This window comes from Lytechinus pictus, chromosome 19, assembly GCF_037042905.1.
Source record: "Lytechinus pictus isolate F3 Inbred chromosome 19, Lp3.0, whole genome shotgun sequence".
Taxonomy (NCBI): Eukaryota; Metazoa; Echinodermata; class Echinoidea; order Temnopleuroida; family Toxopneustidae; genus Lytechinus; species Lytechinus pictus.
This window is the reverse complement of record NC_087263.1, coordinates 7,258,916-7,385,329: the sequence shown is the minus strand read 5'-3', so window position 1 is coordinate 7,385,329 and position 126,414 is coordinate 7,258,916. Positions and strand designations below refer to the sequence as shown.

The 126,414-nt window shown below is 37.2% G+C and overlaps 4 protein-coding genes across 4 annotated transcripts; 2 read left to right on the top strand and 2 right to left on the bottom strand.

Annotated features, from left to right (window-relative positions):
• Positions 1-20,878: 20,878 nt before the first annotated feature.
• LOC129283197 (proteasome subunit alpha type-1-like) lies at positions 20,879-30,862 on the bottom strand. Its single transcript, XM_054919031.2, has 9 exons — positions 30,734-30,862; positions 29,319-29,465; positions 28,537-28,640; positions 27,623-27,711; positions 26,460-26,530; positions 25,911-26,040; positions 25,093-25,172; positions 23,665-23,736; positions 20,879-22,377 (listed from the first exon to the last, which is right to left on the bottom strand). Exons 1-9 carry the CDS (start codon positions 30,734-30,736, stop codon positions 22,246-22,248), a joined length of 828 nt encoding a protein of 275 aa, XP_054775006.1. The 5' UTR covers positions 30,737-30,862; the 3' UTR covers positions 20,879-22,245.
• A 202-nt stretch (positions 30,863-31,064) lies between these two features.
• LOC129282390 (small ribosomal subunit protein mS35-like) lies at positions 31,065-51,712 on the top strand. Its single transcript, XM_064113762.1, has 9 exons — positions 31,065-31,250; positions 39,179-39,249; positions 39,611-39,778; positions 40,606-40,666; positions 41,076-41,215; positions 45,547-45,656; positions 46,348-46,417; positions 47,492-47,605; positions 48,599-51,712. Exons 1-9 carry the CDS (start codon positions 31,076-31,078, stop codon positions 48,782-48,784), a joined length of 1,095 nt encoding a protein of 364 aa, XP_063969832.1. The 5' UTR covers positions 31,065-31,075; the 3' UTR covers positions 48,785-51,712.
• A 13,317-nt stretch (positions 51,713-65,029) lies between these two features.
• On the top strand, positions 65,030-82,557 carry LOC129283371 (solute carrier family 35 member F3-like). Its single transcript, XM_064113692.1, has 7 exons — positions 65,030-65,211; positions 74,923-75,301; positions 75,956-76,181; positions 76,887-77,012; positions 78,263-78,452; positions 79,082-79,171; positions 79,868-82,557. The coding sequence occupies exons 2-7, from the start codon at positions 74,931-74,933 to the stop codon at positions 80,107-80,109; spliced, it is 1,245 nt and encodes a 414-aa protein (XP_063969762.1). The 5' UTR covers positions 65,030-65,211; positions 74,923-74,930; the 3' UTR covers positions 80,110-82,557.
• On the bottom strand, positions 81,908-110,471 carry LOC129282662 (uncharacterized). Its single transcript, XM_064113693.1, has 18 exons — positions 110,382-110,471; positions 106,972-107,087; positions 103,485-103,636; positions 102,215-102,363; positions 101,456-101,574; positions 100,347-100,489; positions 98,214-98,525; positions 97,719-98,000; positions 97,003-97,137; positions 96,393-96,542; positions 95,677-95,808; positions 94,233-94,403; positions 93,372-93,497; positions 92,360-92,656; positions 91,706-92,182; positions 88,009-88,117; positions 87,067-87,137; positions 81,908-83,972 (listed from the first exon to the last, which is right to left on the bottom strand). Exons 1-18 carry the CDS (start codon positions 110,469-110,471, stop codon positions 83,908-83,910), a joined length of 3,096 nt encoding a protein of 1,031 aa, XP_063969763.1. The 3' UTR covers positions 81,908-83,907.
• Positions 110,472-126,414: the final 15,943 nt, after the last annotated feature.

Below are 126,414 nucleotides of genomic sequence, written 5' to 3'. Positions count from 1 at the left end.
ATCAAAATAATAAGTCACATCGAACTAAACGAAGCTCGTCTTTGACAGACACTATTAAGAATCACTCAAAAGAGCTTTTGATTTGAGGTATATCACGATTACTAACTGGCCGTTGTGACGTTAGGCCTACATGTATTGGAGAAATGACAAATTGATACAGAGGTTCGTGGTTCGGGCCATATAGTTACGTCTTTCGGATGGTGACGTTCTAGGTCACATGCAGACATAAATAATATCTGATTGATACATGTCTGAAAAATAAAAGTTCAATTATACTCACCCTCATACGCACACCCTCACACACACACACACACACATCAGTAATAGCACCTCGTCTTAAACAAAGATGTTATATAATTGTCCTTTTGCTGGCCATATAAGGTGCAGAATATTGCAAGTTCCAGCATCATTTAGAGACAATATAGTCTAAAATAGACCTGTAAGTTGATTGCCTAACAAACCACTTCGAAATCCCCTTCATTCGAGCGCTACCTAAATTAAGAGTCCTGACCTCAGTGATATTTTCTTTCGAAATTAGTGATCTAATTGCACAGCTTAATAACTTAGCCAGGCATTATGAGAGGAGGGGAATATAATTAGAGGATACGATAGGTAGGTAACGGCCAAGTGTCCCGTCGCGTTTACAGATGGGTGATAATAGGATAATTATTATTATAATTACATTGGTAATTTAGCTCACCGATGTATGGAAGATTCAAGAGAGAAATGTATTGTCACATGCCCGTCATGACAAGGCAGAACAAATGAGACATTGTCGAAAATCGGTAAAATTAAAACAGCATTTTTTTTTATTAATCCATGATTCTAGACAGACGACCATATTTGTATTTTTTCTTCAGCTCAAAGACTTTATAGGACGAAACTGCTGCTCCGGTTCGTCAATTTTCGACAAAGACCTCCCAGCTGTTCTTTGTTATTCGAAGGGCATTTTCAATACATTTACTGTGTTCCCGAATCCTCCTTATGCCACTGAGTGAAAACTCTCTATTGAGACACTGATACATGGTGAATGTCTGGATGAAGTTAAAATCATTGCCTAATATAATTGATTTTAGCTAAGAAAACAGACCTGCATAAACAACGAAAGAAAAATGGACGAAGGAAAGCAAGAAAAAAGAAGTCTAAAGAAATGAACGCAATAAAAAAGAGAGAACTGAAGAAAGAAAAATTAAAAGGAAAGAACGAAAGAGGGAAGAAAGATTAACTAAATAAAAAAGAAGAAGAATAAAGGAAAGTAAGGATGAAATAAAGAAAGAAAGACAGAAAGAAAGAAAAGAAACAAAGAAAGGAAGAAAAAACGCAAGATAGAAAAAGAGGGGAGACATGTTTTAAACCCATATACTGTCAGATAATAATCACATTCGTGAAACAAATTATGTACAACAGTGTTTTCAATAATTATTATTCCTTCTTATTTTCTCCTTCCGGCATTTATCTTGACAAGTGCCCTGTACTATACCCCGATCTATCAGGCATGTATTACAGGAAGTAATATCGACCTTGTTAGCGTGGATGCAGACAAGACAACTAGGCTAAAACACCAACCTTGACTCGATGGGTTAGTTGCGCATGAGCGCGCATGAGTTTTCACGCTTCCTAACACACAAATCAGCCCATGGGACCAGTACCAAATATCAGTAATCATTTGTGCCAACTGGATGCATTCACTATTAAAGCCAGTCTTAAGATAATCGAACAAAGATATAAAAAAATGTGATTAGTGATGATATACATAAGTATATTTGCCCCAAAATGTAGTGCTTGGTGCAAAGAAAAGAGTGCATTTCTGTGAAGCATGCATGGCGAAGTCCACAGATCTTAAATCACGGGGGGAGTGGGCGTAATCCACACATGCTCTGAAGTAACATTCTTAGTGGGTTAGTGTTAGTTTTACTCTTCTTTTTAGAGAAATCATCCTTTTTGTATGTTTCTTGAGTCTCAATGAAACATATATTCTACGTTTAGCAACACAATAACGTAGTCAATGGTAGTGTAATCAAGGAGCTATGAGTAACTCGGCAATTGGAATTCCAAGAAAAAAGAAAAATTACATGGAATGTTTTCATTATCACTACCCCTGCCAATAAAGTCAAAGGCCATTTTATATCGTTTACTGTTCTTGATCCTTTCAGTGAACTCGATAAATTCGGGAATTTGATGTGATTTGTAATAAAATTTGACTGCAATGGTCATGAGTCGGTCGTTTATTTTGTCTAAATTGGGCATTTATTGAAAAGTCAGGCACCAAGGCACGTTCGATGCTTTTATCATGTTTACGGAGAATTCTCAACATCCTAAGGCGAAAAACCAACCAAACAGTGTACGTTAACAGTCGTATATCGCGGTAATATTTAAGAACAAAATGCTTTAGAATGTGACCGTAGTCGGCTGTCGACTAAATTTTTTTTTCTCATTCTCATCTTTTATCAATTTCTCAAAAGTAATAATGTTAAGTTACACACATCAGATCATTCTTTTCTTCTTTGTTCTTTCTTCCTTTTTCTTCATATTTTTCTTCTCCCTTCTATCAATTTTTTCTTTCACTAGGTGTAAAATCGTACGGGCACTCGTCCTCTAGGTGCCCAAAGCCCCTGATAAGGACATTCGAGGCATTCTGCATCTCTCGGTACTGGTAGCACGCAGAGTGAACAATAACATATTTCATCAAGACTGCCATTAGCCTGGTATCACGTTGTGCGGTAAATCTATGTTGCATGAAATTAAATCTTGCCTAAAGAAATGACATCTTTCAACAGGATGCAATCGATCTAACTTGTTCGCCAGATGTCTAAATTTCTACCCGTGACGTAACTCCCTGGTCACATTTGTTCTACGGCGGCCGTACGGCGAGTCGAAAACAGCCGCTTTAACATTTGTTTGTACTAGCTACATATAGGTGGTTTTAGTAAAAATGAATAAAACGGCTGTTTTCGACTCGCCGTACGGCCGCCGTAGAGCAAATGTGACCGTGGTATAACTCCCATCCTACGATATGAATGGTTTGAGTTGGTAAGCTTTCAACGTGTTGTATTAATAATTCTTAATGTAGCAGTGTGAAGAAACGAAATCGCCAATTCATCTCCTCATAATACTGATCAACATTGTTTTCTTTCAAATGCTTAATCTATTTTTTTTCAATTCTCCAATGACATCACATATACAATGATTCACAATCATACTATCTTATCATTTTAGCATTCACTATTCATTTCTTTTTTCTTTAAACGTCGTGTCAGTTGATTTGAATCACATGAAAAGAATTTGAGGAAAATCAAGCAAGGTTAACGCTGGAAATGTAACTAAAATCGAATGTAAAATAAAATTCATTTAATTAACATAATTGTCCTGGCACAGAGGGTGTGGATAAACACTTTTTGAATCTGCCACTGCTTATTTTTATTCACGAGTCCAAGCAAATTACCTTTCTAATTTCAACTCAATCCAATTCATTTCCTAACTTAAGGTGGAAAGTCGAGAATATTGATTTATTTTTCTACCTCATAGCTAGAATATTCCACAGGGAAATAAGGTGGCGAGCTTTATTGAACCAGGGAGACTAAATTCTGGGCGAATTGAATTCGGGATATTTGCAGGAGGAAATTGGCACTTCTAATAGTGACAGTCCTGTAACTGTATTCTGTATATGCTTTCGAAATTCCCAGAGGTTCAAGAGTTCATTTAACTCACAATCTGCATTTTCTATCCCAGAAAGAAAACCGCCTATCAAAGAAGAAGTTTTTTTTTGTGAAAGGAAATATCCGACACATATTGATTGATTGACAACGAATTTATTCATTCCAAAATTTCAACAAAGTTACAAAGTAAAGCAAAATATAATATAACATTTTGAAATGAAATAGGAACCTTCTGGAAAGCAAAGCTTGTTATTGAAGGTTTCCTTCAATAAATAAGACTTAATGCAAAAAACAATATATATATATAATATACTAATCATATCGTTCTTGTTGAAGTTCAAAATAGATACAATAATATTAATATAATAACATATTACATAATAACATCACATAAAAATATTTTATTTATATTTATTATTTATATTATTATATTTATTGAAAAATAAATTGGTAATGACAATGACGTAACATTTTTAGCATTAAAACCCAGTTCTGAGCCGGCAACAGTTTCCATGGTAACACAAATAAATAATTTTTGCATAAGAATAATTTGGTATGTACCTTTAATGTGCATATGATCAGCAATATCAAGCAATTTTAATTCATTATAGATTCTTGCACGTTTATGATTTAGAAATTTCTAATTCCTGGTTCTGCAGATATTCTTATCGTTATTGTTACTTTCATTAGCCTATCACTCTATTCCAATACTTTTAGGGACAGCGCCACTGGGGCGGGGCAGGGACTGCTGCCCCTTATGATTTTTTTCAATTAGTGAAACAAGAAAAAATAAGGTGAGAGGGGGATGGGGAGGTGAGACAAAAAATGAAGGAGAATGTGAAAATGTAACTATAATATCCCTCTAGTATTACAAAACCGATGTCAACTTTAAATTGCCTTGCCCCTTGGTCAAAATATAATGGCGCCGTCCCTGAATGCCTTCATCTGTGAATGTTATTACATACAATAATTGTCTTCATCTATTTTAATCACCTGAATTTCTTCAAGAACCAACAAGATATCTTACCCCAAATCATTTGATGCCACCGCGACCAGGGACTTTCAAAAGTTTGGAGTTGGATTCTCTCTCTCATCACCACTAACACTTCAAGTACCTTCGGGGTCAGAGATAATTACCCTCTTCAACTTCGGAGTGCATAGCTATCAATAGGTATCCGTTCTTATCGCCAGCCTTGTCTTTCAAATTGAAGGCATCTAAGGTTAAGTCTGTTCTTAGTAACGCTATATGTGAACTGAATTTCGAAAAGGAGACGAACCTCGGCGGGCTGAATGTAATTTACATTTCCCAAAATTTTGTATGAGATAACTATCTTCGAAATTTGAGGGGGGGTGCGTCCCCCATCCCATCCGCACGGGACCGTAGCCCACGGTTACACATCTTTAACTAGAACAAGAGCGATGATCCCAATTTAAATTCCTACTTGACTGTCTTAACTGATTAATGACATATTCTAAGAATTAAAGATCATAACAAAATATTACGGTTGGTTAAGACTTTAACATTTAATATCAAGAGAAAACCGTTGTGCGATTTAGATACTCTACATCGTTACTAAACTAGATTATATAGACGTTATTTTCGGACAATTTCATAACGTTTCCGATATCTCAAAGAATGAAAAATGTAAATGACCATAAGCACATTATATGATTTTGGTTTGCTAATCCATGGCATCTCAATAATACTACTAAGTGTAGGAATATCTCCCCTGGAAGTAAGATATTGAGCAAAATATGATATAGAGTAATGATTGGAGCGTGCCTGAATAGTGCCTAGATAAATGATAAAAAAACATTCGTAATACACGGCAACATGACTGATCAAAATAATGATGCAGTCTTAGAATAACCACTTGATTTTATTTAAATTGCTCGAAAAAGACGTATTCCAATGAACTTTAGCCTCATGTAATTATTGCAGTTGGCAAAGACCCTTTGGCAATCTTCACGCAAAATATCCCAGAAAAATGCAAAATTTTACATTGCCTCAAAAGACCTTGTCTTACTTGCACCCCCTTCCCCCTTTCAACTTCCTTCTGAAATGGCGTAGGCATGAACACCCTTCGGCGACATAGCTTTCAAAAGATTTAGAATGCTAAAAGGCCCAAACAAGCAGGCGACTGTTCCTTCCCGCCTGCGCTATGACTACATCTAAGAAAGATATGAACAAATTGCTTCCAAAACTCATGCACTAGTCTATACATACAGACCGTGACCAAACACTGTAGGATACATCGTTTAAACGAGGAGGCTGAGCCAGCTACACAAGGTTCATTAACATGTAGTGGATCTTGATAGTTTTTCGCATGGTAAAAGAACCCCAACAACTCACACTGCTAGACTAGGATCAAGCTAACTTTGATGCATTTCACTATTTGAGGTCTAAATTCAAGTCTGTTCATAAAGACTACCTATCACTGTCTGGATAAGATGGTACATGGGCTTAGGATAAGTGCACGTACGTCCCACACTCATGATAAATTAGGGACTTTGTTAGTATTGTAAGGTACATTCGCGAGGATAACCCCCCTCCCCCTCTCTCATACGTGCAAACGCGCATCCACCCACTCTAAATGGTACACATTTTTCTCATCACATTACATAAATCAAATTTATTAATTGGCCTCATTTTAAAGATATGATACTAACATAGAATAGATAAGGAAACGTGATAGCTCAGTCGGTAGTGAGGGCGTTTTGGATTCCAGTGACCCGGATTTGATTCCCACTTGGTGGGCTAGTGCCCTTTGGTAAGGCATTAATCACCATCATTACCAGGTCCCACGGATAGGACCTTAAAAGCAGTCGGCTCCGTTGTTGCTTGCTTACAAGCATTCATGCTTTCTTAAAATCAGTTTAAAAAAATCGCCATCACCACCATAGAATTATGTAATTACACCATACTGTAATTACACCATAATGATTTTTTTTAATCAAAATTTAGTTGTTGGAAACCAAATCCTTTAGGGGCCTGGGAACTTGACATAATAGAAATAATTTTATAATATTTTCATTATTCAATGAAACGGCACTTTGTGTCCATTTCGTTATATCAGTAAATGATTGATAGATTGATCGTTAGATTTATTTATTTTCCGTCAACAAAACAAACATTACAAAGTCAAAATATTTACAGAATTTTTTACAGTAAAAAAAACAAACAAATATAATGTTCAGTGAGAAAACCAGGAGTTGATTTTTTTTTAAGTAGCAATTTAACAAGAACGAATCCGACTGAGCTAAGAAAAAATGAAGTAACTGCATCTTAACTAGACGTTTCTTTTAATACCTTTACTATACGATTTATCATCTGCATCAAATAATGAGAATTGTTCAGTGCATTTACACTTTTGTCAGTCCCGGTTTTAACCAGATATATTCCGAAGGAGTTTATACAGTCGTGTGTCAATGGGGCTTACACCGTGTAAGCATTGACATGATTGAGAAGATGAATCGCGTGCTCCGGACCTCGTTCATTCCATGGAACTTGTCAAGAAAGTTGCGCATGTGAGTGATGGGGATAGAGGAAGATAGCTGCGTGCACTTGTGGTAAATATTTGTAATTGTTTTCGCAATTTATATTTATACCAAATGTCATCAGTCCCATCACGACTTTGCTGAATGGGGTGCCTGGGATCGTATGTTCAGTGTGGACTGGTAAAAAGTGCTCCCACAGAAAATTTACAGAAAAGTAAATAATTTCCCAATAACCATGTTCATATTTGAATTATAATTGCTCTAGTTTTCGAATATTTATTGATAAGGCACAACATCGTCACTAAACCCATATAGTTAATGACGTTGAATTTTTGCTTGCATGATATAAGACTAGATGTATTGAATTGATCATCATTAAATTCAGGTTTATGTTATACACTTGTATCTGTCTTATGTTATTACTTGTAAAGCGCATTGAAATGTCGATGTAATGCACTATATGAAGTCAACTTTCAATTACTTTTTTATTCATTTAACAATAAATACACACTGAAATAAAACTTACATTATGCGTGTGTGTGGGGCGCACACTTGTGTGTGTGTTTGTGTGTACTGATTTCATCATATCGGTATATGCGTGTTTATAGAGTTTAAAGAATCCTTGATTCCCTTTTATAGGGAGGTGAAAGAAAATCATATAAAAACGGTGGTAAAGGAGAGACAACTTACTTCGATAGTGCAATGATTTTGTTGTGTTTGTGCGGTGATGATGCAGAAATAAGGGTGTGTATGTGTTTGTTTGTAACTTTACGGTGAATGTGTGTGGGGTCGTCAGCTATCTGTTTGCACCAGTGACTGATTCCTTCATTTGCCCAATAAAAACATAAAGTACCAATATGAGAAGAGATGAACCGGCGACATCGTATTTATTGTTGTGCATCTAAATAACTGTCCATCAGCAGATGGCATGGCGTGAGGTTGAAATTGAATTATTCCGTATTTACAATCGCCAAAATATTTCGTGATATTTCAAGATTGAGACGGTTCATTTTATTAAAAGTACATCATTTGTTAATATTAACGATTTCATATAAACGTAAATGTACTTATATTCTGAACACTGTCTGTTTTTAAAACGATGGTTGACCGAAATTCATAAAAATCCTGAAATTCATGACTTTGCCTCGGAGGGGAGGCAATTAAATGTCATCATCCTCTTGCCATTGGGTGTGTTTACAAGAAGCTTTGTTATCATTACTCTGTGGATAAACACTGCCATGACATTAATCACGTCAGCTTCTTCAGGGTTGGTAAAATAGACAGCCGAGAAAGTAAGAATTGAGGGATCTAAATAGGGATGGCATCAGGATGGGGAACAATTTTCCTGAGGGTTTTTCCGTCGTAGGTCCACGATTAATACTTTGCCTATAAGCAGTTGTTCTACTTCTTAGATAATAACAATAATAGCTGGATTTATAAAGCGCTTTTTGACAGAGGATACAAAGCGCTGCTATTATTACCCCCGCTTTAGCTCGAGCTACCATCACCGGCGCTCAGAGCATTCAAGGAATTACTCCTGCCGGGTACCCATTCATCTCACCTGGGTCGATGGAGCACAGTGTGGATAAACTTCTTGCTGAAGGAAAACACGCCATGGCTACGATTCGAACCCACGACCCTCTGTTTCAAAGGCGAGAGTCAGAACCACTGGACCACGACGCACCAACTTAGATTATTAGATAGTCTAATACCACATGCTCTCTGAAAATTAAAAAGGTTGAAAGGGGTAAATCACCCTTTGAAATACTGTAGTAACAATGTTTTTAATAGGGGTGGAAAACGCTGTCACCCCTCGGCCCTTTCCACGCTCTTCATCTTTTGTCTTTTGTTAGTGAGCACTATAGTTACACCCATTCGGTCTACCCTCAATTTAGTCTTACCTTTTGTTAAAAGGTCATATTGGTATAGACCTAATGATTTGTTTAAATGTTTAACTTAATCTAAAAGCAGTATGAAATGGAGGAAAAGAATGCGTGAAATTTAAAATTTTATCTAACCATAATTTAGTTTTGCAACCTTTCTTTTGTTTGTTTTACCTGTTTATTCATTTATTCTCCATTTATCTTTTTTTTTCAGTTTAAAAACAATGTTCCAGACGTTTTGACAACGAATTCGACGTTCATTAGCGTTCCACACCCACCTCTCCCTCACACCAACCCACACACACACTCTCTCTCTCTCCTTTTCGCTCTCCTCCCACCCTCTTCAAATTTATCTGGATGTTTCAATAAACAATATACCTAAAATTTATATCAGTGACTTTTCCGTGGGAGGGATGTACGGCGAACTCACAGAGAAATATCGTAAATTCTCGCGCTCGATAAAATTAGTCTAGACGAGATGTTTACGACCATCTTAAATCTGTCACCATCTTGGATTTAAGTGATCAAGAATGATCTTCATTTACTTGAATGTTTACTTTGTTTGTTGGATTCCGTCTGTTGGCACAATTGGAGATCACCAATTCCTGACTCTGACAAGATGCACATGTCTTGAAAATTGTAACTCACTTGACCAATGTTTTCAGAAAATAATATTAAAAAAATCACCTTATTGAGCATGAATGCTTCCACGTAAAAAAAAAATACATGTAATCTGAAATGAATGCTGGAAATTCCCGAATTTTTCATTACTAGTCCGAATCAACTTCTCCAACACTTTGATTCTTATCAGTAATTTCGAGTTGAATTCCTTCAATCTTTGAACTTGAAGTCATATTAGTTCACCAGTATCTGAACATTTCTCAAGTTTGACTAAAAATAGAGGGTTATTGGAAGATACTCCTGCAATTTTAGTACTTTAAAAGTATGCTATCCAATTACAAGAGAGGCTCTTCAGCTGAACCTAAACTGCTAATTCCGTGCATAAATTACGAACATTTATCATGTTTATGTGGAAACGCCTGGTGTGTGTTTTATAAGCCAGTAGTCAGTGATTTTTCATAAACATATTTGTTCTGAGCGAATCAGATGCAAGGATTTCAGTAGATTACAATTAACTGTTGTCAGTGAAAATTACTTTTTTCTGTCTCTCAGGGGAGGGAGAGATATCTAGAGCGAAACTGATCGAATCGCATAAAATGAGCCATGCGTGCAAGTTTTTGGAAGTAAAAGAAAATGATAGAGATCACTGGCAACATAGGATTTCCATTCATTCATAATATACCCATCATCAGTTTCGACGGTGTCATTAATGACACAGATGAAAATAATTGGAGTATTTTCACAGCCAGACATGAAATTGTGCGATATCCCTGCATCGCACATTAATGGAAATACTTAACATTGGACATGAGTAGGCGGGAAACATTGAGACTCATTCATCCAAATTGGTCTGACATTTCACGCAACGATTGTGGCTAGCTGAGAAAACCATTGACGGCTTTTCCGTCCATCCTGTATGTAAAGTTAGGTAATGAAAAATCTTATATTAGGCTACTCAACCAAACCTACAACAATGCTTATTCTACAAAGTTACCAATAGAGAAATAATTTTAAACCAATATTTTTTTTCGAAGTTCGTCTAATAATCATTGTCATTTAATTATATAACTTTAAACATCTCTCTATAGTTTTATCAAATCCCCCCCCCCAAAAAAAAGTAACGTAATTTTCGTTCGGGATCAAGACGAAAGATTAAACAAATATATATAACAGTGCATTCTCTTTTTGGTATAGCATCATTTATCAAGCATGCATTTTCAGACGTAGACAATATCACAGAAATTTACAGTGAAATCATTAAGTTCAGTATAAATACATCGTTGTGATCGCTGATGTTTTGGAAAGTTGCCGACAGAGAGATTTCACAGATAGTGAAGTCATAATTTCTCCTGCATGGCTACTATAATGATCATTCATATTTTTGGAAATTTGCCAAATGAGAAATGAGAGAGGGGGGACAAAAAGAGAGAAAGAGACAGGGAGAGGTTTAGCATTTTGGACATGATAATTACTACTGATCACATTGCGTGAAATATTGACTGCCTTAATAGCCTCCCCAAAATAGACCTATAACACTATCAGCTAAAAACAGAATGTGATTAAAAACAAATCTTCGGGATGTACTTGGACATTTTTCACAGTCATTCGGAGAGAAATATGTAAGTTGAATCGATACCAACAGTGTCAAAATATGAAAAAAAGAAATCCATATTTTTATTGTTCGAAATGAAATACTCCGAAAATTTGCTTTGCCCAGTTGATCGTGGGCCCGGCAGCCGCTGTGCAGCGCCAGATATCACCAACTGAAGTGGAAAACTAACATTATAAATGCTAGCTTCATATTCTAACACCTTTCCAGTACAGCTTCGTGGTGTTAAATCTGACTCCACATTTGTTTATTTTTTTAATGTAAGCAACATTACACTGTGTCCGAGTGGAATATTACTCCTGCAGAGTTAAATTTGACTCGAAATGGAGCCAAATGGGAGTCAAATGTAACACAGGTGAGGGAGTCAGATGTGACACACGTGAATTTGACTCGGAATGGTGCGGCATCAGCTGAAAATCACTCAAATTCGAGTCAAATTTGTCACTTTGACTTCTCAGAAATAAGAAAGGGCAACATGAGGTACCCACCTCTGCGAGATACTTTTTCAGATTACCGGGGGGGGGGGGCACTCACATATAATGGAAGTATGGGTACGTGCGGCCCTTAAGAACCACTTTTCACCACTTAGCAGTAGGTCCAGAGGATATCATTGTCATCCTTTTTTCACTGACCAACCCACCCTCCCCATTTCTAAACCCTAGCATCATGCGTCAGCTCTTGACAATGTTAAAAACTCAAATTCCATGTTAAATTCCAGTTTCCAAGCATCCCCAATTGCAGAGGAACAACAAGTTCTTTTACGAACTTAAAAGAACATGAAGTTCTTCTAATTTAATAGCAGCTTCAGCTTTTAAGAGACTGTGGTTAATATTTTTGGCCTGAAAACCGCTATCCTTTCCAATTCCGAGTGCCTTCCCCTCCCCGGATTACCCCCGGTATCTTCCTCCTTAGGGGTGTTAAATAGATGAGGTGCGTTGCTAAGAGGGGTTGCTAGGGATTTACATAGTGAGATGCCAGATGATGAAACCAATGAAGAAGACTAAAGACCCATTGATGATTGAAGGGATTCAGGTATCACGCGAGCGAACAGGGGTTAGCCTGCATGGACCCAAGAGAAATTTTGTTGACATCAGGAATCAAACCATATCTATCCATTTATCTATCTATCTATCTACCTACCTACCTATCTATCTATCTACCTACCTACCTATCTATCTATCTATATATCTATCCATCTATCTATCTATCTACCTACCTATCTATCTATCTATCTATCTATCTATCTATCTATCTATCTATCTATCTATCTATCTACCTACCTACCTACCTATCTATCGATCTATCTATCTATCTATCTACATATCTATATATCTATTTATATACCTATCTATCTATTTATCTATCTATTTATCTATCTATCTATATATCTATCTATCTATCTATCTATCTATCTATCTATGTAATCTATCTATCTATTTATCTATCTATCTACCAAGTTTGAGTAAAATATAGACATGATATGATACCGCCGAGATGTTATCATTTTTTCTAAACGTTTTCTGATTTACATTCAAGAAATGAAAGAATTAATGTATAGATTTCGACATAAAGCAAGTTGGTTATTGAGACACGCTTTGTTATTTTGGAAGGATCAAGTGTAAAGCTATGTACACAAAAAAAAACGTGATGTGAAGAGGTGTACATAGAGAACCACATCGTTTATTTTATTCAGGTGTTTAATTTACAGTGTTAGTTTAACACCTAGTGGGTGTTATCATAACACTTCTGATTGTTACTTTCACGCTCTTTGTTGTTGTGTTTAATTACTAGGGTGTGCTTTCAGCACCTCAGTATGTGGGCCTCTAAAGACGCACTGTTGTCAGTTTTGACACCCCACAAGTTTCTACAATATATAATTTACAGTGTTAAACATATGATCAGAGTTCATAAGCGCACTAGGCAAACTTTGATTCATTTTTAGGTAGCAACATTTTTTTTGCAAACTGTGTTATTGAAATTTTCGGAAGAAATTGTGATTTTGGATCTGAATTATACTGCTCAGGAATTATTTAATTTGTAATTTAAATTATGAATTTGATCTGTACGAAACTGAAGAGATTTGTAAATTCATCTGAATTACAAACATATTCAGTTAAAACGTAAAGCAAAGAAAAAAGTCATCACGAGAAAGGGGTAGAAGAAAGAAAAGTGGGGAATAGAGGGGGAGAAATCGTATATATGAGGATATGTCAACAGGAAATTCCCAGTGGAGGAATGAAAACAGCGAAGCAATGGGGATACAAAAAACAGCATTGGAAGGCATGCAGACCAATAAACGAAGAGCTTTATCAAATTGTAGATATGAAAAAAGTGAAACAATGGGGATAAAAAAAGCATTGGAAAGCATGCTGACCAATAAACGAAGAGCTTTACCAAATTCTAGAACCGACAAAAATATTGTTCATACCTGTTTTACCCACTCCTCTTATGCCGGTAATCACCACTTTAAAGTCCGTCTGCCCCGTCGACTTCTTCCGCCTGCCGAACGGGCTGGCATTCGTCATCATATCGCTACTCTCCTCCCGGACAGTAGAAATCCTCAAAACGTCAAATTCACCAATTTGATTTCACGATACCAGAAATGCAAAACAGTTAACAACGATGTAATAGTTCACTCGTCAGCTTATCCACGATCATGCTTGGCTAAGTTAGTATATCAAATCTAAATGAGATGTAGACATAGAGAACCGGTTGTTATAACAAACTATCCGCACACCTCGCATCATAGCGTCTTAATGCCAGAGAAAGCAAGTTGTGCATTAGTATATAATACTTGGGCCCCTCGGTACGACCACACACCAGCTGGTATCGCCTTCTACTGAGTTGCGACTTGATCATAGGTCTTGATATCAAAGGTAGATTGCTCTCGTCATCGCGGTGCTGCTCGTTTTGAGCAGCGCCGTTTTCAGGACTACAGAAGCTTTAAAGTGTCATCGAGAGTTGACGAGAGGGCGTGATATTTTTACTCTAGCCATGCTGACATACTGGCCTTATAATGTTGACATGGTGAGATACGTAATATTTTCAAGTCGACTTATGTTTCGTCATTGCGAGATAATATAGTGAGTTCTTGCATCGCGATGCAATTAAGAACGGATTCAAGAACACAGTAAATATATTGATACACTGCAATAACTCCGGTGTTGATTTAACACCAGCCCGGAATCTATATATGTCCACACCTGAAAAGTGTTAAACAACACCAGTTTCTTTTCGGTCCAACACCAGATAGGCGTTTATACAACACCAATTAAAATCAAAACAGCATCAATACTTCTCTGGTGTGGACATAATCATAGATTCCGGGCTGGTGTTAAATCAACACCGGAGTTTTTGCAGTGTAATGCCAATCAACAGCTGGGAGGTCTTTTGAAAAATATTGGTGAACCGGAACAGCGGTTTCGCCTTAAGTTTCGAAGCTGACGAAAAATTGCAAATAAAATTATGTCGTTTATCCAGAGTCCGGGACGAAATTGCTATTTTGATTCACCAATTTTTAGAAATATACTTCTTGATTGTTCATTAATATGAAGGGCATTTGACAATACATGAATCTTTTCTTTGTTCTTATGCCTGTTGTACGTAAAGTGTAGGCTACTTAGCGCTTCAAAATATTGGAACTCCGAGAGTCATCTTTGACAAATCATGGACTGTTTAGAGATGGACATTCAACGCTATTCATTTCTTTGATCGAACGAGATCCGCCGCCTAGTGATGTGCATCTTAAGGAGAACATACAGGTATTTTGACAATAGCGACTATCAACATGATCAAGGCGTATCTGATTATTTTACAAAGGCACATCATTCCTGTTTTTGGTTTTGTTGGCTGATGCCCTGTATTAGAAAATGCTTTTCAATCAACATGCTTTAGATTTGAAGCAGCAAAATTAAGATGCAGACGATTTTGTGACATAAAATATGTCATTATTTGATCCGCACACTTCCGTACGCACTAATGACCTCATAAACATTAGATTTTTAGATTTTAGATTTATTAATTTTCCGTTCACAAAGCACAACAAAATCAAAGTAACAATACATAGTCAAATTTAAAGTACAATATCAATCGGAATAATGCATAAGAATTAGAAGGTATAAACAATGAGAACTAGTGCGAACTAAAGTAACTTTGACTGATACCTATATAAAACAGAACGGAGGGGCTTGCCAAGAAAAGCAAAGCTTGTATGGGAGGCAAGCCCCTGTAGCTTAGTTCCAATACGTAGAGACAACATTACAAAACTATATAGTATAAAGGAGAGACGGAAGACAGTTTAAAAGGAGGCTCTACAAAATATCAAAGTGACAACGAAAGAGTGACACAAATTAGAATAAATGATAATAGTAATATAAAAAAAAAACATTAAGAGATAAACGCTCTCTACACGATATTAGCTATATATCTGTTGAATATTAGGAGCAAAATTTGAAAAATGGGATTATACATGATTGACAACCAATCACAATATTGCCTCTATCTTAAAATATGCATACATTTTCCCGAATAAAACCACGGAACTAAGATTGCCCAAGGTAAACCAGAACTGCGCATCGATTTTCCAGAATTTAAGTGATATATCATCTTCTGCGCATAGAGTTTGTGCACTATCAATGTCTTATCACAAACAGCCCCTTTAACTCATGGCCTAAATTGACGGCGGCGAAAATATGAAGAGAATGCTATTCAGAGCACAATGACGGTCACATTCTAGTGAATTCATGAACTATTCGATGAGTGTCCATTTAACTATTCGATGATTGTCCATCTCCAGTAGGTCCATGGACAGACAGACATGGCGCATTATAACTTTCTTCCTCCTTATATTTTTCTTCCTTTTCTCCTCTCCATCCTTTTTTAAATTTTATTTTCTCCCCCCCCCCCTTCGCCAGTGGGGGGGGGGGGGGGGGGCATTTCGGCCCACTGGATCCTAATATGAAAGCCTTGAAGCCCATGCCGATTTCTAAGAGTAATTGATTCCCTCCCCCAAAGACACCCATATTCAACACGTTCATATGTAACTTTACAAACGGAAGAGAAAATATATGTGGTCTGAACTGAATCCTTCCAAAAGATGGTTAATTGCATGCTTTTGCACAAGTTTACTGAAAATTGCCCCTCCCCCCAACCCCCAGGTTCCGCGGCTCATGTAGACCCAAAGATACAGTAGAAGCCTAGAAGGGTCTACATTATTAAGGTCTATGGTTGACAGTCTGATCCAGTACGTGTGTATTGTAACTCAGTGATTCATGGTGGATAAAGAGCGCTATTTGCTGTGGTGATATGTCGGCTAGCATTGTGGATACATCGTGAAAACCAATCACATCTCTATGCCGGGGAGTTCGTGGATCGTGCAGAAACAGGCAGCCCAGCCCTCCTCAGCCGGCATGAGGCCTGTGGGCGGGCGAGCCGTTAGCACAGGTTCAACTCCCCGGCCGGTCCATATGCGCAATCCGACACTTTTTTTTAAAGCTAATTTGTTAATTATTTTGTATTCCATAGTTAAATCACCAAAGTCGGGATACGTCCATTCTATAACTCTGGGAATCGGAATTAGGGGAAAAAATGTTGTTCAACTTACTCTCAATTCTTTATTTCTCCATCAATTGTGTTAACACTTTTTACAAAATCCTTGGGTAATACGACTAATACCACACCTTGTTGAGGATGATGGGGGTCAAAAGGTCTGTTTTTTGTTAATCTTGCTCTCATTTCTTTATTTCTGCATCAGTTATGATCACACTGTACAAATGATCCTTGGGTAAGTGTGTTCATGAGGATGAGGGGTCAAAGTTCGAATGATGAAATTTTCTGTCAAAAGGTAAAGTTTTTGTTCCGCTTCCTCTCATTTCTTTATTTCTGTATCAACTGTGTTTACACCTGGTAGAAGAGATCCTTGATTAATATACTACGTGTGTGTTCATGAGGATGATGAAGTCAAACGTCACTAAGGGGTCAAAAGATCATATTTCATATTAAAGGAGAATGAAACCCTTGAAACCAGCTGAATCCATATCAAAGAGAAAAATCAAAGAAACATATTGCTGAAAGTTTGAGGAAGATTGAATGAATAATAAAAAAGTTATGAGCATTTGAATATTGAGATCACTAATGCCATGTAGATCCTCCCATTGGCAATGCGACCAAGATCTGTGATGTCACACACGTACAACTCCCTCATTGCTTTAGTACTTATTTCACTTATATTCACACTTTTATATAATCTATCACAAGGTGAGGTGTTCTCTTTATGAGAGGACAAGTACAGATGTTTCACAACATTATATCATAGATGAATCGTTTGTCATATGATTAGAATGAGCAAAAAGAGATGTTTTGGGGTATATTTTCAGTGTCCAAAAGGGGAGAGTTGTTCATCTGTGATATCATAGATATTGGTTGCGTTGCCAATGGGAGGATCTCCATAGCATTGGTGATCTCGACATTCAAATGCTCATAACTCTTCTATTGCTAGTCCTATTTTACTCAAACTTTTGTTGATCTTATTCTTTGATTTTTCTGCTTTCACAAAAGCTAACTTGCTCCAAGAGTTTCATTCTCCTTTAATGATCGCGAAATCAGGCGCGACTCCTGGTTCGCGAACCACCTTGTTATGAACAAGGTTGAATTTCCCTTTATTTCGGCCTCACCAGCATTGTGTGGTTTAGAACCAAAGAGAGGAAACAAAGCAAGCGAGTGCCGGGGCTTGTTTCATAAAACTTGTTATAAAAAAATTTGCACAGTATAAGAGTATAAAGCTACGTTAAGTCCACCCGGGGGGCCACTTACATTGACGAGTGGATACCATGCGCGACCCAAAAAACACGTAAAAATGATGTCTTTTTCAGGATAGGGCACGTTACGTATGTAACGTGATAAGGGTGTCAAAAACACAAAAATATTGAAAAAAGGGTATCTATTTCGCTCGGAAAAATATACGTGTTTAGGGTCAAATATGCGGGGATGATAAAACAAAATCAAAATGTTTTATAAAGGATGTCCTTTTTGCCCCAACACTACGTGTTTAGAGTCCGATTTGCGCGAGGTGTGGAAGGTGGGGCCGTACTAAACCAAAATAATGGTGTCTAAAGGTAAAACCGACGACCGACGGACGCGTGACATAACAATAAAATATCTCTGTACTTGTTTAGGGGTTCATATCAGGGAATACTTGCTAAGAGTATCGTTTTGTTTCCAATACTTGTTAGGGGGTGCATTTTCAGAATATGGAAAATACATCGCTGACTTGTTTAGGGGCTCATTTCTGATCCATACTTGCCAATAGTATTTGTTTCCAATACTTGTTAAGGGTAGGGTTTCACACGCCAATACTTGTTAAGGGGTGCATTTTCAGAATTTGGAAAATACGTGTTTAGGGTGCTTTTTAACCCTCAATCTCCCGGGGTATTTTGATTCTTGTCATTCCCGGGGGGGGGGGGGGGCATTATGGCCCCCCCTTAAGATCTCAGCCGTGGATTGCGCGATCACAACGAAAATTTGCATGATGGTAGAGAATGACGTAATCTACGCAGTTGCATTGGTAAATTTCACTGAATTCATATATTTTCATTTTATATGAATTAATTATGCTAATTTATTCATGAAATCATACTTTTTGCTCTGATTCACTAAATAAAGCTCCTAGAATGCTATTTTTTGGTGAAAATATTCTTTATAGCATTCCTAACAATTGTGAATGAAAAAATTCTGGTACCAAGACCGAGCTCTTATGTATTTTATTGTTTTTTTAATTTCTTATGTATTTCCTTGTTTTTTTACTTTTTGTTTTTTATTGTTTTTTCGATGGAAATCGTTCCAGACTTAATTCTAATCATAAACAAGACAAAAATAATTAATTTTAATCATTAAAAGTAGAAATAATGATACATTTATGAATTTTGGCCAAATACACAATTTGCATTGGATTTGTACATTAAATCACGTTTATGAGCAATTTTTGGTCTGACATGCACTTACATAATGGCCCCCCCCCCGGGAGAATTAGGGTTAAGACCCCGTGGTCGCGCATGGTATCCACTCGTCAATGGAAGTGGCCCCCCCGGGAAAGTCCATCAATATAATTGAATGATTGTACATTTGTAAGAAATTTTATAATTATATTTATTATTATAACAAGTCTTTAAGAAACAGAGTAAAGTTTTTTTTCCTCGCTTAAATCATTATTCCTGTTGGCAGATTTGCAACCACGTTCGGAAGGAGAGGAAAAAGAATGGAGAGTGAACAAGGAAAAGGAAAAATGAAAGAAAAAAAATCATCTTGGCTTGCTTGCTCGCAGTGTTTAACAATGCATTGCCTGTAAAGTCTATAATGATTATACATGTATAACTTCCATAGAGTACCCTCACTCCCTATTTTCTCTTCAGTGACACGACATCTGCTCCTGCGACAATTGCTCTCGGCTTAATTTCATCTAGAATGTAGGGTTAGGATTATGTTAGGTTTTGGGCAGGGTATAGTGTTAAACCCTGGGTTGGGTTTGGTCATTTGAATAGTGTGTGGAATTAAGAGCGGAGCAATCGTCGCCGGAGTAAATGTCATGGAACTTTCTCTTCACCCTCCTTACTCTCTCCATTCTCTCGCGCTCTCTTGCTCTCTCTCTTTCTTTTCTCTATGTCTTTCTGAGTTGATTTAATCCTTAAAGGGAAAATTGTCTTCATTGGGAATTTAACACTTCCGAAAAGTTGTGGAGAAGTGGTGCTGACTCTGGCCTTATAATCAGAGGGTCATTGGTTCAAATCCAGCCAATGCATAGCATCCCTTGGCAAAGTGTCAGTCCAGTTTGCCACTCTCTACCCAGGTGTTAAATGGGTACCTGATAGGATGCGAAAGCCTATGTAGTATGCCTCGCAATTGAATCTTGAAATTCTTGTTGGAATGCTGCCCAGGGAGTGGGGAAAATGCATACATCATGTTCAGGCATGCCAGGATCAGATAACCAGGGTAATAATATACATGGGCCCCATCTTACAAAGAGTTACGATTGATCTGATCAACCTGAAGTTCATGGAAATCCATCAATGTCGAAATCTTTTTCAACAGGAAAATTGCACAATGTCCTTTGTAAACCAAGAGAAGCAAACTACATTCTCGAGAAAACAATGAATGTATTAATATACATCACATAAATGCTGATGTTGCTGGCTTTCCATAATTGTGGTTGATCAGATCAATTGCAACTCTTTAGGGCCCTTTAAAGAACTTAGAGATGTATGTAATCCGATGTATTAAGCACTATACAGAAGCGCAGAATTGATATTACCAAGATTAGCTAGAGTAGACCAAGATTTATGAACAGCAGACATTATGTAATGCCATTGGAGAATGACTAAGGCTAAGCTAAGCTTGGCGAAGAATTTCTTGATGGATCACTTCCTTTTTGCTTTCCTCTAACGAGGTCTCTGTTACAGGCATTTCAAATCCTTTTCACAGAGGCTTGGATCAGCAAAATGTTATCCGATCCCAACGAAAGCAGATGCCCATCTTACTTTAATTTACCCCCCACCCCAACTGGCACTTGGATTAAGAAATGCACAACACTAAATAACAAAATGAATAAATAAACAAAATAGTTATCAGACATGTCTGATTTATTACAGAGGACAGAAACAGTTGTGCAATAGGTTGCACTGAAAGGAATCAATTTTGGAAAGGATTTTTTGACAGCATATCATTCTACACACAGTAAACAATGTGGTGTGGATGGTGTACAGTATAGAGGAGTACACTAGTCATTCTAATCCGGTGTTAACTTTTGGAGTCAGTTCAAAACCTGTTGGTGTTATTATAACACTGTTATTTTTAAACTAATTGGCGTTAATCTTGAAGGTGTAGTTTCAACACCTGAGGGTACTGTCTTCAAGGGACATCTGGGTCCCACATCACAAAGCTGAGCAATTAACCGTATGCTTGATTTTTAAGATTTATTGTACATTGTAGTCAATGCAATCAATCAGAGAAAATTGTTCTACGATCATTGTTAAGATTTGTGTTACGGGCCCCTGGTGGTGTTTGGTAAAAACACCCCATTTTTTTAACAAATAGTCTAAACATAACATAAAGCTTAGGAAATACTTTATACAATGATCTTTAGCAGTATTCCAACAAACTGACCATGTCACACCAACCAATAGCATGTCATTGCTAATGGCATAAAAATATTTCTTCAGTCTGGGGGCTGTTTCATAAAGCTGTTTGTAAGTTAAAAGTGACCTCAAGAACGACTGGTGATCCTTTTCATGGTACATAGTAAACACCAAAATGTTAATTGGCGATGGTTTAGCGAGTAAGAAAGGTTCACCAGTCATTCTCAAATTCGCTCTTAACTTACAAATAGCTTTGTGAAACACCCCCAGCTGTCATTTTCATAGATGTAACAGTAGCATTTAGCATTTGGATAGATTGAAAATTAACAACAAAAATAATGTTGCCTATTATTCAGATAGAAATTAATATTTTTTTCTAGAATTATTATAACGAGCATGGAAATTTGCCCAATGGTAGTGTGCGATGTCAAAAACATCTCTGTATTCTTATTCAGATATAAACAATTTTATTTTATGGTGTTAAATTATCCATAAATCATACTCTTTACTCCAATTCAATAAACTGAGCTCCTACAATACTAATATTTAATGTAAATTTTCTTCGACAAAAGTAAATATATCATAAAGGAATCATGACAAACCAAATTTTTCTATGCAAGTTTGGACCAATTTTGTCTTACATTTGAAGCATAATTGAAAAACATTTATGGCAACCGTTATCAAGTGGGAATCGAAACAAGGTCACCGCTCTACCTCTCATTCCCACATGATCAAGTAGAAAGTAGACTCGTTTATAAACAAACCCAAATTAACAATAAGAATATCAACAGTTGGACTATGAACAATATACATTACAAAAACACTTGCTCCCCTAAACCACCTTTAGATCAGTGTTAATGCTCCATTGGCTGTTCTGAACCTGTAGAGGGCGCTTGTTCACCTTCTGTTGCTGGGGTGTCCGTATCCATGGTAGCTTGTTCAGTTTGGCGTCGCTTAGATCTGGATTCTGTCTCAATACCAGCCAGCTGGAGTAGAGTGAAAAGGTCAAGGATTACAGCAACTTTGATTTTGTTCTGTTACTTTTTCATAGCTACCCTTTATTATAAATACTATTTGCAATCTTTGGCAATATTTCTTCAAGGACAGGTCACCTTGAATATAAAAGTAATTCTAACATCAAAGTCGAGGTCGAAGGTGGTCTTAAGCCTCCTCTATTTTGAGGGAAATGAAGTTTTTGGGAAAAATTAAAACCAAAAACAAACAAGTAGAATACCTCTGGCAGTCTCACCTGCATCATGCAGCAGTGCTGATTTTGAAAACTACTATAAAATAATTATTCACAAAAAACAACATTCATATCATGATAATAACTACGTTCAATGACAATGAATGACATTTGACCTTGATCATGCGACCTAAGACTTGTCAGTGATACTTGATTACCCCTATATCCACATTTTATAAACTATATCTATAAAATTTGAAAGTTATGACAGCAATCTAATAATTACCTCCAAAATGGCCAGAGTTCAATGACCTTAAATGACCTTTGAATTCGGTCATGTGACCTGAAACTCGCACAAGATGTTCAATGATACTTGATTACTCTTATGTCTAAGTTTCATGAATCAGATCCATAAACATTCAAAGTTATGATGGTAATTCAACAAATACCCACAACTTGGCCAAAGTTCGTTGACCTTAAATGACCTTTGACCTAGATCATGTGACCTGAAACTCGCACAGGATGTTCAGTGATACCTGATTACTCTTATGTCCAAGTTTCATGAATCAGATCTATAAACTTTGAAAAATGATAGTAATTCAACAGATACCCCCAAATTGGCCAAAGTTCATTGACCCTAAATGACCTTTGACCTTGGTCATGTGACTTGAAACTCAGGCAGGATGTTCAGTAATACTTGATTAACCTTATGTCCAAGTTTCATGAATAGGTCCATATATTTTTTTAAAGTTATGATGACATTTCAAAAACTTAACCTTCGGTTAAGATTTGGGGTGTTCACGCCGCCGCCGTCGGACAAGCGGCGCATATAGTCTCACTCTGCTTCGCAGGTGAGACAAAAAAATGGTTGAGCTTTCTATTTAATTATGAAGATATTCATAAGGAATCTTCACAGATGCACTCGTATTCAAGCTATGACGAAGAAAATAAGTGGTTGGAACAACTGGGCTGAAAATCTGAGTCTGCATTCCCATAATGTATTTTTCTGTGGGTAATGTAAGCGACTTTCAGCTGAAGGGGGAGGGGTTGTCTCACTTCGACTCGAAAAAAATGCATAAAAGGATACAAATTTGGCAACGTCATCATCTTCGTAGACTGTAAACTTCTCGTCCTTGCCTACGATAGCGACCGAGCAATTCTGAGGAATGTGGAAGAAAAAAAGAAAGAAATAGTTCATCACTATGTAAAAAGTATCAAATTATGCATGTAAACTAGTAAAAAATACCATTATAAACATCCAGTAATAGTCTCACAATGCCATATAAACTAGGCATCTGCAGAAGAGTAACACAACTGCTCTTTAAAAAAGACAACAACAAAAGACACTTGCACAAGTTGGTATCAATAATAGATTTCAAAGCATTTTTCTTGTATTTGATGCAAGATAAAAGAGCAAAGTAGATGAAAATGCCTTGGTCAAGCGCTGTTTTGTGAATCAAATCACAGACTTCATGGTGAAGTCGACGCCCTCGACCACCTGGTCACGTTTTGACAACAACAGTCGAGAGTTTTTGGCAAGAAAACCAAATCCTTAACATGGATTAATGTGATTGTAAATGATGTTGATCTTCAATATTGCTGGAAAAATGCAATTTGAATTCAATTCAATTCAATTTAATTTTGGCTGGATTAGACCAAATGGAAATTCACTGCATTTAGTCATTTGAAATGGCAATTTGGAACCTAATCAAATGACGATTGAAATCTATCTTGTGACCAATAATTCATTTTAGCTGAAAGGGAAATTTGTTAATGACTGGTACTAATTCTTGATGATGAAGAAAGCCATTAAATCCCATCTATTTTGCTAAGAGGATAATGGATTGCATGGACTAAGCTGATCATTCTGAGGTGTTGAATTATTGTTTTAGTGGCCCAAACATGGGGTAACGCTTTGTACAAAATGGAAAAGGCACTTTACCAAATCTTCTGCTACATGTATGCCTCAGCTGGGTTAGAACTGTTCCAAGCTACCTCAGGCGTATAATTCTTAATGCCCCCAATGATACGCATCATTACTTTATAAAACAAATAATACACATCATTTTGCTTGGGCATTAGAATAATTACCCACATCTGTTACCTTAGAAACAGTCCAAGCACTTTCTGCTATGCCTCAGCTGCGTTAGAACTATTCTAAGCTACCTCAGGCGTATAATTCTTAATGCCCCAGTGATATGCATTATTTGTATATTATGAAGGCGTATAATTCTCACTAATGCCCTAAATGATATGCATTATTTGTATATAATGAAGGCGTATAATTTTCACTAATGCCCTCAATGATATGTATTATTTGTATACTATGAAGGTGTATAATTGTCACTAATGCCCAAATGGTATTAATTATTAGCATACTAAGAAGGCTTTTGATATTTATTAATGCCCTCAATGATATGCATTATTTGTTTACTATGAAGGCATATAATTCTCACTATTGCCCTTGATGATCTGCATTATACATGTATGTATACTATAAACCATTTATTAATACCTTTGTATTGAGTTCACTCTCATTTGGTAGTGTATCCCTAAGAGCTCTCAGTCCATGCTTAACCAGCTCTTCAAGGGTAGCTACAAAGAAGCAATAAATCAATGAAGAAAAAATAAATCAGTAATATACAACCTGCATATATGCAACTTGGGATCCCAAGCAACTTCCAACAGTTCTACACTCTTTACTCACTGTAATCAGCATCATCATACAGATCAGGGCCCCGTCTTACAAAGAGTTACGATTGATCCAATCAACCACAACTATGGAAAGCCAGCAACATCGACATCTAAAATACATGTTTGTTCAAAATATTTTCTAGATATGTATATTCATACATTCACTGTTTTCTTGTCAATTCAGTATGCTTCTCTGTATTCAAAGGACATTGTGCAAATTTCCTAAAGAAAAAATTATGACATTGATGGATTTCCATATACTTTAGATTGACTAGATCAATCGTAACTTTTTGTAAGATGGGGCCCAGAATTGTCACCACCATCATAATCATCACTATCATCTTCATCATCACCAAGTATCATCACGACAAATTAAAAAAAAGTCATCAGAATTACCATCCTCCTCTTTTTCATTATCATCAATCATTTTGTGATCATTACCCCGTTCATCATAATTTTCATCACTATCGTCATGATCATCATGATCATCATGATCACCATTGCCATCATCATCACCATTGTCCATCATTATCATCACAAACGCCATCCTCTTTTGCCTTATCATCATCATCATCTCCATCATCATAACAATCCTCCTCTGTCACCATTATAAATATTTTTCTTTGTTACTATACTCACAATTCTGGAATTCATCAAGTCTCTTTTCAAGGTAAGTTCTCGCTGACTGAGATCGAGCTCCGATGGCCATGCACTTACAATCAAAGTAGTTGGCCGATGGGCAGGTTTGGAAGATATGAGGACCCATCTCCTGAGGATCACACAAGATTCAATATTCATCACTTTGGAAAACATCAAAGAGTAATGGTTACTTTATGTATAAATCAATTAAAAAGCTAGATCCCCCACTGGTGTTTGGTAGCATGCTCAAAGTCATTGTTGTTGTGCACAGTATTGATCAACAGAAAAACTTGAAATACCAGTTGGGTGATTAGTACTCTGTTGTTTCACATCGGACTTATGTGAGGAACAGGCTATCACCATGACAACACAATACAAAACATATAAAACAGATCTGTCTTGAATGTCAGCACTTTTAAACCAATGTTTGTGCAAAGTTTCTCAAAGCATTGGGCAGAAGCTCGAAATGGTTTTCAACTGTAAACCCACTTGTTATATCCCTCATGGGACTAATATCTAAAACCTTGTACCATAGAATATTATACTTACATCATACCCAGCCACTAGAAGTCCTACACCATATGGCCTCCGTCCATACCTCTGTGTGTTAATTTGAGATTCTGTGCGAGTCTGGTCAAAGAAAATATGATATTCCAGATAGCAAAAATGTTAACCTGCTGATTACTGAATTTCTTTCATAGCTTTCATAAATTTTATACAGGGACCACCTGGTTCAGGATACAGGGATAACAGGGGGCAATATAGAAACAAAATAGACATCACTGAAGACACTGGTAACAATTATATGCACAAGGTGCGTGCCCAAGGCATACATGTAGCTCAGGAGATTAGGACCATTTCAGTGTTAACAATTCTGGGTAATTATTCTAACACCTGGGCAAAATGATATATTCATATTTTCGGGGGCAACTTTTCACAACTTACTGCCATATCTGTAACAATGGACATGAGCTTTAACATTGACTTTCCAGGGCTCCTTTTAGAGTCTCCAGGGCTCTGTTGAGTATTTTGGGGGCTAAATCGCGCTGAGCTTGGTGGAATTTTCCCCTGATATTCATGTAACTAGTCATCGATACCGGCCATTAGCACATTTTTTGTTGTAATAAATGACTGGGTCCCGTTGCATAAAGGCTACCATTATGGTAACTTGGCCATTCAGTTGTAACTTGCATAGAATCATTGATTTTGATTGGCTGCTGATCAGTGTTACCATGGTAGTTAGCATAATAGTAACTTTCATGCAATGGGTGCCCAGTCATACATGATAGATCTTAGCTTATCATTTAATCCATATCATCAGTGTATGGCAAACTTTAATGACATAGGCCCGTAGTCTGAAGTCGGGTTTAACTTAAAGTCAGGTTTGAAGTTGTGGTTTAAGTATGGATAGACAATTGTCACATAAATCACTAAAACAGTAGAGATGTCACATTTCAGCTCATTTGGCTCTCACATCATTCATAATTGTCTAGGAAGTATACATAGACGATTGTCTTCACCATCGATGAATCAGGAAAGAGCACAGTTAACATAAGAAAAATACAACTTTATAAAGATTTCGGCACTTTTGGCTTCCTATAATTTTAGCAGAGTTAGAACATGGTCTAAGTAAAACCTGACTTCAGAATACGAGCAATTATGTCCCATGGAGAAATAACACTCAAAAGATGAACATCTATTTCAAAGGATACTGTTGCCGATTTCGGAAACTAATCTTGAAACAGGTAGCGGAGTCTCATATGCATAGCGGGAATTCAGACATTCTGTTCTCATGAATTTGCTGTAAAAGGATGAGAGAGAGAGAGATAAAAAAAGTACACAGCTTCAAAATTCAACATTACACAAAAACAATTGAATAAGCATATACTGCACTTTGGTAGACATAAAATTTTTCGTCCTATCTTTTCAACTTTCTCTCAAAAGTGTCATAAAATATAGTAACCGAATTTTGTTTGAATAAGACTGCTTGTAGTACAAAAAGTAAAAAGGATAAAACAAAAAAATTGCAAAGGCCAATGAGCTGGACGACGAGGTCAGTCAATGGTACATCAATAGCCATGACCTTTAATAGATGGCCATCGATTCATATAAGCCTTGTAAAAGAGGAGTTCCAGTAAGTGGTAAGACACAGATCCTGGAGTTGCAGCAAATGATGATTTGATGATAATGTCTTTAAAGTCAAGGTTAAAGGTAAATAATGCAGTTGCAGCAACACTGATCTCATGTGAAAGTCTGTAGGTTGATTGTCATCATACCATAGTATATACAGTATCTACTTACACGTAGATCTGATTTGTGTACATAAACCTATACTGTGGTCTTGAAATCTCAGCTGAAAAGCGACCACACTGAATATATCACCAACATGAATGAGTACATGTGGGGCAGCATATCCATAATGCTTGGAAGTGGCCAAACACAAATGCCAGGCTTTATATCTTGTCCATGTCTAGGTATCTACACATTTTCTACTGACTGGCCTATATTGCTTCACTACATACTTATATACATGAATACCACTTAAATAATCATTTTGTATTCTGTTAACATTCACTTTAAAAATCGATATTACAGCTGGCATTTAAGTTTGTCCATTTGCCCATACCTTAGCATCCTGGCATCTGACGTGAGCCCAGCTATGGAGATACCGATGTGATCATCAATAGGAATAATCTTCTTCTGGTGAGAGGACAGCTCTGACGAAGCTCTCTGAAAAAGGAAAGGAAATAATCATAGTATAAATACATGTACAATGTACGTTACTGCACGATTTATATAGAAAGAAATCCAAAGAATCAGGGCTACATATCTTTTAATATTCTTTCATGGATTCACACACACACCCTCACACACACAAATTTTTCTCTTTAATATTATTCTGCTTATTTAAACCAAATTAATGTCAGGACACTCAGGGCAGGTTTCCTATTGTACAAAAACCACTACAACTTGGATGATTTGATCATAGGCTGTACCATTTGACAATTTCACACTAACCCTAACCAAACTTCTAGTCTTACATGGAGTTTCCAGGGGATATTTTTGGAAGTGAGGAACACATGGTACAAAGTATTCCCTCACACTGTATGACAGATGGCTAGTTGTCTGTGCATGTTGTAGGTGAAACCACAAGAGTGATTTTTTTTTGGTCTAAACCCCTCCAAACACACAGATATCAGCTGTCTACATACAAGGGTCAAGAACAGCGGTGACACAACATTTTCTCCTGCGACACTTGCTCTAGGCTTAAATTCATCTTAGGGTTGCAATAGGGTTTTATGTTAGGTTTAGGGTAGGGTATAGTGTTAAACCCAGGGTTGAAGTTGGTTATTCAATAGGTGTGTGCAACTTAGAGGGGAGTAATTGTCATGGAACCAGAACAGTTACCTTGAGGGCCACGAGCACAGCATGGGTCTTGGACTTGAGACCTACGGTCGCAGAGCCTTGCTTGACGGCCTCCATGGCATACTCTATTTGATGAATCCTCCCCTGGGGACTCCATACAGTCACATCGTTGTCATACTGGTTACGGAACTGAAATAATAATCATCATAGTAATAATCAATATTGTACAATGCCAAAGACACTACAGAGAAGACCGGACACTTCGGCAATTTTTTGAAACACTTGATTTCGCTCATGGAGAAGGGCATGTACAAAAAAGCATCAATTGAGTAAGTAACCATCACACATCAGCATGCGACTGTATATAAAAGATATGGGGAAAATGAGAGAGGATTTGTAAGAGGGTAAAAGGGTAGCGCATGGGAGTAATTCCACCTATTACACAGAAAACTTTAAAATATATTAATTTCTAATTTGAGAAAAAAATTGAAGATTTTTTTTTCTTAAAAGGAAAAATTGTATATTCCTCCACCCCTCCACCATTTCCCCCATGTTTTGTATACAACCCAAAATGGCGATACGCGAAGGCGGGCAAAGGTTTACTTAAACTCAAGGCTGTAGGGCACTCTTCCCAAGCGTTTCATTGCGCGCTCTATTGTGTGTCTAGTCTTCCCCTTGTAGTGTCTTTGAAAATGCCTACTTTAATAGCTTGTTGCATGCAAGCAAATACATGTACGAGGCTGCATGTCAAACATCTGTACCGTTGCACATGTAGCGTTCAAAATGTACTCTTTACATCATATGATGCAATTCATTGCGCTTGCAATCATAAAGGGGTAGGCCTACTCCAGGCTGAAAAAAAAAATGTTTTGAACAGATTAAAAAAATCAGACAAACTAAACAATGAAAAATTTATCAAAGTCGGACAAGAAATAACAAAGTTATGATATTTTTAAGATTTGCATTATTCTGTTGAAACAGTTCTAGGCATGTCCTCATGAAGAGACCTGGCTGTATTCAATGAGCAAACTGATGTCACATTCCCACTTGTTCTTTTGCATTTGATTGTATGAAATTAGGTTCATCCATTTTTTTCCTTTAAGAAGCAAAAATATTGGAATAACAACTGATTAAGTGTGCTTATTTATTGCTGCAACTATACATGTATATCCTTGGAAAGACCCTTTTGTGCAATCGGCCCCAGGCCAGGGCTATCGTCAATGACAAGTCAATGGGTCCCATATTACTGGTACGGTACCGTACCTCTCCTAATGCCCGGGGGGAGCCCGGGCAAATTCATTGAAGAAACCGCTCACTGCCACTGGCACTGCACCGGCGCCGCTACTGAAATCAAACTCAGTCACACACACTCTCTCTCTCATCACTTGTACTGGAATAATTTCAAAAGGGCATGCAATACACCATACTTTAAACTGTATAATAACTAAATAACATACCATAATGATTGATAATGTAATTGTAAGATCTTTGAGTTGAAGTTCTCAACGTTCGGGGGACGTAACATGAGCAAGCAAAATTCTCGACCGGTCGACCGATCCGATCGATTCGACCTAACGTTACTGAGTAGTTTTGAAGATCAAAGAGTAAATAATTTTCTCTAAATTTTTCGCATTTAAAATTATTTTTATAAACAACGAAATAATATTTAATATTTTAAATCGTAAAATATTTTTTTTCAAATATTTACCTCATTATTTTATTTCTTTTGGTAAAAAATTATCATTTTCATGTAGACTAACTGATAAAGATCTAAAAAAAAACAGAAAAGAAAAAAAAACATGGCGGTTGTTTTGTCTGGCAACTTTCGTGCTCTCATAATGAGCTGCACTTGCAGAATTCCTGCTCAAGCTGAGCTCGTTGGGGTGTCCAGATATACTACAGCGAATAAGAATAAAGATTCCTACGGATCGCTGGTATCAACAAGTTTACCAGATGTAGATTCAGAGATTGAAAGTGAGTCTGTTATTTTTGCCAATGTTGTGGTGTGGTCCCACCCATGTTTATTTGTGTTTGTAATTGTAGCTGTAAGGTGGAGGGTGGTTAACCTTCTTCTTCTTCTTCTTCTTCTTCTTCTTCTTCCTCCGCTTATATCGGAGATCAACAGCAAGGTGCTGCATAAAGAATGTCCATCAGCAGTTAATGATTACAGAGAGGAAAGAGATGTAATACGGCTAATATGGAGTTTATAAAGGAAAGTCAATGTAAGCGAAATAAGCACATCATTATGTTGGGAGGTGAGGTAAAGAGAGCATGGGAGTAACACCGCTCTTGTGAATGCATCTCCTTTGGTTGTATCATAGAGGGAGTAGATTTCATCTGGCAGGCGTTTACTTCTAAGCTTATTGCAGAATTCTTGTCTATGAGTGTCTAGGTGAACACATGTTGCTATAAAGTGGACAATATCTTCTGCTTCTTTCTTGCAGAGCCTGCATTCGACTATTGTGGTCTTCTTTATTTTAACAAGTCTTGTTTGCACTGGATATGTCTGGCTTAGTAGCTGTGCTCTGACAATTACTGCTTGCCTGAGAAATCTCGAGCTGCCACAGCGGGGATACAAGTGGTAGGGGTTCCGCATGTTGATGGAGGTCCAGAATGAGAGCGTTTTCTTTGCTTGGATTGCCTCCATGGTTTCAAGTATGACCACATTGTTTACTGCCATTTTTACTGTTTTCTTCCATTGGCAGTAAGGAATTGGGTCCAGTGTAAGTGACTGAAGATCTGGTAGGTTATACTTCAAAAGGATAGTTTGCCAGGCTCTGATTGTAACCGTTTGCTTGGAGAGGGCATGAAGAAAGGTGCGATATTCGAAGCGTTCGTGAGGGAGGTCAAGTAACTGTCCTATCAACTGAAGCTTCACAACGTCCACTTGCGCACTGATAGGTATTAGTCCAGTCAAAAGGTGTACCGATTCATCAGCTGCAGACTTCGGTAGGCCAAGAATCTGCTTGAAAAGTTGAAGCTGTGACTGGTTGAGTCTCTTTAACATACCCTTTGTAAAGTTAATGACCGCGGCTCCAAAGAGCATGCGGGGGATACAGTACACTCTCCATAATGTTGCGCAGTGTTGTGGTAGGAGGCCACCTGTATATGCACCAGCTCCAGTGAGAGCATAAAAGGTTTTGAGACCTTTTGCAATCATGTCCTCAGTTGGATCTCTCCTTGTGCTAGTTTTTATAATGCCAAGATGAGGATGCATTTGTGCAGTTTGCACTGGGTCCTCTCCCAGATGCCAGGCATATTGCTGTGAGGTATGTTTACTATCATTGAAGGCAATGATGCAGCTTTTGGATGGATTGATTCTGTATTTCCATTCTTTTGTATAGTTGTTTGTGACATCAAGCATAGATTGTAGTTCACTTGGTGAATTACTTAGAAGGGCTACATCATCAGCAAGGACTACAAGACCAGAATATCGACCTAGTAGATTACAGCCAAGATTCCTGCTGCGTAGACGTTTGATGAGTGCATCAATGAATGTAATGTAGAGGAGTGGAGATAAAACTCCCCCTTGCCTTACTCCTTGATAGATTGGAAAGGGCTCACTTGCTACATCATTCCAAAGGACTTGACTCTGAAGATCTTTGTACAGAGACTGGATCATATTAAGATGTACAGGATGGATGTTTGTGGCCCCTAGCTTATGGAAAAGACCCTGATGCCAAACTTTGTCAAAAGCTTTCTCAGCATCTAGGAGTGCAACAAAAGTGGGGGTTTTGTTTGCAGAATTAAGTTCAATTATGAGTTCAAGACAACATGAGGTCAGGATGCAGGAGTGATGTTTTTGGAAACCAAACTGGAGTTCATCTGGAATATTGTTTTCTTCAAGGGAGCGCTGGATCCTTGGTTTAAGGGCAAGTTCAATCAATTTGCACAAGGTAGAAGTCAGGGTTATTCCACGATAGTTTCTTGGGTCTTTCACATCTTTGCCTTTTCCTTTGTGTAAAGGAAGAACAAGTCCATTCTTCAGACTTTGAGGGGTAAAAGACGATACCAGGAAGGAGTTGAAGACTAGAAGTATAAGACGCCTTGCAGTTGCACCGAGATATTTGATGTGTTCTGGGCTGATATCATCAGGTCCACTAGCTTTCCCTTTCTTGAGGCTGGCGATGGCTACATCAAGCTCATGAGAGGTAATGAGGGCTGATTCCTGTACCATTGGGACAACCTCATTAGGTTCAAATTTATCATGAATTGTTATTTGAGAGATTTCGGCATTCAGTGTAGGTTGAGCCAAATCTGTGAAGTAGCACTTCCAACCAGCAGCTACATCACCTTTCTCGTATGTGCAGCCTTGGTACTCAAGCACTTCTGTTTGACGTTTTGTGATGTTGGTTCGTTGCCTCTTGATCAGCTGGTAGAATAGCCTTGAGTTTCCAGTTGATGCAGATTCGATGCTGGACAGGAGCCTACGGTGTTCTACGGCACGTGCCTGTCTCAATCTTTGTCTGAATACTTTCTTCAACTGGAGGTAGACATCATGCAGAGATACTCCTATGGGCTTTCCATTGTCTTTCCAGCGTTTCCATGCATGATTTGCTTCAGAATATGCTTCAGCAACTTCCGTTGTCCATTCTGCTTTACCGAGACGTTTTTGGCAAGGTTTAGTGTGAGGGAGATTTTTTGACTGCTGAACCATTGCTTGGGAGAGAGACAACAGGATTGCTTCAGCCTCTTTACCAAGAATTTCACAGTCACCTATGTTGGTAAATAGATCCATTGCTATCTCTTCCAAAGGTACTGTGTAGAGTTCCTGGAGAGTATTGTGATCAACTTGATCCCATTTTATTTTTATTCTGGAAACTTTCTCCGATTTGTGAGGGGAAGAGCTTGGCGATTTCTTTTCCTCCTTAAGAGAGGACTGAGGGGTACAAGGATCCCATGTGATGGTGACTGGAAAGTGGTCGGATGTATTCAGAGGGTCATCCTCCTTTATAGATACAACTCCAAATCGTGATAGCGCAGATGAAGGTATCAGGAATCCATCAATGTTTGACCTCTTCTTCCCATCATCTGATTGAAAGGTAAACTGTTCAGATGTACAGTGCTCCTCTGTGGCACTCAGGAAAACAACAGAGTTCATGAAAGATCTTAGATATCCTAGTGTCTTTTTATTGTTCTGATGTACTGTGTCGGCATTAAAATCTCCAGCAATCACTACAGTGGTTAGATTATTTGCCTGGTGCACATAAGTGTCTAGTAAGTGCGTGATGATTGCTAGACAGGCCTGGTACTCAGTGAGATCAGCAGATGAGGTGCCACTCGGAAGGTAGCAGTTAATTAGGAGTATTCTTTCATTCGAAGATGCAAGGTAGGCATTGGCTGCTATAAGTCTCGGTGACTGACATACTATTTCAGTGTATGATGTAATCAAACTTTTGCGGAGATACAGAGCTACGCCTCCTTTCCCTCTTCCGCCATGTACAATGTTCATATTTGACAAGTACTCAGAAGATTTAGAAAGAACATAGTGTTCTGAAGTTGGTGTATTAAGTAAATCCAAATTGTGGTCATGGAGCCAATGCTCCTGTATGCACAGTAAATCAATGTCTAATAAAATATGCTTCAGCATAAGTTCTGCGCTTCTGAACCCTCTGGTATTGAAGGTTCCTAATAAAACTGGCTTGGAGGCTGCCGAGGAAGTAGGAGGTTGAGGCTGGACTGTGTTAGATTTAAGATCTGCTGGTGGTGGCTGACAATCATTTGTAGTGATGGAGGATGATTCATTACACTTGGTATTGCCAGAAGCTGGGATGCGCTCAAGAGAAAATGGTGTGCTGATTCCAGCATTGTTAAATGTGTTGCTGTTGAGGCTCGGCCCGGAAGAAAAACCTGCTTCGGAGAGTGGGCCTTGTTTGGATCGTTGGTCATCAACAAGTTTCTTTGCTGGGATTGAACACTTGAGGCATTGGTATGTTCAGATTTTGCAGGGTGCCCGACCGTTAAGCCAGGTCGGGCACTAAGTCTAAATAAGTAATTTCATACGGTAAACTGTCATTGAAACTGCTCAAAACTTGTCTTTGACTTTGTAACATAACTTAGGTCTACTTAGTCTTACTCTTAGCTTCCAAAGAACTTGAATAGAAAGATGATGAAAAATTGTCAAAATTCAAAATTTATCTTTTCTGAGCTGAGTTTTCAGTCTTTCTAAAAATAATAAAATATTGTCAAAATAGAGTAGGCAGCTCATCAGTGATTTTGTTGTTTTCTCAACTTTTCCCATGCCATAGACATAGTCATAGAAAACCCACGTTCGGTAATCAGTAGAGGCGCACGGCCAATATGGGAGACTCTCTCCAATAGGGGAGACAATCTCCCACATCCCACATTGGAGACTTGCTTTGCAAAAGGACAAAAGAAACAACACCAACAAAAGCATGATTTTTTCCACCCAAAATTTTGTCTCACTAGGCGGTGCTGCACCATCCCGAGTTTGCTCAATCTCGAGATTTTAGCCCGATCGGCCCACTTCGCGATTAATCTTGAGTTTCAAGAAACCCCGTCTGCACCATCGCAAGAAGAGGGATTCCTGCTCGAGCGAGGCAACAAGCCCGATATTACGAGCATGCGCACTTTCGGATCTTGGAGTTTCAACGACCCGCGCTTTTGAATAACTTCCCGCGATATGCAAGCAATGTACTCCTTTCACTAGCACTTTCGCCGAATTCAACCGGTGTTATGCAACAATCCTCTCAGCTCAGCGAGTGAAGAAGTGATGTATTCTTCGTTAAATATGATGGCGGAGTAGGAGGCAACGACAGAGAGAGAGAGAGAGGGAGAGAAGGAGGAAAGAAATGCTATTTGCTCACATTTTGCTGTTGTTATTGAATATAACCATCGTCGATGAGCGCCTCCCCCTTCGGTCTGGTCTCTCCCAAAATCCATTCACTGGTGGGACACCATCGTTGCTTATGAACGCTATTCGCATGTATATAGTTGACTTTCGCACGTGTTTATGTTTTGACCAAGGCGGAAGTGGAACGCGAATTGCATTATGGACTGACGTCATGAATAAATTACCCCGAGTCCAATCTCGAGTGCGTCTGCACCGACGAATTAGCGGGATAATTCGTAAAATAGCGCGCTATTTTGCAAATAAACCCGAGTTGACTTGGGATTGCAATCTCGAGATTAATTCTACGAACTAGCGCGATAATTGCGTCTGCACCGCCAACTATCTCGAGATTTTTCAGATCGGGATAATTTGCCGGATCAGAAATAGCGCGTTAATTTGAAAACTCGGGATGGTGCAGACGGCCCTACTGAGGTCAGAAGCCCATTTGTTTTGTGTGTGATTGACAACAAAAATCCTTATCAAAACAAAAGTAGACGGTGAATATTTAAAGTAGACGGTGAAAAGGGGTAATTTTTCATGAGGAATCTGCTTATCACATTTTTATTTGCCGCCAAGGTAATCCTTTCGCAGCAAATGTAAACAAAGGAAATTGGACTCCAAAACTGGAGACTGTCTCTGAAATTGGATACCCAAATTCTTTACAAAAGTCTCTGATATTGGAGATAATCTCCCACATTGGAGACAGTCTCCAATATTGGCCGTGCGCCTCTACTGGTAATGATACCTTTTTCAGGTGTCCAAAATATATCACATGCGAAGAGGGGTCTGATTGGAAGCTTTATATCGTAAAACGTAAACAATTTCCGCAAAATGTTTACATATTTATATTTTGTAGGTAATTGTGTATTAATGGTGAAAGTTTGGTGAATTTTATAAAATTAATGTTTGATATGACTGAATTCATGAAAGTGTTTGGTAATATGTAGCCAGGACACAGTGGCAAATTGTGTAGAACGGATAGCGGAGCGTTCAACGCTATCGGGCGTGTACATTCCGCTTATTACACGACGTCATCCAGCCACTGCCGAGAGCCAATTTATGAATGAATTTGAAAACTCGGGATGGTGCAGACGGCCCTACTGAGGTCAGAAGCCCATTTGTTTTGTGTGTGATTGACAACAAAAATCCTTATCAAAACAAAAGTAGACGGTGAATATTTAAAGTAGACGGTGAAAAGGGGTAATTTTTCATGAGGAATCTGCTTATCACATTTTTATTTGCCGCCAAGGTAATCCTTTCGCAGCAAATGTAAACAAAGGAAATTGGACTCCAAAACTGGAGACTGTCTCTGAAATTGGATACCCAAATTCTTTACAAAAGTCTCTGATATTGGAGATAATCTCCCACATTGGAGACAGTCTCCAATATTGGCCGTGCGCCTCTACTGGTAATGATACCTTTTTCAGGTGTCCAAAATATATCACATGCGAAGAGGGGTCTGATTGGAAGCTTTATATCGTAAAACGTAAACAATTTCCGCAAAATGTTTACATATTTATATTTTGTAGGTAATTGTGTATTAATGGTGAAAGTTTGGTGAATTTTATAAAATTAATGTTTGATATGACTGAATTCATGAAAGTGTTTGGTAATATGTAGCCAGGACACAGTGGCAAATTGTGTAGAACGGATAGCGGAGCGTTCAACGCTATCGGGCGCGTAGATTCCGCTTATTACACGACGTCATCCAGCCACTGCCGAGAGCCAATTTATGAATGAAAATATAGTAAGCATGCGCAGTGCAAGCCTTCCATTGCCCCACACAGTATTCTACCAAAACAAGTGTGCAATTCTCTATCACCTCGTACCAAAATCGACCTAGAATTTCACTTTCCTATATTTTATATGAATTATGAAAGCTATTCTCGGAGGATCTATTTTCTCACCAATACCGCACAGGAAAGCGAATTTCGATTGCTTTGTGCTTTTTCGTCAAAATCATACGAATTAGCGTCGATATGGCATCGTGTTTGTTGGAGTTTGTAGAGTATCGCCACGTGCACAAAGTCAATTGATTTCCGGGTTTTGGAGCATCGCATGAATATGTATGAAATTGCCAAGTCTCGATAATTTTTCGATAGATACTAGAGCGATCTGATCACGAACCAAGACCATTTCCCACGTAGACAATGTGGCCGGATATCGTTATCGCTATCGATACTTTCGTATGCAGTCCGAAGGAATTATTTTGGAAACCACGTAGTCATGATGTGATTTGCGCGATTGCCCAATCAGCGGTCTCTGATTCGCTGAGCGGAGACGTTCTATCCGTTGTACACAGTCTATGGACAATTTGCCACTGTGCAGGAGGCTCCTCTAGATTAATGTAATTACTGACGTGCTTAATCTCCACAGAGCCAGGGACGGGATGCCATCGCTCTACACAAACCAAGTATTTTGGAGACAACAATGTTGCTCCAAAATACTCGTTTTCTTTAGGGTTTTGAGCCCAAACTTATGTAAATGGGCTAAAAGTATATTTGCCTCCCGCATACACTAATGGTGCGTGTATTTATTCAAATAAATCCAAAAAAAATTAGAAAAATAATTAAGAGCAGGAGCGTTTACTCACAGTCTTGTTATTGTCACCATCTTGCCGTCTTTGTTATCGTAGCCCATCTACAAGACACGTATAGAGGGTGACAAAATCATAAGCAGTGCCAACTTAGAAAAAAAAAAAAATAGATCTATGCATCGGCCGATAAATATCATGAATTGTAAAATACTTGCATTGGCCGATAAATTTTATGAATTACGATTCATGATATTTTGTGACTTTGGATTCTGAAACCAATTGATGTGAGGGGATATTTAGCCTCTCTGCGATTGAACCAATCTCTTCATTATTGACGTGTGCTTAGTAAAGATTATTGAAGCTAGCCTCTGTAAAAATATTGTTCATTTTGACAGAGTGGAATTTGTGCAGCGCCCTTGTGGTAAAGTTTGATCAGTTTCTTTTGGAACCCAGTTTATGTACTATTCACCCTATCACTCAATAAGTGTATAATTTCAAATTTTTGATCAATAGAGGTTTCTCCGCACTCCATGCGAGGGAAGGCCATGAGAGCGATGGAACAGAGATTAAAGAGATTCACACCAGTAAGTAACATTGATGATAATTATTACACTTTTCTTAGTGCAACATGGTGCGTTTCTAAGGAATTTATATTCAAGCCCTTTTCATCCCCTTGCATAAAAATTACTATCAATGTACCATTTGATAATGAATGGTAACTTTCAAGGAATACTTGATTTTGAACGGCATAGTAATGCTACCATAGCCAATTGGTTGAATTTTTTAGGGGAACTCAGCGGCACACATTTTTTTCTTCCAGTGAACATTAACAAAACAATGCCCTAATCTGTCTGCATGGTCACCTCCCCCCCCCCCCTTGTCCACTTATAAACTTGTTCCATGACTCGGCTCTCATCACTTTATTTCATCTTGTTTGTATTATAGCTACCAGCTCCCAGGGAGTCTAAGATGTCTGATGATCAGGAATGGGCTGGTGTTTACCCCACTGCCGCTAGTTTCAAATGGTCTGCTGTACCCCTACCACTCAGAATGGGCTACCCAGTCAGAAGGGGGATTCCCCCTCATAAGTTTGGAAATCTTGAACTTATCAAGGTAGGTCAGATCTAAATTCCTTACACCATTATTAGGACAGTACTGAAGATGGCCAACCAGCCACAATTGTTTAAGGTTTAATCATTTATTCAATACATACTGGGTGAATATTCAACCCTGTTTAACAAATTAAGCAAGCCTGTATGACACAGTCTGCAGGAGGGCAGCATGCAACTCACACTGTGCTGCTAAGCTTAGGCCATCAGTCCTCTAGTTAACAATGATTTCATGCATCTTTAACACTTAATGGCCACCAGTAACCACTATAGATCTATCTCAAACACTGTGGTCCGTATTCTGAAGTCAGGTTGGTTTAACTTAAACCATGGTCTAACTCTGTGCTAAAATTATGGAGAGCCAAAAATTCAAAAAATCTGTTTACATTGTATATTTCTTATGTTTACTATTTTGTTTCCTTTTGCTTTCATAATGAAGAAAAATACTTCAGTTATCATTTTCAGACAATAATGAACAATTTGAGTGTCAAATGAGTTAATAAATTGGATGTGCACTGTTAGGGTTTTGTGCCCCAATTGGCTCTCCATAGTTGAACCACAACTTTAAGGCAGGGTTTAATTTAAACTCAAGTTCAGAATACGGGCCTATATGTTTACTAAAGAGGTTTCAACAACCCTTTTTCTTTTCAGGGATCCTTAGAGCATTTCAGAACTAAATCGCCTTGAGCCATCGCGCAATTTCTACTGTTTGTTTCCCTCCTGAGTCCATATGAGCAGAAAGGATGTAACATGAATTACCAACAATTATACATGTAATTGTTTATCCTTGTTTATGATTATATCTTGTTTGTTACATCTCTTTTATAACAGATTCCTAATTTCCTGCATCTTACTCCACCTGCCATCAAGAAACACTGTACTGCTCTAAAAGGTGAGTGATGGTTGGTCTTCCTCTTTTTTACACTTCAGTTTGAGGTCTTGCCATAACTGGAACTGACATCTATGAATCAATTCTATGAAGATTTTCAGCTTTAAACAGATTGTATAACTTAATCCTAAAGGAACCAAATAATTTTATCACCATCTCCCAGCTGAGGGGTTGCAAGATTTCAGCCATCCATTCTACTTTTGCAACAAATCAAACACATACTGTACCTTGCCCATCATGCAAAAAAGCTGTTGATACAATGTACCTGAAAAATGGCATATTTTTTCATATATCATTATAATCTGAATGATTATACTGATATATGAAAAAAAAATAACACAAAACACAAACAAAGAAGTATGAATCACCCAATATCATACACTTGTTTTTACATCTTGTTTATGTTTTTCAGAGTTGTGTTCTGATTGGCCAGAAGGTCTTGATACAGATGCCAACTGTGACAGACATTTTCCTCTAGAAACGGTTGAATCTGATTACGTCTTTTCTGGGTCATCTCTCAGGCATCCACAGTCACGTGAGGTCACGGTCAAGGTCAGTCCAAGAAAATATAAAGTTCATGGTTTATTTTCCACATTTCCATTAAAACATAAAACAATTTACAATATAGGCATTTCAAATCATAACAAATATAATGTATATACAGTGGATAAACAAAGGAAAAACATAGAGAATACAAATACATCATAAAATGTGGAGGGTCAAAAGAATTTAATTAGACTTAAAAGTTTGACCCTATTAAAAAAAGATGGGTCCTGTTTCATAAAGAATTTTTTATAACAACAAATACCAAATTTTATATAACAAGTTTACCACCAGCCAATCAGATTGAATGATTTCAGTGGCTTTTAACTGTATATTGCAATGTTTTATTATTACAAGTTTCATGAAACAGGCCCCCGGTTTGTTTGGTTTTTGTCTCGCCTGCATAGCAGAGCGAGACTATAGGCGCCGCTTTTCCGACGGCGACGGCGGCGGCGTCAACATCAAATCTTAACCTAAGGTTAAGTTTTTGAAATGACATCATAACTTAGAAAGTATATGGACCTAGTTCATGAAACTTGGACATAAGGTTAATCAAGTATTACTAAACATCCTGCCTGAGTTTCAGGTCACATGACCAAGGTCAAAGGTCATTTAGGGTCAATGAACTTAGACCATGTTGGGAAAATTATTTTCAAAATCTTAACCGAAGGTTAAGTTTTTGAAATGACATCATAACTTAAAAATTATATGGACCTAGTTCATGAAACTTGGGCATAAGGTTAATCAAGTATTAGTGAACATCCTGCTCGAGTTTCACGTCACGTGACCAAGGTCAAAGGTCATTTAGGGTCAATGAACTTTGGTTAAGTTGGGGGCATTTGTTGAATTACTATCATAACTTTGAAAATTTATGGATCTAGTCCATGAAACTTGGACATAAGGTTAATCAAGTATTAGTGAACATCCTGCCTGAGTTTCAGGTCACATGACCAAGGTCAAAGGTCATTTAGGGTCAATGAACTTTGGCCAAGTTGGGGGTATTTGTTGAATTACCATCATAACTTTGAAAATTTATGGATTTAGTTCATGAAACTTGGACATTAGGTTAATCAAGTACCACTGAATATCCTGTGTGAGTTTCAGGTCACATGACCATGGTCAATGGTCATTTCAGGTCAATGAACTTTGGCCGTGTTGGGCGTATATGTTAAATTACCATCCTAACTCTGAAAGTTTATGGATCTAGTTCATAAAACTTGGACATAAGAGTAATCAAGTATCACTGAACATCCTGTACGAGTTTCAGGTCACATGACCATGGTCAAAGGTCATTAAAGGTCAATGAACTTTGGCCGTGTTGGGGGTATTTGTTGAATTACCATCCTAACTCTGAAAGTTTATGGATCTAGTTCATAAAACTTGGGATATAAGAGTAATCAAGCTTCACTGAACATCCCCTGTGAGTTTCAAGGTCACAAAACCAAGTCAAAGGTCAGTTAAGGTCAATAAACTTAGGCCATGTTGGGGTAATTTTGAAAGTTTATGGATAGAGAATGAATGAAATGTGGACATGGGTGTAGTTGACAAGTCTTAAGTCACCGTTCAAATGTCATCTATGGTCAATGAACGTGGTATTATATCATTATATGAATGGTGTTTTTGTGAATGATTATTTTATAGTAGTTTTCAAAGTTAGCACTGCTGCTATGTTAAATTGCGTAATGCAGGCGAGACTGCCAGAGGCGTTCCACTTGTTATTTTTTTGTGGGTTAATGTGAATAAGAAGTAGGAAGGATATTGAACTGAATACCATATTATAAAGTATAATAACATGCACACATATGAGCTTTATTACGTGCTTGATTTTATATCCAGCCAAATATCAACCATTTTTTTTACTAGCAGACGAGCAGAGTGTACTTCAAGACAACCAGCTCTTTTTAGGTGATCTGTCTGTTGACAGATCACCTCTTGTGTTTCTACGAATTTTCTTTTTTATTTATTTATTTCTTTATTTATTTATTCTTTTTATTTATTTTTCTTTTTCCACCCTTTTCTTGTTCCACCAAAATCAGAAAAACTGTTCTATCAATTTTCATCAAATTATTATCAATGATGCACAGTTATAATGCAATGTGTACGAAACAAGTTCAACGTCAAATGGTCATCGTGACGTCATCTACGCGCCATTTTGTAAAATCACATTATCAACAATATCTTCATCATCAATCATCAAAAATGAACAATATTAACATGAAATTAACTTCAGATCATGGGTCAACTGTCCATGTCATCAAACGTCATTAACACGTCACGACGCGCGCGTCAAAATTTTAAAATGCTCAAAATCACTTTTTGATCAAAGTACATGTAGAGTACGAATCAGGTCATTTGAAGCATTTCAAGAATTTGCGCGCTCACGTGTTTTCGCGCGCGTTCACGCGCGTAACGTCGTTACGCAATGTAGAATCGCCGTTTCTTTTACGTCAATGCATTTATTATGAAATTCTGATTAATTTGATACCTTGATCAACCTTCTACGACCAGTAGTAAAGGAATTAGCTTCTATCAAATTTTTAATAACGCGCGCACGCGCGCGTTCACAATAGGCCAAATATGTGGAAAAACATGCCTTTACAAAATTTAATATAACTCTTCGGATAGTCCATTGACCCTCAAATATTCTTTTATATTCCGATAGAGTATGAATTGTAGATGTGATTTCATGTCACATTTGACCCTAAATTTTATCATGACGTCATCAAAATGGCGTCGGAACTAAAATTTTCCATTTTTGTTTTATGACGTTTTAATAATTTTGCAAATATAACTATAACTTCGTAAATATTGGTCAATTTTCGCCCATTCTTTTATATGTTGTAGCTGAATACATACTCTTTCTAATGTAATGGCTATATTAACATTAAAATGAACGGATCATCCTGAAAAATGGCAAGTTATAGAGGCATGTCATTTTCGCTCATTTTGTGTGCAATCTCTATGGGAAATGACTTTTTCTCAAAACTGGATTTTACATTCCTCTATTTCGCGAGCCATATCTCCATTTCTAATCGTCGGTTTTCTCTTAGCTTGGAGTATAATTTAGCTGAGATTGTAAGCTATCGCAATCTGGTCTTAATTTTCTGATAAGAAGCCGGGATCATGCCCGTATTTTTCTTGAAAAATTGGATTTGAGATCCTCTCAATTTGCTTATAAATGTGTAAAGTCTATGGGAAATAGTGCTTATGTGTATTAGTCTATGGGAAATAGTGTAGCTCAGTTGATAAGGCACCAGACTTGCGTCCTTAGGGTCGAGGGTTCGAGCCCAGGGGTGAATATGAGATTTTTTTTTTCTTTTTTGTTTATTTTCAACATTTCACAAATGGTCCTTTATGACCATTACAAGGTATATATTGCACAATAAAATAGTTTAAAAACCCTTTTATTATAACTTGTACATATACCATGTGTAACAGTTATTTCACAAAACTTTTCATTTCCCTCTTTTCAAGGGTATTCAACATGTTCTCTTCGTAATAAAAGTTCAGTTTTCAATATGATCATCGTATTGATCTCAATAAACATGGTGATTGTATTCGTGATCATGAAAATCAGAGACAGATCACCTAATTCGTCCTCATGACGAATTAAAGTTCTAGTTAAGAATTATTATCCGAAACCAGTCCTTTTCAGGACTCTCTCTCTATACATGGTGAACAAAAAACCTGGCATCTAGATAATCATTATTCTAGATCCCCTTGCTTTAGCCAGCCAAATATCAACCTAATTGGTTACTAGCAGACGAGCAGAGCATACTTCAAGACAACTACTGGTATCCCTGTTTTAAGAACTGATTTGTGCATTGTATATTACCTAATGCCATTACTTTTGTGATTATTTATTATATGTTATTTATTGTTTGTATACCAACAGCCGGAATATGATTTTTATGCCAATGTAATTTCTTTTTATTTTGAGCATGACAATAAATTTTGAATATCTGATTACCAGCAGTCCTTTCCAGGCTTCTCTCTCTTTACATGTTGAACCAAAATCTTGTCATCTTAGATATATTATTATTCTAGATCCCCTTTGGCAACAAAATGAACACATACATTGGGGTTCTGCTTTTGAACTTGCTACCCCCAAACTACAATGTATGAAATACATGTAGCCCACCAAGTGACATAAGAAGCTTTTTCATCACCATCTTAAAATCTAAATTAAAAGATCTCTTTAGTTAATAAAAAGTGCTTTGTAGAATTGAGTAAAAAGCAGAGCTCTCAGCCAGTGTAGATGAATATATGTAAAATCTGCACTACATAAATTAATGTTTTCGTTATTATGATTATGATCGTGATTTTGAATTTGTTTTCAGGTAAAGTTAAGTGAGTTACCTTTGGATAAGCATGCTAGATGGAAGTTCATTCAACTTGTAGGCGATAGATACAACAATGACACAGATATAGTTACTATATCAGCAGACAGGTTGGTTTAACATATAGCCAGGGAAGTATTTCACCAAGATTAAAGTGTGACTTACAGTTGCATCTGTTATAAAATATATCACCTCATGTCATGCGTATGGATCCAGCACTACCACATATTAGTCAAACAGATTACAAGTTTGCGTTTAAGCATGAATATAAGTCACACTGAAATCTTTATGAAACACTCACCAGTTCTTGCAAAAATTAGTAAAAACATGAGTGTCAAATGGTTTTGGTGGAAAATGCGTAATTGCAGGGGAATGAAACATGCATGTATAAGATATCATAATAGTAATTATTTTTAAAGTACTAAGATTCGACTTTGTATACAAATAGTGCAGGAGGAACATGATGTGTACATTGTATGTGTGTTTTTGTTTTTATTTGTTTTTGTTTTTTTAAGATAATGATGTGGATCCATGTTAATTGATAAACCATCCTCATCTCAAAACCATGACCAGTCAATAGTACCATGCATTAGCTTTTTCTTGTAAGCTAAAATGAATGAATGATCACATGACAGATTTCAACCAATCATTTGATTAGGAGACACGTGTCACCATTTTATATAACAGAATATCATAACCCCCCCCCCTCCCCATTGAAGGAGAAATATGTTTAGGGCATACAGGGCTAGAACCAGTGGCAATTCACGTTTCCCTTCCAACATTTTTTGTTTTCATACGCAGGTGTCCGCTGAAGAAGCAGAATTACGATTACTGCATTTATGTCATGAGTGTGCTGTTTCATGAAGCATGGGTAAGAATACTCTTCATTTTCTTTTATACTAATGACACAGATGAGAGTGCCTTTCCACCCCCCCCCCTAACATTTTGTGTGATAAATTTGTAATCTGTAGGGTCTTGTCTCAACCTTTACATGTAAACCTAGTCGAAAGAAGGATCTTGGGAAAATTGAGAGAATCGCCAACCAAGCAGGAAAGATCACCGACCAAACTTAAAATTTAGATGATGCCTGCAAAACAAAAATTGTACTAGAAATACAACAAACAACTGTTGCACTCAACGTTTCCTAAATTCCTTCGTTCCCCTGTCCATCCGCACATACAATAATCTCACCACCTGATTTTTCTTTTCTGATCTATTCGACCGGGACAATCTTCTTTACTTATCGTCTTTACTTTTCACATCTTTTACTGGAAAAAAAAAAAGATTATCTGAAGAATTTCCCTTGTATTTGTCACTTTCAAATGCATTTTTATATAATTGTATCTATGCAAGTCATATATGTAATATGTAATGTTTTATTACAAATGTTTTATAATGTGAGCAAACCAATTTCCATGCATGTGGACAATAAAATAAAATTGAATTGATTGAATATAAAGTTGAACATTTTCCCAAAATCAGAGCAATTTTTGTATGGTGTAGACCAGGGCCCTATTGCATGAAAGTTAATATTGTGGTAACTTTGCATGGCAACATGGTCCAACAGCCAATCACAATCAAGGATTCCATTAAAGATACCATTGGATGGCAAACTTACCATAATTGTAACTTTTATGCAACAGGGCCCAGGGGTGTTTTACAAATATTTTGGTGTGAGTCACACTTGAATTCCAGTTGTTTGAGGTACAAAACACATCACTGTATTAGTAAAATCAGGTCTAGACGACATGCGATGTGCACTTTTTAAGTACCAAGTATTAGGCAGAGAGAGAGTGCATTTCATACCATGCCATTGGCATGACTTTATCTTTGAAATCTAACTTTTCCAAGATCTGTTTTTTTTGTTTTACTTGGTACTGAAATAGTTGTTATTATCAATCCACTCATTAAATGTATTTATTATCAATTAAAATTCTATTTTCAGATCTTTGAGCCCTGGGAGTCTGAGATTACTGATGATGACATGGAAGAGTATGTGTGGGACATTAGTCCTTCAAAGACATCCATCATCAATACAATAGCCAGCATGAAGAATAAGGTTTGTATTGGACATTTTCAGCTTGTTTCATTAATGGGGCTTTGCAAAAAACTTGATATCATTTGCAAGTCGATTTGGGGTCAAAATTTCAATTATAAGTCTGGCAATTAATTGCAAGTTTGCAATTGATTACTATTAGTGTGCTCCTTGCAATAAGCAGTAAAAATCAATCTGCTCTAGTTACAATTGATGTCAATTGCTTATCCCTGGACCCTCTTGTGACAAATGGTATACACCAAAATATTCATCGGCGATGGTTTAGTGCAAAATGCTCACCAGTGGTTCTTAAAGTCGCTCTTAACTTCGAACAGCTTTATGAAACGGCCCCCTGGTAGTAGACGAAGTGATTGTAGTCCAATGGCAATTTACCATTTGATCATGAGACAAACTCATCAATTGATTTGTTTTAAAAGTTTATTGGATCTCCGGAAACTAGTAATATCTTAAATTTGTATTTGTTTATTTAGGTGTGTCTTTACTTTGATATTTTGAGTTACATTATGTAATGTTTTGGCTTGTGTTATTGTTATGACATGATTGATGAATAATTGTTACAGTGTCTTTTTGTATATTCATATTTTGATTGTTTGTAACTATGTGTATACTAGTTATTACATGTTTGATAAATACCCTATTATTATTATTTTTTTATTATTATGTTTTTATTTTCAATTTTTATTCATTAATTTTTTATGGGCGGGTGGGGGGTAGGGGTCTGTCCTCCACCTGTCCCATAATAGCTTATCTGATAACTAAAGAACAAAGTTCAAAATTCACTGGAGTCTACATAAATAACCAGTTCTTGCAATAGCCAAACTATTATTAAGTGATCGAACCCAAGCTTGGCTCGTGTGCATTTTGGAGTTCCAATGAAGGTTAAAATTCCAAGGTCACAGAGGTAATTAATATGCGTGATCCTGTACTAATACATGTATGTCGCGGGTTATATTTTCATAATGCTATTTCTATATTCACAATCATCTCTTTTTATAGGCTCCAGTCAGCGGGGATGTTGATCCACAGCTGGAGGAGGACATCATGGAGAGCAAAGAGGTCCAGGAACTACGAGAATCCGTCAGCGAGATCAGAAACTCCGGCGAATCCTTAGAGAACCTAGAGAGATACAAGGAAGCTGTTCTTGGCATCGTTCATAGTAAAGCTGAGCTTGCAAGCAGTTGACCGAGCCCTTTCCATATTGTGAACTCTTGTGAGAAAAACTCTACCCCATTCTGTAGAAGTGAGCTGTTTCGAGCACCGTCCATACCAAATCTGAGCTTGCAAGAAGTTCACTGAGCCCTTTCCATATTGATAAACTCTTGTGAGAAAAACTCTACCCCATTCTGTAGAAGGAAGCTGTTCCTAGCACCGTCCATACCAAATCTGAGCTTGCAAGAAGTTGACCGAGCCCTTTCCATATTGTGAACTCTTGTGAGAAAAACTCTACCCCATTCTGTAGAAGGGAGCTGTTCCTAGCACCGTCCATACCAAAGCTGAGCTTGCAAGCAGTTGACCTAGCCCTTTCCATATTGATAAACTCGTGTGAGAAAAACTCTACCCCATTCTGTAGAAGGGAACTGTTCCTAGCACCGTCCATACCAAAGCTGAGCTTGCAAGCAGTTGACCTAGCCCTTTCCATATTGATAAACTCGTGTGAGAAAAACTCTACCCCATTCTGTAGAAGGGAACTGTTCCTAGCACCGTCCATACCAAAGCTGAGCTTGCAAGCAGTTGACCGAACCCTTTCCATATTGATAAACTAGTTAATCAACCCCCTTTCATATGGATGAGCTATTGGAAGGATAACATTACTTCATTCTGTCAAGAGAAGCTGCTCTTGGAATCATCCTTGGCAAAGCTGACCAACCCCTTTCATATTTATGAACTGTTATGAGAAAAGCAGTGAAGCTGAGCTGGCAGCAGTTGACCATCCCCTCTCCATACCTAACTATTATAAGAATAACATTGAAAATGAGCTTGCAAGCCATTGACCAACCCAAGGAGGCTGTTTTTAGCATCGTTTATTTCTTAGCTTTGCTTTCATGAAGTTGACCAACCCCCATTCTTTACTGGTGATCTAATATGATAATAACATTGCTTCATTCTGTCCAAGGAAGCTGCTCTTGGCATTGTCCATAGAAGAGCTTAGCTAGGAAGCAGTTGAGCATCCCCTTTTCAAACTGACAAACTATTATGTGAATAACATAGAAGCTGAGATAGCAAGCATCGACCAAGTGGACCAACACCTTACATATTGGTAAACTAGTTAATCAACCTTCTTCCATATGGATGAGCTACATGTATTGTAAGAAATACATTACTTCATTCTGTCAAAACAAACTGTTCTTAATATCGTCCATTGCAAAGCAGAACTAGTAACCAGTGGACGTACCCTTTTCCATATTGATTAACTATTTTGAGAATAACATTACCTCATTCTGCCCAAAGAAGCCCTTCTCAATGCAGGTAATAAATTGATGCCCCTTATTGAGTTTGGAAACTGTTGTTGGAATGCTTCCCAGGGAGGGGGGAAAGTGCATTCCTTTTTTATGCACAAGCAAGGATCCAAAGACAGGTAATGTCTGTAAAGCATGTGTTAGAGACACCATTTCACTTGATACAATGTATTCAAGTGCTGCATACTATTACCCCTGCTTTATTCTTCCATTGGTATGAGAACAGGGTATATGGGAATTTCTTGTCTTGACCCTTCCCCCATATTAATGCCATATTCTCATCAACAAAATCAACTCCGAATCTGTCCATGGTCTGTCATTGGCAATAACCTAATAGCTGTTGTTGGGTTATCAGTTTGCAGTTTGTTTTGCTGATGCGACTGTGGGATGAATTAAGGCCATCAGACCGCACACCTTACGACCTTATGGCCCACGATCCGATTTTTGTAACAATCACATTTTGCTAATTTTTTGAAAATGTGAATGATAGGTTTCTTTTATTCAAGGGGTACTCCAGGCTGAAGTAAATATGATTAAAACAGATAAAGAAAAATCAGACAAACAAAACACTGAAAATTTGATCAAAATCGGACAAGGAACAACAAAGTTATGACAGTTTAAAGTTTTGCTTCTTCCGGTGAAACAATGCTAGGCATGTCTTCATGAATATTCCATGAGCAAATTGATGATGTCATATCCCCACTTGTTCTTTTGTATTGTATTATATGAAATTAGGTTTATTCAAAAGAATTTCCTCCAAGAACATAAAAAAATGGATTGACAACTGAAATAGTGCAATAGATATTAATTGCTACAACTTATTTCATGATAAGGAGGACATATTATTCACACATGCATGAAATAATGAAACAATTATGATTTCATGTAATAACATAAGAAAAAGTAAAGTGGGGATGTGACATCATCAGCCAACCTAATGAATAGTCATGACGATGTGCATGTACTATTTTTACAAAATATTGCTAAACTTAAAAATTCAATAACTTTGTTAATTATTATTTGATTTTGATGAAATTTTCGGCATTTTGCCCTGTGAATTTTCCTCGATTTATTCAAATATAACTATTTTTCAGCCCGGAGTATCCCTTTAAGGCCCAAATTAACTGAAAGACAATTTTCGATGATTGCAAGTCTTTATTTTGAAGTAAAGCCCAAATTAGTTTCAAATCGTAGCTGATCGTACGATGATGTCATTACAACTACATGTAGATGTTAAATTCGCTTTAATTCTTATAAGGATTATAGTATTGTCACAAATTTGAAGATCGGTATTCGTAAGATGATTTAGAACTTTACACAGTAAGATATTCCTTGTCTCAATATTAGCATCAAATCTACGTTCTATTTAAAAATCAGGTTGCAGACCAATCGTAAGATCTTAGTTGTGCAGTGGCCTTTATGCATACAGAGAACTTTTTTGTATTTAAAAAGATTGAATCATAAAAGCGTTTTGTATTTAATTTGTTGATCTACATTGACTAGTCAAAGAGTATTGCATGATAAATTATTGTGAAATTGGAAGCAGTTTATTATCTCTCTATGACTGATTTATTGTATTGATATAATGATGGGTATGTCACGTTTTGTATGAGGAATTGTGAAATAAAACTGATATAAAGAAAAGAAAAAATAAGGATTTAGAAGCCATCTCTCAATAATTTATCTGATACATGGAATCTAGTCATTAGTACCAGTTAATATTCATATTAGCTAACATAAATGATTGGTCATGTGATTAATTTCAGCCAATCATTTGATTAGGATCCATATTACCATTTTTTGTCTCGCCTGCATAGCAGAGCGAGACTATAGGCGCCGCTTTTCCGACGGCGGCGGCGTCAACATCAAATCTTAAAGGGGAATCCAACCCAAATAAAAACTTGTTTTTATAAGGAAAAGAAAAATCAGACAAGTTGATAGGTGAAAGTTTGAACAATATTGGACAAACAACAAGAAAGTTATGAATTTTTAAATGTTGTAAATATTGGTAATCACTATACCCATGGAGACTTCAAATTGGCCGCATATGGGATATCATAGTGATGTAAGGCAAGGACTACTCTTCCATGTACTCCAATACATATTATGGCTAAAATGTCGTTTTTCCCAAAAGTTTTATTTCAAATTATATTTTTCTTTCATGAGAACATAAAACAATATACTACCTGGGATATATTTAGATTACTGCCCCAGGGGAATGGATACTTAGGAGAAAACCACAAATCCCTGATAATAAAGTACATGGCCTATGGGAAAGTTGTCCTTGCCCCTTGTCATAATTTACTTACTCAGTTGCCAATTTGAAATCTACATAGTATTTGTGATCTCAATTTTAAAGCAGCTATAACTTTCTTATTGCTTGTCAGATTTCTTTCAAACTTTCACCATTCTGTTTAATTTATTTTCTCCTTCCCAACACAAAATTTTATGGCCAAGGCTGGATTCCCCTTTAACCTAAGGTTAAGTTTTTGAAATGACATCATAACTTAGAAAGTATATGGACCTATTTCATGAAACTTCGATAAAGGTTGAGCAAGTATTACTGAACATCCTGCCTGAGTTTCAGGTCACATGACCAAGGTCAAAGGTCATTTAGGGTCAATGAACTTAGACCATGTTGGGATAATTTTTTTCAAAATTTTAACCGAAGGTTAAGTTTTTGAAATGACATCATAACTTGGAAAGTATATGGACCTAGCCTTGTTTTACAGACTTTCTCATGAAATCAGTGTTTACTGGAATTTCTCTTTAATCAAGTATTAGTGAACATCCTGCTCAAGTTTCAGGTCACATGACCAAGGTCAAAGGCCATTTAGGGTCAATGAACTTTGGTCAAGTTGGGGGTATTTGTTGAATTACTATCATTACTATGAAAATTTATGGATCTAGTTCATGAAACTTGGACATAAGGTCAATCAAGTATTAGTGAACATCCTGCCTGAGTTTCAGGTCACATGACCAAGGTCAAAGGTCATTTAGGGTCAATGAACTTTGGCCAAGTTGGGGGTATTCGTTGAATTACCATCATAACTTTGAAAATTTATGGATCTAGTTCATGAAACTTGGACATTAGGTTGATCAAGTACCACTGAATATCCTGTGCGAGTTTCAGGTCACATGATCATGGTCAATGGTCATTTAAGGTCAATGAACTTTGGCCGTGTTGGGGGTATTTGTTGAATTACCATCCTAACTATGAAAGTTTATGGATCTAGTTCAGAAAACTTGGGATACAAGAGTAATCAAGTATCACTGAACATCCCCTGTGAGTTTCAGGTCACAAAACCAAGGTCATTAAAGGTCAATAAACTTAGGCCATGTTGGGGTAATTGTTGAATTGCCATCAAAGTTTATGGATAGAGTGAATGAAATGTGGACATGGGTGTAGTTGACAAGTCTTAAGTCACCGTTCAAATGTCATCTATGGTCAATGAATGTGGTATTATGTCATTATATGAATGGTGTTTTTGTGAATGATTATTTTATAGTAGTTTTCAAAGTTAGCACTGCTGCTATACTAAATCGCGTAATGCAGGCGAGACTGCCAGAGGCGTTCCACTTGTTAGATAATGTAATCACCGTTTGGCTAATCATAAACAAGTTGATTAGAATACATTAGTATCATCCTATGAGCATAATGAATTAGTAAACCACAAGCAACTGGGATTTCAAATATTGGTTTTATCAGATAGAGTTAAGTCAGGCAAACAGAAAAAAATGCTGAAACTTCATTTTAAAAGATGGATGGAAAATGTTAGTATTACATGTATGTCATATTAAACTTTTTCATTGTTTTTGCTAAAACAGTATTGTGTGTCATGAATATGCAATGAGTGAACTAGTGATGCCATTACCTCACTTGTTCTTTTGTATTTGATTATAAATTTTGATTTATTGATACAAATGTTTTCCTCACAAAATATATTAAAAATAGGACTGACTACTAGTACTGATTTGATATGTAAGATTATCATTGTTGAAACATATTTCTCTACAAGGCAAACCCGTCATTGAAACAGGAAATATTTTCTTTTTTTTCATTTCATAACATAAGGAATGTGAGGGACATTACATTATCAGCCCACTTATTGCATATTCAGAACTATTGTCAAATTTTGCTAAACTAAAAAAAAAAAAAAATATTTTTTAAATCTGATTTTGAGAGACTTCTCAGCATTTTTTCGTTTAAATTTACTATAACTATAATTTTTTTTTTGAGGGGGGGAGGAGGCACTAAGGAATATACCTATACAACTTTGTTAAAAATCACCCCAAGACAAGTAAATCTGTTTCTTCTGTGTGAAGTCAGTTCATTGAACCCCATATTTACAGTAAGTAGTTTAGGAGCTTTATGCACGTTCATATGATTCAAAGGGTCATACAGTCATATTTACCTAACCATTGATTGACGTTTGTTATCATCTTTTCCAAACAAATTATACTCTTCTTCAGAAACAAATGAATGTCTTAGTCATGAATTGTTTTCAAATGAACTTGATGCTGACATTTTAGCATAATGCATGTCTCGTCACAAAATCAAAATTGTAAAAATCCATAACTCTGGAAGCGTTATGTTGTAGCCGTTCTGACTCTCGCCTTGAAATCAGAGGGTCGTGTGTTCAAATCCCACCATGACCAAGCGTCCTTTGTCAAGGCATCAATCCACAATTTGCCACTCTCCACCCAGGTGTTAAATGGGTACCCGGTAGGATGCGAAAGCCTATGTAGTATGCCTAGCAATTGAGTATCGGAACTCTTGTTGGAATGCTCCCCAGGGAGTTGAGAAGGTCAATACATTGTATGTGGGCATGCCATGATCCGATGACCAGGGTAATAATATATCTGTAAAGCGCGTAGAGACGTCATTTTGATGTATTAAGCGCTATATAAATGCAGAATATTATTATTATTATCCTTGATGGGCTTTTGCAAAATCTTCATCTATATATATATATATATTTTTTATTTTATACAGTTTGTACAAACCAACATTTGGTCAGAATGAAGTCCTTAACCCTATCTAGGCCGGGGTATTTTGAGAGTTCATATGGCCGGGGGGGGGGGGGGGCCTCCCAGGCCCCCCCTTGAGATCTCAGCCGTCGACCGCGCGATCGCGCCGAAAATTGGCATGCAGGTTGTCCGGGATATAATCTACAAAATTGTATCGTAATTTATTTCATGCGAATTGTTATCAAGTAATCATGCTAATTTATGCGTAATTAGTATGCGAAATCATACTTTATCCTCTAACTTCATAAATAAAGCTCCAAATGTTCTAATTTTTGGCATAGAACCTCTTTGTGGTGTTCTTAACAAGTTTCCTTTTAAAAAATTGTGATATCAGATCAATTTCTTATGTATTATATATTTTTTTGCAATTTCTTATGTATTTCATTGTTTTTTGGACCCTTTGTTTTTCATTGTTTTTTCAATGAAATTCGTTGGGAACTCTTCGAAGATCATAAACAACATAAAATACATAGATTTAGACCAGTAAAACTAAAAATAATGATACATTTATGATTTTTGGTTGAAAACACAATTTACATTGACTTTGTACACGAAATCACGTTTTTTGAGCAATTTTTGGTCTGACATGCACTTGCATAACGTTGCGTAATTTCGGAACTGCATACCCGGGTGACACAAAATTGGTCTCAAAAGTTGCGCAAGACTTGAAAGTAAAAAGTCAGCGAGCAGCGCGGCCAAAAATTTTGCGCGGCGAAAATATAGCGCGACTCGTTGAGGGAGGGGGGGGGGGGCCCTCGGAGGCCCCCCCCCCCCGGCCTAGATAGGGTTAAGGTTCGACATATTTTTTTTTCAGAGCAGAAAAACAGGAGCGAAGTTGAAATGCTGACAGAAAATTGATAGCTTCAATGTTTACATCGACTGATTATGAGGTGTATTTTTATGTAGGCAAATAATTTATTTTTTACATTAAACTACCTATTGAAAAATCTATTTAACCGATGACCCCAATAATAAACAATGTTGATAAAAGTATTTCACCATGCATGTCAATGCCTGATTGTCGCAATACCTGTATCAATAAAAACCAGATGTAGTGAGAAAGTGGTATGATAAATGTATACTCTTTAAGCACAGACTGATATTTGACAATGTTTAGGATGGAGACTAGACCCGATCCCAACTCTCTGCCTGTGACAAATTTCTGTTTCTTGTGGGGTACTTTCCGTAGGAACTCTGCAAAACAGCTTTCTTCTGCGTCAACTCCAATCTGGTATATAACCAGATACATACATGTATAAACATTTTACGTGTAGTCATAGTGGCTGACCGTTACAGACGACAGAAATTAATCTCGGGGCCCCCTTTTTTTTTTGGGGGGGGGGGGGGTAAGGGGGACATAATGACAGAGCTGGGATTTGAATTGAACTCACAACCATGAGTCAATCATGAGTCGAATGCTCGAACCACACGACCCAGGTTGCGGCATTATAAATTGCCCACAGTTACTGATGAAAACATATAGTATGCTATAATTCAGAGTACCCGAGATGGCACTTTGCGTTGCAAATGATATGTCTGAGGTGCATGACTCTGCAAAATCGAAGTCTAGCAAAGTCGCAAAATAAGTGCATCTAAAGTTCAAACTCGAGCAAAGGATAAGGAAATAACGAGTTTTCTTATCAAGACAAACATAAATTACCGACTCAAGCACACCCAAGTGACCACTGAATTTTCGTTGGATATATTTGCATAGACCATGCTGTCCCCCGTCCCCCCGCCGCGCCTGGCAAAAGGGATTTACAGGCATTTTGGTGTGGGAGATATTGTAGAAATATGATAAAAACTCAGTTCTTGTCACACTTCTCAGTTCATGTCACATTGACATGACGTCCCTATGCGCTTCCAACGGACTTCGATACTTTTGCCCTGGCTTTAGCCCCGCAGCCTTTTACAGCGCGGAGGCATTTCAAGGAATGAATTCCTGCCAGGTACCCACATTTACTTCACCTGGGTTGAGTGCAGCACGATATTGGTGAATTTCTTGCCGAAGGAAATTACGCCATGGCTGGGATGCGAACCCGCGACCCTCTGTTACAAAGTCAGAAGACTAATTATCCAGTGGACCACAACGCTTAAAAAAATGGAAGCTTTAAATTTGCCTGCTAAGATGGGAATGATTCGTCCCTTTAACATTCTGAGTGTGCAACAAGGGTATCGATATCTTGATTCTATGTGTTTGTTTTTGAAGGATGCCCACTGCGACCCTAAACTATGCCCATACTGCGACCTTAACTATGCCCACTGCGTCCCCAAGCTATGGCACTGCGACGCTAAACTATCAGTGATATAACATGATAATAATAAATAAATTTAGGGGTAATTTCTGCCCCATCCAATGCTCGTAAAATAGTGTTTAGCAAAAAAATACATTTTTCCTCCAGTCCATAGGCCTTTAGTTATTTTTGCCGCGTAGGGACCCAAGAAAATTTACTTTTGACAATTGCACGGTGAATTTTAGGCCTTAAATATCCGAGTAAGGATTAATTCAAATTTTGAAAGTGAATATTTTTTGATTTACCCGAACGTAATCAACAAAACATGCTAGCTATGAAGATCACCTTCAGCCGGATGTCTGGATTAAACCGCTGAATGTAAAAAAAAAATGACTGTGAAATCAATCATCATGATCAGAGAAGAAAGGAGTACAGGCGCTCTAAATTTGGTAAATTAATAAGACACGAGACCACCCCCTCCCCCACTCCAACCATCAGAAAGCATCGCTATATATATGTGTTATGTTCTCTCCCAAGGCTGGTGCCATGGTATTTTGACAGGGGGCGAAACTGGCCTATATTTATATATATACATATATAAGTATATATATATATATATATATATATATATATATATATATATATATATATATATATATATATATATATATATATATATATATATTTATATATATATATATATATTTATTTATTTATATATGTACACATATATGTGTGTGTGTCTATATAATTGAAATGGAGAAAGCATGGAGACGTAGCCTGGTCTTTATTTCACATCACGTTTAACACGAGCTTTCTGCCATCTGGCCAATTCTCCCGTGTCTTCAGGTATCTGAAGATGTACAAAAGAAGAAAAAAATGGCTATAATGTTCAAACAAATTCTACGTTACTACATTACTGATACGTGAGGCTAAAACGATATTGAAGTCAATTATGTTTGGCAGGCGCAATATGAAAAAGTATAAACAAACCTGCTATGTCTTGTGAAATATAGAAACATATATATATATATATATATATATATACACAACAAAAAAAGTAAGTCCCCCCTAAATCAAATTGCTGTAACTTTTGAACAGAGTTATTTTGAGATATGATATTTCGTAGGTGGTTTTCTACACTCATTAAGCAACTCCTGGAGAAAAATGAGATTGATCGGTTGACTCATGCATGAGTAATTAAAGATTGAATTAAAAATGACCATTTTTGAAAGTCACAAGAGTCGTTTTTCAGATTGTGCAAATAGAAAGTTGGGCAAAAGTTGTTTTTAGGTGAATTTTATGGTGTTATGCTGTTTTACTATCCATCATTTAGCCACTCCACACACAATTTTGATATCGTATGTTCATGGTTGAGTGAGCACAATATCGCAGGGGCCGCGGAAGCGGGGTGGGGGCCCACTTTTTTCCAAAAGCATGTACAAAAATGTAAAAATGACCATACGATTGTGATTTTTCGCATGGTCAGCGCCCCCCCCCCCACTTTTGGCTCAGCCCCTCCCCCACACTTTGAAAACCGTTCCGCGGCCCCTGTATTGTGACGTATCATCATAGGGGTTTTTGGTAGTATCCTCTACAACTTGTTAGGTCATATTAAAATTTGAAAATGTTGGTGGCTCCCCCGATTATAGGCCCCTCCCCCATTTTTAAAATCTGGATCCACCACTGATTTGTCCATAAATTAAACTGATCATGAGAAACTGTTAGGAATAGAATACATTTATCCAGTATAAAGAGTATTCATTCCTAAGTTTTCGAATGTGCTCGCTCAGCCATGAAACTGTTAAAATTTCGGAAAGTGTGTGGTGATAGAAATGATGGATGATAAAAACAACAGCAATTAAAGTCACATTTGAAACCGAATTTGCCCCCAATGTTTACCTTATTACCCTTTAAAATGAGTCTGTGACATTGAAAATACCCATTTTCCTACTTTGATGCGTGCTCACTCATCCGTAAATAAACAAATCGATTTCATTTTTGCACAGAATTCTGCCCATAGGTTGATAAACATTAGTGCCAAATGACATTGCTAAAGATAGCCTTGAAAAAAAGTTCCACCATATTAAATAAGGGGTCACTTATTCTTAAACATATGCACCCATAATGTACACAAGTCTATGAGAGAGGAAGTCAAAATTTTAACAAATATGAAATAAGGGGTTTGTTTCATGGACGGTTTTCGTTACTTCTGCCAACAGTTATTTCATGAAACTTCGCACATCGCTTCAGAGTAACACTGTCCAAAAGGCGCGCACACTAAAATATCAATTTGATACGGCACAGAGTGGGGCCAAGTCCTTGAACTTTCTTCTCATTTGCATAATTTTCTAATATTGTGTGCTCACTGATGCATTAAACATCGGGATTTTCATAAAAATATAATCAAATGAACCATACAAGGAGGTTTGTGACAGATATCCATAGTTACAAATTGCATTTTTTCCAATAACGTAAAAAAGAGCTAATCACATTCCACATGTTCATTCAAGCATGAATGTTTAATTAAACGCCTTTGAATCATTGAAGCATGTTAATTGGACATGAACATAACGAAAAAGTTGATAAAAGATCAGTTTCAGTTACCAAAATGAAACAATACTTGCCTATGATATTTGAAAATCGTATTTTTTTTTTCAATAAATGTTCATTGAACCGTGAAACGATGAATATTGTTGAAGATACTCTTCCCAAAAATAACTGTCATCATATTCTATCATTTTTATTGATGAAAATGTGTAAAAAATCCAATTATAGCAAATTTGGACTTTGGACAAATTTTATCGTCTTTTAGAAAGTACCTTTTACAAGCCTTCTGACTATATTTGAAGATGAGAATGTGGAATCAGTTCCAATAAAATGGAATCAAAGTCATGATTTTGGGCTTGTGACTTTTGAAAAGTGACATTTTTGCCTTCTGACGGTGCTCACTGAAGTATGACGTAAAATACGTCCATAACATTTACTCAGATGGTAGCTTATAAAATTACCTACACGCTCATGTAAAAATATATCAAAAACTCGCATTGGTTCGGAAATTATTGATGTTTGTTCAAGGGGGGACTTACTTTTTTTGTTGTGTATATATATATATATATATATATATTCGAACAATTATGTAATTATAATATACAACATGAAAAATGTTGGTTTCTATTATATACCGTTTATATTAATATAAGTATACGCACACTTTGGTAAGCAAGTAGGTACCCTCGCAATCGCACACACTCGCGCACACACACACAGTACCTATATGCACACACACATAGTACCTATTCATGCACACACTGACACGAAGTATCAATCCCAGATATACTTCATAGCGCTAATAATTATACAATGTATGTCCATAAGGTGTAACAATAATGGAAATATAATTATGTTGTCTTGTAATGGTAAATGTATATATTTAAATATCTATATAATAAATGGCAGGTTTCTTACCTTGAATTTTAGAATAAATGCTTGACCATTCAGGTGATGTGTGGGTGTTTATTATGTATAAGTATATGTAAACAAATCTGACGCGGGGATCGTCTGTGCATTGACCCTAGAAAGGGGAAACGGTACATATATAATGGAAACCAATATCCTATATACTATTATAATTACATAATCGTTCATATAGAATCTGCCCACATATATATATGTTTATATATTTTACTTTTTCATATGGCTACCGGCAGTGGCGTACCTAGGATTTTCCACAGGGGGGGCAAAATTGGCCGCTAAAAAAATTGACAAGCAAAAAAAAAAAAAAAAAAAAAAAAAAAAAGGTCTTCAAGCTCGTCAGGGTGGGCAATAAAGGTCTTCAAGCTCGTCAGGGGGGGGGGGGCATAAAAGGTCTTTCAAGTTCGTCAGGGGGGGCAGTGATATGTATTTTGTGTGGGTTGTGGCTCGTCAGGGGGGGGGGGGCAGAGTGCCCCCCTGCCCCCCCCCGTAGGTACGCTAGTGGCTACCGGCCTTAACGTAATTGATTTCAATAACTTTTTAGCCCCACTTAAGTATCCGTATAGTGTAGTAACTTTTTGTATGTATACGTATTTGCTAAATGTGTTTGTTCATTATAGCGCAATTGTTTCTCTTGTACATCTTCAGATACCTGAAGAATGCCCAATGGCCGAAAGCTCATATTAAACATGATGAAACAAAGATCAGGCTACGTCTCTATCTATGTTTTCTTGCTGTAGCATCTATACATGACATCATTTTTTCCTCAATGGGGTAGGCTATAATGGGCCGTAACCATTTAGCACTCCATTTTCAAAACTATTCTTTCCTCTTTATCCTCGTCAGTTTCACTAGACCCCCTTTTCACCTCCAGAAAAGGGGGACTGGGCTATACCCCTACCCCCTTCCCCGCCCTATGTCTCTGATTAATGGTTGCTCTGATTAATGGTTACCTGGTGCACCCAGCGTGCCTTCAATTTTTTCACATTGCCTCTGGAAATTCCTGGCACGTGTGGTAGTAAAGCAAACATAGGTTATAAAACAGACTAGATAATAATACAGTTTGCCATGCGATAGTCTAAAATATAGCATCAGGCATGGTACATCGAATGCATTATGATCAGCTTGGGGATGTGTTAGTACTGTCTAGTGCATGCTTCCGATCGTATAACGTGTAATAAATTTTAACAGTTTGCAGGTACCCGCTCAACTTGCCAGCAGGTCACTCGATATTGCACTTGAATTGTTCTTGACTTCTTCTTTAACATCTCGAGCGTCTGGAAATATTCCTATCATTTCTATGGATTTTTTTTGGTTGAAAAGTAGTAATCATTTCTTGGAAAAGTGTCTCGAGGAAAAGGGAATGTGTTCGTGTCCTCTCTAGAATCCGAAACACCTTAATCGAAGAACCGAGCAGCGTGCCCCACTTTTAGAAAGACCTCGTAAAAGAAGATTATATTTGCACATTTTATAACTTCGACTTGCAGGATACAAAGCTGAACCCGGTGAATGTATTTGAGCATTGAACGATTCTCGAAAGAGCTATATATACCGCGAAAGCAGTCTTTCGGTCTTCTTGATGATCAACATCAACTTGCTCATGTTGCTCGTATGTTTGAAATATTCTGGAATCGAATTCGTTCCGTATTAAATTGACGTTTTACAAGAAAGGAAATTCCATTCTTAAAGCTTCTCATTAAGAACAACAAGAAGAAGGGATACGCTCTAACTTTTACCTCATTTATTATCCGAGTTTCAAGACCCGGAGTAGATATGGAAGGGGGCGCCGAGGAAAAGTCATGTGATACGCCCCACCAAAATGGGGGTAGCCCGGCTGCTGAACAGAAGGATAGTAAATTAGACTCATCGTTAGAATTAAAGGAAGGTATGCTGACCCTATTATATTGTCATCTCAATGCTTATTTGTTATAAATTATTTTAACAGGTCCAATATCAAATTGTGCCTAGATATGTGTGTTGTACAGTACATCCCAGAAGGTCGGTGTGTTTTACAGTGACGTTTCATTTATGTATCGGATGTTGTGGAGTTCATAGAGATCAAAGTAGGCCTATGAGGACATCTGGAAAATTGTCGACTCTTTTTTCCCCTTTTATTTCTGAGGACACGCTGTACATGAATGTAAGAATACCAGGCACCAGATAAGCGTTTCAATTTTATCGACTCCATTAATCGGGCCTTATCTATCCATTAAATTAATCAAATTGCGTTTTACAATTTGGGTTTGTGTAGACATAAGTTGTAATACCTTTTTTCTTTTAGGTTTTCGAAGTTTCAGTAAATAAACTATTTCATGAAACTGATGAAAATGCCAACCATTTGTAGTTGTACATGCATGGAGTGCAGTTAATTATAACATACCTGTACTTCCAAACCCGATTCTTGCATCCATGTGCTGAAAGAAAAAAAACTATTGACTGCTGGTAGCAAGAGTCCGACCTGTAACACTACCACATGCATCCATTATTGAAATCTTTCATCTGACCTTCAGACCTTTAATCATTACGTAGCATTCACGATGCAAATGCATATCGGCAATAATCCCATTAATTGACACAAACGCCATTTAAAGTGTATATAGGAGACGTCGTTGAGTAAATATTGATTAGCTGATATCGTATGATGTAAATAGATTTGTGACTTAATTATCAAGACCAGAAATGCTTGGGATGACTTGAAATTAATATTTTGATATCGTGGGTCATCTCAGGGCTCTTCCATGGTTAAAGTGGTTCCTCAGATGAAGTTTGATTGGTGTGAATTTGGAAATCGGCGCAATCAAATTTTTCTACGATTTTGCTACATATTTTGGAAAAGAAATGGGGTAAGAGAACAATGGCAGGCGAAGCTTACATCAAAGTTCCCCAGAGCTAACATTCCCTTTTGCGAGCCGATAAACGTCTCTCACTTATAAATGAAGAGTTTGGTTGCAAAAGGGATTAGGTCCCCTTTGGACCATTCCGAGAAAATTCCATGTTTTTTATTCTCACGTATTGCAATATTCTTATGAGAAACTAAATTGTCATGATGTACTACCCTACCATATGAACAGAAAATTGGGTATAAAAGAAATCTACCTGTCTTCATTTTTTTTTCTATATATGTAAAAACAATATATCATTGTGGACCTAATCCCTTTTGCAAGCAAACTGAAATGAATCCAATCTGTTTTTATTAAAAAAGTGATTTTTCTCTGAAACTTTTATTCACGCTTTTATGTGAATTTCAAATTTTCTTTGGTATTACCAGAGCGACTAAAAATTTAGAGGTTTTGAGACAGAAACAATAAAAATTTATGAAAAATAGACCTAACCCCTTTTGACAAATGAGCTTTTCAGAAGAGTTTGGTTGCAAAAGGGGTTAGGTCCACTCAAAGAAAATCTTTTTGTGGGCCTAACCCCTTTTGAAAAAAAAAAGTGATTTTTCTTTGCCATTTCAGTTCACTTTTTAAAGGGAATTTCAACTTTTCTTTGGTATCATATTATAGAGCTCCTATATACAAATCTATACATTAAGACAAAAAAAAAACAAATTTGATGAAAAATTGACCTAACCCCTTTTGCAAGTGAGCTCTTCTAATGCATGTGTGTGGGTGGGGTGGCGGGGGTATGGATTTGTGTGTGTGTGTGTGTGTGTGTGTGATATAGGCCTAAGTTTTTGAAAGTTGGAGAACCACGACTTACGCTGCATCCATACTCTTTCCTCCATTCCATTAGTTTTTATTTTCGCAACATATTCTTCAGTTCGACTCTCACCGAGAACTACAGTGCGTATAAAAAAAAACGGGACAGATTTGAAAAGTCTATAAATTTTTTTTTTTTTCTTTCTTTTTGTAGGTTGCGCGCCCGGCGGCGGCCCTCCTACAGAGCTCTTGATTTTGTGTTCGATTATTTGGTTTTTGAGTAATTATCTATTGTGATTTGTATTTTACTGTTCTATGCCTGTCGTCAAGTACCTGCTGGACAAATTTGAAGATTTTTTTAAAGTGTAGTTTCTTTGTAGTTTGAGTAGATTCGTTTTCAATTTTTGCCACACTGCAGGCCTATCGCCATTTTGTACTGCTTGTGTGCATTACATGTGTATTATACTGTGTGTTGATGTAGTTCACTCTCACTGGCACAATGTTGCCATTGAAATAGCATTCTTTTGTACTTACTGTGTTTCTTTTGTATAGTAGCACTCAGCTATTACAGACCTATTGTCACATAACACCATGTTCCTTTCAGTATGTATCCAGTAGCTTCTCTACAGGTTCAAAGGGAAAGTACATTGGGACTCCCATATTGTACTATACCAACTCTGTTTCAACTTTCCAAGTTAGATTACTTGTTTGTGGGGACATTAATCCCAATCCAGGTCCTTCTAGTGATGTTCCCAACCCAAGTTTGGATACTGGTAAGATTAATGATACTAATGTTAATTAATTTCTGCATTCTTGTAATCCAGGTAATAAATCTGAAAAATGGCGTGAAGAGAATATCACAGCCTGGAAGAGGATTTTGTGCCTAGTTATTGCTCGAGGGCCGAAGACACATCGAGGAAAAAGAGCTGGTCAGGACAGATTCAAGAACTCTCTAAAAATTATGTACTCTAAATGCGCGCTCCCTGCGTAATAATTCCACCATCTTTCAAGATTTTGTTTCTGATAATAAATTTGATATAGTTGCTATTACAGAGACATGGCTGACTCAATTAGATGACGCCATCATTGCAGATCTCACTCCCCCTGGCTTTTCTGCATCACCCTAGAGTCTCCGGACGTGGAGGAGGTGTTGGGCTCTTATTTAGAGATAATTTCTCAGTTGTCATTAATTCATCTAATGTCTGTACATCTTTTGAATCTATGTCAGTTATGGTATCTAATGGCACTACTAGTTTTGAGATTCTAGTAATATATAGACCACCAGGTTTTCAATCATATTCTCTTTCTTAATGATTTTTCGGATTTATTGGATGAGAAATTGTATAAATTGTCTCCATTGATTATTACTGGAGATCTTAATATACATTTAGATGTCTCTTCATCCCTGCACACTCAGAAATTCAACGATCTCATAGATGGCCATGGGTTTTCCCAGCTGGTGACTACACCCACACATGGTCATGGTCATATTCTCGACGTTATTCTGGTTCGGAACTCTGACAGGCTGTTGTTTTCCCACCCACGAGTCTTCACTGGAATTTCCGACCACTCCGCTGTGACCTACAAGTTACGCTTCGACATGCCGAAACGGAAAGATGTAACTTCTTCTTCTCGCAATATCAAGGGCATTGATAGAACTGTATTCGTCAACGATATCTCAAGTAGCAACATTATGGCTTCACGTACAGAAGGCGTTGATGACGCTGTCACTCGTTACAATTCAGAACTCTGCAGATTACTTGACACTCATGCCCCAGCCAGGACTCGCAAAGTCAAATCACATCAGGAGAGTCCATGGTATAACTCTGATATCTCTGATGCAAAGAAGATGCGGCGGAGACTTGAAAGGATATGGCGCAACAACGGCAAGCTCCAAGCAGACCGTCAGTCATTCTGTGTTCAGCGTGACCGTGTGAACTACCTTGTTTCACAAGCCAAGCGCTCATATCACACCAGACTCATCGAGAACTGTGGGATGATCACAAGAAACTGTTCAACGTTGCAAATCGACTTCTGAACCGGAGGCAGTCTGCTCCTCTACCGACTTACACCGATGGTAGTTCGATGGCTGAAACATTTATCAAGTTTTTTCACTCTAAAGTAAATAAAATTCGAAATAGTCTACATCATAACGTGCCACCTGAATTAGAGCCAGTCACCTCGTCCTACCTCGGGTCTTTTCAACATACCAGCTAGCGCAGACGAAATTCTATCCCTTATCCGTAAACTGCCTCCCAAATCTTGCCAGTTAGATCCTGTTCCTAATATTCTAGTTAAAGATTGCGCTTCCACTTTTGCCCCAATTATTTGTCAAATTGTGAACCTCAGTATAGATCAAGCGACTGTACCTTCTTTGTTAAAGTCTGCTCTGATTCGTCTTCTGTTGAAAAAACCCTCCTTGGATCGGGAAACCTTGAAGAATTATCGTCCAGTTTGCAATCTTCCCTTTCTGTTTAAAATCCTTGTGAGAGTTGTGTTCACTAGACTGAACGATTATTTGTTAGAACACAATTTACTTGACCCTTTTCAGTCGGCTTACCGACCCCACCACAGTGTTGAGACTCTACTCATAAACGTTTCTAGTTTCATATTGCAGAAAATGGATTCTGGATGCGCTACCGCAATGGTCCTATTAGATCTGTCTTCGGCCTTCGATACTGTAGATCACAAGATACTTCTCAATACTCTTGCAAGCTTAGGTATCCAGGACCAGGCTCTTGAATGGTTTAGATCTTAACTATCATACCATTCACAGTCTGTCGTTCTTGACGGTTTCACATCCTCCTCACGGTCATTAGGTTGTGGAGTACCGCAGGGCTCTGTAGGCGGACCGACCTTATTTTCAATTTACCTACTCGGTCTTCGCCATATTTTTCAAAATCACCCTGTTCATTACCATATTTATGCCGATGATATTCAGGTTTTTGTCTCTTTTCCACCGGACCAAATTCAAGCTTCCCAAGCTTTGCACATTTTGGAAAATTGCATTGTTGCCGTAGACACCTGGGTGAAATCAAATTCACTGCAACTAAACCACAGTAAATGTGAGTTCATGCTTTTTGGCTCCAAATCTCAATTAAGTAAACTTAACATAGACTCCATTCTCATTGCCGGTAATCCTGTTCCTCTCTCTGATTCATGCCGATATCTTGGTGTCATTTTTTATTCCGAAATGTCAATGTCAAATCAGGTCACAAGTATTTGTAAATATGTCCGCTATCAATTGCGCAACATTGGTTTCATTCGAAAATATTTTACTCGTTCTGCAACAGAGAAACTAGTGCACTCACTCATTTCCTCACGTCTTGATTTCGGTAATAGTCTTCTCCTTAACATACCTAACTCTAAAATTACCCGACTTCAAAAACTTCAGAATTCAGCAGCTCGCATTGTTTCTCTGTCAAATAAACACGATCACATCACTCCTGTTCTCAAAGACCTCCATTGGTTGCCCATAAAGGATCGCATAGTTTTCAAAATTCTACTTTTGGTTCATCATATCATCAATGGATCCGCACCCGATTACAACAAGTCTCTTATACACCACTATCAACCTGCACGCACACTGCGATCATCCCAATCTAGTCTCTTGCAAATCCCACTATCTAAAAAATCCTGGGGCGATCGAGCCTTTGCTCATGCCGGACCAGCCCTGTGGAATTCACTACCACAGGAGCTGAAGAACTCAAACTCTGCAACATCTTTTAAGGGCAACCTAAAATTTCATTAGTTCACCAGCAGGTACTAGGTTTGAAGACAGTCATTTTTCCTCATTTTTTATTTAATTTACTTTTTTTTTTTTTTTTTTTTTTGTACTTCTCCTAGTTCTTTTTACTTTTATGTTTCGCTCTCCTAAAACGCCTTGAGCATTTAATCAAAATGGAAAAGACGCTATATAAATCCTATGTATTATTATTATTAATTATGATGTCTATATTTTGATGTAAATAGGTGCTCTAAGGTCTTATCTTTCATATGCTTTTAAATTATTAGTTTTGTTCATGCTTGAGCGAACACAGAATGTTTTTGTCTGGGGTTAAAAAGGAGGCTTGCGCCAAAATGGCATAAAATTATAAATATGTTGATCGGACTTCTTGCTAATTAGCAGACTTCCTCTTAACCTTTTCATTATCTTTGTCATAATTTTCAAATCATGCGGTCAAAATTCATTTTCAGATCTATTTATTTGCTTGAATTATTCTGTTGTTTCTTTTTAATATGCTCTCTGTTAGCTTTGAATATTCCTTCTTCTAGCTAAAACAATTTTGTTTCAACCGAATTATGGGAGAGCGTGGATTTTTTTTTCAAATCCTTTCATTGTGTGCTACAAAGGTTATGGTGCCTTTTGAACAGTGCCACACAGATGGGCGGGCGCTCGGATGCACCCCCTCCCCCCTCAATTAAAAAAAATCATGACCAAGAAAAAAAAGTGGACAGGAAATAAAAGGAAAGATAGAGAGTAAAATATGATATTATTTTCTGAATATTATGTTAAAATCTATCACAAAATTTGATATTGTAATAAAAAAGTGGGAATATTTGCGTACTCACTTCGCTCGCTTACAACTTTTTAATACATTTTACCCGATCTGCCATATCTAGCTCCTTCAAAATTGACTCAATTCACCATTGTCATTGAAAAACATGAGTCCCTTCCTGTGTTTCCTGTCAAGCAATTAAACTTGGTCAAGGAATCAATGACCCCTTGAAAAATAGATTCATGTCTGTTAAAGGTACATAACATAATTTGTTTCACGAAAATTTTTTTAATAATCACAAGTTTTCCCAATCAATAATTCAAATCTTGTTGCTTGGGTTGACAAAAAAAATCTTCTTTCCACAGCTACTTATGAAGGAAAATTAAAAGGTAAGAGAAGTTTAAATGAAAAAACAAAATAATTTAATTAAATGAATTTGTAAATTAAATTTGACAGCATAATTCGAAAATTGTGGCACTGATAATTAAAGGGTCAAGAGGAAGTCTCCTGATTAGCAAGAAGTCTGATCATTATATTACTCATATTCTGCAATTCTGGCGCAAGCCTCTTTTTGAACCCTCAACAGAAATGTCCCGTGTTCGCTCAAGCATGAACAAAATTTATTTTTGTTAATTGCATTTCAAAGATAAGACCGTAGAGCATCTATTAACACCAAAGTATAGGCATCATAATTTGAAACAAAAATTGTTTAGACTTTTCAAATCTGTCCCGTTTTTTTTATACGCACTGTATAGTGGAAGGGACCAATGAAAGCCAAAACAGACCGCAGATCGTGATAAAAGTTATCTGCAACACACATCTCCCTATAGTGCCTTTTAAAAGACGGATGTTTAGGAAGTGAATTGTATTATTTTTGGGGGCTGATTATTTTGTCAGCTCTTAACGAATTGACCTTTTTAGATGAGAGCTATACACGGCTTAATTGGTTTACTTAAAAAGGCTTCGTATTTCATTAAGTGAACTTGATAGTTGATACTATCATATTCGTCATCAAAAGCAAGACAGAAACGGAAAGAAATCTTCGTATTTCGGTAGTTTCCCATGTTGTTTTCCTCTCCCCTTGTGCTTGTCCCTATTCTACGAACAACACGGTGATCATTCAATTGGACCTATCGTCCCATTGAACACCAATTGAGATGCAAAGTATAATCAGCCCACTGAATACCTATCGGCAATTGGGCCGAGTAGGTATCCCGGGCTAGGTATATATGGAAAGTGAAAAAAATCCCATTGTGTGACTGATGAAAATTGACCCATTAAAATTGTTCCCCATTGCCAATTTTAAAGCAATTGTCAATGTTAACCATATTTAGGGTTCTAGGTTTTAATGGGTTTATTTCAACGGATATCCATTTTTTTTTCACTTTTCATCTACATAACAGATTGCCGATCGATGGTCAGTGGGGATCTCATTGCATGGTGATCATCTTTTAATTGGATTTCCATCCAGGGTAGGCCCGTACTTGAACCCAGAAAGAATATCGGACCTACTATTTTTTTTTTGCCTTGCAACCAGAGGGTAAAAAAAATCAATGTCTGGCCATCTTAAATAAAGATCGAGGTGTAGGCCTATGCCTTCTTATAGCATATGGGATCACGTACCCCCCCCCTTTAACACCAAGTTAATGTCGTTTTGAAATCAATAAACATTTTAAATCAAATTATACCGCAGAATCTACACCAATGTTTTAGTGGTAAATTTGCCAACTCGTCTACTGCCTATATTCGCGTCCGCTCACAACATGGTTTACTTTCATTGTGTATATAATGCCATTTCGTCCATCAACAGTTCGTCTACCAACCATTTGGTTCAAACATCACTTCGTGTAATCACCATTTCGTCTCAGTTGGTCTAATATCAATTTCATTACCATTTATTTAGCACAATTAACACTTAGTGCAGCTATGGACTAAATGGTTATTAGGACAACTGGTTATTAATAGACGAAATGGTAAATGGACAAATTGGGAATGAGACCATGTTGATAGTGGACAAACTGATGGTAGACCAAATGATAGTAGACGAGTTTGCAATTGGACGAATTGACATTAGACGAATTGGAAATAAACTTGTAGGTCATAGAGATATATTGATATTATATATCTCTATGTTGTAGGTGCACTACATATCGCGTTCCATATATATCTCTATGTGAACCATGCAACTCAATGTGAGAGAGAGCGAGAGAGAGTACATTGTTAATACATGAAGAGTACATGTATGCAAACCGGGCGTAATGTTTCCCGGATACGGACCTATTTTTACTGGGATACTCATTATTTTTCATTCGGAGACCGCTAGGAGGAGAATCTTTATCACATACGTATCTACATAATGTCGGTCAAGAGAAAAACGTAAGTGATATCACTGACAGGCACGTATTTAAATGCTTTAATGGTATTGTGGTGTGATCTTGTTATCGATTATTTTGCGAATCTCCAGCTCTTCTATTATATCTTGAGTGTTTATAAAATCAAAGTATGGAACGCGAAGTTTGGCGTCACAAATTCGTAAGAGATTTAAAATGTGTGCATGTGAACTGGAATACTTCTCCTTCTACGACGATAATCAGCAGGATGTTAGTGCTAAGGAAATATATTGGGTGCTCATCTGCAGTGCTTACACTTGTTGGTGCTTTTAAAACATTTTGCTTTTTAAACAATAGGCATGTAGTGAAACTTTAATTCAATTAAAAAATATTGCATTTAACTGTTCAATATTGTATTACTAATAAGATGAGTTGACTATTGGCACATGTTGCTTTTATGTTTAAACTAAAATAAAGCAGTAAAATGGAGAGATTTTAAGGGGAAATATCTTGAAAGAGATTTGTATGGGTAGTACATGAATTCTTTTTTTCTTCAAGTTGAATTTGTAAGTAATGTTCTGTGACCATTATAATCACATTTTTATGTTGTTCACATATAATTACCCCTCCCCCATTATCTTAGATCTATGTCTATATATTTGCTGTTCACTTTTTAATCTTCCCCCAGTAAAATGCACATTACATATTTCCAAGGGGGGGGGGGGGCAATTTTTTCGGAGGAAAATTTTGACAAGCAAAAAAATGTTTTCAACCACAATTAAGGATATTTCGTACCCGAAAAAAATTGACCAAAAAAGGTCTTCAATTTCAAAAGAGGGGACACACCTCTGTTTTAATGGCATTTTTACATTTCAATGCCGTGTAATACAATTTACATTCATTTACTTTTGTAACCTAAGTTCTTATATATGCTTTGATTATTGTATATATACTAAGTAGCCTCCAAATTAGCATTTATTATTTTTTGAGACTTTAACTCACAAGGCCACCATTGGCTTTATTTTAAGTCCTCCTTTTCGTTTCTCATATTATTACTGTACACAGGCCTAATTATACACGAATATCATTGCATTTATTTCAAGTAGTTTTTTGCATGTTTACATTTTTAAAATACTGATGCATATATTCGAAGTGTATTTTTCTATGTATATATATCTGTACTTATTGCCTTTTTTTAGAAATGAATAAATGAACTGAACTGAACATGGAAATTCATCTTTATTTGGCGCTACCACTATTAGTCACTCGAACTTGATTTAAGTTTCATGTGTAATTACATATCACGCCCTGCTAAATCACAAACTGGGCTCTGTTCTTGGATGTCATTGGCGCGGGTCGCGCGGGTCATTGTTTTATTTTGATCTGCCTTTATTTAATGCGCTCCATACCTTCATGTATCATTCTGGGAAGGCAACGAAATCAGGGGGGGGCGTTTCATCAAAATTGTTGTCCGACAAGTTGTCAGATCTTACATCTTTCCTTGATTCTGATTGGCTGAGAAGCACTGTAACTATGGTAACTGTCGGATAAAATGGGACTTGTCGGATAAAACGTCTGACATGTCCTTTCATGAAATACTCCCCAGGTGTTATTGTAAAATAATCTGCAGTGTAGTTGTCGGCAAGTGATTAATATGAGATTTTCACAACAATATTGCCTATCCAATGGGTACAAAGTTCAATGACCTTCATGGTTTCAGTTTCCTTTAGTTTGAGTTGTTGCATTATGAGGGGATATGATGAAATATACCTCTTCCTGTAGGTCGATAGTTATATATACTTCACGCATGAGCGAGTATAATATCAGAAAAACATGAAGAGCATGAGCGTACGCAGCGGGGGGGGGGGAGGGCAGGGGCAGTTGCGCCCCCAGAAATTTTGAGAACTTACATTTTTTACTGAAAATTTCCAAAAAAATCACGAAAAGTGTGCACGAAATCCGATAATTTCAATTTACAAAATGCGAAAGCTCCCTCGCTTTTGATATTGTTTTTTGGAAAAATTTTACGCGTCCTGCCCCCAGCAAAAAAAAAATCTGCGAACGGCTATGATGAGGAGTATGTACCGAACATTTATATGGCCGTATAATGTGTCTGAATTTCAAAGAAAAATCATTTTGAGATTCAGATATAGCCGCGAATGATTTTTTTATTCCTCCTCATTTTTTTTGTCTGAGCTAATACGTGACCTTAGCATAACAAAGATATGTCATGAAATATTCAGTTTTAATAATGTAAAACATTGATAATAAGTGAACAATATATATTTTCCGTTTACTAGCACCAGTGTACTCAAAAGGGGGCAAAGTACAAATCGTTTTAGATCAATATTTACTTTGGAGATATTGATTTAGACACATTTAGATACTTTGCTGCCCGATGTGGCAATGAACTCAATTAAAGGAATATGACGTTTTGTTGAGTCAAATTACAAGTGGATATTAAAACAACTTCTGAAGAATCCTAAATTTATTGAACAATGATTTCCAATCCTTGGAAAGAAGATAATGGATTTAAGTTATGTACAGGGGTTATTTGAATAATGATAATTAGCGCCTTTAATTATTTCAAACTTGATATTCTTCAGAGTAATCACAGGGGTAATTGACTATCATTACTCCAAAACTATAAAACGAAGATGAAAGTAAAAAAAATGAAACATGATGATGACAATGATGACTTTGATAATAACGTTTACACTTTTTCTCGATTATTTTCACCCCAGCCACCCACTCGCCTTCCTTTTTGCCATTGAACATGTAGAATGGAGATAATGATGATGATGATGATGAAGAAGAAAAAGAATATGATGTAGATAATGTTGATGATAACGATAATGATGATGATGATAATTATTATGATGATGATGATGGCGATTGTGATGATGCTGATGATGACGATACGTACTTTTTAAAATGAATTCGTTTATTTCCATCTCCAGTGAAGGTGATGGAGAAAAAAACAGATTGTAATGATGCTGATGATGACGATACGTACTTTTTAAAATGAATTCGTTTATTTCCATCTCCAGTAAAGGTGATGGAGAAAAAAAACAGATTGTAATGATGCTGATGATGACGATACATACTTTTTAAAATGAATTCGTTTATTTCCGTCTCCAGTGAAGGTGATGGAGAAAAAAACAGATTGTAATGATGCTGATGATGACGATACGTACTTTTTAAAATGAATTCGTTTATTTCCATCTCCAGTAAAGGTGATGGAGAAAAAAAACAGATTGTAATGATGCTGATGATGACGATACATACTTTTTAAAATGAATTCGTTTATTTCCATCTCCAGTGAAGGTGATGGAGAAAAAAACAGATTGTAATGATGCTGATGATGACGATACATACGTTGCAAAAACTCCGGTGTTGATTTAACACCAGCCCGGAATCAATATCTGTCTACACCAGGGAAGTATTGAAATAACACCAGTTTGGAATCAAACCGATGCTGTTTTAATACTAATTGGTGTTGTATAAACACATATCTGGTGTTAGACCAAAACCAAACTGGTGTTGTTTAACACTTCTCTGGTGTGGACATATATAGATTACGGGCTGGTGTTAATTCAACACCGGATTTTTTTCAGTGTACTTTTTAAAATAAATTCGTTTTTTCCATCTTCAGTGAAGGTGATGGAGAATACAGATGACAGTGAACCAATCCTAGTCGATGACAACGAGGAACCACCGAACTACAACTCAATTAAAGCAAATGAAGAAACAACATCGGAAACATCCGGAGATGGCTCCCGACAAGTCACGAACAATTTCGAAAATGTCCGAAAGACTCTCCTGGGTTTTGTGATCGTCACGGGTATAGCGGTTTCGTGGGTCGGTTCGACTCAATTCTCACAGAGTACATACTCGGAAACCTTCAATGCGCCTTACTTCAACGTTTGGTTTGGGACTTTATGGATGTTCATCTGCTATCCGTTTTATGTGGCCGGTTCGTGGATATTCAAGAAGGAGAGTCGCAGTTATTCGGGAACCGTCGACTTATACAAGTAAATAATTAAGAGATTAACTATTGGAAATAGAAAGTAGAGAGAATTTTGATTTTTGCTCAAATGGTATCTTGGCATACTACAAATATTATATTACTCTGATCATGGACTTCAATCGCAGTTTCATACACGCTGTCCCTAGACCTGGGTATCGTTCCAGTTTGGAGCCATTTGAAAGGCACACTAATACCAAACTAATTCATGACTGTGTCACATCCTACTCTGAATAACACCTGGATGGTGAATGGCAAACGTATTATGTGCCTTTTCAATATTATGTGCGCCGATGGGTTTTGAACCCCAACCCTTAGTTTAAGAGTCAAATAACAAAGCACCTGACCACATCACCTAACGAATTTGGAAGTCATTTAAGTAACATCTGGCTACAAAAATAAAAATATGCAAAATTAAACGCATATATTTTGGAAATTGGGCCCTGTAGATAGCCCCTTTACCCAATTAAGGGGAGCGTTTCTACAAGATGTGTCATCCGACATCTCTGAAAGTTTTCCTTGGTTAAGATTGGCTGCGAGGCACAGTTCCTATGCTAACCGTCGGATAAAATCTCCCGTATGTCCTTTAATGAAAATGCTCCCCCGATCCGATATTCTTGTCTGTCACGTTTTAATGTTTATCTTTTTCCATTATTTTCAGGCATTCCGAACGAGTATTCGGGCGGAAGGGGCTCACCATCAAAAACTACTTCCGATTGGTCGCTCCCTTCGCGCTGTGCTGGATGGTGACCAATTATATGTACGTTTACGCGCTTGGTAGGATTGCTGCAGCTGACGTCACGGCATTGTTCTCCAGTAATACCGCCTTCATTTACATATTTTCGTGGATTTGGCTTCACGAACGAATTGTGCTTCTTCCTGCGAGGGTAAGCTTGTAATATCACTCTTTCCTTTCACCCTGTAGTAGCGGAATCATTCTGCTTTCGTGGTATGACTCCATGCTGCGAATAAAGTTCATTCTAGCTGACGTCATCAAATTTGTCTGCAGAAAAATTAGTGTAATTTCCCCTTGCAAACAATTTCCACACGTACCTGGGCATATTTTGTGAGATTATTCACAATTCTGCCAATCGGTAGCGACGGTTGTGGTTTCAATAGCCATCATTGAGGGCATTAGTAAGAATTATACGCACGATGTACCTTTGGAATAGTGCTAACACGCCCGAAACATCATAGTCGAGGGCGTTTGGACTGTTTCAAAGGTAATAACAATGATTTTGGAACAGTCAAATGATTCAAATTATTCTGCGTAACCTCTCTAATGCCCGACCAAAGTGATGCGTATTAAACGTTTTGTACTTACATAATGTGGATCATGCTTATTTGATAAACCACCATCTTCTTAAAGCTCTGACATGCCAAATGAACAAGTAAAGAGTACTGGTCATGAGCAAATTTACATGTATTGTACTATAAACCTCTATTCATCTAATAGATTCCGACTAGTCATTTGATTAGGATCCATGTCACCGTTTTATAATTATCATTATGTTATTGTTAATATTATTACAAGGTATATTTCAATGGAATTAATGCAAAGGGATATATTTCTTATATTGTCTCGTTCTCAGGGCGTATCTGTTATCCTATCTATCGGTGGTATAGTACTTATATCATACGCAGATGGTTTTCAAGGAACTACTGCTATCGGCATCGCTCTCTCAATCGGTTCAGCTATTGGATCGGCTTTTTATAAGGTATATGGATTATTATTATACTTTTAATTGATTTCGTTTACAAGATAGGGAAAATGGTAATTTAGTTCTGTGCGATCTTTTCTTTTTATTGTATTCCACACTAAATATGAACAATTAAAATCATTGTTGTTAAAGGTCAATTCCACCCCAGAAAAATGTTGATTCGAATCGAGAGAGAAAAATCAAACAAGCACAATGCTAAACAAAAATCATCAAAATCTGATGTAAAATAAGAAAGTTATGACATTTCGAAGTTTCGCTTATAAAAAAAAAACAGTTCTATTTACAACTCAGTGGCATGCAAATAGGAGAGTCGATAATGTCCATCACTCACTATTTCTTTTGTTTTTTATTGTTTGAATCATACAATATTTCATTTTTACCAATTTGATATTAAGGACCAACTTAACTGAACCATGAATGTGCATATAACTGTTTAATGAAATTAAGCGAAAGATTTTTCTCCTTTTCTTCGAATCAACTTTTTGTTGGGGTGGACTTGTCCTTTAAAGGACAAGTCCACCCCAACAAAAATTTGATTTAAGTAAAAAGAGAAAAATCCAACAAGCATAACACTGAAAATTTCATCAAAATCGGATGTAAAATAAGAAAGTTATGACTTTTTAAATTTCGATTAATTTCACAAAACAGTTATATGCAGATCCTGCTCGGTTTTGCAAGTGAGGGAACTGATGACACCACTCGCTATATTTCTTTTGTATTTTATTATATGAAATATTCTAATTTTCTCCTCAATGTCCTGTGAAACAAAGCTTTATTTCTCCCTGAACTTGTTGAATTACCATTGCTTAACATTTTATGGTTCAGTCAAGTTGGTCCTTATTGTCAAATTTGCAAAAATTGAAATAATGTATTATTCGAGCAATAAAAAACAAAGAAAATAGTGAGTGAGGGACGTCATCGATCTTTCATTTGCATGTTACTAAATTGTGCATATAACTATTTTTTGAAAAATAAGCGAAAGTTTAAACTGTCATAACTTTCTTATTTTACATCCGATTTTGATGAAATTTTCAGCATAATGCTTGTCTGATTTTTCTCTATTGATTAAAATAAACATTTTTATGAGGTGGACTTGACCTTTAAGAAAAGACCATTCGTGATAAAAATGGGATTAAGGAAACAGGTTACCATAGCATACGTACGGTAGCATAGAGAACGCTGGTTGACACGTTTAGGTTTGACAGCCCCTTTAGTCTATCAATCTTTAAAACAATCTTTGATAACAGGTACTATTTAAACGGTACATCGGGGATGCGACGTCTGGACAGGTATGCTTGTTTCTGTCGCTGCTGGCGCTCTTTGATTTAGTCTTCTTGTGGCCTGTACTACTCACCGTGTATTACACAGGTTTTGAGCAGTGGGATTGGAACAACATGCCATGGAACTATCTTTGTGGTAGCTCAGCACTGTCAGTAGGTGAGGACGACAATATAAATCAATAGGGAGGGAGAGAAAGAGAGAATAAGTGTGTGTGTTTATGCGCATGTGTGTATGTTTGCGGGTGCGCGCGTGCGTGGGGGTGTTTTTATATTGTGTTTATCACTATACGTATTCGGGCACTTTTGAACCATAGAAAATGCCTTAGAATGGATGACGGATTCTCGGGAATCACCTTAAAATAAAAAAACGGGCCTAGTATGAAGCCTTATGGTACTCCAAATATTATGGGTTTTTGGATAGAGGTCGCTTTTAATTCTTAAACAATCTCGATAGTTTCTTACAGAAAAAACACACAAAAAGTTTTTTTTTTTTTAAATAATAGTACATGGATTGTAGTCTTGATAGCCTCTCCAAAATTAATGCGAGGTGGCATATGGTGTACCACAATGCTCTATTGTCGGACTGCTATTCATATTTTCAAAATATAATTTGTTTGATTTGGAAACCTATAGAATATTTGGGTAATATAAACTTGGGCGTATTATTTTTTCTGTCTATCTGATGTTCCTTTTTTGTGAAAAATAATATTTAGTCGAAGGGAATGGGATTGATAAAACATGATATATTTGATAATAACCAGCGAAAATTATTTGTTTTATGTGCAGTTTTTAACTTCCTGATTAACTTCGGTATCGCGGTCACGTTCCCACTGTTCATTGCTCTCGGTACCGTGGTTGGTATCCCTCTAAATGCAGGTATGTTAAGTGTGAATGCACTATCATTTTAGTAATGGTAATTAGGACTTTCACATTCGGAACCTTTAACCAGAATACGCCGAAAGATGTATGGAAAGCTTTTACAACATTGAATCTTATCTCTTTGTTTCTATGATTTATTCCTTGATATTGACGTAATAGAATCTTAATATAAAGAATTCTTATCAAGAAGCAATATCTTGATGTCAAGAAAATCATTCATTAACAAATGCCATTTCTCGGTATCAAGAATTTTGTTTGTTACATCAACAAATATGATTAAATATTAATACAACTTACCATAAATAATTTAAGAAGAAACTAAAAGATAGAGGAAAAACCACAACATTATTTGCCGTGTATTTTGACAAGGTGAGAGGTTGAATTTCCGATTACCAAAGGAAGAGGACGGGGGAGTATGGCCAAGCTGTAAATGATGATCGGAGCCAAATAGTTAACTGTTGGGGGCGGGGCGGGGTACAACAGTACACTCCGCTGTAGATATAAAGTACTATAAGGCATATCTGAAATTGCCGAAAAAAGAAATATGTGTGGGCATGCAGTAAACAGCCGCTGCGTACATTAATGCTGACATGCTCCGGAGACATATATTTTTGCAGCCAAAAAAATGATTTGGTGATCAATCATTTGTCCAACCTATGTTATTTCATATTCACATCTCTTTATTGCGCTCAGTGGTCGATCTCATTTTCCGAGGGAGGGGATTCGGTTCTTGGAAGATCGGAGGCACGATTCTCATCGTTTTTGGATTCCTCATTATGCTGATGCCCGAAAGATGGCAGGAGAAAGCATACTGCTGTAAATCCCGTAGATCGGTGACGCTGAATGGGAATGAGGAAGCAGCGAATGGCGGTATCGATAACCCGACGGTGGAGAGTGAAGCATCCAAAAAAGAAAACATGAATGGAACGGTTTGATGTTTTTTTTTTATAACTGGTTTTATATTATGCAGCATGAGTCATTTTCGGATCACAAAAATCTGTTCGACTTAAACTAAATAAAACCCCTTAAGAAAGTTTGGTCGTGTGGGAGCAGATTTTTTTTTAAAATAAATAAAGAATAAAAAAACAAAAAACAAGGGGACCAACGAGACTCTGAGTAAAATGTGACAGGCAATTCGAAAGTTATGGACATTTAAATGTTGAGATCAATAATGGTATGGTGATCATCCTGCTGGCCACATACAAACAAAATCTGTGATGTCAGTCACGGCACACATGTAGACCCCTCTGGACACTGAAAATGTAACCAAAAACGCATTTTTTGCTCATTCTTGATAATGACAAACTATTCATCAATAATATAATGCTGTGAAACCTCTGTTACACGTCCTCTTATACACAAGAACTCCTGACCTTGCGATAGAATAGAAAAAGGAGAAAATTTAAGTGAAATAATGGGAAAGATCCAGGTGTGTGACGTCACAGATGTTGGTCGAACTGCTTATGAGAGGATCTACATACTGTATGATTATAGTGATTTAAATTTTCAGCTGCTCAATACTTTCTTTCTTATTATTCGTCCAACCTTCATCAAACTTTCATTGATCCGTTTTCTTGATTTATATCTTTTATCTTTTATTTTTTAAGTGTTTCATTCTACTTTCAGAGAGACAAGGCTTAAAAACAGTTTAACCAAATTGCTTCGATATTTGGTCCTGCTTGTAATAAAGTTACATGTATAACCTTTCGTGTTTGTATCCGCCCAATGCAACGATAAACTGTGATAACCGATCTACGACAAGGGCAAGGATGTGTCTGAATATGATGTCATTTGGCTGAGTACTATTGCACTGTACTAATATTCATATACTGACAACATATATTGTTAATATCGAATCACGGAGAGTGCCTCAATTCGGTAGGTATTATGTTCACATTGGAAAAATTCATTTTTTTTTCTTATTTTGTATTTCTATTCTATTATAATATTTGGCTGTTGTTAATTTTGCCTGGTTGTGAAGCGATTTTTTTTTAAATCTAGGAAAAGGTGAAAGTCATGTGACTAGCTAAGAGAGTATTTGACACCTCACGAAGGGCACCACAATCAAATAGACCAGTTCGCAGTTTATTTCATGGGCAATTTTGGTCAAATGACCTTTCATTTCTTTCATTATGATAATAGGCAGATTTCAAAGTAAGATATTATGTAAGCATGCCTTACATAGCAGTACGAAGAAATCGAATAGACCAGGTAACTAAAATAGCACACCAGTGAACACTCTATGAAGGTATTTGTTGCATTTCTACTTCGAATGCATTAGCATGTTGTTATAACAATTATACTTAGCCAACTGTGAAATACCATTTGCTAGTGGTTGGTGTTGTTTTTGTGGATTAATGAAAAGAAAAACACAATTCAAAAGAATTTATGAATAGACATCAAAGTTGGAACTTATTTCATTAAATATTAAACCACCATGTCACTTAAAAACCAATGACCTTCTTCTGATCATGCGCAGAATGCAACTACGAACTGGCTTATTGGCTTTAATATACGATAGATACTTAATAATGACATAATACCCTAAAAATGTTGTGGTAATAATAACATCGAAACTTTTTATCACATTAGGTTGATGAATATTTTGTTTTATTTTCACCATGTATAACAAAAGTTAATTAATAGAATATAGTGTTACATTGGCGATACAAATAGGAACTAAGCATAAACAAAATATGTGTCAAGCACATAGTACCTGAAATACCATCTTAGGTATTAAAGAAAAGCATGGTTCGAATAAAAAAAAAATCGTAAAAACAAAACTAAAACCTATTAACATATAGACATCATCATCAAGAAAATTAACTACAGAACAAGTCCAAGCAAGCACCACGAATCCGACAATGGTAAAGCTTGTTTAAAAGTATATTACGATAAATAACATAATTATTCAGTGGAATGAAATTTCCTGAATCCGTATTGGTGGTTATTGAGTAATTTGTAGCTAGTCATAAACTTGTCTAATCTATCGTAAACCCCCCTTTATAATATTTTAAAAAACATGAACTTATAAGTTATAGAATAGGCTGATAATTGGAAAATAAACTAGTACCATCTTTTTATACATTGGTATAACTTTGGAAATTTTCATCATTGTGGGACAATGGTATAGGTTGAAAACCTAAACAACGAGTGATGATTATGTGTTAATTTTGACATTTTATTTATCATGCTTATTAACATGAAAATATTGAATAATTGTTCTTATGTATCTTGGATATGAGTGAAAACTTGTACATTGGTAACAATGATTATAGCCTAAGATGTACATTTGCCTTTGATTTGCCATAAAGTTCAATCAAACTGAAATGAAATGATGGTTATTTTATTTGATTGGCAAATAAAACAAACCTAAGCAATAATGGTGTTTTATTTTAATTCTTCATTTCCTATCTTTTAGTTTGAATATGTTTATGGGCAGCCTTAAGTAAAAAAAAAATGATAAAGGAGCGGGTTAGTGGAGTGTGATCTAGACAAAAGAAGGCAAAATTTTCTCAGTCATTCCAAAGCACAAAGCTACCAAGAAATTACACAAGTGATAGAGATTACCAAAATATGCAATTTACCAAAATGTGCCGTAACAGAACCGCGGATAAAGCATGTTCGTCTCATCCCAATTTGTACGATCCCGTTGCATTGTGCATGGCTTTGGGAAGACAGCTTTAGGATATCCGTTATACCAGGGGCGTCGCTACGAGAGGCAATTGCTTCCCTATGCTTGTGAAAGTCGTGAAAAAGGGGAAAATGATGAAAAAGAAAAAGAGAAGGAAAGAAATAATGAAGACTAGGTCCTATCAAGAGGTCAGATATGGATCGTGGTATATAACCCCTATAGAGTACCGAAGCGATGACGTCAGTTGCCATGGTGTCATGACGGCCTGGTTCTAAACAAATGAACCTGGGGCGTGTTTCTCGTTGGAGAAAATGGCTGCTAACGGAATTTAATCACTTGCAACCTCAGAATGATGGTAATTTTTGCAAATATAAATGTGTATAGACGATCGTCAGCTGCGACTCTGTTTAGAACCAACCGGTTCGTTGTCATGGCAGTGACGTCACACCTCCGTACTCTGTTATTCCATAGAAACAAAATGACATCCTCTTTGGGATGTCATAAGATCAAGCGATCTTAATCACTTAGTTAATTTCCTGGTAGCTTTGTACTTTGAAAAAAAACCATGGGAATAATTGGCAGGCTTGTAAGCTTAAACTTCACTTCAATACCCGGCCGTTTTATTTTTGGCCCTTATGGCCCCCCAAAAAATCTATTTTCTTCCCGGTACTGACCGCACAGAAACGTTGTTAGCTCTAACAATGCGCTAACAGAGGCCCTGTTACAACCAGTAATGTGGCTCCGATGCCTGATGTTACAACAATGCATTACTTACACATCGAAATAAATGTTTTGACAAAATCCGAAAGATGTGACTGGGCTTACTGTTGGCGCTCTGTAAGGATAACATTTCTGTGCGGCCAGCACTGGTGAGTAAGCAAATGAAGAGACTGATGTCCTCCACTCACTTTCTTTTGTATTTCATTACGTGAAATATGAAATGAATCTGTAAAAGAATAATAAGGAAGTTATCAAACCTAAGCCTGGGTTTATTACGAAGAATAATACCATAACAAAAATCATGAGACAAGAGCTGACATAGGCCTATACATATTTTGTAAAATTTGCAAACCGTCCTCCATTTGGAGTAGGTTTCGCCTCACGAGCACTGATAATGAGGTTCTGCGTAGGGATGCTCAATCTCATCGGTTGGCAGAACGGTATCTGGTGGAGAAGAGATTAACATGATTTGAATAAATCAAAATAATAAAAGTTCGAATAATGTAGTATAAGATACTTAAGTGTTATTAAATAGTTACGTTTAGTAGGCCTACATCGTAAACATGGAAATGAGTGCATGTCAATTAAAAAAAATCCACTGATCAAACAAAACCAATTTAAAAAACCCGTGGTTTTCATTATTCATCTATTAAATGAAAGGATATCATATATGTACCAGAAAAAAAGTAAGAAATAATGAGAATAGTAATAATCCGAACGACAGCATTACAGATGATTATTACCCCTGTCATCGGATCCTGGCATGCCCACATACAACGTATGCACTTTCTCCACTCCCTGTGGAGCATTCCAACAAAATTTCAATTGCTGGGCATACTACATAGTCTTTCACACCCTACGGGGTACCCATTTAACACCTGGGTGGAGAGTGACAAAGTGTGGATTGATGCCTTGTCAAAGGACGCTAGGCAAAGTTCGGATTCGAACACACGACCCTCTGATTACAAGGCGAGAGTCAGAAACGGTACACCACGACGCACAGTGGGCCGGGGCGAAACAAAAGTGCGCCAAAAGTCATTTTGGGCAATTTCAGATTTTTAATTTTTGTCATGCCCAGCTAAAAGACAACAATTTGAAGAATACTTCAGCAAAATATTTCATTCGGGAATTTGCATAAAGGTTGTTAGTTTCCTACCTCAAATCGTAAAATGTGACATTTTGCGAAATGCCGCGTATATGACAACCTAGTTGAAAAACAAACAATTTCACGGGAGGTTTTTAAGTAGGAATCTGAAATGGCACCCACATAATCCTGATATATTCTTTTTTCGTGTGAAATGGTTCAAAGTAGATAAAAGACACATTATAGGAGGTTTATAGGATAATCATTCCTCGAAATTTTTGCATTTACATTAGAAACGTTTATAATTTATTTCCGTGGATTTCCGTGTGAATTCTATCATCATCATTTTGTCATATGTCTAAGCTTTAATTCGATACCAAATTTAGCTGCCCGTTTTTGCCCGTTATCATGTTAGAGCCGATTTTACTTGGCACAACACCCCCAAAACCTGTTCAAAACGGTCATTTTTATACCGCGCAGTCATCGAAGCGCACCGTGTGGGGTGTACATTGCCGTTCATTTTTGCACGGCGAGGACGATTCCCCTTCCATTCCATGAAAAAGACATGAATTCCGGGCATAATGCAAACAAAATAAAGGTTGATAACACTTATAGGGGCTACGTACCCGCCCCTCTTCCAGAGATAAAATTTACTTGTAGAATAATTTCAGCCAAAAAACCCTTCTCACAGTAAAACATTCGTGGTCAGGCGCGGATCCAGGAGGGGGCCGAGCCGGCCCCGGCCCCCCCTATTTTTTGACAACCTGCAGAAAAAGTGTACACTTTAACTTGATAGAAACTACGAAAAACAGAAAGAAAAGTAGGAAAGAGGTATTATACCCATGATGTGTCATTTACAGCCTCGTAACGGCCGGCCCGACCCCGAAAGGAAACAAGAAAAAGGTGAGGGGAAGAATTGGAAAATAGACTTTATATAAAAAAATTCACTCGCGCTTCGCGCTCGCATTGCCTGTGTAATGAATCCTATTCAAGAGGATTAAATGACACTTAATATATCCAGTTCTGGAATCAATTTGCACACAATATTTTAGCTCGCACATCAAGCTTTCATTATTTGTTTGATTTACACAAATTGTTATATCAAAATTTTCAGCTCGCGCTGCGCGCTCGCATTGTTTAATTTGTGAGATACCTATCATCTTTGGAAATTCTTTCCAAAATTTGTCAAAATGCTCCTTTATCATGTGAGTATATCAAAAAAATTAAGCTCGTGCTTCGCGCTCGCATTTAATTGTTTGAGACACACAGCTTGTTCTTTATTTAAATAAAAACGCGCTTAGACTGTCCAGTTTTCAGGTCGGAATATCAAAAATTTTGAGCTCGCGCTTCGCACTCTCATTATTTAATTGGTGATACTTGTATCCTCCTCATTAATCACTAATAACAGTCCTAATTGAGTCCCTTTTCACGTTACTATAATAAAATTTCGGCTCGCGCTTCGCGCTCGCATTATTTAGTTGGATACTTATCTTTGTTCATGATTATAAAAAATGCTCAGAATCTTAAGTTCTAAGGACATAAAATATCAAAGAATTTTAGCTCGCACATTGCGCTCGCATTATATATTAAGACCACATGAGATACCTTATCTTGTTTATAACAATAAAAACTAACATATACTTAAAACTTCAGTCTATTGTTAGGACTAACCCTGAAAAACCAACAAAAAAATCAGATTAGGACTATAGCGGCCAATCGGGGAAAATGTTGATGAAAATTTTTTTCGGCCCCCCCTATTGGCGAAAGCTGGATCCGCCCCTGGTGGTGTTATATACTCTGCGTTTTACCCTGGAAGTCTACACCGCTTGATAAAGCACGGTTAATATTTTTCAGATTTTTAAGTATTTTTTTATCTAATGATCCTTTTGATGCCATATAATTATTTTCAGGATCTCATATACACTTGTTAGGCATGTGAGAAGCAAAACCAACATTCACTCTGGTCAATCTTAAACTAACATATAGTTTATATACTACTCATTGTTTAGCGTAATTTGTTTTTTTCACAGAAAGGTTTTAAGTAGCCAATCAAAATTTGGTAAAGTGACGTCATATCGGCTTTAAATTATGTTCAGTCGATTCTACGCGCAAATTTACCTTCAATCAACATGTTAAAGTGAAAATATAACACGGAATATAATTTTGGCGCACTTTCAACTCATTCTGGCCCACTATGCGACGCTTCCATATAGGTTATGGTCAATGAAGGAATGAAATGCTTCAATGGTCACAATAAAATATATTAAAGGAGAGTTGTCAGATCTGACAACTTGTCGGATGAAAAACGCATTCCAGCCCCCCCCCCCCCAAAAAAAAAAAAGCGGTTAAATGTATATTGGGAATAAATAAATTCTCAAAATAATGGAATTGATTTAAACCATTGTATTCATATCAGAATTTGAATTGTGAGAGAGGTAACTAGTCTTGCCGTACCATCGTAGTCATCATTGTTGAAAACACTGTTCATGACGTTCTGGTTTTCCTTTGGTGGATCCCTAACACACCTAATGGAAGAAATTATATCAATTATAATAGTAATAATATATTAAAAAAACAAAGCTTATCAGACGAATTGTGACAATTATTCAATTGTTCAAGTTTCATTTGTTTATCGTCCAGCTCAAATCGGACCCGAAACACGTAGTGTTGGGGCAAACCAAGTTTCTAAAGATTTTTTAGTCTTTCTTTACCCTCGCAAATTGGACCGTAACCACGTATTTTTCCTAGCGAAATATATACTTTTTTTCATTATTTCAGTGTTTTTGTCACATTTATTACGTTACTCTTGGAAAATAGGTCCTTTTACGGGTTTCTTTTGGTCACGCATGGTATCCACTCGTAAATGGCAGTGCCACCCCCCCCCGGGGTTGTACATTCATTTAAAATATACCACAAAATCACAATTACACGTTTGTTATTTGAAAAATATTAAAATGGCAATAGCAGGTGCATTACAGGAGATTTTAATCTGGTAGTATGATGACATATATTTTTTTTTCTCTCTCCTTATTACTACTGTATGTTCTACCATGTGAAATACTATTATTACCACAACCCCTACGGCTTTTTTCTTTCTGGAACTCTGTCTCTTCTAATAGGATTAATTGCAATGACGGTAAGTTGCCGCAAAAGTTGTAGTAATTATATTATATTATTAATAATAATAATAATAATAAATATTATTATCATTACTTTTTTTATATCATTTATTAATAAGTCCTTGATGTTTAACAACCATCTCGTCTATTTTCTACATGTTTAAAATGTTAATGTGCAGAAATGGTGATTATGGTACGAAAATCTTTCTAATCTAATCTTTCTGATCTTTTTTAGCGATCAAGATTTTGAAAGGAAATGAAGAGACGGATCAAATACCTTCTTTTAAAAAGTATAATCACAATATTGGCAATCAACAGAAGGATGACTATTCCACCTATAGCGCCACCAACGATAAGTCCAATGGCAGAAGAGCCACGAGTTGGTTCTATTAAATGAAAAGAGTGACAGTAGAATTAATACAATATTACAGACTATAACTTTACAGATTTGGGCGATATCCGACCACCACCCCCCCCCCATCCTCCAGGTGCCAACTAGCAAAAGGGAAATAGATAAGAAACACACAAAAGTAAATTTTTGCCTGATAAATCAATGAGTTTCAACTGATAACCTGAGAATGAATATTATTATTATTATTGGCGTCACATGTGCCTGGGAGGCGAAAAGCGAACTGAATCACTATGACTCTCCTCCCGATATACTTGATTGGGGGGAGTGCAGGTGGATCACTACTACTCTTATACAAATAGTGCAGTCGGTTCTTAACGTGCAAAGGTGGCGACTCTCCTCTACACGAGGCATCCATTTAACGTCCAATCCGAGGGACAGAGTGTTTTCCATTGTAACAAAGCCTGCATCTATGAAACATGGGAGAGACGTTTACACACAACGCACTGGCTTTAGTCATCCGCCCGGGTGGAGTCGAACCCACGATCTTTGGTTCGAAGGGCAGACGCGTTACCGACTGAGCCAACAACGCTCTCAATTACATTCTTGACACCCTAACTAGCCTTTTTTCGTCCAAGAAAATGCCCCTTTCCTTCAGATTATGCACCCATGATGGCATCCATTCAGAGGGGGAAAAAACATTTGGGCCTGCATTCATTAAACAGCCATTGAAGATAATTATGCCGTCTTTAGTACAGAACAATCGTCCTCTGAACGGTTTAAGCACAAACGTGACAAAACAGACTCATTTACCCATTGATTTCCTTGAGATACATATATTAGGATACCGTTAGTTTTAAAATGTAACATGTAGATGTGTAAGTCCACACCCATTTACCAGTTTAACAAGCTTACTTTTTTTCCTGGGTAAACAAAAAGAAATTTAATCTTATTTCAAGCACCTTACTCCAAGCATGAACCTATGCAACATTCATCGCTTAGACAATGAATTCACTAACGGCCAAATGACTGTTATTGTCATCTGAATAACATTATCTTCATACTTGTCTACTTTGGTCCTATGATCGTTACGGCGAGAAGGGCCTGAAACAATTCGTGAATGGAACTTTATATTTCACAGATTGTATGCACAGTTAATAAAACATAACTTAAATCATGGAAAATCGATGTGCAGTTCTTGTTTACCTTTGGTAATCTTAGTTCCATGTGTTTTATTTGGGAAAATGTCTGCATATATTAATATAGAGGCAAATTCGTCATTGATTGTTTACTATTTGAAATTCCATTTCATAAGTTTCTCCATAAAATTCCAGATATACGTGGCACATAACGTGTATAGATCGTGTATCTCTCAATGGTATTGAAGTCCTTACGTGCGTCAGTGGCGTAACAGGCGGGGGGCAGGGGGGGGGCAAGCTGCCCCCCCTGGCGGAGCTCACCGGGAAAAAAAAAAACGGGAAAAAGAAAAAAAAAGGGGGAGGGAAGGGAAAGGGAAGGGAAAGGGAAAGGAAATAAAAAAGGGGAAAGGGAAAGGAAAAGGGAAAAGAAAACTAAGAAAAAACATAAAAAAGGGAAAACGGAAAGATAACGGGAAAAGGAAGGAAAAAAGAACAAGTGAGAAAGAACAATTCGCCCCGATATACAAATACATTAGCAAGATTAGTAAGACAGGGAAATAAATCAAAGATGACAAAAAGGCAATCAAAAGCGGGAAATAAAGGCAGAATGGAATTAGCCAAAATTAGGAAAATAAAGAATAGGGACAAGATAACGTACACTACCGGGCTGCCGAGGATTGAGATAACGAGCGGGAAGAAAAATGGATGGTATATAGCATAATGTCGTATGAAAGTCTATCATAAACTTGCTAAATCTCCAAAGGCTCTGTCCAAGAGTCAAGACCCCGTGCAGTGGGGGCTCATCATCTGTAACCTTTAATGGGTTCTATAACGGGCCCCTATATGGACCCTTCCTGCATCAAGCTTTACGTTGAATCATTGGCGTACCGGGGGTGGTTCCACAGCCAAGGGGAAATTAAAGAAAATAAAGGAGGCTGCCAAATGAGATGAATGAAAAAAATATATGACATGATATTTGCTATAATGATGTAAAAATCTATCACATAATTAGAATTTCATTTTAACAGGCCATTTTTTTTCTTGCTCGCTGGCGACTTTTTACAAATTTTCCCACATTTGCTATGGTGTGCCCCTCACAATATTTGGATGATTACGATACACACTTGAATATGTGTTGTGTTAAAGCTATATAAATATACACGCAATTTGATTAAAATAAGTGGCCATCTGTAAGGTTTAAAATGGCTTTGATATCAAGAGGTTCCGGGGCTCTGCCCTGGACCCCACCCATAAAGCACTGTTATATGGATGAGTTTGGACCATGGCCCCCAAAAGTTCTACAACCAAACAACAAAAATTAGGAAAGAAAGGAAAGTGTATTATATTTTTCTGAATATCACGTTAAAATCTATCTTCATGTTAGATTATCATGAAAAGGTGATTTTTTTTATCTCGCTCGCTTCGCTCGCTCGGGACCTATATTAAGCTACTTCTTGCCAGAAGCGCCATACTCGGTCCCTCGAGCATATAGAGCTTCGCCCTGATGCTCACAATCATAACAAAAATCCTGTTCACCGTGGCGTACAAAAAAAAGAGAACAAAGGAAAGAGAGAGTAAAATATGATATCATCTTTTTAACATTATGTCAAAATCTATCACAAAATAGGATTTTTGCAATAAAAATGTCAAAAAATTTTGGTCGCTCGCTTCGCTCGCTCACTTATATATATATATATATATATTTGCCCGATACGCCATATCGCCCCCTCAAAATTTTTGCCTTATGACGCCATTGCCTGTTCCATGATATGACCGGGAAATTTTTGGCTCCTGCCCCCCCTGGCCACCGACCCCTGTTACGCCGCTGACGTGCGTCCGGATCGAATATCATATTTTTATCACAGAAATCGTCTCCTCAAATTTGCTGCTCCAAATATGAAGCATGTTGATTGGAAGGCACATGCTAAAACAGGGTATCAGCCAACAAAACTAAGATCGGGGAAACTGATCCGTCTTTAAGTGATCAAATACGTCGTGGTATAGTCATGGCAACTGTCACAACACCTGTATGTTCTTATTAAGATGCACATAATTCCAGGTGACGATAACTATCATTGGATCAAAGAAATGCTCGCGTTAATCATCCATCTCTTCATAGGTCCATGCTCTGACAACTCAATGAAGCAATAATTGTGCAATAAACCAATTGACTATCGGTCGACAACAGTAGTCCACACTGGTTTCGATTTTAAACATTCTAGCTAGGTTAACATGGTTATATCGATCAAAAGTTAATGTCTGTCATCTATCGCCACTGGGGCCTGTTGCTGAAATAGATGCGTTTAATCACAACTCAATCATTCGCAATTCCGGAATGCACACTTTTGATTCGTTGAAAATCATGTTGTGTTTGATTTACAGGAGTTTTGTTTGATTACAACTCTTTCTGCAACGGGCCCCTGATCCGTCTTTGGTATGAAGCAACAGATGCAAAGGGCAAGACGTACCAACATAGCTAGACTCACCTGAAAGTACCTCGAGAGTGGTCAAACTCAAAGCTGGTCCCGTTTCTCCTTCACCCTTAAGTCCCTCACGAACTGCTGAAATCCGAATTTCATACGACTGACCCTGATCTAGTCCCGTAATCTTGTGCATCAGCGGGCTTTCTACATTTCCCTGTCTCTTCTTCCGAGATGAAATATTGAGTGAGAGTTCATCATTGATCGTTTGTAGGCCCACTTCGCCGTTGTCATTTCTTTCCGTTGAAATTAGGTGAAATAAATATTTCAGTGATCCTCTTCTTTTCCTCGAAGACGAAGTCCCTGATGATTCAAATGGAACACCCGACGCTGTTACAAAGGTGCCTGAACTAACATAGACACTGTACCCGATGATAGGACCATCACCAACGTCGACGTCAGGGTTCCAGGAATCCCAAGCAATTACCACGTGGTTAGAGCCTAGATCTGCAATTCGAGGCTGATTTCTCAACACTGGCAGAACTGAAAATTGTACAAGAATGTTATATTATCATTAAATGTGTCCTCTCTATCGACTTACACAATCAAATTTTCTTCACACAGTTTTCTCTCCATGTCCCATAGTTTCATATTCTGAAACAAAATTAACAGATAAAGTGCAAGAGATATTTCTGAAAAAAACTTAATTGAAGGACATACCGAATGAACCAGTTGGTGGAAGGCTGACGTAAGCATATACAGCACCGGTCGTTGAATCACCAACATAACAATAGATGGTTTGAGTTTCAATGTCGTCGGAGAACAAGCTAAAGTTTGATTGTAATGAAAGCTGTTCGGCTGGAGTATCAGCCCCCTGCTCGTTTACCAAACTTTCGGTAGACAAGTCTCCTATACTTGCTCTGACTAAGAGGGCGTTTTCCGTTGAATCACGAGAAAATGTACAGAAAAAGATCGCGATTCCTGGGTTCGTCTTTTCTCTTATGACGGTAAAACGATCTTCAAAGAACAAAGAATGTCAACGTTTTTCGAATTACAGTAATATAGCAAGTCGACGCATTAAATGCAAAAATGTTTATTAGTTGATGATTTCCACTAATAAAATTTTTAGAGAATTTATCCTTAAAATAAAAGAAGTTCCTGCAGCAGAGTCTCGAGAACACCTGTAATCTTACCAGATTGCGTAATCTTACAGGAAATTGGTATTTGGAGTATGGAATCTTACAATTTTCCTTTAATAAAACACACTTTTCCCCTTTTAAACAGACCCGTTCTGTTAAATTGCAGAAAAAAATCTTCTTTTATGAATTTACAGAATGATTCTGTTGTTGCTTTTTGCAAAATCTTCTTTTTGTCTGTAAAATCACGGTTTTCTTTAACAGTGTAGATGTCAATGTTTTTTGTAGTGCAACGTATCCAACAGTACCATCCCATCTTTATCATATTCATATAAAACCATTCAGGATTCCAAGGCATTCGAATTACTGACATGATACAAGAAAACTATAAATGCAAAGCTAACCATGTGTCTCGGGGATAAAGCCTCTTTATTCTTCATAACGAAATAATGCGTTATTGTTCTAGAGCAATAACGCATTATTTCGTTCGTAGATCATGCAGGTCTATGCATCCATAAACTGTTGACCGAGAAATATTCTACTTTTTTTTAGGGGGGGGGGCAGTAAATAGGTATACAAGCGATTTCGTTACTAACCTATTTGACAATTGTCTCCCTTCCAACGAGGATGACATGATGAACACATCCCTGTCTCTAGGTCGCAATCTTCAAAACCACCAGCACAATGGCATGTTTTCGAACAAGAGTCAAAACATCCAGAAACTACAAGATGTAAATGATAAAGATCAACGAATTGAATATCATTTTTTGAAGATGCAAGCGTTTGAGAAAAGGAGGGAAAATAATATGATATCGTTTGTTTTCACGAGCTTGTAGTCCATTCTGGAAAAAGGGAGTTTTGGTGAAATGATACAAGTTTTTGCAACTTTTGATATTCTTTTATCTCAGTACGTGTTATAACACAGGAACCCCATTGCCCTGCGAGAGTACTTTGTGTTCATGAAAGCGTATTTGTATTGCAAAAGAAAAACATGGATGGTTGTGTCCTTTAAATGAAAAAAAACTTAAATTTTTAAAGATCATTTTGTACCAGTAAAAATGACTAAAAATTCACTTAAAAACCCTAATAAACTCTTTATTCTGCGTTTCTGAGCGAACGAGAATAAACATAATGTTTGAATATACAGTAAGCACAGTAGTTTGCCAACACTTGGAGAGGGACAATGTAAAGCTATTTGAAATTAACGAAAGTTCACTATCACTGGCACCACAAGACATATATAAAGTATGTACAAAGTCGTATACATCTATGCTAAATAGCCGGGCTTATGTTCGGTGATAAATATTTGGGACGCGTTTCGAAAATCCATGACGTGGTTCACGTCGAAATAACGCATCGATCATATTACTCTCCTCGGTTTAAAAAAAATAAATTATTTAACACTTTGATAAGTTCAAATCTGAATTTATACAAATAATTAGGCTGAAAGATCTTACAAGTGGAACAGCGGTCAGGTGTTTCTGGAGATTCAGCAACATATCCAATCTCACATTGTCCGTGTGTTGAAGTACAGAACCCTGAATCCATCTCACATTCTGACAATTCAGGACAGTTGCAGAACTCCGTGCAATTTATCCCTATGAATCCAGCAGGGCAGACATTTGGAACTATAAAATGATAGAATTCACAAAACTAGGTAAATGTAATGATGCTACAAAAAATATTAATGCCAACGAAGGGGGGGGGGGCAAGAATGTTGCCGTATTGCGTGCATATGGAAGGTACATGTATGATAGTATTATATGGATCGCAACGCGGCCCTGCCTCAGCTATTCTAGCTGACCAAAGAAAGAGAATTCACCCTTAAATGAGAGATTTTTTAAAGTCTTAATTGTTCTGCAATGTTTCATTAATTTTATATATTTTTTTCTTGTTTCCTTGATTTTGTACTTTAATCATGCAATAATTCTTGTAAATATTGTGATTTTCTTGATTTTTTTAATACGCCTAGCTTAGCCGGGTAATATAGGAGCGCCTTGAGCACCTAACAAGGTGGATATGTGCGCAATATAAATACCCTATATTATATTATTATAAGAAAAATATCAACGCCAACGTCGATCCCCATGCATGTCAGTGTTCTGTAAGTTCTAACTTTAAACGGATTGACATTGTTATTTTTGAATAACGCATAATACGATTGTCCTATTTATTATTTTATGTTTTTCTTGTTCTTAATTTTCTTCTATTATTTTCGAATTATATATTTCAAATATGATGAAGGTATGTAGACATACAAAAGTGTTGATTGATTTTGACTGTTGACTATTTCCTATGTTTTTGTGGAATATATAAATACACAAAAACCCTCACACAGACACCCACACACAACACACACATCCATATATATATATATATATATATATATATATATATATATATGGGTGTGTGTGTGTGTGAGGGTGTGTTAGGGTGGATGCGTGAGGGTGTGTGTGTGTGTGTATATATATATATATATATGTGCGTGTGTGTGAGGGAGGGTGTGTGTGTGTATCTATAATTATAATTTGAAATCTCCTAATTTTGATTTAATTGTTGTCTCAGTGTACACTTTCTTTTCAATTTCTAGAGTGTGAGAGAGATTAAGATAGATGGGGAGCCTATGTGTGTGCGCGCGTGAGGGTGGTGCATGTGTGTGCGTGAGGGCTAGGAGAACTATAGAATACCTTGACAATCTTCTCCTGACCATCTCCCTCACAGCCTCCTTCACATCTTCCAGTGAAAGCATCACATGGTATCCCTCCAGTGACAGTCTTGAAGGCAGTCAACAACAAACTGTGTGTGAGGGTTGTATGCGTGTGCATGGGGTGTGAGGGTGTGCGTGTGTTTGTGTGTGTTCGAAAGGTTGGGGTTAGAGCTAGGAGCTAGAGCTATGCATACCTTGACAACCGTCTCCTGACCAACCATCCTCGCAGCTTCCTTCACATCTTCCAGTGAAAGCATCACATGGTATCCCTCCAGCACAGTGACAATCTTGAAGGCAGTCAACACCAAACTTTCCTGGAGTACATTCTTAAAACATGAAAAAGAACTTCGTGGCTTTTTTTTCAATTGAATGTATGATATTCATTGATTTTCTAGAGGAAAAATTCTTTCAAACAAAAATCTAAATTCTTTTTGGCGAATTGAAATTAAAATTGAAGGATCTGTTGGACACTAATGTGGGCGCTAATTCAAATCTTCAAAGAAAGTTCTAAAAGGGTCAGGTTGGGAGAAAAACCAATTTTCCCCCAGCAATGTACTCGAACCAGTAACAGTTGCCAGCAGGGTTAAACGATTTGCTGTATGGCATAAGCATGCTCCTCCCGACAAAAAGTATGTAATAAAAAATATCCGTCAATCTTAAAGCACCTTGTGGTGTAAAATTGTGAGAGTTTTTGTTCGAGTGCGATGTGTTTATGCATGTATGTACATATACATTTTACAGTAACAACATCAGCATTCTTTTCCTGTTTTGTTTTGTGTATTTTTTAAGGTAAGAGCCTGTAGAAAAAATACCTTAATGCAACAACTATTGTACTGTTAAACTGTCACCAGAGACACGGATGCTATGTCTTCATTATGTAGGCTAATGGAAATAACTTGATAATTCTTACGTTCATCGCAGTATATTCCTGTGTAACCAGAGAGGCAGTTGCATCCATAAGGATCGGGTAGGCAGATCTGACTTCCGCTGCAAGCATCCAGAACATTACCAGCACCACATTCAAGTTCACAATCCCATCCAAAACGGTATTTACCGCATGCTGGTCAATAACAATTATTTGTTAAGAAGGCAATTATGTATAACTACTCTACAAGTCGATTCCAAACTTAATTTATTCCATCTGCTCTACATAGATCCATGTCCAAATAAATTAGATTCTATCTTTAAAAAGAGTTAATATTGAGCTGTCGAATAAAAGAATCCGATCATACGCACACGCAATTCGGAACATTTCTGTCTCAGGCCATGTGGCAAAACTACAAAAAGAGTGAATTCAAAACTAGTATTTTTTTTAACCAAGTGCACACATAGTTTTAAGAATGCGTATAGCATAACCATTTGTTTGAATGTAGGATAAATTAAAGAGCAATGGAAAAGTGCATTTCTCACGGGAATAAGTGCGCTGGCCGGGGATTCAACCTCGGACTTTCATTATTATAAATTATAATTGAAAAAAATGTTCGATATTCCTCCATCAGAAAACTGAATGAATTACTCACCAGTGAGACAATTCTTGTCCCTGAATCCTGGAGGACAGATACACGTTCCTGATTGAGGATGACAGATTCCTCCATTGTAGCAGTTATCACACAGACGATCACATAACGGTAGGTTCCATCGGCCACGTGGACAATCTTTGAAAATATCATACATTCATTAACATGATTGACATGCCGATTTGGGTATTAAGATGTCAATATGCCATCCACATACAGGACTGTCCACATATATACAAGAACTTAAACTCTTTTGTAATGTTCGGGGAAATTCCCTTTTTAATAGCCATGTATGATTTAAATATACTGCAGACCAAGAGGATCGTCTAACCGAGAACCAATAATATTGCAATGTAGTATTTCACTGCCCTTGCTCAGAGACCAGGATCGTCATAAAAACGTTGTCAAAACAGTTAAAAGTATTCAAATAAGTAAAATAATATTAGATTTAAAATAATTACATATAATACGCAACCTAAACTTAGCAAGAACGTGGCTTGGACGTAGTATACACGGAAGGGAACGATTTCGCGTATTTCGAAAACATGAAACTGACGGTGATATTATACACTGCTATCCATTTACCACTGAGAACCAATACCGTCGCGGGATTCATTTTCGTTACCCAGCAGCCTACACGCTGCTTGTTCTCATTTAGTTATTCAAAAAGTATTCAGTATAGAAAAAGAAGATGGAGCATAAAGCAAAGGACATCTTACCACTAACTATGACGCGAAACAAGCTGTAAAGACGATTATCCACCATATTACTCTGGAATGTCCCGTAGATATCTGCATTTCTCTTAGTTGCTGAACGAATAGTATAGGTTAGAGCTCCATCTCCATCTGGAGCCAGAGATCCTTCAGCAAGGTTTGAGAAGGTGCTCCAACGGATTTCATCCGATCCTGATAAATAGCTATAAGTGGTAGACACTGAGAGCGTGATGTCTTCACCGGGATAAACTGTTTTGGTGAGGCGACCGTCACTCGGTTGAAAATATCCTGGAATGTAATGGATTAATAATGATGTGATAGCAAAGACGTTGACGAAGACAGCAAGGTACGATTGCTGTCCCCTTTCTGTCAAGGGAATTACAGATATCTGCAAACGGTTTTCTGAAAAAAGGGTCCATGTCGTCTTGGCTCTTGAACTCAAGTTCGTTCTATTTGGACACGGATATCATCGAATATTAATCATGTAAATTGTATACGTACGGTCTTGTGAAAGGATCGTTACATCTACAGATGTTGAAGTACCAGTAGATGTAGATGTGGTGGAACACTTATAAACACCAACGGACGTCGTATCATCAGGTAGGTTCTGTGTAAAGCCACCAGTCTGAGTTGTTTCTGAGCCCGGGACGTCCAGTGTATAACCTTCGGGAGTGAGGCTCGGTCTAACTACTCTCTCCGTGTAGGTTATGGTATCCTGTGTTTTGTCAGGTGACAGTATACAAGAGAAACTAGGGGGCGTCCCGGTACTCCCGAAAGTGGATGAAGTCATGGCAAGAAGATATTTAGGTTTTACTGTCAAGATAAATGAATGGGGACAAATAAAACTTTAGGTCGTAGAACTAAACATGAATCGTGACAACAGAGTGGTCATCATGGTAAATTATTCTCAGTCATATTTCTACACTGCTTAAGAAACATGGTAAGTTTGTGGCTAAGACATATCCCAGGCTGATCTTTCAATCTCATTTCCAAAAGAGGGAGAAGTCTGAAAATGTATGCCCTGTCAGTTCATGTTGATCCTTAATATTCAACAAAGAATTTATAACAAGTTTTTTAATTATGGAAATATTCAATTAATGAAATAGAAATAATCAAGATTAAAAGAGGGATTGGAAAGGAATAGTTTACTAGATAGATGGCGCATAATAAATGCTGTGTTTATTATTATTGTTATTATAATTTCCCTCCTATTCCACCATTTTGTAGGGTCATGTTAGTTTTCTTCTAGGTTTCTGTAAGAATGCAATACGAACGAACCATATAGATAAGATGTACATGGACACCATAAGAAATACATATCATTGTCTTTAGTCACTCACACTTATGAAACCGACTCCAAACTAAATGATGACCGGTGTGTCACTAAAGGTATTTCAGGCCTCATTAATTTCCTATAGACTCGTGCGTTAAAGTGGCACTTTAAAAAAATCATTAAAAAAAAATATATAATAATAGCCAATTTTTATGAAGCGCTTTTCCCAGAATGGCTCAAAGCGCATTACAGCATATTATTACCCCGTTTATTGGATTCATTTCAATCCCGCACGAAAAGTGCACAATTTCCACTCCCATTATGGTGCTGGCAAAATCAAACATACAATATCTTTCGCATCCTACTGGGTACCCAATTAGCACCTGGGTCGAGAGTGGCAAAGTGTGGATTAGCGCCTTGCCAAAGGACGCTAGACCGCGGTGGGATTCGAACACACGACCCTCTGTTTACAAGGCGAGAGTCAGAACCACTACACCACGGCTCTTCCACAAAAATAAGGAGGAAATTCGAGGGTTGGATGTTTACTGCCAGTGGATAGGATATATGTCTGACATTCCATATCTGACGAGAAAAGGGTACCTCGACCAGCTCATTTTAAAAATAAATTGGCATTTATGAAGAGTACACCTGACGGGATCAAATTCATCACTTGAGAGGGTAAAATGGCCCTAATTCTTCCGCCAGTAAAAAAAAATAGTTCCAAAGTGGTGATATATCTTTCCAATTTGGAAAAAAGGAAGTTCAGTAAGTACCCTCCCTAGAATCAGTGTTAGATTGTCAGTCATATTCATTCATTTTTGTCAATCAGCAATATCAAATTAAAAAATCGAGAATTAATTGGCTCGAATGAATATATTTTGCCCGCCAGTTGTTATTAGGCCCGTGAAACCTGAAAATAACATCATAACCAACGAACGTAGGACAGCGACACACGTGTTTTAATGCCCTCTACGTTCGTTGGTTAACGTTTTTCGGTCTGGCATCACTTTCGTTGGTTTGACTGTGACATAGCTACAAACTTGGAAAATTGAAGAAATAATTCGAAAGGCAAACATTAAGTATAAAAGAGAAGAATGGTACTGTAACCCAAACCTAATATTTGATACGGAAAATGACGTCATCTTAAGAAGATCTCTCGGGGCTTAAGTTTAAAAGCATATGAAATTAATGGATAATTTACAGTGTTACGTGCGAGTCACACCAACGAGTCCAACGTCAAGCCGAGCGATGCTACCGTATGTAAATATTGAAAATTATGTTAAGCTTTTGATCGGTTTGGAATCGATTTTCTTTGAGTGACTGAATCAAGATGTTGGCTATTGCGTTTTACTGCGGCGTACCTTCTGATTTTTCGCAGACAAATCTACGGATTGGTGATACGCTGCATGGTAAATCATTCCAGACGGCGAAGTTGACGATATCCTCAACGCAGTGTTCGGTTCCTACATAATTATTAGGGCCCCATTCTGACCATCCAGAGTAACTGTATGTGGATGTAATAAAAAGGCTACTCATGAACAGCGTGCTCGAGCAGCAGGGGTCCGTATCATAAAGCAGTTATCATTCAGACAAAAGGGGGGAGGGGTCAAACTCCAACGCCCCCAACATTCTCCTTCCCTGCTGACGAGGGTCAAACAACTAGTCACGCCCCCCCCCCTCCTAGCAAAAAAAAGCTAGACCAAGCACCCCTATAATTTTATACAGGCTTACAAACAATAACCCTTTTTCAGAAGAATAAAGATTATGGGTATATTAAACATACAGAGCATATAAGATGTCACGTTTTGCTTGTAATAGGACATCTTGAAAGCGGAGGGCCGTACACCAAAACGTGTTCATTTCACTCATCGTACGACATTATTACTTATTACCTCATAACGTATTACATGGTTTTCAGATTCAGGACTTTTGTTTGCGTTTGTGTGTGTGTGTTTTTTACGGAAGTGCATTAGACGACCTCAATAGCCTAAATATTTTTAAAGTCATCTCTGTAATATGCCTTGGGCCAAAAAAAGAAAGAAAAATATAACCTCCAGATATCGATTATTTTTTTATTCTTTCACTTTATTCCATTTTATTTCATTTTTATTTGTTTTATTTTATTATCATTATTTATTTATTTTGTTTATTCTTATTTTATTTATTTATTTCTTCATTCATTTATTAATATCATTATTAGTATTATTATTATTTTTTTTTTTTTTGGGGGGGGGGGCAGTTTAGGCCTGTGTCCGGCCGGACCAGCCCTCGATCAGGTCGTGAATTTGTGCAGGCACCAATTTTTTTTCTAACCGTTTGAATGTGCCGGGAAATGAGTTTCCTGATTGTGACCAATATTAGTCATTTACAGGCAAATCTTTTCATCGTTCCATCGACTAATTAGCCCTTTTATAATATACTTCATCCATCAGTGAAATAGTAGGCCTAGAGAGTCAAAGACTTATCATACCCTGTCATTTCTAACAATGTCCCGTCATTCCATCGGAAAACATCTTCCTTGCTCAGATCATCAAGGCCAAACCAATACTCATTGACTCCAATGGTTGTAAAATGAACTCTCACTGCTAACTGCCATCATAACATATTACAAGAAAATAAAAACACGACATTCTACTGGGCGTTGTGGAGTTTTCCAAGCTATGTGGGGAAGTTACAAATTGATTATTATTTTTTCATTTTCAACAGAAGAACAAAGTAATGTGATCAAAATATTTACAAATATACAGATAAAATAAATTCAGGCATGTACAGTATTTGCTATTTATCTATAAGACGAAGTAAAACAAAACAGAATTATATAAGCAAATATCATAACAATTTTAAAATAAAATTCTGTGAAAATGGAGGGATCCACTAAAAAGCAGTGCTTGTATTGATGCAGAGGTTAGAGCCCTGGTCTTTCGGATGGTGATGTTAAAGGTCGATCCCAGAGGTAAATAATCGTATCTGATTGATACACGTCTGACAAAACCCAATTACACGCACACACACACACACACATACGCTCACACACATTCACTTTCTTCCTTTTTTTCATGTTGAATGAAGAACACAAATTTGAATAATGACAAGACGCGCTTTAATACAACACGCAAGTATTATATGTTTTATATTTTAAACGCGACTTTTAGTCACAATGAAATTTCTATGAAATAGATTAGTTAACATGGTTAACTACTGATGTTCGGTCGAACCTAAAATAACTTACGTTAATATGAAATGTTTTCAACTGTGCTAGCTGTCCACCAATCTGTTGACAATATTCATTTGCAATGAGATAGTCGGTTGCGAATGGTGAAAAGTAATACCGAACGTTTTGTACTTCGGGAATATCAATCCATCTGCCAGTCAATGGGACTGTAAAGGATAAAGAGAATGAAATAAATATCTATTCTGAAATAAAGGTACTAACACCTTCATTTTATTTCCGAACACCAGGGCCGGATCTACAGGTTCTTTCCTCTTCTTTCTATCTGTGTAAAATTTCATCTGTTTTTTTTTGTCTCAAAGACAATAACATCTATTGCGCGTACCGCCAAGAGGCAACGACGATTTCCCGTCGGTTCAGACGAGCTGAAAAAGCGTCACGGATCGGACGTGAAACTCTACTCTCTGTTTCAAACAATAAGTCGATCCAGATGATCAGATTTATTTCTAATCGTTATTTTTCTTTCTTCCTGGATGAATCAATACATACATCAGCTTGTTTTTTACTCGAAAAAAGTCACTCCTCCATCTAATCAGAACTCAGAGACAGATGGAAAAAACGAAAATGTATACATTTATTAAATTGTTTTTTCAAACTCAACACAGTCCCTTAAAGGGATGGTCCGGGCTGAAAATATTTATATCTAAATAAATAGAGTAAAATTCACAAAGCAAAATGCTGAAAATTTCATCAAAATCGGATAACGAATAGCAAAGTTATTGAATTTTTAACTTAAATACTTGTGAAAACATTTATATGCACATCGTCATGAATAATCATTAGGTGGGCTGATGATGTCCCCACTTTCCTTTCTCTTATGTCATTACATGAAATCATGAATGTTTCATTTTTCATACATGTGTAAAAGATGTGTCTCCATTATGATGAAATACATGTAAGTAGCGGCAATAAATAACTAATGCACTTAATCAGTTGCCAATCCAATAATATTGTTTTAGTTCTTGGTAGAACAATTTTTGAATAAACCTAATTTCATATTATAATAAAATACAAAAGAACATGTGGGAATATGACATCATCAGCCAACCTAATAAATATTAATAAAGACATGCCTAGAACTATTTCACCGGAATAGTGCAAATATTTAAAATTCAATAACTTTGTTATTTGTTATCCAATTTTGATCAAATTTTCAGCATTTTTCTCTCTGAATTTTTCTCTATTTATTGAGATATAAACATTTCCAGCCTGGATCATCCCTTGAACCCCCCCCCCTCTTCCCCTGGATACACCATAGCCAGATTAGTACCTTGTGACCTTTCACAGATGTAAGGCAGTGTAAATGTACAAGTCCTACTGTCCCATCGACCGTGATTGTCAGCATTGTTTCCATCAGACCACAAACATTCACAGGACCGTCCTGTAGACCTTGATGGCTCTCCAGGAGCCCATATGGGGTCACTAGATTGTATGAGGTAGGCAATAACAGCATATCTTTTGGTTATATAAGTTGTTGTGATAACTGATCATCATTCATGGGGGGGGGGGGGGTGCCTTACAAAATCACAAAAACTATGCAGGAAACCTTTTCATTTCACTTTATAAAATGCAAGAGCGCTCTCAATAACAGCATGGTCGCTTCGCTTTCGAAATTCCCCCAAAATAACTACTAAAGATCAAATGAAAGAGGTTGACAATTTGATTTAAAAGATTGAAAAAAAAAAATATTTGTTAAGCCCCTCTAAGTATGAATCTTCAAAGGTAATGTAACAGAGATGACAAACTAAGGAAGTAGCATTTCGAGATCCATTCACCGTCCAAACAAAAACTAATCAAAGAAGCAAGACGCTGAAATCCTCCTCGTCGGAATTCATTGTATTCTTAAGACTGGCTTTAATTCTAACAAAGAATGTCTCTCGATCATTGTTAATATACCGTGTAAATAAAAAAAAATAGTTTGTAAGAATATATAAAGAATGCAGCTAGAGATGAAAAATTGTTATATTTGCGTTTGGAAAAGGAATCTTTTATATAAAGTGTTTGTTGAAATTCTTGAAGAGAATAAGTATATCACTAATCAAAAGTTGGCACGAATGTTCATCCCTGGGTAAATACATGCAAGACTCATTTAATAAATGTGTTGGAAACTGATTTACCATGGTAATAACAAATAGGACGGAGTATTATAATAATAATAATAGTTAACATTTATATAGCGCTTAATACAACAATTTCTAAGCGCATTGGAAAGAAAAAAAAAGAAGTAGCAAAATACAGTGAGAGAGAACAGGATATGGAATTAAGAGGACTGTTTAATGAGGTAAGATTTGAGGAGTGTTTTGAAAGATTCGACAGTGGATGCATTACAGATGGAGATGGGGAGATTGTTCCAGAGTTTTGGGGCAAGAGCAGAAAAAGCACGATCGCCATAACGGGTAAAAGTGCGGGGTCCTAGAGATAGTGGAAGGTGAGCAGTAGAAGAAGATCGGAGAGTTGAGTTGCAGAGGATGAGGGACAGAGAGAGATAAGATTTTAAAGGTAGGATGGGGCGAGACCATGGATGATTTTATAGACAAGGAGAAGGAGCTTGAAAATAATTCTACTATGAACCTGAAGCCAATGGAGGGAGTACAGAATAGGGGTGATATGTTCAAATTTCTTTGTGAGGGTTACCAATCTAGCTGCAGTATTTTAAATTCTCTGAATTCTTTGAATTCACCTTCAGCGGTATTCCTCTTCTGCGCCTTATTCTTTCGCATTTTTTTTCTTTATTTGCGCCCCTCTCCCCCCTTTTTTTTGCGCCACCCGGGGCACGTGCTCCCCTTTCGCCCGCTAGATATGCCACTGATTGGATGACCAGGGGCCCGTTTCATAAAGAGTTACAACTGTTGTTACTTTGTCATTATGGCAACTACCATAGGAAACCTTGATTGTGATTGGCTGCTGAGCCCTGTTACCATTATGGCAAAGTTACAACAGTTGCAAGTCCTTTATGAAACGGGCCCTGTATGTATTCTTTGCAGCGATGTAAATTTTGATTTGTGCCAAATTACGGCATATAACTGCAATGAATGAAACCTGGGGCCCGTCTTTAAGAGTTACGATTGATCCGATCAATCGCAACTATGGACGGCCAGCAACGTCAACATCTATTATGCATGTTTGTTCAAAATATTTTCTATCCATGATGTATATTCATGCAGCCATTGTTTTCTTGAAAATTCCCTGTGTTTCTCTTTGTTCACAAAGGACACTGCGCAAATTTCCTTTGGAAAAATTATGACATTGATGGATTTCCATAGAGTTACGATTGATTGGATCAATCGTAACTCTTTGTAAGACGGGGCCCGGATGTCAATATGATGTCATAATCCTATAATGGTACCTTGCATTAAAATCAATTTCAACGCAACCTTTTCAGTAATTTACATTATAATTGTGTAATAAGCACATTTTAGTATCAATTCATAAGTCAGTTTCATTCAAAATGGATTAGCAAGTATGTTTGCGAACTCATGTAGGATTTTGACATCATTGGCATCTGGGTTATTTCATTCAATGTAGTATTGCCTTACTTTGGCTTAAGTCCAAATTTACATCATTGCAATAAATAGGCCTACCTACTGATTTTCCATGCGTGAAGACTTACATAAATATGGTATCATCTTTTTTTTTTTTTTTTTTTTTTTTTTGGGGGGGGGGGGAGAAGATAAGGGAGAGCAGGGCTAATTCACCCCAGGGGCAAGTCCACCCACCACGTGATTTCCCCCTTTGCTGTGATTGGATACAAGTTTTGTTGATGATGTAATGTCAACCTACCCAAAGGTAGCAACTTACCTTAGCGAGAGGTCATGCGCTCAGAAATCTAGAAAATTACGGTGACTTGTCCATTTCGAGTCCATTTTGTAAAAAGCAAATTTGTCAATTTTTTTTTTCTACAGACACTCATGAATACAATTATGATATTTTTTGTTAGAAAGGTGTGATATTTGCTTACTTAAATATGCCTTTGATACTTCAACATAGGTTGTATATTTTGCGAAGAACAAGAGAAAAGAAAATTTCTGCTTGTGAGGCACGTTCGCTCCTTTTGCGACGGGGCAGGTCCGCCCTAGTTTTAACTACAGTACATAAACATGACATGACATGCAAGTATTTCGGTGTATGTGCTAAATATTACTTTTCATAGATTATCGAACTTGTAGTCGTTGTTGTTCCAATATAAAATAAAAATATTTGGTGTCTTTGAACACATATTTTTTTTGTTCCATAATTTATATTACTGCATGTCCTCGCCGAAAATAAGGTATTGGATGGATATTTATACATCCTAAAGTACGACCTTCCTTCTAAAGAAATGACGGTTCTAGAAGAGCGTGAAAATGGGGCCGTCTCGCCCCTACTCTTTCCAGCCATAATGATTGTGCTTTCATAACATTTTTTTTTCTTCCTTAAAATGGGGATTTTGTGAGGTATCACCTTTTTGTTTTACTCACTCGGTTGAATTAAAACACATTGAAATAGACACGTAATGTGATGGTTTGCACGCGCAAGCTCTCGAATTCCCCACAGGGCCAAAATCTGCGGGAATTCACCAAAATTCACAGGAAGTTAGAATTTGATTTCTATCAGAAACAGCACGAATAAAGTTATTGTTTCCGGTAGAATTTTCCACTGACTATTAATTTTACAAGAAAATAAACCAGTGGCGATATATGGTCATAACTTCTGGAACAATACAGTATTGTTTGTTTGTTTGGTCCACATGATGTAGATTGAAAAAAAAATATACTCGCCTTAGTTGGGTACCATCACTCCAGGTAAATTGGTCGCTGTCTGAGCTTTGTCTCATCCCAAACCAGTAACAATGAGCAGTTGACAGAGCGGGTGATACCACCTCTGTTAGGAACATCTGTGAGACAAATTATCACAATATTCAATCAAAAGATATGCCAGGTATTATTGTATCCCCCCAAGCCAAATTCAAATTGATTCGTGCATGTTACCGAATTACTAGTAGTTTCGTTGATAGTTTGTTTTTAACTTGCTAAGCGCCATCCTTTAAAATAAAGCTCCAACAGTAGGGGAAGGCGGGGTAAGTTGAGCATAGAGGCAAGTTGAGCCACCACCCCTAGGCCAATAATAAATGAGTCAGACATTGTGGTGGTGTCATGTATTGGTGACCCATTGCATAACCCCTGACCCCACCACATTTTTTTTTCAACTTTGAAACAAAAAGTACTTTATTAGAGGGAAAAATACAAATTTCAGCCAAAAAAGTAAAAAAGGGTGTGAAATGGATAAAGGCTTTTTACACACATATGTTTTAAAATACAATAAAGACATAAGAAGAACATTGTTAGTACAGGTATTGATCTTCATTCTTGTCGTAGTTTCTTACAAGATGGATGCATAAGAAATGTGTGGATGCAAAATTATCGCATTAAGTTAGGACTGGGGTAAGTTGAGCCATGGTAATTATTATGGTAATGTACAAACAAACCTTAAAAAGCCATCGATATGCAGGCAGAAAGGAACACATTTACATGAATGTTCTTTTCCTTTTAGAGGATGTTGGTATGTATAGAGAATTAGCGAGTTAAAAGAGTTTAAATAAAATAATTGACATGCTGGATCTTCACCCATACATTTTGTACATAGTTTTTGTGGCTCAACTTAACCCACACATGGGGCAAGTTGAGCTATTTTACAACTCTTTTTTCAAAGGTGACAGTGACTTTCAGTGTGGGGGTAGAACGTTTTATATATAGGTGAAAAATATTTCAGAAGAATTAGATTTTAAGGCCAGGTACTTATTTCTACTAGATCATTAATCATATTAATTCTAAAATGCAAAAAGTGTCACAACTTACCCCGCCTTTCTACTTCTTCTCCCCTTTTTGTATTAGTGGCGGACCCGTGGGATCAAACCAATGAATAGGGCTTAGTCTAGAACAGCGCTTCTCAACCTTTTTTTTTTTACTCGAGTAATGTCCGGTATATGGGCGACAATTATTAACTACATACACAATGTGCACATGAGGCATGTGAGGTTTACATAAAGTTAGATCGAAAACATCATATAGTATAGTGTGTGCATGTGCATGCTTTGCAACATGCATGATACTAAAAAAGTGTGCTTTAGGTTTTGTTTGACCCATGTAGAACGATCGGACAAATAATTTTAACATGTTCGGACACTTCATCTTCGCAGCCCACCGGTTGAGAAGCGCTGGTCTACTTATACTACAATGGCGGAGACCAGGCGCGGATCCAGGGGGGGGGGGGGGGGGAGGGGCACAGGGGGCACGTGCCCCCCCCCCTTGAGCAGAAAAATTAAAATTTGTAATGGAAAAATGCCATTGAAATCGAAATGCCCCCCCCCCCCCCTTGAAATAGAAGACCTTTTTTTTTTGCTTGTCAAATTTTTTCGGGTACAATTTATTTTTAATTTGGGGTTGAAAACCTTTTTTTGGCTTCTCAAAATGTTCCTTTGGAAAAATCCTGGGGTGGTATTCTGAGGTCATTTATCTTTAAAATATTTTATTTTATGTCTTAAAATGAAATTGGTATTCTGAGATGACATTTATACCGTGTTTACACTTAATCGGCATTTGAATCGGCTCGCGGTTCTGAACCGCGAGCCGATTCAGCATCGGCTTTTTCATAGCGTGTAAACGCGAGCAACTTGAATCGGCTCGTGGTTCAGAACCGGCAATTTGCACCACCAAAGTAGTAGGTTCTGAACCGCGAGCCGATGCAGATTCTGCATCGGCATTTGGTTCAGAACCAATTGCCGATTAAGTGTAAACACGGTAATTGCTACCGTGTTTACACTTAATCGGCATTTGGTTCAGAACCAAAAGCCGATGCAGAATCGGCATTTGGATTGCGTTTACACGTTGTTACAGCTCGCGGTTCAGAACCGCGAGCCGATGCAAAAACCTGAAATGATACGCATACCTACAATATACGTCATAATAAAGACAACGCTGGATCAGTGCGCTTACAATTACGTCACAATGTTAAAGTAATTGAAATTTCTGTTTACACGTAGTAAAAAAGCCGATTCTGCATCGGCTCGCGGTTCAGAACCTACTACTTTGGTGGTGCAAATTGCCGGTTTTGAACCGCGAGCCGATTCAAGTTGCTCGCGTTTACACGCTATGAAAAAGCCGATTCAAATGCCGATTAAGTGTAAACACGGTAGCAACGCGGGCGATGTGCTTGCGCCTTATACCGTGTTTACACTTAATCGGCTTTTTCATAGCGTGTAAACGCGAGCAACTTGAATCGGCTCGCGGTTCAGAACCGGCAATTTGCACCACCAAAGTAGTAGGTTCTGAACCGCGAGCCGATGCAGAATCGGCTTTTTTACTACGTGTAAACAGAAAGCCGATTCTGCACCGGCAATTTGTGCGCATTTCAATTACTTTACCATTGTGACGTAATTGTAAGCGCACTGATCCAGCGTTGTCTTTATTATGACGTATATTGTAGGTATGCGTATCATTTCAGGTTTTTGCATCGGCTCGCGGTTCTGAACCGCGAGCTGTAACAACGTGTAAACGCAATCTAAATGCCGATTCTGCATCGGCATTTGGTTCGGAACCAATTGCCGATTAAGTGTAAACACGGTACAAGTTACTTTGAAGAAAAAATAAAATAAACTTAAAAAAGGGTAGGGGCTATTTTATCTCCGCAACGTTGATTTCGTCAATATTTCTAGGTGAATTTACTCCAAATGTTGTCATGAAAATTAAGAAAAATTATATTTTCATTGAGAACAACACCTTAAAGTTATTCCTGTACAATTACGAAGCATTTCATAAGACTTTTCTTGACTAATATTGTCTTTGAAATGATGCTTGAAAAGATGCGATATAGACTTCGAAAAAAAGATTAGAGTATTGCCATTTTTTGTTAAAAAGAAATCTCGGTAAAGACGCGCGTTTCTAATTGGATATTGATTAAAAAATAGGTGTGTCTTACAGAGATAAAATGAAGATAAAAATGTTATCAGAATACGAATTCGGAGAGATTTTAAGGGTATTTTATCTCACTGATTTTAACGGAGATAAAATATTTTATTTTATCTCAGATAAAATGGATCCCAGAATACCACCCCTGGATCCGCCCCTGGCGGAGACAACCACGATAATTAATCAACAAAGCGAATCCACAATAGCTATAGGTCCATGCTTACATTAATTTCCGACGAGCTGATGATTGCCAATCTTCCACCAAGGTTGGTACACTCCATTTCGGCTTCATCGAAAATGGTCAATTCCCCCATGAAGCGATAAAAGTATTGCCCGAACTGATGCCAAGAACAGCGAGAATCTGCAAATTATAAAGCTCGATCAGTCAGTCTATTGGCCCCTGATACACATGCGTTGGGTTTGAAGCCGCCGCCGACGCCGGCTTTGAGGCCGCCTTCACGCCTTCAATTTGAAGCCGCTTCGAAGTTATTATACCCGCTACACATGCTCAGAGGCATGCAATTGTACATCTAGCTTCACATCCCTTACTCACATGACACGAGACCTGACTTTCTATTGCTCTTATTCGGTTAGCTAGCTATAACCTTTGTTTGCTATTTAATTTCTAGTTCAGTGGTCAAGCCGGCCTGAATTCAAGTTGGCGTAAATCTACCTTCAACCCACATATACAGAGGGGGACTCAGTCCTAGCTGGTCTCAGTCCACGGCTTCTCCGACGCCGGATTCAGTCGTGTATCACCACCCTATGCCAATACTTGTGAATAATATAGTGACCTAAACACCAAACCTACAATAAGGACTTCGATCGGATCTTCCACCTAATTTGTGATTGCATAAAGGGTAGGTCTAAAACTTCCTAATATGTTTTAATACTTAAAAATGACTAACGTGTTATTTCTATCAGGGTGACATAAGTGAGCGTTATACTTATAATTTTATGTTTAGTGTGTTTGATTTTATTATGGCCCAAATGGAATAGCTGCTCAGGAGAAAAACCTTATAGCTCTGTTTATTAAGTACATAAAAAATAGAAAATTTGTTCTTGTCACTCGTATATGTCGTAACAATCTTCTATTCTCCAAGTTGCCAATCTGAAATTTACAGACTTTGACAATTTTCAAACACGCATAGTTATCATCTTTCGTAGTTATCGCCTTTCATATATATTTATCACCATTTTAGACCGATTTCTTTCAGATTTTCTCAAATCGGCTTATTTTATATGTCCCATTCCAAAAGTTAAGCCATTTATTGCTACCAGGATTGGATTTCCCTTAAAGATCAGTAAGATTGCACGAAAATGTCAAATTGGCAACTTTTCATTACAGATTACCCGCAGGACGTTGACAAATGAAGCTAGACTGGGAAGCACAATCGCTATCAAACCACTGTCCAGAATGGTTCGGTGATATTTTGATGCAATTTCCTTGTTGTGGTAGTGACACGAAGTTTGTATACCTTTTAAAGGATACATGAAGAAGAAGAAAAGGTTGGTAGAAATTTATCAGGGACCGCGGTTCCATTAAAATTTTTGCAATAATGACTAATGGGGGCGTTCCATAAAGCTGTTCGTAAGTTAAGAGCGACTTTAAGAACGACTGGTGAGCCTTTTGTACGCGCTAAACCATCGCCAATGAATATACAATTTGCCACTAGAAAGGATCACCATTCGTTCTTAAAGTCGCTCTTAACTTACGAACAGCTTTATGAAACACCCACCTGAAACCATAATTTTTAAATTAGCTTTTTAACGAAATTGACGTTGAGAACTTATGCAAAATTATCATCGATTGAACGTTTTCGCAAAGACTTGAGATTCGGATTGCCAGCTGGTTGACGGTTGAAAATTGGTCCAATGCCATCTTATCCAATTCCCACATGGTCTAACATTCCTTGGTCAATTCGCATAATATTCCGCTTATCAGAAATTCCGTCCAATGACCACAAATTCCAATATTCAAGTTTACAATAAAACGTTTTGTCCAAGAACAGTTTACCTTTTACCCAAATCATTTTTTTGTCCATTGACCAAATGGTCAAATATTCACCATATTCGCCCTCACCTGCCAATCAATTATTTTGTTTAATGACAAAATGGAACACTATTGTCAATCGAGTGTTTCGTCCAATGACCATGTCTACATCTAATTTTGTCTAAAAACCACTCAATCTCTAAGCCACCTCGTCCATTGTGCTTTTGTCCAAAAACATGCGCATGATCAGAGGAAGCTCATTTGTACTAAAGTGATATGGTGGTTTAAAATTTAATGAGATAAGCACCAACTTTGATGTCTTGATTATTCATATATTCTTTTGAATTGTGGTTTTCATTTACATCCACAAAAAACAATAATTTGTCCACAGACGACTGGTATCTCACAGTTTTGAAAGTACATTGTACAATATGCTATAATATGCATTCAAAGTAGAAATGCAACAAACACCTTCATAGAGTGTTGAGTAGTGTTCTATTCTAGTCACCTGGTCTATTCAATTTCATTATCTTGCTATGTAAGGCACGCATACGAAATACCTTTCTTTGAAATCTGCCTATCACACTGAAAGAAATGAAAGGTCATTTGACTAAAATTGTCCATGAAGTAACTACGAACTGGTCTATTGACCGGCTGGCCCAATAGTAATAATGTCTTGTATCCATGTAGTCCAATTTCAATTTTGTCTCATATCCATAATGGTCTAAAATGGAATAGACCTAAATGTTTGCGGTCAGAAGGTCGGCGCCTCTTTGCATAAGCCAGTTCATGGTTAGCTCATGATCAACTTTCCTCAAAAGACCTTTTGTGATTTTTCATTAGGATAAGCACTATCATTTTCAAATGTAGATGGTGCGTAAGGTTTACCGGTAGAGTATTCAAATTCTAAGAACAAAAGGCATTGTATAGGCCAGGTGACTAGAATAGTACATCAGGGATGAAGTTTGGAAATCTTGTTTTATTGTCTGCCTTTGGCACATTTGACTATTGTTTACTCTACTGTCAAATACCAGTGATTATGAAGGCTCTATTTAATTAGTACTCTTCAGCTTGGATGTGATAAAATGAATATTTTGAAAGGAAAACATAAAAAAATCATCAAATCACAAATGTCTATTTCAGTGAATTTGAAAGCCACCTTCATGGTTTATCTCAAATGACCTTTTTCTCCTCGTGCGCAGTTTACAATCGTGAACAGGCTTATAGACCAGTTCGTAGTTACTTCAGGGACAATTTTGGTCAAATGACCTTTCATTTCTTTCATTATGATAGGCAGATTTCAAAGCAAGATATTACGTAAGCATGCCTTACATAGCAGGATGAAGAAATTGAATGGACCAGGTGACTAGAATAGCACACCAGTGAACACTTTATGAAGGTATTTGTTGCATTCCTATTTTGAATGCATATCATAGCATGTTGCACAATGTACTTGGCAAACTGTGAAATACCAGTGGTTCGTTGACGCATTGTTGGTTTTGTGGATGTACATGAAAACACAATTCAAAAGAATATATGCATAATCAAGACATCAAAGTTGGTGCTTATCTCATTAGATTTTAAACCACCATGTCACTTTAGTACAAATGACCTTCCTCTGATCATGCGCAGAAAGGAACTACGAGCTGGCTTATTGGCGCGAACTGGCACCTACTGGCGTCAACTGGCGCCGCGGCGTTGGTTGACGCCAGTAGGTGCGCCGGCCAGTGGACTCCGAGCATGGCATGCTGCTAACTGACTCATATATGAAAATGCTTTGTGACTTACCCTGATTCTTGCAGGTCGACGTTATTAACCCACGTGAAGATGCCATCATCATCCATATCATTCAGGCCAATCCAGTAGGTGAACACAGACAATTTGTTGGTAAAAGTATTCAAGAATGCCTATCAAAATGTAAAAGCGATAATACGCTATAGAAGTGGGAGCAAACCGACCAACACTTTGTATGGTCCCTCATACTCATGGCCTTTTCACAGGTAAATCTTGAATCATCACTGTAATGATGATTGCTATTGTAATCGTGACCGTGATTAACGTTCGTGATTCTAAACATGTTCTCGTTTGATTTCACACGTGCTAAATATTTGCCATTAGCCTTATTTTTCACTGGAATCATAATTCAAATTAAGATTTCTTAAAACCTTTTTACAGTGTGAAAGGGCGGTATATGTGTTATTAACAGCTAGTCTTTAAAAGTATTCATGTTTAGATAACCATCAGTAGAGAATGAAATAGCCGATAACTGTTATACAGTGAAACTAAAATGGGAGGAATTAGTCTTGTTTTGCTACCTGGTTACATAATTAGCGTAGTATGAATGTATTCAGTGGTGAATTCGTTTTTTATTATTTAAGTGGGCCTGACCTGCCCTTTAACACGGTAAAACAAATCGTAATTTGAATGACGATTCCAGTGAAAAATAATGCTATTGACGAATATTTAGCACGTGTGAAACCAAACTAGCACATGATTACAATCACGATTACAATTGCGATCATCATTTGGTCAAGATTCACGTGTGAAAAGGCCCTATATAACAAGACTTCACAGCTCAGAATGTAGCATTATGCTGGTCAGGGGGGCGTTTCATGAAAGGACTTGTCGGACGTTTTATCCGACAAGTCCCATTTTATCCGACAGTTACCATAGTAACAGTACCTCTCAGCCAATCAACATCAGAGAAAGTTGTCAGATCTGACAACGTGTCGGGTGAAAATGTTGATGAAACACTCCCCAGATGTGAGTAGTTGAGGACCTGAGGCATGTGAGGTGGTGCTATTAAAGGGATGGTGGGGGCTGAAAATATTTATATCTTAATACATAGAGTAGATTTCACTGAGCCAAATGCCGACAATTTCATCAAAATCGGATAATAAATAATAGAGTTATTGAAGTTTAAAATTTAGCAATATTTTGTGAAAACAGTCGTCATGAATATTCATTAGGTGGGCTGATCATGTCACATCTACACTTTCCGTTTTCTTATGCTACTACATAAAATCATATTTTTCATTATTTCATACTTGTGTGAATAATATGCCTCCCTTATAATGGAATAAGTTGCAGCAATAAATATCTAATGCACTAAATCAGTTGTCAATCTAATATTTCTAGTTCTTGGAGGAAAAAGATTGAATAAACCTAATTTCATATAATAAAATACAAAATATCATGTGGATATGTGACATCATCAGCCCACCTAATGAATATTCATGACGACTATTTTCACAAAATATTGCTAAACTTAAAAATTCAATAACTTTGTTATCCGATTTTGATGAAATTTTCGGCATTTTGCTTAGTGAATTGTACGCTATGTATTAAACTATAAATACTTTCAGCCCGGACCATCCCTTTTAAGGCTGTCGGTTCGTTTCCTTTTGAATGAATAGGTTCATTAAGCCTAAGAAGTACACAGCTTTCATGAGGTCAAAATTAATCTTCCATTCCTCATCAAATTTGCAATAACCGGTAATTCATATTCATTTCATACTTAAAAAGAGAGGAAATATTTCAATATTTGTATTAATTGTAACGATAGGGTGTCTTTTTAGCAAAATCTGGTATAGGGACCGTAAAAGCAAACAAAAAAGTTTAGTCAAATGATAAAAAGTATGCCGGGAAATAACATGAAAAGAAATTATCGATAAAGGACCGCATTTACTGAACGGTTGCTAATTTGCAGTTTCAATGGTGATATTTGAGTGTGTAATGGTTAGCTCTAGCTAAACTGCTCTTATTTAGAAACGCTATCACATACGAAGTTCTCAGTACTTGTTTCTCCATATTAACTATGTTATCTGGGTGTTAACACAAACATCGCTAGGGATGGGGGTGGGCTTAAGAACCACATTTGTACTCAATCTGTAAAGTAAGTGTCAAATTGGGCAGCGCTGCAACTTTTCGTAAGAATTGCATTGAACTTGTCTTTGTTTCTTTTCCAGAATAATTTGTTGACTGGACAGTTTCAGGATATAATCTTTGTCTGTAGCTCTCTTATATACAATTATTAAATTTGGAAAGGTAGTGCTTAAATTTTCTCTCTTTTAACATTAAATACATTACCAAGAGAGGGCGCTATATACACAATTAAATTTTAACGGCTGAAACTATGCCATATTTGAAATTTTACCGGATTAAAGAAAGCATTCAATGACCACTATACTTTCGAAATATCTGAATATAATACTCGACCCTTTACAAAAACTTAAGACGAGCTTCGGGAACAATGAAAGAAGATAAATCAAAATTACATTTTGTTGATGGGACGTGACAACTGGGAGGTGTGCACCCTGTGATTGGCAATAAGACAGAGAGTTGTCGTAGGTGCTACCATAGTGAGCGAAGAGATACTCCTTATTTTCGTACACCAACCATTCTGGCGTGTTGCATATCTGCCCATTTCCTGTATTTAGACAAGCAAAATAATGATTAAATATTGTAATAAAACAATAGCAGTGAGGAAATTATTGATTCCTCTTTTGGGGAGGGACGCGAAACACCAGCTCGTCAACAAAATGTGATTAATTTATAGACACAACGGAGGTGTGTGTGTGTTTACTTCACAGTCCAGAGAATTCGTAGGCACAACTGAGCAATGTGTGTGTGTGTGTGTGATTGAGTTTTTACAGACGTTTGTTTGTTTGTATTTATTTCCGTCATAAAAATACATAACAATATATATACATGTAAAGAGATACAGAGTGTAACATTTACATACATAATGAACTAAATTCTAAACATTGATTAAAAAAAGAGAAGAAAGAAATTAATGCTTGGAACATGTTAAGGAATTAAGTTAAAAGATAAAAACAAAAAATCAAACTTAAGACAAGAGACGGTTGGATAACTCATATTCAGCAACACCAATTATATGTGCAGCTGGAGCTGATCTTCATGGGGACCAAATAAAAGAGAGAGAGGGTCATAGGGAGAGGAACATTAGAATAAAAAAAGGGAAAGGAAGGAAGAGAGAAAATAAAAAGGTAGAAAAAAGAAAGAAAGAAGGAAGGGAGGAAAAAAAATCACTATCAGTTTGCTGTAGTGACATATGCTTCTTTTTCAAGTGCTTAAAGTGATTGCCCCATTTTAAGGTCTTAATATGAAACATTTCTTGTCCGCACTTACGTTCGCATTAGTGGATTGGTGATGATATGTCTGCTCTTCACGAATTTCTAAAATCAGTCCTTAAAATGTCCCTTTTTTCTGATCTGAATATCAAAACTTTTTAGCTCGCGCTTCGCACTCGCATCATTTGGTTAGTGAAATACATAAGGTCTTAGTGAATTCCTACACAACAAGCCTTTTATAAATGCCCCTCTTCAGGTCTGAATTTCCAAAATTTTCAGCTCGCGCTTCGCGCTCGCAATATTTGATTAGTGAGATGCGTATGATAATCATGATTACAATGACAACAGAAAGTGGTTCATGTGTGTTAAGATGTAATTCTAACAAAATCAGCAAGCGCTTGCCACTCGCATTAGATGACTATGGTAAGATATGTATATTCTTAATGGATCCTAAAATAGAGTCCTTAAAATGTCCCTGTTTGTGGTCAATATATACAAAAATTTGGCGATAAAGTCAAAATGCAATGACAGGGGTGAGGAAATTTTTGTTTAGTGCTTAGAGGCGCCGTTCTGGTGTGGTCTGCACTCAATAAAGCGGATATCACTATTCATTATTGAATACATTCCAGACGAGCACCCCCGAAAATAATAAAATAAGAAATGCACTTGTTTGTACAAACATCTACTAAGTCCTTGGTACAAATGTCACTTTCTTGAAACCATGGACCTAGTAGGTCCATGCTGAAACTTACCTTGAATTGTAACCAGACACAGAATTGATAGGAGAACCCACACCGATGTAGTCATGGCAATGAAAAGAGATTTAAACAAATCGGCCCCTCTGCAGGAACCCTTCATCATCATGTTCAAATCTCGTTGAGAAATAAAACATCCAAGATTAAAATTCCCTCTGTTGTAGTTTCTAAAGCCGTATATCTTATCCAGATTGTTTTTAAATACAAATGATTTGCGGCGTTTCACTCTCTATTGAATTTTGACAGATATTAACCATGTTAACAATTAATAAGTTCAACTTCCTCAAACGCTTTGTTTATCATGCGGATTGATGAGCTGTTCATTCATGGGTGTCTAGCTTTTGTCACCAAATATTTGGTGTCTTTTAGGGATTTGTCTGCACACTGAACATAATTAACTCGATACAACTTTAAAATATTGCAGTGAGGCCTTGAGGCCTGGCGTAGGTCCAGTGGGGGGGGGGGGGGGGGGGGGAGCGTGTGTATTTATGATCATATTCTGTAAAATCTATAAATGGTCAGCTTTTTTATGTTAGTGCCCCCTCCCCCATTGTGGAATGTTTGTATTTATTTTCCTTTTTCTATTTTTTCTTTCATTTTGATTTAGCTTATAACTTTGTTTTTTGTGGTTGGAACCCCTTTATTTCTATAGACGAGGCGCCTTAAATATGACGTCATATTTTTGTCAGTTAAATGTAAAATTCTACGAATTAGACTTTTCCTCTTACCCTTTTTCATTCCATATTCCCTTTCCTTCATTTCCTTTTTTTTTCTCCCAGTCTCTTTCCTTTTCTTGATACTTACACATTTACAGGGGTGGCACCCCCTGCATTTGGCGTCACCTGTGTGGGTGCGCGAGTTTATCTGTGCCTGAGTTTTTATAGACACATATCAATCAGATTTTTTTTTGTATGATAATATCGTGTTAGGATAATGGTTTCCCCGCGAATGCGAAGAGTACAAAGAAAACATGAAGAAACTTGCCGCAAGTTAAAACAGGGGTACATTTTCCAACATGTTTTTGTAATAAGCATGGTGCGTGGATGGGTGTTGGCCCTATCATATATAAAAAAAATATTTGAGGCATTATCTATGGTTGCAATTAAAACACGACAAAATATCTTTTTTAGGGAAAACCTACTCTGAGTTCGAGGGAAGATTAACAAATCCTTTTTGAAATTCGATTAACGAGCATGATGTACTTGTCTAAATGACGCCCCATCGATCCCTTACAAAACTGACAAGCTAATGTATATAAAAAGTAGAAAACACTCGTCATTTCCAAAAGGGAGTTTAATACTCTACTCCCATGAATTGAACGGAAAGGGGTCATAAATGCCCATACATGATTTGCGAGGGCGTGTCCAGAAAACTCATATCCAGTTACCTGCCAGGACCCCCTCCATTTCACCCTACCCTTCCTAGATCTGCCCCTGCCTTTGAGGCTTCATGTCTTGCATGACTGCAATGTATTTGTATTGAATTATAAGGTCTAATGCGGTGGAAAGACATAAAGCATTCATAACAAAAAAAAACATTATTTGTTCAGATTCCAAAAGACACCCGCATGAGTGAATGGTTTGACGTTTTACACCTGATCATGTGAATACGATTCGTACTGCTTCTATTGCTTGATCGTCTTGAGGAAGTAGTGGACGAATTGCTCTCTGATTATCTAACATACACAGAGACGATATTCATATTCGTTCCTTACATGAACATTGTGGCAATTTGGATAACTGCTACACCGCGTCGTTACTACGTTACAAGAGTGTACTTTATATTCGAGCAAAGCGAGTTTTACAGCCTTTCGAAGGAAATTTAATAAGCATAAGTGGAACTAGGAGATTTCTGCAAAGTTCCAGATTTTCTGGAATCACCTGCCATTGCGATGAAGACATCAATTTTGGCTCTCCTTTCACTTCTGTCATGTCTGTGTCTGTTCACAAGCCAAGGTAATGCGAAGTAAAGAGCTATTATAATCAAATAATGTGAATAGTTAACAAACTTAAAGAATTAATATTTAAGCGGTCTAGTCAACGAAGCCGGGCCCAAGCTTGAAGAAGGCCGATGCCTTGTATTAATTTTTGGCCACAGGTGTTGGGTTAACCTGTGGGCCCAGGGTTCGATTCTCGGCATCTACATCTTTAAGCCTCATCAAATTTTTTTAAAGGGATAAGACAGGTCTGGGGAGCCCTGAATGAGATTAGCTCCACTCACTAGTACTATTCTTTCTTCCTTTTTTATTATACATATCACATTTACCAGTTATTGACAGTTCAATTTATTCCGCATCTCTTAAAAATCACAGACAACACATCAAAATAATATCATTTCTATACAAGACAATAACCATGATAATATATCCAAAAAAATTATTAAAAGCAAGAAAAGAACAAACAATAAAAACCGGGAAAGGGCGAAGCGAAAACTCTCATGTTGGGGATGGAAGGGACAGAGAGAAGGCTATTGACCTATCGAGGTGTGCCTTTCTAATGATCATATGATAAACTTATAATAGATGGTAATAACACAAATAATTAAGCAAAAGCCCGATAACTATTTGTAATTTGCGAAAGAAGCAGTTTGCGTTTATACAGGCTCGAATTTTTTGGCCCAACAAACACATTTCATGTGTTTCTATCAACCTTCATAATTTTGTTTTATTAGATGATGAAGTGGATGACGATGGTTTGATAATTTCAATTTGCATTTTACCCAAATACCCATATGCAGGACGTGGACAGATATGCAATACGCCAGGATGGTTGGAGTTTGAGAATTACCAATATCTTATCGTTAATCTCCCTGGTCTGAGATCATACAATGATGCTGTGGAATTTTGTCGCTCACTTGGCGGAGACTTACCAGTTATCACATCTAATGAACAAAACGTAAGATATGTCGTACTAACATAGACTAACTGATAATATTTACTACCATGGTCATTCAGGATCATAGTAAATATAGGGAGAAATCTTGAATTGTTATTCCCTTATTTATAAGATATACTTGAGGTAAACTAAAGGTACTTCATTGTCTTTTCTGGAAGATCTTGATGGAGGAGGGGTACGGGAGTGATTTTTTTCCCCAGTCAGTACTTGTGCACCAGACTATTTTAGAGGCTTTGGATCAGACTACAAATCTTAAACTTGTAATTGTTAGGATCTTGTCTCAATTTTTAATTGAAAAATTATATGAAAAAAAAAATCGTTTTGGCGAGACTCAAACGTGCGTCCATCAACTCGACTGCAGGATAGGCGAAGACCTACCAAGCCTACTGACCGAGCCACACCATTCGTATTTGAGATGATCGATGGGTCAGAAATTACGCTATATCCCAAAGTTTCGTGTCCTACTTATATATTAAAAAAAAAAAACATTATCGTTATTCCCTCAGACTTGTTCATGAAAAAAGTCACGACTACGGTATACTGTCCTCGGGAACACAAGTACTGACGGGGAAAAATCGCGGCCAGGCGTAAGACCTAAATTGGTTAGACGACAAAATAAAATCCTTGAAATATCGGGCAATAGATAATTGTACAGATACTTGCGTGTATTACACAGAATCCGTTGTCGATTTCCCAAAGTTGTTACCATCCCAAACGCAGTTGTTATGTACAATTTGCCCTCCAATCTATTAAGCTTCTTTGATTTGTTAAATAATTGGACAAAATAATCTATTATGCTTGTGAAAAAACCTCAAAATCAAATTGTGTTTTTGCGTTTTTGTTCACGGTTTCGGGGAAAAAATGAGGACCCCCTCCCCGGCTCCGCGGCCCCAGTCAATATTTGTTGATGTATTGTGTGATCGAGCTAATAACCACTAGACGGGTCAATATATGGTTTGACCCGGAACAAATTGCAACAAATGATTTATCATCTGTTTCTGGCAGTATTTGACCTCAGGAATAACATACTAAAAATCTGCATCCTGGAAAGTGGTAATTTTCAAGATGGCGTCCAAGATGGCCACCATTCACTAAAAATTGATATAACTCACTCATTATCTACCCTAGAATCCTATTTGGGTTCATATTCCATGGTCCAATGGGTAAACGAATTTATTTCTTAGAGTTAAAGTTAGAGTGAATATTAGCACTCCAGGGTACCAGGAAAATCCAAGATGGCGCCCAAAATGGCTGCCGTAGGCTACAAAACCCACAATTTATATATTACTTCTTTAAGTGGCTTTAATTTGGTTTCCATTCGATTGTTTTAATGGTGAAGTTGTACACCGGGACAAGTTACAAGGACAGCAAGTGGTCTGGTGTGTCCAAAAATCCAAGATGGCTTCTAAAAATTGAGTTCAAAATGGCTGTTAATACTTAAAATGGACATAGCTCATTTAAAATCCACCAAGGAGATAGGGTTTCGGTGTCCACACTATGGTGGACAGTCAGTGGTCCGGTATGTTCAAATATCCAATATAGCTTCAAGGACAGTCAGTGGTCCGGTATGTTCAAAAATCCAAGATAGCTTCAAGGACAGTCAGTGGTCCGGTATGTAAAAAAATCCAAGATGGCTTCCAAAAATTGAGTAAAAATGGTGTTGCTACTTAAAAAAAACCCAAAATAGTGTTTTTCAATATCCGGGAATATGATTTTTTGTGCCTATACCATGGTTAAATGGGTCAAATGATAAATTGGGATAAGTTACAAGGACGATTGGTGGTCAAGTATGTCCAAAAGTCCACGGTGGCTTGAAAAATAGTATCAATTAGCCGCGATGGTATAAAAAAATTGACTTAGTTCATGTTATATCCTTCAAGGGCATATTAATTTGTTGGTTTCAAAAGGCAGAAAATTAGTTACAAGGACAGTCAGTGGTCCAGTATGTCGAAAATCTAAAAAGCTTCCAAAAATCGGAGTCTAAAATGACTGCTTTTACTATAAAAATGGACATAGTTAATTTAAAATCCACCAAGGAGATATGATTTCGGTGTCCACACTATGGTTTCATGGTTAAAAAAATACGTTTGGACTGGTTATATTGATATGCAGCTTGCCTAAAACACAAGAGGTTTTTTTTTAAAAAGGCATCTAAAACGACTCATATCATTCAATAGTGGTCATAGTTCTACAATATTCATCTGTAAGAAATAATGTTGGTGTCCAAATTGTGGTATGAAGGGTCAAATAATACATTCGGACAAGGAACAAGGATAGTTAGTATTCCATTTTGTTAAAGATTCCATGATAGATTATAAAATTTCATCAAAATGGGTGCTGTTACCAACTCATGAAACAATATGATAACTTGTCCCCATGCATTTAAGTGTAGGAACCAATATTATTTCTAACAGGTAGATATTGTATGTAACAGTATTCACTTTAGAACCCATTTTTTTAGCCAACTTGGATTTTAAGGCAAAATGGATAGCTGCATATTTAAACCCTAGTGTAGACACCAAAATAATATCCCCAAGGTGTATTGTAATGTTCTACATCCACTTTTAAGTAACAGCAGTCATTTAAGACCCCCATTTTTAAAGCCATCTTCGATTTTTGGACATACCTGACACCGGACAGTCCTATCAACTTAACCCAAAGTATTACTTGACCCTGTAAACTCTAGTATATACAGCAAACTCATACCTCCGAGGTGTATTTATAATAAACTATGCATACTTTTAAGTAGCAACAGTCAATTTACAACCCATTTTTTGAAGCAATCTTGGATTTTTTAACATACAGACAACTGACTGGTCTTGTAACTTACCCTAGTGTATTACTTGACCCTTTAAAACCATGGTTTTAACACCAAACTCATGTTCTCCAGACAGATATTAAACAAACTATGTCCTTTTATAAGTAACATCAGACATTTTTTTACTCCATTTTTGGAAGCCATCTTGTAATTTTGGACATACTAGGCCACTGACTGTCATTGTAACCTTTCCTTATATATAATTTGATCCTTAAAACCATAGTTTAGACACCGAATCATATCTCACAAGTGGATTTAAAATGAGCTATGCCACTTTTAAGTAATATAAGCCATTTTAGAATCAAGTTTTGGAAGCCATATTGGATTTTTGGTCATACCAGACCAATGACTGGCCTTAAAACCTGTCCTAATGTATTATTTTGGCCCTTAAACCAGTGGTTTAGACACCAAAATCGCATCTCCCAGGCCGATATGAAATAAGCTATGCCCGCTTTAAGTAGCAGCAGGCAATTTAGAATCAATCTTTGGAAGCCAACTTAGATTTTTTACCGACCAGGCCACTAACTGTCCTTGTAACTTGCCCTAGTGTATTAATTGATCCTTGAAACTAGTGGTTTAGACACTAAAATCACATCTCCCAGGCCGATATGAAATGAGCTATGTCCGCTTTAAGTATCAGCAGCCTAATTTTAAGATCAATTTTTGGAATCCATCGGGGATTTTTGCACATACCAGACCACTGACTCTCCTTGTAACTTGTCCAATGTATTATTTGACCCATTTATCCATCGTATAGACACAACATCATATTTCTGGACATTGAGCAAACTATATCGGGGTTTTTAAGTAGCAACAGCAATTTTCGACTCCATTTTTGGAAGCCATATTCGATTTTGAACATACTGGACCACTGACTGTCCTTGTAGCTTGTCCCAATATCTTATTTGACCATTGAAATCATGGTCTAGACATCAACATCATTATGTCCCAGCGGATATGAAATGGACTTTGTCCATTTTAATTATCAACAGCCATTTTAAACTCCATTTTTGGAAACCATCTTGGATTTTTGGACACACCAGACCACTAGCTTTCCTTGTAACTTGTTTCAATGTACTATTTCACCCTTAAAACCATTGAATAAAAAACTAATTTAGATGAATTGTGGATTTTCAGCCTACGGCAGCCATTTTGGGCGCCATCTTGGATTAGCCTGGTACACTGGAGGGCTTATAGTTCATTCTAGCCTAAATCAATTTTTTTTTCCCAGACCATGGAATATGAACCGAAATAGGATTCTAGGGTGGATAATGTGTCAGTTGTATCCATTTTCAGTGAATGGCGGCCATCGTGGACGCCATCTTGAAAATAACCACTTTCCCGGATGCAGATTCTGGTAGATTTTTAGTATGATATACCTGAGGTCAAATAGTACTAAATAACGTTGAAAAATCATTTGTTGCAATTTGTTCCGGGTAAGGCTATTTTGGTCGTATATTGACTCGTCTACACAAGTTTCATGAAGTGATAAAAATAAAAATCGATTCTCAGAGGAACAATGCTACTGTTCACCACCTCCTTAAAAGAAACTAATCGTGTACAGGGACGTAAAATCAGACCCCCACCCACTTCTGCGGCCCCTGACGTAATATCAGTAACGCATATTAAGGCGTCTTCATAACATTGTGTTAGCTTGCCCTTACAAAAATGTCCTGTGGTAATACCATATAATTACCATAGGACTTTACCACACGATTACCACATATATTGTTGTGTGGTAATGCTATGTCTTAATGTCCTGTGGTATTGTGTGGTAATGTCGTGTGGTATTGTCCTGTGGTAAATTGGAACATTTATCACACAACATTACCACAGGAATACCACATGAATGGATTAATATACGGTAACATTTACCACACAAGGGATTAATTTACGGTAACAATTTTTACCACATACCGGTTACCACACCATTTACCACACACCAGATACCACATGCATTACCACACACCATTTACCACATAGATTACCACACACCATTTACCACATAGATTACCACACACCAGTTACCACACCATTTACCACACACCAGTTACCACATGCATTACCACACACCATTTACCACACAAATTACCTCACATTTTACCACACACCAGTTACCACACGCGTTACCACACATCATTTACCACACGAATTACCTCACATTTTACCACACGCCTTACCACACAAATTACGTCACATTTTACCACACACCGGTTACCACATGCATTACTACACACGATTTACCACACGCGTTACCACATACACTACCACACACCAGTTACGTAACTGGTGTGTGGTAATGCATGTGGTAACTGGTGTGTGGTAAAATATGAGGTAATTCGTGTGGTAAATGGTGTGTGGTAAACACTCACCAGTTACCACATGCATTACAATTACCACACACGTTACCACAAAATGTGTGTGGTAACTAGTGTGATGGTATGTGTGATAACTGATGCATGATAATGTATGTAGCAACTGGTGTGTTGCAATGTGTGTGGTACATTGTAACTGGTTAGATACATCACAGATCATGGGTATGATTTTGGTAGCAGTAGAATGTGTTCATGACCCTATGGACTTTTATAAGATTAAGAAAATACAACACCTTCAATGAACAAACAACAAATGATTTTACAAGTGATATAGAAAGTACTGGTATTTAGCTCATAGAGTCATCAATTTACAATACTGGTTTACATTT

Coding starts and splice junctions, on each gene's coding strand:
- LOC129283197 (XM_054919031.2), bottom strand. Junction 26,041..26,459: donor TTCTAGTGGCTGGGTATGAT/GTAAGTATAATA, acceptor TGTGATCCTCAG/GAGATGGGTCCTCATATCTT. Junction 22,378..23,664: donor ATGATGACGTTGCCAAATTT/GTATCCTTTTAT, acceptor ACTCTACTCCAG/CTGGCTGGTATTGAGACAGA.
- LOC129282390 (XM_064113762.1), top strand. CDS start 31,076: ATGGCGGTTGTTTTGTCTGGCAACTTTCGTGCTCTCATAATGAGCTGC. Junction 39,250..39,610: donor GATTAAAGAGATTCACACCA/GTAAGTAACATT, acceptor TTTGTATTATAG/CTACCAGCTCCCAGGGAGTC. Junction 39,779..40,605: donor GAAATCTTGAACTTATCAAG/GTAGGTCAGATC, acceptor CTTTTATAACAG/ATTCCTAATTTCCTGCATCT.
- LOC129283371 (XM_064113692.1), top strand. CDS start 74,931: ATGGAGAATACAGATGACAGTGAACCAATCCTAGTCGATGACAACGAG. Junction 75,302..75,955: donor GGAACCGTCGACTTATACAA/GTAAATAATTAA, acceptor CATTATTTTCAG/GCATTCCGAACGAGTATTCG. Junction 76,182..76,886: donor TTGTGCTTCTTCCTGCGAGG/GTAAGCTTGTAA, acceptor TCTCGTTCTCAG/GGCGTATCTGTTATCCTATC.
- LOC129282662 (XM_064113693.1), bottom strand. CDS start 110,471: ATGGGGGAATTGACCATTTTCGATGAAGCCGAAATGGAGTGTACCAAC. Junction 98,526..100,346: donor TGTCTGCGAAAAATCAGAAG/GTACGCCGCAGT, acceptor TTATCTTGACAG/TAAAACCTAAATATCTTCTT. Junction 83,973..87,066: donor CAACAATGATGACTACGATG/GTACGGCAAGAC, acceptor CTTCTCCACCAG/ATACCGTTCTGCCAACCGAT.